At 53.8% G+C, this 129,698-nt stretch overlaps 3 protein-coding genes across 4 annotated transcripts; 1 reads left to right on the top strand and 2 right to left on the bottom strand.

Moving 5' to 3' along the window:
* Nucleotides 1–20,039: 20,039 nt before the first annotated feature.
* MFAP2 (microfibril associated protein 2) lies at nt 20,040–36,806 on the top strand. Its single transcript, XM_077837413.1, has 8 exons — nt 20,040–20,076; nt 29,139–29,225; nt 31,079–31,105; nt 31,543–31,629; nt 32,159–32,197; nt 35,384–35,471; nt 36,111–36,184; nt 36,703–36,806. Exons 1-8 carry the CDS (start codon nt 20,040–20,042, stop codon nt 36,804–36,806), a joined length of 543 nt encoding a protein of 180 aa, XP_077693539.1.
* A 3,061-nt stretch (nt 36,807–39,867) lies between these two features.
* Nucleotides 39,868–98,625, bottom strand: CROCC (ciliary rootlet coiled-coil, rootletin). The gene is given in 40 exon segments (XM_077837460.1): nt 39,868–43,475; nt 43,754–43,933; nt 47,702–47,833; nt 48,815–49,015; nt 49,754–49,903; nt 50,393–50,617; nt 51,264–51,479; nt 55,438–55,601; nt 59,195–59,315; nt 59,440–59,651; nt 60,299–60,683; nt 61,194–61,361; nt 62,144–62,303; nt 62,387–62,625; nt 62,951–63,094; nt 63,995–64,129; nt 64,502–64,681; nt 66,799–66,968; nt 67,358–67,485; nt 68,944–69,137; nt 69,699–69,929; nt 71,000–71,146; nt 72,214–72,358; nt 73,703–73,885; nt 74,096–74,295; nt 74,769–75,017; nt 76,079–76,183; nt 76,427–76,523; nt 77,647–77,874; nt 78,385–78,491; nt 79,129–79,294; nt 80,240–80,337; nt 80,936–81,019; nt 82,322–82,513; nt 83,926–84,009; nt 85,645–85,689; nt 85,691–85,831; nt 94,139–94,290; nt 95,418–95,559; nt 98,569–98,625. Coding segments are annotated over 40 exon segments (6,444 nt in total). The 3' UTR covers nt 39,868–43,388.
* A 13,991-nt stretch (nt 98,626–112,616) lies between these two features.
* On the bottom strand, nt 112,617–129,261 carry NECAP2 (NECAP endocytosis associated 2). 2 transcript variants are annotated; one of them, XM_077837234.1, is made up of 9 exons: nt 129,135–129,261; nt 125,465–125,565; nt 124,510–124,611; nt 123,973–124,077; nt 121,644–121,725; nt 119,040–119,148; nt 118,132–118,309; nt 115,405–115,489; nt 112,617–114,172 (listed from the first exon to the last, which is right to left on the bottom strand). In XM_077837234.1, exons 1-9 carry the CDS (start codon nt 129,224–129,226, stop codon nt 114,124–114,126), a joined length of 903 nt encoding a protein of 300 aa, XP_077693360.1. In that variant the 5' UTR covers nt 129,227–129,261; the 3' UTR covers nt 112,617–114,123. The 2 variants fall into 2 exon arrangements, with proteins under 2 accessions (XP_077693360.1, XP_077693361.1); XM_077837235.1 differs by lacking the exon at nt 124,510–124,611.
* Between the last annotated feature and the right edge of the window lie 437 nt (nt 129,262–129,698).

Raw genomic sequence — 129,698 nt, 5'->3', positions numbered from 1 at the left:
GGGGTTGTGAGGTTCATTAATAGCTGTAAAGCGCTTTGAGTGGCTTGGCAGAAGATGCTGCATAAGGGCAAAGTTTAGTGGTGGTGGTCTTCAGGCAAGGGACTGCTTTGTTTAGAACCAGAGCCCAGGCAGAAAGGCTGAAGGCTTGCGTTATCCACCAGGTCCAAATCTCTCTCTGGTCCCTCCCACCCTGTCTCCCGATAGACCTGCATTCTTCCCTCGTCCAAGGAGAAGGAGGGGCCTGGCATGCTTCCTGCCAGCCAGCTGTGGGTGTCTGCTGTCCCCCACTACGTCTACACAATGAGCTAGGGGTATGACTCCTCTGCCCCATCGAGGCAGCACAAGGATCAACAGCAGCATAGCTGCAGCAGCATCAGTGGTGGCCCAGCTGATCCGGGCCAAACGGAAACCTACCCTGAAGACGGTGGGTCTGTATTTTCTGCTGCACTACTACGGCTGCCCTGCTATTTATACTCACGCTAGGTCAATTCGCATGGAGTATGTGTATGCAAACAGGTGACTCTCACCTCTAACCTGGGCCTCATCAGAATGGTTTGTATGTTACCCATGTACAGACCACCTGTCCCCTCCTGTTGAGATGGTGGTGGTTACTTTGTGTTAAGGTACCATCTGGAGGCCCCCGTCCCGCCTAGAGCTTTTCCCACACCATGCGTATTTTCAAGAGTTCAAAACTTTTGGGCGACAAAAAGCCAGCTTCGAAAATATTCACAACCTAAAAAAAAAAAAAAAAAAAAATGTACAGGTCAATTGAAACATTCTCATTTTGATTGTGACCCTTTTCTTCACCTTTTTTTTTTTAACATCCTAATTAGCTGAAATTTCCAAACAAAAAGCAGTTTCAGACAGGAGAACTGGAATTTTTCATTTCGATAATGTCAAACTTTTGTTTTCTCAACATCATTTCAAGTCAGGAAGTTCATTGAACCCCGTCCTGTTTCACAAATGGTTTTGGTTTTTGAAAACTTGGGTTTTTTTTCAATGAAAATTAAAAAACACCCCAATTTGTCAGAAAATTCCCACCCAGCTGTCATCTTGACTGGGACCCCATCACACCGTGAGCCGTGCAAACACAGAATGAAAGGTGGCCTCTTCCTGAAAAGCTTGCAATCTCAAGACAGAACGCAATGAGTGGGTTAACTATCATAACGAGGTTGGGAGGGAAACAGGAATCAAAACCAGGTTGTGGAGGAAGCTGGGTGGTTTTGAGTCAGTTAATATTAGATGACAAACTTCAGAAGCTCCTACTTGCACCTACCTGGCCATGATCAGCTGGCAATTTTCCATAGGCAGCATGATAGAAATGGTTTTTGTGGCGGTGATCTTGCAGCACAGAGCGTTTGTGTTTAACGATTCAACGACTGTATTATTCATACATTGCAGGACATTGCCACGAGCCACCTGTAAGTGGCAGTGGGCAGAAGCTCATCCCCTCACCCTGTAGTCCAGGAACCTGCCTTTGACCTGTGCAGCCACATCCTTAAATAGCTGTTCCACAAAAGTCTTGAGGAGGGAATCAGAGGACAGAGTAGTGGCTTGGAGGCCTGGTTTGGAGCAGATGGAGAGTAGGCATCACTGGTGACATACAGAGGATGCTGGTGCAACAAGGTACATGTGCAGACATTACAGAACGTATTTGCTTTCTGCAGGTCTGTAAGAGAAATATCAGTGTCGTTGCAGTCGTGCCAAGGAGCCACGGTCGTGGCCCAGGCCCTCATTGTGCTAGACGCTATACAAACACAGAACAAAAGACCATCCCTGCCCCAAAGAACTGACAATCCAAGCAGATAGCAACAGAACCACATGTGGGCTAGTTTAAAGTTTCTTTGGGTTCACAGTTCCAGGCATCTGAATGTCTCTCAAAGGAATGCCCTTATGGAACATTCCTACAGAACTTAATAGGGATGAAACCCACAGGGTTCTATAGAAGTAACTTAGAAACCTAGAGAATGGTATTGTCTCACTAGCGTTTTTAAAGCGACTTACAGACCTGGATAGAGAGCCCCATCCCTGTTACAGAGCTCTACAGGGTGGAAAAGTTACCATGCTCTGTTAATTTCTTTCCCCTGGATGCATTCTGGGATTTCCTTTCACCTTCCTCTAAAGCATCGCCAGCTGTGGCTAAACTGGGATAGGAAACAGAACAGGGTGGACCACTGTTCTGAGATGATACAGAGAACCTTCTTTCTTAGATGCGTGGCTGATGTCTTGCTCATATGTTTTGGGTTGTTCCTCATGTCCAAATTTGGGGTTGGGAAAGAATTCTCTCCCAGGTCAGATTGGCAGGGACTTTGGGGGGATTTCACCTTCTTCTGCAGCATGAAGCATGGGTCACCTGCTAGGATCATCAACCTAATCATTTCCAGCTTCCAGCACCGGTGGCACTTCGGTCTCTCTTGGTCTCAGCCTGTAGCACACAACAGTCAGTCTCCTGAGGGCTGAAATGGTTTAGTCTAACCCAAGTTAACGCAGGGGTAACCAAGCGAAATTTAGTTGGGTGTGATATACAGGAGATGACCTAATGGTCCCCTTCTGGCCTTAAACGCTATGAAATTCCGTAGGGATTCTTGAGCAAATGTGAGGTTAACTAGACTTTAAATTGTTGACATTAAATTTTAATAAGCTTTAATTTAAACAAGTGCCTTTACTTGCTTATGTCTCTGATGTCCCCTGTTTTTCATGTACCTTTCAGCTGTATGAATAATTTTCTCTGGCAACTCGCATCTTTCATTTTAGTATGCAGTGTGGTTGTAGCTGTGTTGGTCCCAGGATACTAGAGATACAAGGTGGGTGAAGTGATGTCTTCTATTGGACCAACTTCTGTTGGTGAGATAGACAAGCTTACGAGCTTACACAGAGCTTGAAAACTTGTCTATCTCACCAACAGAAGTTGGTGCAGTAAAAAATATTACTTCACCCAACTTACCTTTCACTGTGCAAAGTTTTAAAACTTTTGTGTCAGTTGCTTTGAAGTTTTTATTTTTTCCAGTGAGAATAAAGCTCTCCTCCCTCATCTTGAGTTCTTCATCCTTATTACCGTCTAATGGATGCTCTCTAGGGGTGCATGTGTGAATACATGTATGTCCGGAAAACATAACCTTCCAAAATCAAAGTTTTCATACTTCCTATTAGGGCTGTCAAGCAATTAAAAAAATTAATCGGACAATTAATCGCGCTGTTAAACAATCATGGAATACCATCTATTTAAATGTTTTGGATGTTTTCTACATTTTCAAATATATTGATTTCAGTTACAACACAGAATACAAGGTGTACAGTGCTCACTTTATATTTATTTTTTATTACAAATATTTGCCCTGTAAAAAACAAATAGTATTTTTCAATTCACCTCAGACAGGTACTGTGGCGCAATCTCTTTATTGCGAAAGATCAACTTACAAATGTAGAATTATGTACAAAAAAAAACTGCATTCAAAAATAAAACAATGTAAAACTTTAGAGCCTACAAGTCCACTCAGTCCTACTTCAGCCAATCGCTCAGACAACCACATTTGGTTACAATTTGCAGGAGATAATGCTGCCCGCTTCTTGTTTACATCACCTGAAAGTGAGAACAGGTGGTTGCATGGGACTGTTGTAGCTGGCATCGCGAGATATTTACGTGCCTGATGCACTAAAAATTCATCTTCAACCACCATTCCAAAGGACATGCGTCCATGCTGATGATGGGTTCTGCTTGATAACGATCCAAAGCAGAATGGACCGACACATGTTCGTTTTCATCATGTGAGTCAGATGCCACCATAAGAAGGTTGATTTTCTTTTTTGGTAGTTTGGGTTCTGTAGTTTCCACATCTGAGTGTTGCTCTTTTAAGACTTCTGAAAGCGTGCTCCACGCTTCGTCCCTCTCAGATTTTGGAAGGCACTTTTGATTGTTAAACCTTGGGTTGAGGGCTGTAGCTATTTTTAGAAATCTCACATTGGTATCGTCTTTACGTTTTTGTCAAATCTGCAGTGAAAGTGTTCTTAAAACGAACATGTGTTGGATCATCATCTGAGACTGTTATAACATGAAATACATGGCAGAATGCAGGTAAAATAGAGCTGAAGACCTACAGTTCTTCCCCAAGGAGTTCAGTCACAAATTTAATTAATACATTATTTTTTAAGGCGCATCATCAGCATGGAAGCATGTCCTCTGGAATGGTGGCCGAAGCATGAAGGGGCATATGAATGTTTAGCATATCTGGCACGTAAATACCTTGCAACGCCAGCTACAAAAGTGCCATGTGAATGCCTGTTCTCACTTTCAGGTGACATTGTAAATAAGCAGGCAGCAGCATCTGTTGTAAATGAAACAAACTTGTTTTTCTTAGTGATTGGCTGATCAAGAAGTAGGACTGAGTGGACTTTGTTTTGTTTTTGAGAGCAGTTATGTAACAAAAAATCTGCATTTGTAAGTTACAGTTTCAGGATAAAGAGATTGCACTACGGTACTTGTATGAGGTTAATTGAAAAATTTTTTATCATTTTTATAGTGCAAACATTTGTAATAAAAATAATATAAAGTGAGCACTGTACACTTTGTATTCTGTATTGTAATAGAAATCAATATATTTGAAAATATAGAAAAACATACAAAATATTTAATAAATTTCAATTGATATTCTGTCAGTTTTCAAAGTAGCAGCCGTGTTAGTCTGTATTCACAAAAAGAAAAGCAGTACTTGTGGCACCTTAGAGACTAACAAATTTCTTTGAGCATAAGCTTTCATGTGAGCTGTAGCTCATGAAAGCTTATGCTCAAATAAATTGATATTCTATGGCTTAACAGTACAATTAATTGCGATTAATTTTTTTGAGTTAATCGCGTGAGTTACCTGCAATTGAGAGCCCTGCTTCCTATCCAGGTAAAGCCTGGAAGAAGAGGTAACACAAACAGATCCTCTGCTTCTGTGTTATTGGAATAGGTCCTGTTTGTACAACAAATGTAGTATCAGTTTAACACTCATGCAACCTCTACTGAGAGGCAATATGGACTATATTCTGCCTAGAGCTGGGCAGGAAATGGTTTTCCTTTCCAGTGAATATTTTCGGGTGTTCATTTTTCCCCCCATCTCAAATCAGGATCAAAAGTCAAAATTTCAGATATTTTGCAAACTGAAAATCCAATTTTTTTCCCCATGTCAGGTCCATTGAAACATTTGAATTTTGCTTTTTTTCTTTTCCATTTTTTTTCAGTCTAATGGCTTACATTTCTAAATGAAAAGTCATTACAAACTAGAAAACTGGCATTTTTTGGGTGGAGAACGTCTTGACAATTTTTTATTTTTTTTTTTCCCTGTTGGTTTTCAAGGCAGGAAATGTGTCAAACCCAGCATTGTTTCGCGAACAAGTCGGGGTTTGAAAAAATGGGCATTTTTTTCAACAACAACAAAAAAGATTTGTCAAAAAAAAATCTCAGCCAGTAATATTCCTGCCTTTGCAGGGGGGTTAATTTAATCTTGTGTGTTCTATTTTTAGGGGAGCAGCGGGGCCAAGTGCTTTGAGAAATGGAGTCTGGGGGGTTCTGTTCCCAGTTTTTCTCTGACTTTCAGTGGGACCACAGACAAATCGCTCCCCTTTCTGTGCCTCAGTTCTCCCTTCTGTAAAATGGGGATAGTATCCAGTTTTGTGAAGTACTTTGCACTGCTGTAGTGCAGAGGAGCTTGGAGATCTGGGAATGGTCTTCACTTTCTTACTGCAATGTAGTGCTGCTAGTCTGTGGACTGCCATCTTCTGTTCAACCACAAAATGGAGCAGCCAAGGCCACAATAATGCAAGCTCCCGCAGGCTGCTCTGCCAGCAGGGCCTAGGAGAAGTGACTGGGAGGGATGCCTCTAGGCACGGAAGAGAGCTCTAGCATGGAAAGAAGAATTCCATTCTGTCCTTGGCCTCTTTGCTCTCACTGCCAAACACTCAGAGCCTGATCCAAAGCCAATTAGACCAGCCATTCTCTGGGGCAGGGTTGGATGGTGGTTTGGTTGGGTTTGTCCAGCACTTAGCACAATGGGGGCCTGGTCCGTGGTGCAGGTTCCTAGGTGCTACCACGATACAAATCATCAGTAAGAGTGTATTCGGGTAGCCGTCTCTGGGGCGAGATGCACACTGCACTGCCAGCCCAGCTGTGTGGGAGCCGCACTCGTGGACTCACTGTTTCCAGGCCTGAGCTCAGGCTGGACCCAGGCCTCTCGGCCGTCTGAACACGTCCTTACTGCGCTACACGCAACTAATTTGGGTCTGCGGCTTGTCCTGCGTCCACACTGCAAAGTGACGGCTTGGCCCTGAGTCTCAGTGGGGCTCGGACGCTCACCGTCCCATCTGCAGCAGGGGCCGGGGACCTGAGCCTAGAGGGGCTCTTGGACCAAGGTCTGTGTGGATGGAAGGGGAGTTTGGGCCCAAAGCCAGGGTTTATGGTGCAGTGTAGACCTCTTAATTGGCCTGAGAAGGACTTTGGATTAATTATAATGGGGCCTTTGCTAGGTGCACACTAGTCTGCTGAGGCCTGAGCTAAAACCACCAGTGTTTTTGTTGTTCCCACTGAAAAGCTGGTGAAGGGGAATGATTCCTGACCACCACTGTGACCACCTGGGCTGTGCTGGCACCAGTGAGCCAGTGTGGGAGTGCTCTGCATCCCATTCCCAATCTGTTGAGCCTCTGTTCTTAGTATTTCAATTATCTGCCTTGCAAAAGTGCCTGAGAGTGCCCAATCATGGATCAGGATCCCATTGTGCTTGGCCCTGGACAAACAAAACCTCCAGCCCCTCTCTTCTTTCCTTGATCTCTCAGCCGCTAGGGTTTGAGGAGTTTAAAAAATAATCCTGCAACTCAGAGACTGGCAGTAACTTCCATTTATATTTTCCCTTTAAAGGAAGCAGGACTGAGATTGCACTGGGTGTAGCATTAGGACCCAGTGGTGCAATCATGTTGGAGGTAGGAGCTACTTGTCCCATTTTGGAGCTTTTAGACCAGACAGAAGGGATCAGGGCATCTGGAAAGGAACAAACCGGCACATAGATCCCAAACTGGTAAGAGAATGAGAAGGGGTGAGAGGACACGTTGGGATAATATCCCTTTGATTTGGGGAGCGGAATGCTTCCCAGCTGGAGAGGTGACATCTTTGGGTTAGACTTGGAGGGACGATGGGAGGTATGATTTTAGTGTATAGTTAGCTCAAAGTGCGGAAATGCAGAATTTCTCGGTTGAATGGGGGGGGGAGGGAAATCCCCTCAATTGCATTTTTTCTTCTTGCCAAATGTGTTTGTGTTTCTCCAGCCTAAGGTGGAGCTCAGCTCTGGAAAGCTGTACTCTGGGCTTTAAGCAAAAAGCAATTGTTCTGAGCAGCCAAAAAGTTTGATGGGGGGAAAAAGGTTTGGGGGGACGACGACATTTTTTAAATCTAGAACTAGACAATTGTAGAATTACAGATGTTTAGCCATGAAATAAATCTAAAAATATCCTAACTTTTGAAGGAAGCTCTAACTCCCCCCCCCAGAAACTAACTGTACAAAAGATAATTTAATGTCTCCCCCCAAAAAGTGTGTGCGGGATGGGGGGAATTAAGCCCACTTCAGTGAGTTTTACCTTTGGTCAGTGGCCAAAAAAACCTGAAACCTCTCTCATTCTCTTTGTTCTCTCACTCTCTGGCAGCTGGATTGCTGTGTAAAAAGTTGGGGGAGGGGGCCAGCCTTTTGGAAGGTGGGGTTTAACTGAATGAAAGAGGGCGACTGTGTTGTTCTTTCTCTGAGATTGATTGTTCCCAGATGTGCATTACAAAAACATCTGGTTTCTTGGAGCGCTAGACCCCTGCACAGAGCAGAAAGGAAAGTTCCTCCGTAAACTTGGGCAGATTTTCCCACTTCCAGCTCCCACCTCCCGCTTCCAGCAACAGCCACATCTTTCATAGCAAAATCTATCCTCTTTCCAACTCTGCCTGGGTGTGGGGGTACATTTAATGGGGTTCTTCAGTTCGGTGAGTTGGAGCCTGGAGTGTGTATGTGTGTCTTGGTGTCTGTTGACTGATGATGTTCCATTGATTTGCTCCAAATGAGACACTGGGATGCATGTGGCTAGTGCCCGTCTATCGGGACCCTTCGACCACTCACTCTTAGTGGGGAGCAGGGGGCATGCCCAGAGTGAATGTAGCAGCATGTCACTGGGTGAGCTTCCCAAGAAGGGGCAGGGGCTGACAGCTGAAAGGATGAATTGAGGACTCAGGGCGGGGGAAGAGGGAGCTGGTGGCTCGAATGCGGCTTTGTGGAGAGTCAGAGCTTGTCTACACTTGGACGTTTTCTGGACTAAGAGGGATTTCAGTAAATTGCCAAGTGGAGACCGGCTCCAGCAGCTTGTGGAGACAAGAGGACAAGCTGTGACATTAACTAACCAGCAGTGGCCACCGTGACCAGTCTAATGGCTCAAAGGGCCATCCTTGGTCGTGGCCCTTTGTATCAGTAAACAGACCATGCAGCCCAGGGACCAACTCTACGGAGCAATATTGTTTGGTTTTGGTATTACGGCAGTGCCCAGAGGTACCGATCAGATTAGGGCCCCGTTGTGCCATGTGGTGGCCAGACCCCTGATAAGAAATAGTCCCAGCCCTGAAGAGCTTAGAGTAGAAACGGGCAAGACAAAGGGTGGGAGAGGAAACAGGCACAGGGAGGTCAAGTGACTTGCCCAAGGTCACACAGCAGATCAGTGGCGGAACCGGGAATGGAATCCCCTGGCCCATGCTGCCTCCCCTAGGCAGGTTAGCTCAGAATTTTGACATCATTTCAGTTCGTCACCAATCTTGGATGGCAGTGATGAAAATAGAGCTAATGGAGTTGATTTGTGCTTGCTGCACGGGGAAGTGCATTGGAAAGCTTATGCTTAAATAAATTGGTTAGTCTCTAAGGTGCCACAAGTACTCCTTTTCTTTTTGCGAATACAGACTAACACGGCTGCTACTCTGAAACCTGAGATAAATGCTGGCTTTTGAGGTGTAAGTGAATCTCAAAGAATTGATTAGAAAAAGATGAACTGACCGGGCGTTGCCACCCGCTGTTTAGGGATACGAATGTTCAGACGAAAGACGTGATCTCTGCCCACGTCCCCAGTCTACATCGCGCGCACAGCCACCCCACCTGAGACTGATTGATCCCTTTGTCACGCAGTCCTGGCTGATAGGCTAAGGTCTGAATGGGCCGGCATGGAGCCTGTACTTCCCTCTCGCTCCTGGTAGTGCTCTACCCACTGTGTGGATAGAGGACTTGATGTGTGGGGTTGCCATTGTCCCCGTACCCTATGCCCACCACACTCACACATGCTAACAACCCAACGAATTAACATATTTCAACCCTGTAACTTAAAGAAAAAAATAGAATAACATGACATCCAAAGTCTGGCAAATAGCAATAGCCGAAGCCTGGATTTGATCAGTCAGGGGGGCCCTTCCAGGCTGATGTTCCTGTGTGAATGGGCCCAGTTCTCCCATCTCTTTGTGAGAACTACGAGTCTGGCTCGGTGGAATTGAAGCACTGCGCCGCTCAGGACAATGCAATCAGGCTTGAAATCCAGGGAGGCAGAAGTCAGAGGTGGGAGTTAAATGCACCCTCCTGGATCCAGCCGCACGAGCGGTTGGATTCTGCGGTAGAAGAGAGACAAGTGCCAGGCTTGAGTTGTGCTTAAAAACAAGGATGAGTCCACGTGCTTCTCTCGTTGTGGCAGGTCAGGCTGAAGGATGGGGCTCCACAAGACCCAGTGCCTCTAGGGATGCCAAAGGAAGGGGCCCTGGGTCCATCTGGCAGTGGTGGGGAGCTGGGCAGGGAGGTGGCCCCATTTTCCTTCTCAGCACCCCCAGCTCTGGCAGCTGAATTCCAACGTCCCGTGCATGTGGGCTGACAACGGGGGGTGTTCCTCCTCCTCACCTCACTCACTAGAAAAGGCGGGATTGGCCTTTTCCCTGCCCCTGTGGGACTCTGAATCTGTTCCCCTCTCCTTTATAGCCCTGGTGGGGTGAGAACTGGCTTGGAACCAGACCCCTCAAGCTTCAGAGCTCCAGATGCAGCCCGTGGGGGAAGGGTTTTTTTGAAACAGTGCCCAGCTCCAACTGGTCCCCCCTCCTGTGGACGTTTCCACCCCCTTGACCCAAGGCAGTTGCCCTTTCCTGTGATGCCACCCACATGCCTGTTCTCTGGGCTGCCAGCTGTGGGGTCCGAGCTGGCAGGTTTTCATGTGCAGACACATGTGTTGCACCCTGGGTGCGGAAGGCTCAGCCCTGGCGCCTTGACTCTGGGCTCTTAGGAGGAGTGAGAACAGAGCCTACAGACCACGTGCAAATCACAGCACCCTCGTCTATCATAGACGTCAACGGGAGACCAAAGCAAAGCTTCGAGATGCTGCAGTACCCCTGCTGCATAGCCAGGGCACGGGCATTTTCTCCACTGGCGCGTGCTTTTGTGACGGGTGGTAACAACCTCCGCAGGTGTCAGCACCCATGCAGCTGCACCACTGCTGGACCGTGGGCAGTAATCTTTCCGAGTGGAGATAAGGCCTGAAGGAGCGAGGACTGGCCAACTGAGGGCTTCAAAGACTAGCACCAAAACCTTGGAGCTAGTCCACTGCTGGCTGGGGTGGTGTGCGCTCTCATCAGCGGGTGTTGCCTACTGGGCAGGCTGCTGTCTGCTGGGTAGCTGAATCTTCAGTGTGAACCCCACATTAAGAGGCAAATGAGCCTCATTCACTCTGGTCTCTGTGTGATCTTGAGCAACTCTCTTCCCTGGACTGTGCCTCAGTTTCCCCGTCTGTATAATGGGGACCATTATCCTTGCCTATCTCACAGGGGCCTTTGTAAGAGTTTGTGTCTGTAAAGTGATTGGACTCCTTCAGACACAAGAGGCAGGAAAAGAGTTAAGTGTTTTATTAGGGCCGGGCAAGCTCATTTGGCCTGATTTCAAAGGCACTGGAACATGGTGGGCCTGGAAGTTTTGACTTGGATTTATTGGCTTCATATGCCTCTCAGAGGCAAGACTGAGACAAGAAAGGGAGAGGGGAGAGTGTAATTGGGAGGAGTGAGAACAGAGCCTACAGACCTTTAGGATGATGGGCTTGTCCCTAGCCGACACACAGGCTCCCTGTCCTGGAGCTAGGCCAGTGGTTACCACCTATTTACCATTGTGGGCAGCATCCAAGACGACCTGTGCCCCTGAGGAGGTCGCATGGGGCGCAGCTGTGTGCTGATTGGGCTTCCAGAACGAGACACAAGAGGGTTTGCAAAACTCTAAGTGGCTTTGTCAAGCCAAAAACAAATGCCGGGGCTCTCAAACTCTGACCCCCATCCCCAGTGACAATATGTTGGAGGATTTTGTAGTCCTTGCTATTCATTCACCAGTGTTGTACAAGATGCAAAATACCCCTTGACACAAGGAGCATATGAAATAGGGGAGCAGTCGAACTCTGTCTGTTTCACCCCCGAGCTGGAGAAATCTTGCAATAAGCTTTCAGTAATGTTGTGTATTTCACTGCCAGCCGCAGGGGCTGCAAGTTAGGATGGTGGGGTGTAGAGACAAAGTGGTGGAAGGCCTAGGGCTGGAATAGCAGGAGGTGCTGGAGATCTGGATTGAGGTGTATTGGCAACGTGGTGGGTGGTGGAGGGCAGGACTGGAGTGCCGGGGGAAGTGGGAAGTCGCAGGACGGGATTGAGGAGCGTGGGCAAGCTGGAGGGGGAAGAGGAAAGGGCGGACCAGCAGGAGGCACTGTGTGTGGGGACTGAGGGGCATTGGCAGAACTGCATATGGAAGCTTTGCAGCACCTTCCGCCTTTCCACGGTTGCCTACAATTAACCATCAGTTGTTTCTCTTAAATGCAATTCTCGAATCTCACTTCCCAAAGCTATCCCGGCATTGCTTGTGCTTTGATGGGAGCCTGGCGTGACTCTCCAAACCAAACTGCTCCTAGGAAGGGACACACAGAGCCTTCCAAGGAATCCTTCCCAAATGGGCTCAAATCTCTGCAAACCACTGAAAGCCAAGCACGTGCAAATAGCGAAGAACCCAGCATGGTCTTGTCTAGCCCGGTGTCCAGTCCTCAAATGCTAAGCTATCCCATCCTGCCTTGGGGCAAAGGCCCCACTCCCAGCCACCCGTGTGCTCAGACTAGGACTCCTGGCAGCCCAAGAGGAATCTAGCTTGCTTGCTTGAAAAGTGCTTTTCTGGATCATTGACCTCATTCCTTTTCCAGCTGACTGCATCAAGGGGGCGTTTGGCCCTGGATTAATTGATTGGAAGCTGGGGAGGGGCAGGGGTGGGGGGAGAAGAGCATCAGCATGGGCAGAAATGGCCTCCTTCGATGCTCTGCGCACGCAAGCAGAGTTCCACAGCATTTCTTCAAAGGGGGGGAAATACCAGGAAACTTTCCTAAAGAACGAAGCGTATTACGTCCAGGCCTGTTTTAAGGACACTTTGCCCAGAGCATAGAGCAAGTATTTCCTTTTCGGTGAAGGACCTTGGGGGTGGGTAAGGGATGGGGGGGGGGGGAAGCATTCCAAGGAAAACGGGCATGGTCAGCGGGGGGAGAAAGAGGAAAGAAATTCTCCCCTCTGTAGCTCAGGAGAGCAAGTCTCTATTCATGCATGGAGAAATCAAAGGACACTTGGAAAGAGCTGCTGGATGCATTAGAAGTGGGACTTTCAACCTGTCCGCTGGCCCCTTAAATAGGAGGCTTTTGACCACAGCCTGTGCTAATTGCAGAGTTTGGCTATGTGATCCTACTCTACACACACCCACCACCCCTGTACCTCTGCTATTTCTTAAAGGGGCACACGCACTAAAGCGGTGATCTATGCCAGTGTATTTTTTCAGTTCACATCAGTCTGGAAAAGAATCTTTTAAAACATATCCTTCCCCCTCCCTCCCCATGTGATTTGCTGTTCCTGCAGCTGCCAGACTGTTTTTGGCTGCTGTTCTGCAAACCCCCACGCTGCCCTTGACTCATACAGTGGCTACTCCTGGGGGTTAAATTAAGCATGTGGGTAAGTGCATGGGGGAGCCGGGCCTTTGTTTTGAGGGTGGGGACTTGATAGAGGGGAATCCCCCCCCCTTTTTTTTTTAAATGTGCTTAGCAAAGGTTGTGCAGAGGTCCGTTAAGCACAGGTTAGCGGTGCTGGTCACAAAGGAGTTTTGGGAAATAAGCTTCCTACGCTGATAACAGGGATGACTTGTCTAGAGGAGGAAGGACACGTTCCACCTTGCATTGGCACTAACGAGATACCGGCAGCAGTCCAGGCAGTGGGTAAGCTGTCACAACGGCATCTTTGCCAGAGAAGCTGGTAAACAGATGGGCAAAATATAGGGGAAAGACGAAGGGCGAAAAAGACGCGGTTTTTGTTGGCACGTTACCACCCCTTTGTCCCCCCTCCCTTTACAAGCTGCACCAGCAAGTCAGCTGTACAACCTGCAGGGTGTAGTCGAGTCGAGGAAGAGCTCTGTCTTTCGCCAGCAGAAGTTGGTCCAATAAAAGATGTGGCCTCCCCCAGCTTGTGTCTCTGATATCCTGGGACCGACATGGCTACACAACACTTACGCTTAAGCAGCGTCTGCTCCTATCAGTACTGAGGTGCGAGTTCTCCAACGAAGCCCCAGCTGCTGCAAGAACGAGGCAGCATCCTGCCGTCTGCATGAACCCACTGCCCCAGCAGGACGCCAGGGGGCGCTACGCTGCTGGAGTTGCTTTGTCAGGTGACCCATCGACGCGAGCTCCCTGCCGCTTGTAGCAGTTGAAGATTCCACAGCACTATTTCTGTTTGTTTCTTTGTAACCTTTTCAAATGAGTATTTGCATATCAATCTAAAACCAAGAAATTGGCTAGTTATTATAGTTATCCCACCGCTCCCACCATGTCCAGGTTCCTTCCCCACTCTGAACTCTGGGGTACAGATGTGGGGACCTGCATGAAAATCCCGCAAGCTTACTTTTCCCAGCTTAGATTAAAACTTCCCCAAGGTACAAACTATTTTACCCTTTGCCCTTGGACTTCCACTGCTACCACCACCAAACGTTTATCTGGGTTTATAAATCTCCTCACTGTATTTTCCACTGAATGCATCTGATGAAGTGAGCTGTAGCTCACGAAAGCTTATGCTCAAATAAATTGGTTAGTCTCTAAGGTGCCACTCGTACTCCTTTTCTTTTTGCGAATACAGACTAACATGGCTGCTACTCTGAAACTAGTTATTATCTAGCACTCTTCATCCAGAGATCTCAAGGCACTTTACAAAAGTATGAAAGAATCATCCCTTTTTAATAAATGGGGAAACTGAGGCACAGGGCGGGGCAGTGACTTGCCCAAGGACCCAGGAATACAACCCCGGCCTCTCTTTCCTACTCTCCCCCCAATTCACATCATTAAATTGAGCTGAACTCCAAAAGGAAACCCACTTACGCTACAGTGTATTTAATGAATCGGTGGGAATTATGCCAGCAATCCTTCCTTTATAGAATCTCATGTCCAAAACTGATTTTTCCAACCTGGGATCCACTTACTTAGTAACTAAGGGTACGTCTACACAGCAAAACAACACAGCGGCTTCCAGTTTCAGAGCCCAGGTCTACAGACTTTGGATCAGCAGACTCGCACTACAATTCTAAAAATAGCCATGTAGACGTTCTGGCTCCAGCTGGTGCTCCAGCTCTGAAGCCTGGAAAGGGAGATCAGTTTCAGAGCCCCATCCCAAGCCGGAATGTCCACATGGCCGCCAACCCAAGTCTGTAGACAGAGGATCTAAGACTCACTGCTATGTCGTCTTTTGCTGTGCAGATGTATCCTAACGCACCTTGGCTTTCAGTTCTCCATGGGCAAAACCAGGCTACGTCTTTGGTTTCATGCCCAAATCTGAAGTTGTTTTGGTGTATTTGTTAGTTCTGTAAGGGATACAGAGCATCCATAGTTGGGCCTGGCTTCTCAGATTTTACTGGAGAGCTTGTTAGTTGTGGGAAGCGTTTACTTCCTTGCTAGAGCGTTTTGTACAGATATTGTAATACTGGTAGGTAGTTTAACATGCTGCAGAACTGGGGACCCTTCAAGAAATTTTTCCAAAAAACTTTCTGGCAAAAGTGAAATATCCAACTACGTTATTTTTCTTATATCAGGGTTTGCATATTTCTCTTGCCCCCTTGGGCATTGGGAATGACCCCATAGCAAGCACTGCTTAGCCACTCAAACTCCTCTGGGAGCAATGACCATACTTTCTGCCCCATGATGTTCCCCTTGAGTTTCAGTGGGGTTGGTTGGTTTTCTTCACTTCTTGTGCCAAGCTATGGTGTTTATACTTAGACCTGAATTTTTTTTTTTAATGGAAAACATTGAATTTTTGCTGAAAAAAAAGAAAACTTCCACCCCAAAACCTCAAAATTTTTATTTGAAATGCTGCCCCACTGCTTCATGGGAATTTTAGTTTGGTGGTCTCATGCCTCCATTTTCCTCTATGGGCCAGCTCCCTGGTCAGACTACATCTCCCACAATACACCACTGTCACCCTTCGTGTTGAGCCACCATGGTGTATCACAGCAGATGTAGTTGGAACCTGCCTGTAGAGGAGAATGGGACCACGAGCTGAACACCAGCTCCCAGAAGGCACCGCAGCAGCATTCCTGAATCAAATTTTTTCAGGTATTCAGTTTTTCAACTAAAAGTTGAGATTTGCAGTGGGACTCAGACACTTTCCACAAAAAAACTTCTTTAGTCTATGCTCCAATTTTCCATCAAATAAACAGTTTCCACCGGGCACTCTATCGCACAGCCATGACATTCCACCCCAGAGGTGGCTGCAGTTCAGTGGGAGGAGAAGAGAATGCTGAAGCATGTGATTAGTCAAGGACTACTGATGAACATGTGAGGACCATGCTGATATAGTTACCATCTTTAAGCAATACCCTGTGTGTTGAGAGAGGAGAACAGGGGGTTCAGGTGAAGGTTGGGAAGGCAGGGCAGCGATGCAGCATAGATGTGTGTCAGTGCTGACCATCGCTTGAGGTTTTGGACTGAGTCAGAGGCCATCTTTGGAGGTGACCCAAGACGCACCCAGGGGTACTGCCTTGTTCTGCCTTCCTTTGAGGCTGATGCTACCTGGATTCACTTCTCTGCCCTCCACGTAGGGCACCATCCGTGATGCCTCCACTGATTCCCCTTTGTATGTCTCCTGGCTTCAGATGATCCTGGTGTTAAAAACAGCGAAAAAACAAACAGCTGAGTAAAGTCAGGCTAAGCATTGACAACCCTGGTCATGTTTTCCCCATGTGATGGGATGGGGATTGATGTAGACCAAGAGAAATCACATTCTCGCCACTTGTGCAACGTTCTCCTGAACCAGAGTGGCTGAGATGAGGTCCTTGCAAATGAGTCTGTTCCACTCCAAGATCAGGTCGCCATCCCACTCCTTGCGTCCCCCAGGGATGCGGAGGAGGAAGATGGAGCAAGTTCGCCTGTGTTGGCTTGGATTGAAAGCCATTTCTCTATTGAGACATTGGAAGACTTTCAGTTTCACATGAACGTGGGGGGAGGGGGAGGCGGCGTGAAAGGCTGGAAGATAATGCACTGGATTGGGACTCAGGAGATCTGGGTCCAGTGTCTCCCTGTGTGACCTTGGGTAAGTCACCTCATCTCTCTGTGCTTCAGCACCCCGTCTCCACCGTGGAGATCATAATTCTCCTACCCTTTCTGGCTTGGATGCAAAGTTCACTAGGCAAGGACTCGCTCTTGCAGGGTGTATGTACTACCCCTAGCATAATGGGACTCTGATCTTAGCTGGGGCCTGTTAGGAGTAGCAGGAAGTGAACGGTGCTGGATTGACAGCACTGAAGGCCTCTGTTTAGCCGCAGGATAGAGATCACACGTTGGCGACAGTACAGGCATTCTCCAGGTTGCTGCCCTTCCCTCCCTGCTCTCCCAGCGTGCCTCCATCCATCCCCAGAGGGACCCTCCCTAGGGGCCGGAGGAGAATTCAGTCAAAAATGGTCCTTCACCTTGCTGGAGAAGTAAGTGCCTGTCCCCACAGTGGAGACTTTGGGATATAGACACCAGTCCCGCTAGGAGCTGGACTGAGATTCCCCCCCCAAATCCTGCGCTGAGGTGAGGATGAGCTGGTGACTCTGATGCTCCGCACAACAAACCGTATCAGAGATCACAGATCCTCCTCTCTGCAATCCAGCATCCGTGATGGGCTATTGCCAGGAGATGATTAGCCTGCTCCCCCCAGAGCGCTGTGACTCAGATAGGCATCTTGTTTTGGGAAGAAGGATGCTCTCGCTCACCTCCCACCATCAGGACACGCTTGGGGAGATGTTAAGATCCGCCAGCCACTTGGCTCGGTGTCAGCCAGCTGTTCACCCTGTGTGGATACAGTAAGAACAAGGAGAGTACGTGCTTATGTCAAGTGACCTTTGGAAAATGAGCCCAGCATGTGTTCTCACTTAGCCGGGCTGGGCTTGCCCTCCAGAAACTTCCATCACCCCAGTGGAAAGAGGCGGACTGTGTGGATTTTAATTGGGAACAGCCTGCCTTCTGCACTGGGGTTACCAGTGTGCACAGGCTGTTGAGAGCGCCAAGGAAAGTGGCCGATGGCATTGCCTGTTTCTTGTTGGGGAGCTCGGGTTCAAATCCAGCCCTGGTCACTTGTGCAAGGAGTTTGGCAGCATCACTTCTTGGCACCCTTTGGATACAGCATTGCTCTGTTCTTGAGGCCCAGTGTAGGAGAAGCAAGGGTTTTGCAGGCCAGGGCTGAGTGCTTTGTTGGATGGGGAGCTTGGAACTGGATTACTATGGGATGTTGCAAGACAAGAGTGTGGGGCAGTGGCAGAAATATGCATAGGACCCAGGACTGGGTAAGGTAGGGTTGCCAACCCTCCCGGTTTCACCAGGAGTCTCCCGGAATCAGGCCCATCTCGCAGAGGATACTGAAGCCAAACCGGGAGATTTGAGGCTGTTAAAAGTCTGGCAGTGCAGCGGGGCTCTGCACACTGCCCCCGACTGCAGGCTCCCTCCCCCTGGCTCCACGCAGCTCCCGGAAGCTCTCCATTGGCCAGGAGCTGCAGGGGGCAGCACCTGCAGGCGGGGACAGCGCGCCGAGCCCCCATGGCCGCCCCTCCCCCTAGGAGCCGGAGGGACATGCTGGCCGCTTCCTGGGACCCGCCTGAGGTAAGCGTCACCTGGAGCCCACAGCCCTCAACTCCTCCTGCACCCAAACTCCCTCCCAGAGTTTGCACCCCTTCCTGCACCCCAGCCCCCTGCCCCAGGCTCAGCCCAGAGCCCCCTCCCACACTGAAAACCCCTCGGCCCAGCCCAGAGGCTGCGCCCCCCCCCCCCCACACCCCAACCCCCTGCCCCATCCCAGTGAGGGTGGGGGAGAGCAAGCGACGGAGGGAGGGGGGAATGGAGTGAGCGGGGCGGGGCCTAGGAGAAGGGGCGGGGCCTCGGAGGAGGTGGAGGGGTGGGGCAGGGGCATGCCAAGGGTGTTTGGGTTTGTATGATTAGACAGTTGGCAACCCTAGGCCTGGGTTTCATGGGCCTGCCCTGCTTTGACCCCCACTAAAACCCCTGTCCTGATTGAAGGGCCCCCAAACCGAGAGGTATACAGACCTAGTGCAGAGGATCGCAGTGCCACTCCGGTTTGGCCCGTCCAACCCTCTGTCTCCATCTGCAGCAGGGCAGAAAGGCCGAACCTGAGTGGCGGGGCGGGGTGCTTTAGCCATTGGAAATGTTGGGAGGGATGAGGAAAGGTGCGGTGGTAGAAGTGTGCGTTTGTGCGGGGGCAGGGTCCCAGCCTGCTAGCAGATGGTGCGACGGAAACCAGAATTAAGGTGCACTGGCTGGTCAGGGATAGATGCTGTCTGCTGTGTTGTCTCAGAGCAATGAAATTCGTCATGTTCCCCGACAATCCTTCTGAAAAAGAAATGGTGAAATATCGTCAGTTCGCTCTTACGGGGCCCCTTGCACCTGATCTTTAATGCTTTACAAAGGAAGGTCGGTAACATTATCCTCACTTTGCTGATGGGGAAACTGAGGCATGGCAGTTGTCAGAGGTCATACATCTGCATCAGAGCTGGAAGCCGAACCTGTCTCTTCTGGCTCCCAGCCCGGTGCCCTATAGATCTAGCAACAGGCACTGGGCATGCTCCTGGTAGAACGGTAGTCAGTGCAATTCTATCAGCTCTGGACCTCTCTTTTTAGAGCTTGGAGAAGAGCTTTCCAACGAGGCTTTCTGCCATGTGCACAGAGGACACGCTCTGCTTCCATCAGGAAGGGAAGGAATGCTGCATGTTCCGGCGATTCACCAGCATCTGGGGGCTTGGGTGGGGGCTTGGGCCCATTATAGTAGACAGCATGGAACACGCCTTTAAAAAACAGGCTGGTCTTGGCAGGGAGCATGCACATGGAGGGGCTGCGGATGGTTTCCTGATGGGGAGGAAGGGATGGTCTTGTGGTTAAGGGGCGGGGGAGTCAGGGCATGGGTTCCAGTCTCTTTTCTGCCACTGACATACTGTGGGGCCTTAGTTAAGTCACTTAAATTCTCCAAGCCTCAGTGCCTCTGTCTGTGATGGGAGGATGATCCTTAAAGGGTGGGGGGCAGTTCAGGCTTCATTAATGTTTTGTCAAGTAGCTTTGAAACCCGTGGCTGGGAGATGGCACAGAAATGGCAGGTGTTCGGAAGTGTTAATTCTCAGTGTTTCTATGGAGGAGAGCTTAGAGCTAGATGTGCAGGAGCCGTTAATGGGTCAGACTTGTCCAGCCAGCAGCCCACAGTAATTCCACCCCCATTGGCCTGGGAGACGACGATGAAGCATCAAGAAGAGGAGGGTGTAGAATGCCCCTTTGGTATCTCGGCAGTATCCCTAGGAGACACCTAGGGATTGTCCCTGTAATGACATGGTTGGGACGACGTCCAAAGCCTCCTGCTAATCCCTTCTCCCATCTTCTTTTCCAGACTTCCCAAAGGTCCTCCAGCTACCTCCTGCACTGCACTGCTCCGCTCCTCCCCGCTGCCCCCCGTGACCATGAGAGCAGTCTGTCTCATCCTGCTGTGTCTGCCAGGTGAGTGCAAGGCATCCCAGCCCCGAGCCCGCTGGCATGGGCAGGCCAGCATGGCATGCATGAACCTTGGAGAAAAGTGACCTGGTGCACCTGGTAGAGTCACTGTGAGAGATCCACCCACCTGGTCAGTGATGGACCAAACCCAGAGGGTGGGGGGAGGCACAGTCCCTCTCCCACAGAGCCTCTGATCTAAGCAGAAGAATCACACCATTCAGGTGTACGATGCACTGACCGACCGGCTCTCCAAGTGTGGCAGAGTTTTCATCTCCTGAAGCTCGGACTCAAATGCTCGGCCTCCCGGAAGAGGGGCGTGGAGGGGGAGGAGTGATCCGAAGCGATTTGAAGGGGAGAGGGAGTTTGAACTCTATGGGGCAATGTGGCAGAAGGTAGAAAGTCAAGAGCAGGGGGAGGGTCCAGAGGAAGGGGCGAAGCAGTCTCCATCCACAGGGCTTCAGGAGTGAATAGAAAAAAAGGGAACTGAGGACAGGACCGCCTAGTGGCTACAGCAGTGGTTTGGCCTTAATGGGCCTGGGTTCAATTCCCTTCTCTGTCACAGATTCCCTGTTTGTCACTTAGACTCTCTGGGCCTCGGTTTCCTCACCTGTGAAATGTGACGACATCCCTTCCCTACCCTCCGGCAGTGCTGGGGGCCTGGCCGCTGCTTTGAGATCCAGGGACACAAGGGCCTATGTAACAGCAGATTATTGCATCATTAATGACATTTTATGCACTTCTCCCTGTTGCCGTGTGGAGGAATGGGGGGGCGCCAGGGAGATGGCATCACTGTTGATTGTTGGTTTATGTGGATAATTAACGAGGCTGTAGGGTGTCTGTCCCCGGAGCAGGGCAGGAGGATGGCGGTGGCTCTGTGAGGTTAGACTGCATGTCTCCAGCCTGGGCAGCGAAGAGGCTGCTGGTCCTAGTTAGGGTTGCCAACTTTCTATTTGCAGAAAACCGAATAACTGTGCCCCACCCCTTCCCTAAGGCCTCGCCCCTTCTCCAATGCCCCGCCCCCACTAACTCCTTCCCCCCTCCTTCCATCACTTGCTCTCCCCCAGTCTCACTCACTCATTTATTTTCGCCAGGCTGAGGCCAAGGGGTTTGGAGTGCAGGAGGGGGCTCTGGGCTGGAGCAAGGGGTTGGGGTGTGGGAGGGGGTACGGGGTGTGGGCTCCAGGAGGGGGTTTGAGTTGCAGGCTCTGGGCAGCGCTTACCTTAGGTGGCTCCCGGAAGCAGTGACATGTCCCTCTGCCTCCTAAGTGGCCCCGGGGGCTCTGCACGCTGCCCTCACCCGCAGGTGCTGCCCCCGCAGCTCCCATTGGCTGTGATTCCCGGCCAATGAGAGCTGCAGAGCCGGTGCTTGGGGCAGGGGCAGTGCACGGAGCACCCATGGCCATCCATGCCCCTAGGACCCAGAGGGACATGCCGGCAGCTTCTCGAGAGCCAACTGGACTTTTAATGGCCCAGTCAGTGGTGCTACCAGAGCCACCAGGGTCCCTTTTCGACCAGCGCCTGCACAGAGGATAACAAACGTGGGAAATGTTCCCAGGCGGGGCCGAGAGAGACCAGAGCATATGTGCATTGGCGCTGGACAGGGAGTGGGGAGCGAAAGACTAGAGGAGAGGTGAGGCGTGTGGGGGGTAGGGGAGGGGATCAGGCAGTGCATAGAACAGCTGGTGACCCATGTGGTTCCATCTGTTAGAGCTTTCCTTACGTGACAAGGGTTGCAACAAGAGATCTCAGTGGAAGGCTGATGAACCCGCAGGATGCCCCAGGCCCAGCTACTCGCAACGCAGCAATTGTGCAATTAGGACCCAATCCAACAAGGCACTGAGCACCCCGCGCACCCGCCATTCAACAGCCACAGGGGAGAGGGTGCTCAGCACCTAGCAGGTGGAGACCTGATGTGCAGAGCAGGCCCGTAGCAGGTGGCATAAGAACCATGCGGCAGCCGGGCGCTTGGGCTGTGCCTTGGTCAAGCAGTCGGAGATGGGTCTTCCCCTCCAACTCCGGGCGCTCCCCTGAGATTGTCATCAGACTGCCTGCTGCCATGCCACGCCCAGCTGGTACCCCTGAGAGCAGGCCCAACCAGCCCACGCAGAGGCAACGCCGGTGGGGAGAAGGAGCCAACCCATCTTTGCCCGGCTGCCTGACGGCCACTGTCAGGTGGGGAGGGAGGGAGAAGGTGCTGCTCAGAGCTGGCTCATCCTGCCACACATCCCACAATACAGAACTGGTGGCAGGAACCCGGGCCAGGCAGGTAGAGGTGGGAGGGGTGTGAGCGGGTGGGCAGACAATCTAGGAGGAGATGGAGCCGGGAGAGAACTTTGTTGAGGAAACCGAGAGTGGGACATAACCACCAACGCCGAGGTGGGTCGGGGGCTAACTGAGCTGAGGCGCCTCTGTGCCCTTGTTCAGAGTAATTGGACTGTGCTGGGGATTTCCCTCTGTCTCTCTTCAGCCTGCCCTGTTTGGGATCCTCCTTGCAAACCGCCTTGCACTGCTGGAGTTTCTGCAGTCGGCTCCAGCTGGCAGCCAGGGGGTGGCTCCATGGCCGGCGTTCCTCCGAGGGACCCCTCTGGGACCCAGACGCTCTGTGCTCTCCAGAGGGGGGAGGGTTAACAGCGTCACCTTGAAAATGGGGAAGGGGAGGAATTTGCAGACTCAGCAGGTGACCCCGAGCCACTGAAGAGCGGGGAGGTGGGTGGTGGTTATGTGACAGGAGCGCCCTGAAATCAGGGCCCCCTTGCACTAGGAGCTGCACAGACACTCAGTAAGGCAGTTCATGCCTCTGGAGCTTGCAATCCAACTAGCTCAGAAAAAAGGAAGTTTTGCTACCCTCATTCTACAGATCGGGGAAACTGAGGCATGGAAAGATCATGGTTTGCTCAGTGTCGCACACAAGACCTATGACAGAGCTTGGAAATGAACCCCAGTCTCCTGCATCTCCATCCAGTGCCATAAGCACAGGGCCGTCCTTTCTCTCAGGGTAAGTCTCCACTGCAGAGGAAAAACCCGTGGCAGCAAGTCTCACAGCCTAGCAGTAGACTAGCCGTGTAGACATTCTCATTCGGGCTGGAGCCCCAGCTTTGAGACCCTCCCCCCTCGCCAGGTTTCAGAGCCCAGGCTCCAGCCCGAGACTGAATATCTACACTGCTATTTTTAGCCCCGCATCCTCTGAGCCCCATGTACTTGAATCAATTGACCCAGGCTCCGAGACTCGGTGCCCTGGGTTTTTCTTTACAGTGTAGACGTACCCTCGGGCACGTGCCTTTCACTAGCTTGTTCACTGATTTCTGTGGGCTCCTGTCTCCACTATGAAAGGTCTCAGACCCTGTGATGAATCTCAAGATTGGGCCTTGAAAACACATTTCAGGTCGCGTGGTTTTGATGGCTTATGTGGATGTGAGGAAAACTTTGAGACTAAAGTCCAAACTAGACCCAGTGCAAATCCATTGACTTCAGTGCAGCAACAGCTGCTTCCACCAGGGCTGAATTTGCCCCCACTTCTTAATGATTTTCCACAAGCTCTTCCCATTCATTTAATTTTTGTTGTTTATAAAACGATGTGTTCCTGGAAACATTTCCATGGACTGATCCTGGAACGCCGTCCCGGGGTGAGAGGAGTTGCGTGGGATGAATCAAGTAATCAGACCCTGGCTACATTAGCCAGGGGTGACAGGTGATTTCATGCACAAGCCCCCTGCCCATCTCCCCAGATGGGGTTGAAACCAGTTTGCTCCTGTCTACACTAATGACCAACTCACTCTCGACCCCAGTTAAGGAGTCTGGGAGAAATGGGGGGGGGGGCTCTTGTGATGCACACCTGTTGTTAACCGTGAGTCATTCCCAAATACAGTCTATAGTTAACCTCTAATACTCCTCCTCACCTTGTCCCAGGAGGTGACAGAGCTCACGTGATAGTCTGTGGGCTACTACAGCTGAAAGATGGAAAACTGGCCTCTCGGGTGAGAATGAGTTTCTGGGTACAGCTGAGTCTAGACTCTTCTCCGTGTAAGGTTTTAACCAGTAGAGAGCAGATTCCCTTTGTGAGTTTTAGATAAATCCTAGGCTGACTAGGGCAGGGGTGCCTTAGGCATTCATGGAGTCCAACCCCTTGCAAAGACCCATCTTTCAGAAGTGTCTGATTCATAGATTCATAGATACTAAGGTCAGAAGGGACCATTATGATCAGCTAGACCGACCTCCTGCACAATGCAGGCCACAGAATCTCACTCATCCACCCACTCCTGCGAAAAACCTCTCACCTATGTCTGAGCTATTGAAGTCCTCAAATCGTGGTTTAAAGACTTCAAGGAGCAGAGAATCCTCCAGCAAGTGACCCGTGCCCCATGCTACAGAAGAAGGCGAAAAACCTCCAGGGCCTCTTCCAATCTGCCCTGGAGGAAAATTCCTTCCCGACCCCAAATATGGCAATCAGCTAAACCCTGAGCATATGGGCAAGATTCACCTGCCAGATACTACAGAAAATTCTTTCCTGGGTAACTCAGATCCCACCCCATCTAATATCCCATCACAGGCCATTAGGTCTATTTACTATGAATATGGCTCATCTCTTAGAGTATTGATCAAGGACAGTGGTGATGAGCGTGTCTGTCGCGCAAGGGAATACTGGTACCAACGCCAGCCCCCGCTCTGTGCTAGAAGCAGCTTCTACAATGTAGAGCATAGCTTCAGTATCCCCAATCCCAAGCGTTAAAAAAATCACGAGTCCAACCCCCAAAATCATGAGATTTGCTTTAAAATTGTGAGATTTAAGAAAATATATGTTGGGGGTGTTTTTTCCCTTCCCTTCCCTTCTGGTTTGTGAGCCTTTTGGATGCACTTGGCTGGTATTTGCAAGCTTTTCTCCATACTCATGAATGCTAGAAACTTTTTTTTAAATGAAAGTTGAGATTCTCGTACATTCACATGACTCCAGGAGCTGGGGACTTTTAAATCCAGTATCACAAGAGCTGGCAACACTACAGCTGAGTCCTCAGGCTTCTCTAGACCTGAATTTGCTGTTGACAACAAATAACAGCTGTGAATCATTAAACGTGCAAAACGTCTCAGCAGTTAAATCCGATACATAAGTGCTGTCCAAGCAACAAAGGCACAATCTCTGCTCTCAGGAAGAATCTGTCATGTACAGACAGTATGTCTAGACTAGGATAGAGGTGTGTTGGAGAGGGGAAAGGCGGTTTAAACATATGAGCTAAAACCTTTTAGCGAACATGGCTTTAAACCCTAGTGTAGTCAGGGCTCCCCTGCTGTGGAAAAGCTTTCCAACTTATAAGGACAGATAGGCACTGGAAGAGGTTACCTAGGGAGGCTGCAGAGTTGCTGGAGGTTTCTAAGAACAGGTTGGACAAACACCTGCCAGGGATGATCTGGGTTTACTTGATCCTGCCTCAGCACAGGGGGCTGAACTTGGTGACCTCATCCAGCCGTACATTTCTATGATTTGATGAACCAGCTCGCACATCTCGTCTTGCCTACACCACGGTTTTAAAATGTGTTAATAATGACCCCTGGCGCATATCTGGCGCTTTCCATCAGTAGCTCTCAAAGTGTTTTACAAGGGAGGCCGGGAGCGTTACCATCACTTTACAGCTGGGGAAACGGAGGCACAGAGTGGGGACATGACGTGCTCACCCAGCCCTGGTAGAGTCAGGGATAGAACGCAGCTTTCCTGAGTCCCCCTGTATGCTTGTGGATTGCTCTCAGTGCACAGAGTTGCTGTTCAAACCTTCTGCAAAATCAAAGGTCACTAGAAACATTTCTCTGAATTTCTTCAAATATTCTGATTGCGTCATTACATTTTGGGCTGGGAGGGACCCCAGTCCCTAGCAGCATTTGCAGCCCTAATGTTGCAGCCTCCTGCTATTACATGAGATCCAGCAAGTGAAACCAGCCAGCCTATCTGATCCTTGAGTGGACCTGAAAGAAGCAAAGTGGCATTAACAGTGAGAAATATGCGCCAAATGTGAAGAGTCGCGTTTGTGAAAGAACGTGCTTTTTAACGCGGTGTCACTTTAAGACTGCGTGTACATGGGAGCTAGAGAGGAACCAGTTTTACCATCCCATGACAACTTTTGAGGGAGTCATATCCCAGGTGAGTCCTCTTCCACGCCATTGGCTCGGCTGCATCTTTCTCTCTCTGGTTGAGACCAGAAATTCCATCCTGGACCTGCGAAATCTCCGTGAAAGTTTCGTCAGAACTGTACATGCCCTAGGAATCTTTCGACAAAATTCTTTTGACCAGCTCTAGTGTGTGCTTTTTCCGGCAAAGCTTCTTGGGACATCTCCCCCGTGCCAGCAGGAGCATGAGTGTTGACGGCGCTCGGGCATTTTCACCATCGTGTCATCTGAACTTGGCAGGTCTATAAAATACCTGTGGTCCCTGAGGCCTGTCTACACTTGGGCTCTCGCTGCCACTGGCAGAGCTGTGCCTACGATCGAGGGTTGGCGGGGGAGAGACTTGCCCAAAATGGCTGATTTTGAGAAGGCTGAAGTTTGACTCAGATGACCAGTGGCAGCTGTGGCGAGCAGCGTAGGGTTGGGGTTCAGAAGGGTGGCAGCCAGGTGAGTACGGCGGCAGATTTCATAGGCCGGCAGGGGCTCAGCTTGGGCTGGGGTTCAGCTAGCCGGTTGCTTCGGGGGTCGGGCTGGCGCTCAGGGGCTGGAAGGCGGCCTGGGGGTTGAGGTGGTTTGGCGGGCGGGAAGGGGTGGGCTCGGGGCTCTGGTGGGCGAGGGGGCGGGTCCTCAGTCAGAAGGGGTGGGACTAGTTGGGTGTATTTTTTCAGCGGTGCAGATAGGGAAGGGGCAGTGGGTAGTGATCTCCACTGGACGTTCGGCCTGTGTTTGTTTTATACATGAAGTGTGTGTGGCAGGGAGGAGAGACCCTGTGGGAATTTCCAGACTTCCATGTGCGTCCCGAGGGGAAGTGCGTTTTCCAACCCCACTGAGGGGCCTGAAGATGGACAGGGGAAAACAATGGGTGCTGAGCAGTGATTCGGCTCTTACAGCTTCTTGCAAGGGTTGGGGTTTTTACCTGGTCTTGAGTCATGTTAGGCTGTTGTTCTTTCTGGGCCTAAGCCAGCTCTTCCCCTTCCTCCTCTGCCATCTGCTGCTTTGTGGAGGAGCTCTTGTTCACTCAATGACTTCCAGACGGAGGGAGACTTGTCTCAGTTTCCTGCGTCATTTGCAAAGCCCTCAACTTCCAGTGCATCGGCTTTCCTAGCTGCATTTGAATGCAATGGCTGAAGAGGCTAGCGTGCACGCATCCCATAAGCACAGCAGAGTTGCGGGTATGTTTCCATCTGGACGTGGGTACCCCATCGACACTCAGGGGGCCGTGGGTGTGACACGTGCTCTGCACATCCAGAGGAGAGGGCCTTAAATGTCCACTTTGCTCTGCGTCCGGCATTGTCGGTAGCTCAGCCCAGATTGGACCCCAGGGTGGTTTTAACTTGGATCCAGCCACGCGTAAATCCGTTGGGCTGTCAGTCAGGTGATTGTCTGTCTGTGCACCTCGGCGGGGACGCCCATTTCTAATACACTCCCTGAACTTGTGCTTGACAAGACAGATTTACCAAGCTGCCAGCCAGCCAGTTCCAGGCACCAGACCTTGCTGTGGGTGTAGGAAAGGATGAGGGACAAGGATCAGGAGCAGACGGACTCCCTCAGTTTGCAGGCCTGCCCCACACTTGAGATCATTCATTTGCTGATTTTGGGACCTAGCACTGTTCGTGCTCTCTGAGATTGTGGCCCTCATTTGTGCTGTCTCTGTGTAGCATGACTCACCCTACGATTGGCCTGGAATTAAAGATTAATCTTTAATTAAAGATTTTGTCATGTGATGAAATCTCCAGGAACACACCCAAAACTGGCAACCCTAATCCTAGTGCTTGAGTACACGGCTGGACGCATCATCCGAGAGGTGGTGGCTCACAGCTGGGTCTAAATGTTCACGCACTTGGCTAATTTGAGGCCTCATAAAGTTCCCACCTGCAGTGAGGAGGAGGATGTTTGAGGCAGGACAATGCCAAGCACACTCTCCCAGGACACCTGCGAGTCCCTGCCTGGGGTGGGGGGGAGGCAGTCCACAGTGTGTGCATCTGATCAGCGGAGACGGAGAGCACTGGCCCATGTAGCTCAGTTCAATGCACTGTGCGGCCTTCGGGGTCGCTGCTATGTGAGTTCAGCTCCCGCTAGTTCAGGCTGCTTCGGTAGAGCCATTGTGGGACAAGTAACTGTCTCAGACTCCCGCCTGGCTTGCGCTGTCCCTCCTGGTTGTACGGTGCTGGTGCTGGTGCTGTTCGGGTCGACCTGGAGTCCTCTCCTGAGAATTCCTGCTCTGCAGGCGGCCCTGTCCAAACCCTGCCAAGGGGCAATCACAGCGACTGAGCCCCTGCGGGCCTGAGCCAACCTTCCCAGCTGCCAGGAATGGTGGCTGGCCACGCTGCATGGAGACACGCTGGCGATCCTGGGGCTGAGCGTCAGGTCAGCTCTCTTCATGCAGACGAGCCCTGATGATGAAACTCTCAGGGAAACTGAGGCAGTGAAGGGCCTGTTGTCAAAGCAGCACAGAGAGGCCACTGCCTGCCGACTTCCAGGCACTGAGCCCTTCACCCACTCAAAGGAGCCATTGCTACTGGTCTAGCATTCCCCCGATGGGCTGTCCCGGGGGGGGGGGGGCTGGTGAACCAGTTCAGACCACGACCACCCTCGTGTGAACATGGCGGTGGAGTCCAGTTGTTGATTTCCAAGAGCTTTGCTAGGCCAGCAGATTGGGGCTCTTCCAGGGCTGCTGAGGGTGTGGTGTGGGAGGGGGGATTGAACTCAGACACCTGGATGTTGGCTTGTGCCTAGGATGCTGGCTCCCCTTCTACGTGTCCATCCCACGGGCAGTGGGGGCAGCTTTCTTACACGGTGTCTGCCCACACTCAAGGGACAAGCAGCGGAGGAGCGTGGGGGGCCGTTTTGAAAGGGTCAAATACTTTGAGCACTCAGTAAACCACAATGATTTCTCTCTCCTGTGTGTGTGCATGTTCCCAGCAGCACTCCTGGCCCAGGGACAATACGATCTCGAAGGACCCCCTTATCTTGACCAGCTGCAGTATTCCCAGTACGACCCTCAGTTAGGTGAGTGGTCCTGATGGCTTCACGTATATATCTCCCCCCTCCACCTGCTCCATCCCTCAACATACACACCTGCTCTTTGTGTGTCTCGGTGAGACAGCTTCATTGCGTAACAGATCTCGCCATCTAGGAGGGTTTTTTCCTGATGTTCAGTCTGAATGTCCCCTTTTTGAATTTCATTCCAGTTTGTCCCACGCCAACCCTTTCCTCTCCCTCCCTGGTATTTACACCTTTCGGGTCCTTGGCGAGATCTCCTCCCAACCCATGCTCCAATCCCAGTCCACAGATGTCGCTCCATTAAACTTCCCCCTAAACCAGTCCCTGGTAATCAAAGAATCTCCGGGTTGGACAGGACCTCAGGAGGTCATCTAGTCCAACCCCCTGCTCAAAGCAGGACCAATTTTTGCCCCAGATCCCTAAATGGCCCCCTCAAGGATTGAACTCACAACCCTGGGTTTAGCAGTCCAATGCTCAAACCACTGAGCTATCCCTCCCCCCCAAATGTCTGATGCGCTTCACTGAACTCTTCTGATTTATAGGATTGTAGGACTGGAAGGGACCTCCCTGGGTCATCTCAGTGCAGGGGACTGGACTGGGCAGGATTTGTTGCTATCTCCCTGGTAACAAAGTGCCCAGAGACAAACAGAAGCACTCCCAATTCTACATTCCAGGATGTTGTTGCCTTTAAACTGCATGAAATGTTTCTCACTGTCACATCGCCCAACAAACTCACAACTGATATGCTGCCCACGATCATCCCTAGCTGATAGAGAAGGTTGGGCAATTTAGGGTCCTCCCAAGTAAAATAATCTGCCTTTTCCCATCTGGCAAAGCTAATTTAGTCCATTAACAGAAGTTTGGCTAACTCAGGTTTCTACTTCCCCTGTTCAGAGTGGCTCATGAGATTTCAGGGAAATGATTATTGCAATATAGCAACTAAACTCCGATGGTTCCTGGTATTCTGTTGTGCTAGGCTGCTTCCAAGAAGTGTATTCACTGCCCATGAACCTTGATCAGTCTAAGATTTGTTAAAGATACAGACGTGTTGCGTTCCAGTACGGTAACTGTCACTGAATTAAACTGAACGTGCTTTATAGCCCAATGCTCTTTGCAACACACTAGTTGGGGGTGGTACCAGGCAAAGGTAGCAGCTGCTATGCCTTCAGTACCTGCTTTCTCTCAGCCAGGGTCTTTCAGACGTTACAGTGAGTGAGTGTTGTCCAGGCCGCTGGGATTATCATTTAATCTGATCTGGAAAAAAAACAATTATTGGGATTTTACATTCCCCCTGGAGAGTCGCTGGAAATGGGCTGAAGAGACCAATGACCAAGATTTTCAAAAGCGACAAGTAATTTGGGGGGCCCAACTTGAAACATCTTTCAGAAAGTGCTGGACACCTGATCTCTGAAAACTAGGCCCCGTACAGTGTCTTTATCACTCCACTAGTCGCTTTAGAAAGTTTTGACCTACTGTGTCCTCGCTCAAACCATGTCTTCCCCTACTGCAGTGGGTGAAAGTTTATGCCTTGATTTTTCCCCCAGAGATGCTGATCACTTCTCCCTCCCGTTGACTTGGGCGATCAGCAACTCAGAGCAGACTTGTAAACCCTAGAGTGGATTCCCTGTACAATGCAACCACCTGGGATTCCATTGCCCTTGGGGTTAGGAAATCTGTCAGTATCCCAGGCGAGATGCAGCCACCACCGAGATGACTGGGCTCTTCCAGGGCTGGGCGAGACAGGTTTTGTGCAGGGAGAACAAGAGCAGTTTGTTTCCTTCTTCCACATGCTGTGTTAGGTCTTTGCTGTTCCTAAAATGAGACCTTTCTCTGTGCTTTGTTTTTGTTTTGTTTTTTAGACAATCAAGATTACTATGACTATCAAGGTAAGCACTTTCTCTGTTGAGCACTCATCTGCTCTTCTGAGCTGCCCTGTTTGCTCCAGCTGGCCAGCACTGGCTGGAGTGTAACTAACGTGCTGTGGAGTCGGCATAATTGTGCTTTGTTGGGAATATGAATTCTGCCGTTCCCAGCCTGGCTTCTGTTTTGCCTTGATCTTGCAGGGAAGGTCTAGTCCTCTGGGGTTTTATGATGCAATCTGTTGCCCCAGTTACTATGTGGCATTGATATGTCACTGCTGGATTCAGGAAGAAATGGAGGAGGATCCAAACTGCAAAACGAGGCTCCCGGGGAAAACTGGAAAAATGACCAATAAAACAAAGCTCCTGGGGAGGGAGAGTGCTGGGGTCTCTGGCCCCGTTTGGCAGAGGGTGTGTGTGGTGCCTGATTAACCTGAACTGAACATGTCCGTTCTCCATGGCAGATGTCACCCAGCGCACTCCCGAAGAGCAGTTCCAGTATCAGTCCCAGCAACAGACCCAGCAGGAGATCATCCCAGCGCCAACCCCCGGTGCGTTGTGGAGCCTTCGCCACTCCTGGCGGAGAGGGGCTGTGGGCAGCCGTGTCTGCTGCCGGTGTAGTCCTATTGTAGTCAGTATGTCCGCTGCCGTACACTAGCCGAGGAGCAGATCCGCTGTTTAAATGTGGAGCAGAGTATAAACAGTGTCCAGTGTGTGTGTAGCTTTCCTGGGCAGTAGCACTTATCCCAGAGAGGGAGGATGGCCCAGTGGTTAGTGCACTGGCCTGGGACTGTGCAGACCTGTGTGCTCTGCCATAGCCTCCCTGTGTGATCCCTGGGCAAGTCACTTGGTTTCTCAGGGCCTCGGTTCCCTATCTGCACAATGGGGATAATGGCCCGCCCTGCCTGGCAGGGCATGGTGAGGATCAATACATCCGAGATGGTGAAGCGCTCAGATGCTGGGAAAAACAGGGGCCCTGTATGTACCGTAGATAGACAGGAGCATGAGTTATACCAGTTTGCAGCCCACTCCCAGCCTGGTGCTGTGTTCTCAGCTCCACCTATTGTCTTTCCCCTCCAGCTCTTCCCGAGACTGAACCCACAGAACCTGGACCTCTTGGTAAGACCCGCAGCCTGTTGTTCTCCGAACCGTAGGGTGACTCTGGGAGCTGCAGATGCCTGAAGTCAGCTCTGAGTGGGAGGAAGGGCCTGCAGGAGGCAAGGCTGGAAAGTATAAAGGAGGTGGAAAAAGCTGCTCACTCAAGCTCTGAAAGAGGAGCCAGGGCACTGGTTTCCCTCCTCCGCCCCCAAGCATGCAGGCAGGACAACCTGGGGTGGAACGTGCAGGAGACACCACAGCTGGGAGGTGGGGCTGGGGACTCTCTCCAGCTGGCAGGGGCTGCCTGGTGGATTTCTAGCTTTGATGACATTTCGCTTACAGGAAATGCTTTAAATTGAGCAGGGAGTTAATGAGGCCACCCTTGCACCTTCTAATCCTTCAAACCACCATTGATCGATTGTGAGCATATCATCTGAGGTCTGCCAGAAGCGCAAGAAACCTGTATCTCCTCCGACATGGCTGCCCCACATATCAGCCAATCTGCCTTTGATCCGGGGCTGCCTTGAGTCTGAGAGAGAACCTGCGATTAACAAGCAAGATAGTAGATGGGGACAGAGCGTTCTCTCCTTGGACCAGATCCTGCAGCCCTCCCTTCTGGGAGCAGCCCTGCTGAATCCAGCAGCGCTTCTCCCGGCATTGCAGGATCGGGCCCTTCCAGCTGATGCTCTCGGTGACCCTTGGTTTTTTAACTGATGTTGGAGAGTAGCTTAAAGACCCTGCACTGCGCAGCCCCTCCTCTGTGGGGAGAAAATGTCCAAACCCCAGAGAAAGCACAAAGTCCCCCTTGATTTCCCCCCGCGTGGATAGATTTCCAAGCTGTGGAGCCCTGGAGGCTACGAATGAACCTTGTTACATTTAGCAGCATTTCTCTGGCTCTTTCACTCCAATGCACTTGTTTGACTTTCACTTTATTTGTTCCTCAATCCCTCTTCCTCTCTCTCCCCCTCACTCACAGCTTCAGGAGCAGTGGGGGGTGGTCTCCTCCGCCTTCTCCCTAAACTCTACCTGCAACACTATCTGCCATCACTGCCCAAGAGTTAGACACAAACCAGCTGAAAGCCCCATGGAGTTTCCTTCTCTTGCCCACTGGTTACCGCTCTGCCTTTGGGTTAGGAATCGGACCTGTGTGTGTAGGAGGAACATTCAGTGGCAGAGCTAATAAGGGTGGGGAGCAACCGCCCCCCCAGTGGCCTCCAGGTGTATGAGGGATGCCTTTTGGGGACCCTGCAGTCACCCAGCAGTGGCCACTCCTGTCCCGCAGGGCTGTACCCAGTTCCTCACTCCGAGCATTGCAACACGGTGCCCGGGATCCCATGGCGCTGTGACCTCACGTGCTACCTTGCAGCGCCACTCACTCCAATTTGGCCCAGCCGCCTGTCCATCATGACACCCATATGGCACTGCAATCCCACGCGCCAGCTTGTACCGCCCAGAATGGGGAGCCGGGCACAGGACAGGAGCCCACTCTGCTAGGTGGGTGCGGGGACAGGCTCACCCTGCGGCCCGCCACCAATGACCCATGACTCGGGTTGTGCCATCTGGCTCCGCCCCTGGGAGCATTGCGATGTCGGGGGTGGACACGTTGCTGAGAGCAGTTGAGAGGGTTAGAAGTCGGCCGTCTCCTGGTGACGTGTTGCAGGGCTGCTACACGTGCAGCTGGCTGACCGGCCGTGGTTGCAGGGTGGGGGCGGAGGGACAGCGCAGGCCAGCCGAAGCCATGCTCCAGGCCAGCACTAGCGATCCTGCCGAGCGTGCACAGAGGCCAGGGTGCTCTGCTCCGCTCCGCTCCAAGCTAAACACAGATCGGCTGCTTGCAGCACAATGGTCCCACTCTGGCACGTGTCGCAAAATCACATTTTTCCTGCTTTCTCTCCCGCCCCCCGCCCCCAAAAAAGGGAAAATCGAGATCACCTTCCAGATTGAACCGGGCCAAACTAAAGGAGGCGGAGAACTCCTGAGCCCTGCCTAGGGAGGCCAGCTTTCCAGGAACTGCTGGATGGCCCCACTGTGGCTGCTGGCACCACCCAAGGGGCTAGCTGCCTGGCTTCTGCCAAGTGCTGGTTACCCTCCAGCCCCATGCAATTCAAGGCCCTTGCAAGATGTGGCTTTTAGCTTGTTCATTCTTTGCAGCAGGGTATTTATCTGTGAAGCCACCCCACCCACGGTAGCAGCACGAGATCAGCACCTGCCCTTTCACCCATTGAGATACTAGCTGTAGGCATTCCTGCCCCTCTCCGGGGGGGGCACTTTGCCTCCTGGTCCCTACAGCTGTGCCAGTAGCAGGGTTTGAAAGCTAAGCAAGGCTCCGGCGTTCATGCAGTTGAGGGGCGTCCCCCTCTGACAGCTGGGTCAATGCCCCAGCATTCTGCAGGGGGCGCTATTGTGCTTTGGAGATGTCCTCGAAAGCTGAGGTTCTGGCCACTCTGCTCTTTAAAGATCCGTGGCCCTCGCCACAAGAGGAAAGGCGTTAACTCAGCTGTCCGGCTCCAGTAACTAAAATCTCCTTTCCTGAAGTCCCTCCGCCCCGCCCCCCCATCCAGTTTTCATTGGAGATAAAGTTCTTCACTTTCTGCCCTAAGCTGTGGGGCTATTTAACCAGTTGTGCTGTTCCACCCTAGAAGTGGCCGCATTTCACTGCTCCTGAAAGCAATTCCCGTGCACGTGGGTACAGTCGTTTGGGATCCTACGGGATGAAAAGTGTAATAGAGAGAGGACATTCCTACTCCATCTCCACTCTGCTTGTGTGGCACTTCATTAACTCAGGGAAGCAGGACTAGGCTGAGGCTGAGGAACATCCGAGTCAGTGCCTGGCATGGCACTCCCATTGAGATGATGACTGGGCCCACTGAAGATCTCCCCCAGCCCTGCGCTGCCCCAGACTGGTCCGAACTCCAGCTGGGCTCATGCTGCAGAACCAGCAGCCAGTGCAGAAGAAACAGGAGAGGCTGCCCTTCAGGGAAGGGTTAAGGGAGATGGGTGGCTTGCTGACCAAGGGATCTGAAATGAAATTGTGGGTCCCTGTTAAACACTCATCCCCACCTCTCAGCTTCCCCCCCGAGCCAGGCACCGCCCATGCACACCAATGTCAGAGCAACAGCAGCTGCTCTTGAGTTTGCGGAAGTCAGCGGACTGTTCAATATGGTGCTAGTGCTCGGTCCCCAGTGCCTGTGTTCTCTCGTTGGGCAGATTGCCGGGAGGAGCAGTATCCCTGCACCAGGCTCTACTCCGTCCACAAGCCCTGCAAGCAGTGCCTGAACGAGATCTGCTTCTACAGGTAAGCGGCAGGCAGGGCTGCACCTGCATGGCCTGGCTGGAGGGCCAGGCCCCGAGTTTTCATAGGCCGTCCCAGGAGCATCCCCCAAGATGGCCCAGTTCTGCATTTAATAAAGGAAAACAAACAGTTGCATCTGGGCTGCTCGGAGTTCGCGGTGTGACGAACCGTGGTTGGGGCTGCCCCTTTGCCCGGAGTGAATCTGAGCTACACACGGGCAGGGGCTTGTAAGGCTTGTCCTCACTAGCCAGTGAACAGGAGCTTGTAGCGTGAGTGGCCCCGTTCACTCGCCCCGTGTCCACGTGCACAACCCACTCGTGGTAACACAGGGGGGGCAGGGGAGATAGGGCAGACCTTGAGTGAGCCTCCCTTGACAGCCACGAGCTAGTATGGACATAGGTACCAGAGAGCCCCTGGTGCTCCAGCACCTTCTCACGGGCCCCCAGAGCCTTTGCCCTGTGGCTTGTGTTAGAGGGGAAGAGTTCTCCCCCATTTTGCTGCTGACTCAGCTGCTGGCAGTGAAAATACAGGTCACTTTGCTCTCTGCCCGTGCTTGTGCCAAAGAGCCCTTCCCCCACTCTCAACGTCCAGGACTCCCTCCACCCTGGTGTCTCAGGCCGTGTGTTCTGGTCTCCCTTTCAGCCTTCGACGGGTGTACGTTATTAACAAGGAAATCTGTGTCCGCACTGTCTGCGCCCACGAAGAGCTGCTCCGAGGTAAGGAAGTGACGCACCAGCAGCCCCCGGGGCTGAGCTGCTGCCGCAGTGTGAATTGGTCCATAAGATGGGACAGGTCCTGGTCTCTGGAGGACCCCGGGCGGGGACATTTCAGCTGGAGGCTGGCTGAATGGCAGCTCTCCAAAAAGCGGGGAGACTTGGCTCACACCCTGTGGGGACCCTAAACTTGTGCAGTGAGTGCAAATCACTCCTCAATCAGTACAGAGAGGCTGGTGAGGCAGGTGTGTAAGCTGGCAGAGGATCCAGCCACTAAGTCCTCGCTCTGCCCTCCTAGGACAGGCTGGCCCCTCTGCCCCTAAGATGCTAAACTCCTGGACACAGCTGCTCAGGAACTGATTTCTTTTATCCCCTGGGGGAGACAGGGATAAAAACAAATCTTCAGCTGTAGAAACTTTCTGGAGTTCTGGTTTTCAGTTTTGACAAAACCCTGAAATTTCGTGTTCTGTTCCCCTGAGCTCTGCTCTGTTCCTTCATGGTTCCTCGCCTCCCCTCCACAGCTGACCTATGCCGTGACAAGTTCTCCAAATGCGGCGTGCTGGCAACCAGCGGCCTCTGCCAGACCGTGGCTACCTCCTGCGCCAGAAGCTGCGGCGGCTGCTAAGGCTGGACGGCGGATGCCCCAGCAGACGCACAGGCCACGACTCTGCTCAAGGCCAGGCCAAGCCGACCCAGAGGAAAGCTCTCTCCCCGAGCTACCTTCCGTCTGCCCTGGTAGAATAACATTGTCATTGTGCTCATGAAATCAATGGTGCTAAGGAAACATGGTGCATGAAACAGCATAGAAGTCCATTTTGTGCACATAATATAGGGATTTTTATGTTTTTTTATTACTTTTTATGATATTGGAAGAGTCACCGGCAGGGGCTGGGCTGAGCCAGTGCAGTCTGATTGGACTCAGCTGGCGCACGCCAGCCCAGCCGGGCTGCTGGCTCAATTTATATGTAGAGTATCCAAGAGAACAAGTGTAAGGGGTTGTCTGAATTTCTGGTCTGTTCCCCCCACCCCACCCCACCCTTTTGCTGCTTTCTTAGACCATTGCCCCCGTCTCTCCTTCCTCCTCCTCCTCCTTTCCAGTGGATTTGATGGCTGCTGCTTTATTCCTTGGTTTGGACCAGGGTGCAGTTTGAAGCTCATCCTGGATGCTGGCCCAAGGGTCTATTGTTTGGGGCCCATCTGGCCCCAAAGTTGTGCCGGGCTTGGTCAACTCTGTAGCTGCCACAACGCTGCTGTAGCTGGGCTCTGCCCGCTGCGTCCCACCCCCACTCTGCCTCACGCCCTGGTCTCCTTGTGAACGCGCCAGCTGGCTGAGTGGCAGCTTGGCACATGCCCCCATTCGCCTCTGCTCAAGTGTCAGGATAGCACCGATTGTTACCTGACCCGCGGCGACTGCCGTGAGGGAAACAGTGGCTCGGCTGAAGATGTCTGAGCTGGGCTGCAGCAGGTACATTGTACTGCCCGAGAGGCAGCCCGGGGCGTATTTTGACAGCTGGCAGTTTCATCGATGGGAGAAGCCCATTCTCTCCGTGCAGGGACTTTGGATCCCATGGGGGAGATGACGGGCTAGAGAGGTCAGCTGCCAGAGCAAATTACTTACGCCCATTGCAGCTGTAGGAGCTCGGCCCTTCAGAAACTCAGAGCTCGGATGATGCTGGTGCCTGCTCCCACCTGGTCCTTACTTGAAGAGAAAATGACTCTTTTGAGGTAGACACCGCCCAGACGGGTGGATGGAGGCCACTCGTACCATCTCCCTCTGTGCTTTACCAAAGTCAGCCCTTTTCAGGTGCGGACTTTAACTCTTTCCCCATGCTCTTGCTCCTTCATCTCATCTGCTTCCTCGGGCGGGTGCCAGCTCCCCGGTACCACTCCCGGCTGTGTCCATCTGCAGGGGAGCCTTGTGGTCCACTGTTCACTTAAAAATCATTGGCCGTCTCTGCCTCAATGAGCCAGGAATCTGTCTTTCTTGCAGCTCCAGACCTGATCCAACCGGGGGACCCCTCCCCTCCTTCCCTTTGAGCCAGGTATTTAGGGTTACTGCGCTCAGCATTTCTGTGCGTAAATGATTTAGGAACCTAAATCCCATTGGCAGTCAATGAGATTTAGGCTCCTAAATGGCAATGCTGAGTACAGCAACTGCAAAGTAGATTTTGTAAAAAAGGAGCTGGGCCATTGATGCAGATGTGGCCCTGACTGCGGGCGGTGAACTGGCCCAGGCTCACTTGCTCCCAGGGCTTAGAGGGGCCCCGCAGCGTTGCATTCTCCTGTACTGTTCTGGTTTTCTTGCTTTCGCTGTAGCGTTGTACGGATAATTCCTTTTTTTTTTTTTTTTTGTACAAAATGAATGTTTTAAAAAAATAAACAACCCGAAAAGGTCACGGCTGGCGGCACTGAGCTTGCTCACAGCTTGAGCTGGGGGAGGAACAGCTAGGGCTGGTCAGTGACTTGCCACACGCTCTACTATGAAAATAGTTTGCATTACGCCACTGCGGCTTCAGCAAAATCCCGACAACAAAGAGCATCCTGCAAACATTGTAACCGAGCCAAATGCCAGAGTCCTGGTTAGGCTGAAGGGAGTAGCCTAGTGCTTTCTGCTGCAGCTCCCCCTTTCCTCTTCCAGCCCCTCATTTTCACTCCAGTAGAACCTCCAAGATATGAACACCAGAGTTACAGCCTGGCCAGTCAACCAGACACCACGTGAAACTGGAAGTAACCAATCAGGCAGCAGCAGAGACCAAAAAAAGAAAAGCAAATACTGTACTATGGCTGTATTGCATCTCAAAGGTCGGCACATCTGGGCTGCCTGTCTCCACCCCTTCACCCTCACGCAGGGGGCAGCCCCGGGAGGGGCTCAGCTGCTGTGGAAACCTGGCCTGGCGTGTCAGCTGCTGGATGTGGAGCCTGAACTCTGATTTGTTCAGCGTTATGAACATTCCAGAGTTACGGACAATCCCCAATCCCAAGGTGGCCATAGCTCTGAGTTCTACTGTACACTTCAATCCCTTGGCGGCCAAGCAGGAGCTGATTAAGCAGCAGTAACTTGTCCCTGGGCTCAGACCACATTCCCTCCTTGCCAGCCTAGAGAACCTCAATCCGTACCAAGACAGCGTTGGATGAAGCATTAGCTTCCACGAGTTCGCCTCTAGCTTTCCCCAGCAGGAGCAGGATGATTTAGGTCTACATGGGAGCATGCTAAAAATGAAAGTGGAGCAGCGGGCTGGACTAGCTGCCCACATATGTATCGATGGTCCCGACTCAATTGTACTCAGGGCAGCTATCCTATCCCGCCACTGTGGGCACACTGCTATTTTTAGTGTGCTAGCTTGATCGGAGCTAGTGCAGGTATGGCTCCAGGAGTCAGATAGTCCAGCTCCACCTGGTGACAACCTGAAAGTGACCATCCTTGTCAGTTTCACCGCTAGCCTGAGGGGATCTGTATGACAGCAGTAAAACTATATACTCATGTTAACTCAAACACGAATTAAGTCAGGAGGTCCTTCCTGGCTTTATAATCTACAAACATGAATCAAATAGCAATCTGCTACGGGGTAAGGCCCAGAATTGGCTCTTGCGTTACCCTCCAGCCCTATAATTCTAGTCCAATGGCAGGAACCTACTGCAGGAGAGAATGAAATCACACACACTCACTTGGCACACATTTTTCTTCCTGTTTAATGTGACTTTGGACCGGGTACCGCTCCCTGACAGCAAAAGCGGGGAGACAGGCTGAGCACGGTCCTGTCTGTGGTGTGTTGTGGTTTTTTTTTTTTTAAAATCCCCCTGTAAAACATTTATACAAACTTTGGACATGTTTAAAACTCTGACGCAGAGACACAGAGTTCCCTGGTTGGTCTTTCCATTGCCTAAGCTTCCAGGGAACTGACCACTAGGGACTTCAAATGCCAGGTGAGCTAGTTGACAGTCTGACATTCCCCGCAGCACCAACCCCGTGTGGGGCAAGCTCTCCTTTTTCCTCCCCCAATGTCCAAATTCATCAAGAAAGTACCAATGTAATCTATTAAAAAAAAAAAAAACCCTCTTCCTGGCATGATTAATTGTTACGTAAGTGAAAAACAACAACAAAACGTAGGAATTTCTAGTAGAAAACTTGGTCACTTTAAAAAGAAAACCATCCACCCATCTGTAAGAAAACTTTTGTGCTAGAGAACCAGGATTTCAGTAACACCCTCCTAGCACACTGCTGCCGTGGGTGCTCAGCCTGAGCCTTGTCAATTTAGTGTCACAGACTGGCCGGGAGAGGAATTTTTCCAGGCGTGAAAGGACTAAAAAAACTACAGCCTGAAAGCGTGCTGTTTTTTAGTGTTTTTTTTGTTTTTTTGTAATTAAGTCTTGGCTCCTGCAGGGCTAATACCGTCTGAAAGGGACACGTGCATTCTGGCTTCCTTGGGCAGCCTCAGAGCTGTTTGCTGGATTCCAATCAGTTACACCTGCGTCACTGAGCACGGACAGACCGAGGGCGGTTCCTGCAGAAGCATTAGTGCTGATGCAGGCGAGGGAAAGGGCCCAGGTTGACTCGGAGCCTAGAGCAAAAGTTAGGTCGTCTGACTTGTGAATGGAGCACAGCTAAGCTGAGAAGGTGCTTGCCTGGGCCCCAGATAAGCTAGAGCTTGGCCAGGCGTTCTAAGTAAACAGCTTATGCTATGGCTGAGTGAGCCAGGCTCACTTCTGCCCTGGGCTGCCTCCATGGACTTAATTTGACTTCCTCCTTTCCAGCTGCACGGGCTAGGGGGGGCAGAACTCTGTGCTAGTGGGGGTTACGTTACACTAGTGCTGGGGGCTAAGGTCAGAGCCCTCTGGGTGCTGTTCTAGTCACCTTACCAAGAAAGCCAGGACAGTGGTTATTAGAGAAAAGTTCCCTGCAAATGCCACCTCCACTAAGTGCAGTTCCTTCTCCTGCTCTAATTTAACAGCTGCCCTTCTTCAGCCGATTCTTTCATTTGACACACAACCAGAGCAGCCAATATGGCAGGAGAAAAGTCTGAAGAGATGCTGCTGTAATTAGCCTAGACAGCTCTGCTCATCAAACTGAGTGACGGGGCCACCGCTGGCTCAAAGGCGTGGCGTTTAACAATCACACTTTCCGATCTTAACCCACCCCCCCATAAAACAAGGAACACAGTGAAACTGACTAAACACACAGTGCTGTCAACTTCACAAACTAAACTTTGAGAAAAATAAATGCTCATGATCTTGGTGTTACCTGGAATAAGTTAAAACTTTTCAGACATCAGTACCCAAGCTGGCAGGGTCTCTTTAAATAGACACTGAGGACAAGGCTACTCACTCTAAGGGACACTAATGATCAACTTGTTACTATTGTGGAAAAAGAACTTCTTCAGGGTCAATTTGTCTCCTAACCCAGTTATCTCAGCTCTTCTGGGTTTCAGGGTCATTCAACTTTCCACGCCTTGATCACTAGCACTGCAGTAAACTAGGATTTGGCTGGCACAAATAATCACTAGCTCTGATGGTGGAGTTTATTCACCTACTGGTTTCAGGAAGCAGCTACAAGCTCAGGGTGTACTTAGAGCACATATTGCTTACTACAGTAAGCCATCCCAGTGCAGGCGCTGGATGTGAGAAGGGTGCTGGGAGAAACGGGGCCCTGAGATGGTAATGGACACACGGTCACGCTATGGGTACATTCTCAGACAACATGCTCAAGCAGAGCATGATGCTCCTGGAAAGGAGAAAACATCTGGAAAGGAGGAGCAAACATTCAACAGCTGTTTAGACTTGGGTTCTGTGAAACTGACCCTTCTCTGCTCTAAGGGAAAAAAACTGGGAAGGCCAGCATAGAGCAGAGCACCCAACTCAAACACTCACATCCTTGATACAACAAAATCTTCCACCTTCCATTTTATAGAAAGGGTTATGGGGCTTCTGGGCAACACCACATTGGATGAACCAGAGCTGCAGAAGCAGGTTAGGACAAAGTATTGAAAAGTTTCCAAACCTCTGGTAAAAACTGCAGTAGAAAATGACATGTATCAAATATACATTCTCCTCCATGAGCGTATTACCCTTAGGAAAGTCCTGTTTTTTTAAAAAATGGAATGGCAGAAATGTCCTTGCTGAGAAGATAAATGCTGGTTTTGCAAGACCTAGTTCAGCTTGGTTGTAGATTTTTTTTTTTTTTGGTCCCCACCCACCCCCAAAATATATTTTTGCTTAAAGGGGCCTTTTAGGTTAATGAAATAGCGGGACGACACAGATCAGCAAACGCATTTCACTGGTGACTGAGCCCATGTTTGGTCTCCAGGCACCCAGGGGCATTCAATCGTCGGCCTGCAAATGCACTCTCCTCTTCAGAGGTGCATTTTAAATGTTAGCCCCCAACATGACCCTCTGGACAAAGAAGCCACTGTTTCTGTTAAACTTAATAATATTGCTTACGAATAAACCCATTGCAGAGCACCTTCTAGCAGAGGATCTCAAAGCACATCACAGGTAATTAGTTAAGCCTCAGAATTCCTCTATGAGGTCAGTATTATTAGCCTTGCATGAGATGGGGAAACTGAGGCACAGAGTGAGGCAATCATACGATGTGTCAGTGTCAGGAAGAGAACCCAGGAGTCCTCACTCCCCTGCTCTGAATACTAGCCAACGTTACCTTCTATCCCCGCTTCAGAAGGAAGGGGGCTGCTATTCAGTGTAACAATTCACCCGCCATTGGAAAGATGCTACAAAAGGATTGAAGGTGGCTTCTAAGCAAGGCCACCGGGGCCCTGATTTCCCGGCGCGGAGCATCCCTAGCTCCAATGGACTGTACTTTTGAGCTGGGGGTGCTCAGCGCTGCTGAAAATCAGACCCAGGCTGACGGTTGTCACTGATTACCAAGCTACTTTTCATTCATAGCGTATCAGTAACGATACGTTCATGGAGAAGGCAACTTAGCAGCTCTGAGACGCTCCCCGATTCCACGTCAACCCACTGGGGCCCTGACTCGCTGCACGCTCAGGGGAACGTGTGCGCGTGCTTGTCTTTTGTAGAGGGCTGAGCACCCAAGGAATCCACAGGGCCGTATGGGGAGGGTGGTCCCCATGGCAGGGGCATCCCCCCTCTATACAAACCCAATTTCCCCACCGCAGGGCTGGAGCATAAAGCCGGAGGGGGCTTAGCACTGAAGGCTCCTTGGTCACAGTGTCGCTAGTGAGTGGCAGGGAGCCTAGTTCCCTGAGAGGAGGGAGGAGTGAGAGTAATGGGACTGGCACCGCTGCAGCTCCTGCTGCAGCTGATCCTTCAGCGTCGAGATCTGCGAAGGAGAGGGTTAAAAAAAAAAGGGGGGGATCCAGTCAGCGCTTTGGCTGCATGGGGGTCCCCCAAAGCCATGGCAGAGCCAGACGGTGCAGCAGGATTTCAGGGCTATTTCCCCGAATAGGCAAAGGAATCCGGGAGGATGGGAGCTGGAAGGGAGCGGTGGGAGGGCAGTGGCTGGGGGGGAACTTACTGCTCCAGCCTCTCCCAGCAGCGGGCACTGTAGGGACCCTGGCTGCTGGGGAGCTCCCGGCTAGTCAATTTCCAGCCGCTCACCTGCTCCTCCAGCCCCTTGACACGCTGCCTGTGTGCTCGCTCCCTGGCCTCCAGCGTGCGCTCTGCCTGCAGCTGGGAGCCGCGCAGCCGCTCGATCTCCAGCTGCAGCTCCTGCCGGTGGCGCATGGCCGTCTCCACCAGGCTCTGGGACTGGGTCTGCTCCATCTCCGCTACCTGAGCCTGAACAAGGGAGAGGAGGGTCCATACATCCAGGCTTCCACAGGCAAGGGGCCACTCTGATCTAGTGACCACACAGGCCCTCCTCTGAGGGTTGATTTATTCCAGCTTGGGATTTCTCCCCCCTCCCCCTCCCACATGCAAAAAAAAGTCCCCTGCACCCCTTCTGTCTGTGAGTTACTGCTGAGGGCCACCGGCCTGCAATCCAGGCTCTGAGCCAGTCGGCTCTCTCGGGGCTGGGAGAGCCTTGGCTCCACGGCTTAAGCTGGTTAAGTATCCCTTCGGGGGGGGGGGGGGGGGAACACGGCTCTTCTCTCTCTTGCAGAGACACACCCGCTCCCTTCTGGCTTCTGCTCCAGGCCCAAACAACCCCCCTTGTGATCACATCACTCTGCCCTCATTAGCCACCACTGGCCTCGTTTCCCGCCCCCCGTCCCCGCTCCCTACTGACACAGCCCGCGCTGTCTCACAGCCAGGGCCGCAACAGCCCCCCCACGTGCGTCCTCCCTTGCTTGGAGACACCAGGGACTTTAAAAGGAAACAGAGGCGCCATCCTACCATGCCACTGTGTCTGACACAGGAAGGAGCCAGCCTCAGACCTCGGTTCATGTGGAAGGGCCACCATCCACCTTGGCGAGGAGTCACCTCCTCCCACACTCCCTCATAGGCTAGCGCCCTGTTTACAGCTCCAAGTGCCCTGCCACTGCAGCAGCATCTGATCGGTTACCCGCGCTGGGTTTGTCTCTGTCTGCAGCCTGGGTTCTTCCAAGTATTGGCTGAAGTCCGCTGCACAGTCCCTCGGCTTCTCTGCTGCCTTGGACGTGACCATTCATCACCACACTAGGTCTGGTGGACCTCAGCACTGCACTGGCTTCAAATTTAACCCCACCTTCAAAGCTGGTTGCGTGGCTGCTGTGCGATAAGGCGGCTATTTTAAGGGCCCTAGGCCCTGCCCAGGGTTCAACCATGATTACCCATGCCCACGCACAAGCATCGTTCCCCTTCCAGCCTGCTGAAGGTTTTAATGCAAGCTGGGGGACATATTTTGACCAAACAAATTTTCCTGGCAGAGAACAAAATTCTCCAGGGGACAATGGCAGCCTTGATTCAATGCTCCAAGCAGGACAATAAAACTAATGGTTTCAAAACTGACCCAGCGTCACTTCGTTTCGGGTTTTGGAAACCAAGACGGTGCCATTTTCTGTTGGGATTTTGAGGCCCTCTTGCCTCCTTCCCTCCTTTTTTTGAAAAGATCTCCCCCGCCCCCGCAAGTGGAAAAAAGTTAGAAAACTGAGTTTGTGGGAAGGGAAAACCCTTAACTGGCTCCCAACTGGAAGACATTTGCTGACCAGTTTTGGTTGCAACACAGCTGAGTGGCGATGGAGTAAGTGCTGTAGTGTAGACGAGGCCCTAGGACTTTATGCGCTCACACAGGCCAGCGACCGCAGGGGGCTCCCGCAGGCTCCGGTTCATAACCACCTGCTCCTGCACACCCGAGAACGTGGGACAAAACTCCCTTAGGGCTCATCCGGACCAGAGTGAGAGCCCCAGAGCAGACTCAGGAGCCAGAGTCCCCAGCGTGTCACGCGGCACCCTGGCTGCTGGTTTCTCAGAAACACCCACGGCAGCTTCTCGCCTCAGTCACTGCCTGTGTAACACACTCAGAGTGCGTGTTACAGGTCCCTGGATGTCCTCACGCCACAGAGGCTATGAAACCGTTAGAGCCCCCAGCTCAGGAGTCTGGGGGCTTTCGTACAAGCCGTAGCAGCTCATGAAGGGCCCGAGTTCAATCCCCAGTGAGTTGTTTGCACTCAGCTGCAGCGTATTCAAACCGTGGCAGCTTCTACCCTATTCTCGGCTCTGCCACTGAAATGCTGTGTAACCTTGGGCGAGATACTTCTCTGCTCTGTGCCTCAGTTTCCCCTCCCACCCCCTGCCCATACAGATGGTAACCTGGCAAGGTGGTCTCCTACTCCAAGCCTGTATGGGGCCTCCCATGATAGGATCCTGATGGCAGTTATGCTGGCTGCAATATGAGTAACAATAATGCGCAGCAAGCCCTGGTCTGCTTTAGACTGGCTCTCTGTTAAGAGGGGGAGCGTCGTACGGGAGGGACTGGGTGAGAGGCTCCCGCACACAGGACTAGCTATAAGCACTGAGCCAGTGGCGTAACTCACCCAGGAACACGTTATCGTCCTTCTAACCATGCTTAGGTTCTCCTGCAGGGACCAGCAGCCCAACCAAAAGAGAGAAGTCAGTAAGCACACCTGTGAGAGCCAGGGTTCAAAGGTTATCTGAGCTAGGGGAGGGGGCCAGGTGAGCGAGGCTCCCCGCTCCCAGGAGAGCCAAGGATTCCAGGTGACAAGGGGGTGAGGGAGTTGCACATGAGTCTGATCAATGAGCGTCTTTCAATCGACCACAATGAGCTTTGGATCAGCCCCTGGGCAGGGATACAGCTGCAGGGCCCCTGCCTGCCTCAGTCCTGGGGGCTTTGCCGCTTCTGTATCTGCTCAGTGCAGCCGTGCCCGGCGCCTCTGGTGGCAGCAGGGCATTCTGGGAATCTGGACACATTCAGCACCCCAGGCTGGTGCTGGGAGGAGGGTGCAGGTGTGTAACGAGGTGATGGGTCTCAGCCCGTGTAGGGAGAGGCTGTGCCCCGGCTCGGGCAGCTGGAAGGGAGGGCAGCCTTGGGACACGCCTCGCTAGAGCTTAAGGAATGGGGGGGAGGGTAGCTGGGAGGCGCTAGGGAGGAGTTTGGCAGCAGGGGCAGGTCACTGGCTGTTAATCAGCACACCTATGGGTGCTGCTCACCCAATGCTCTTCCCCCTCCTCTGCTCCCCGCTATCCGTCTCCCTAGAGGAAGTATTAACCCTTCAATGCCAGGGCAAAGTCGAGGCTGGGTCCCCCCTAAACTTCTGACGAGTCGCACTTCCACAGCACCTTGCCTCCACAGCTCAGCGTCGCACGCCCCAGGGCGCCGTCCCCATCCCTGCGGAGGCACAGAGCGGGGAAGCGCCAGGCCCCAGCTTACATGGCGTCCCAGTGGCCAAGCGGAGAGAGCGAGCCCGGATCTCCTGACCTACACTCCGGCCTGGGCTTTAACTCCCAAACCACCTTCCCCCTCGTGTTATACCCACTGGCAGAGATGACGTCATGTCCACCCCGCTCGGCTCTGGGGCTCGTCCACCGGGCCGGAGCAGCTAGGAAACAGCCTGCAATGGGAGCTCGGGGTTTCCGCCGTTAGTCTGTTTGCAGGGAGAGGGCCAAGAAAACAGGCAGCACTAGCCCTTCCTAGCACACCTGCCTTGTAGATTAAACTGTATTTGACCCTTCTCAGACCCACGTCTTCACCATCTGTGTCCCTTCAGCCCACTTCCACCCTGTCCTTTCATCCCTCACCTGTCCCCACCCACCATTCTGGCCCCTCCTTCCCCTCACCCCCAGTGGTTTTTTGTGCAGAACCATGAAAATATGTCCTGCCTGAGGCCACAAAGACCCTGGTTAAGGTCAGGCAAGGGAGCCTATGAAGAGGCCCCGTCGACAGCGCCCTGACCCTGCAGCATAATCTGGGTAGGGTGCGGCACACCCTGAATCTTGGCTACGTCCTAACAGCCATGGCAGCGCGTGATTGAAGCTGCGAGCAGAACCGCGGGGTGTTTCCACCCCCAGGGGTCAGCAGGAACCAGGACTGTGTCTAGGGCTTTGGAAAGATGCCCCCCCACCCTGTCTGCTCAGGACAAAGCACTCAGTGAGGAAGGTTTGATGGCTGACCTCGAGCAGCTGGATCTGCCGCTGAGCCTCCGCCAACTCCTGCTCCACCGTGTTGAGGGAGCGGTCCAGCCGGCCCTTCTCTGCCGACAGCCGCACCGAATCCTCGTGCGTCTTCAGCTTCTCGCGCTCCACCTGCCGGCCAAGCAAGCCCAGGGAGAGAGGGTGGGTCAGGCCACACTGATTATGGCTACACTCCACACTACGCCCTGGCCCGTGGCAGCCGGGCTGGCAGACTTGGAGATTCCAAGCCTGCACTTGAGCGTCCACACTGCATTGTAAACCTTCACTTCTGGGGAGCAATAAGGCCCCCACTCTTCACTAGAGCCCTTATACCACAGCTCTCGGGAGGGGGAAACGACTCCTCCAACAGGATTGGGTCCCCAAGCTGTGCCCTCCGGAGGATTGCAGGCAGCAGCTGAGGATCATGGGAGTCTGGCTATGTTTCTCTCTGCCCTGAGTTTGCTGGCTCAGAGCACATTGCCAGGCACAGCTTTATGGGGAAGTAATTGAACGTGGATCACTGTTGGGTGGGTTTTCCCCATGGCAGACGGGTGGGGGGTCGCTCAGGAAGGGGCTGTCTGCTACAGCCAGTCTAATTCCACGGGTTGCCAGTTGAAATCGCAGGCAGAGGAGCACAAATGCAATGACCGAAGCGCCACAGAACGGACAGAGGAGATTTCAGGCCGTTCCCAAGTGTAACGCCCTGCGATGCCAGGGATAATATCTCTCACGCCCCAGCAGTCACAGCTGATTGGAAGCCAAGCTGAGCATTCACCCCCATTCGCTCTCAGTACAAATGCCAGCTCGGGATTCGAACCTAGTGCCAGACCCAGGATCCTGTGGAATTTTGCAACCCCTGCTTGTCACCCCCATACTCTGTCCAAGATCAGGCAGCCCCCTGCCAGCAGGGAAGATGGCATGGAACTAGCGAATTCCCAAAACAATCTCCCCATGGCTAATCCTGGTGCCATTTCGTGGAGGGACATTGGATAAGAAGCCTACAAACAGGCTTGTACCATTCCGGCTGTGTGTGCCGGGGGGAGAGCACCGGGAGCCATGCATACGAGCAGAAGGAAAGAGGCACAAGCCCCAACCCCTGCTCCTGCCGCTCACCTTGTCCAGGGTCTTCTTCAGGGCCATCTTGTCCTTCTCCAGCCGCAGGGAGGAGCGCTCCGCCTCCCGCTTTTCACTCTCCAGCTGGGCCAGCGCCCGCTGCAGGCTGCCCAGCCGCTCCTGCAGCAGGTGCTTGTCCTCCTGCAGCTTCTGCAGGCTCCGCAGGGCCGTGCTCTCGCTCTCCTGGCACTGGCGCACCAGCTGGGCAGCAGGGGAAGAGAGACGTGGCTGAGCGCAACATCGCAGGGCAGGGAGCCACTCCAGTGATAGGCACGTGGGATTGGCCCGGTAGCCTAGTGGTTAGAGATCAGCTCTTCCATGGGGGAGACCCGAGGTCAGTGCCTGTGCCCAGCACGCGGCTGTCGGCACAGAACAGCATGAGAGACAGCGGGGGTTTAACAACCGAGGGGCTCAGCCCCCTGGGAACGCTGGATTGCGGGGCAGGAAGGGCCCAAACACTGAGGAAAGGCAGCTTCAACTCCCAATGCCCTGGCTTGGACAGGCAGAGGTCACAGATCCACAGGGAGCCCTGTGTACAAATGCTCTCTGGGGGGAGCTACAAGTGACCCCACAGGGGATGCTCCAAGGAAAACCTCCCTCCAGCCCCCCATGACTATATAGCACTGGGGTCACCATCCCAGCACAGGACATGAGTGGCACAGGGTGCTCTGGGGAAACCGCTCTCCCTGCCCCACATACGCGTCCTGTTCTCTGTGCCGGTGGCATTCAAGTGATGCTCTCACTGGGATCACCATGGAAAGCCAGACATGACCCAGTGACCCACTGCAGCACTCCTACGTCTCTACAGAGTCAGCTCCCCTACTGCCTCCCTGCCCCGATACCAGCCCAGCTGATCAGCAGCAGGACGGTTCTCTGGCCAGCTCAGACTACATTCATGGGACAGTCACCCCCAATCCCGACCTGGTGCCGTGTCCTCACCTCCTGCTGCTGCCGGACCTGCCCTTCGAGCTCCTCCTTCTGCACCTCCAGCTCCAGCTGCTCAGTTTTCAGCACCTGGACCCGGTCGGCCAGCCCGCTGTTCTGCTTCTTGGCTTCTGAGACCGCCTGACGGGCAGCGTCCAGCCGCTCCTGTGACAGGAGGGGAGACGGTGAGACCCCAACGGCACAGAGGGGCCAGGCTGTGCAAAACAGATCCCGGCAGAGCTCCCCGCTTCACGAGCTTGGACCGATTAACCCAGCGCTAGCAGGACGGAGCCACCCGCTCGCAGCAAAGACAATGGGGAGGGAAACCGGTCCCCATGTTGTATGGAGGGGTGGCTGGCACGGGGAGGATGGTGTGGGACTGAAGGAGGTGTCTACCGTCAGGCTCAGCGCCAGCAGTTTCCCCTACAGCTCCTGATGCCCCTGCAGCCCCTCCTGGCTCGGCCAGTCCCGGCCCATCCAAGTTAGATCTACCAATGCGCCCAACCCCGACCTGCTGGAAGCCTTGGGGAACTCCAGTCCTGGCCCGATTCCCCGCCCACCTTTGCCAGTGTCCCTCAATCCTGTTGGAAATCTCTGTCCGGACCCCCCACACACACTGCCTCTCTGCACCTTGCAGCCCCGGGCGAATCCCACCTGCAGCACTCGGCGGTCATGCTCGCTGGCGGTCAGCGCCTTCTGCAGCTGGAGCGCTTTCTCCTGGGTGGCACCGGCATTGGCACTGCTCTCTGACAGAGACAGGGCCAGGCCCTGCACCTTGTCCTTCAGGGCGCTCTCGCCCTCCTCGGCCCTGGCCAGGGTCAGGTGCAGTCGTTCCACAGACAGCTGCAGGGCGTTGGCCTTCATCTCGCTGTCGGTGACCTGCAGCGGGATCGGCACAGTCCGGCAATGAGCCAGGGCCCCCGGCTGCATCTCCCGAGTCGCTATCCGATGTCCACGAAGGCTCTGCGGTCAGAGCCCTGCCCTTAGTGGCAGGGGCCGCACTGGGATGGCTGGAGCGCTGCCAGCCCTGCTGGCGTTACCCAAACCGGCTGCCGTTAGGGATCCTTCGAAGAGGAGCAGCGGGCGGAGCCGGCGAGTCCAGTGTGCTAGGCCACGCCCCCTAGCCAGTAGGCCACACCCACTCGGGACAGCAATGTAGTGGACTCCCGGGGAGATCAAATCCACACCCCAGCTCATGGGTAGGGAGCTGCTGCCTAGGGGCTGGACCATGGTGCTCACGCACCCACCGCACCAGGATGATGACCCCAAGGCAACATAATCACAGACCCACTAGCCACGTCACTCCCTGCCCCCCACGCTGAGGCAGAGTTGGCCCAGAGCGCCGCTCTATGACACGCAGGGGCAGCCCGTCAGCAGCGTGGGCCTTTGTGCCTTATCACGGCTCCTTCCCCTCAAACGCAGAGAGAGCCTGCAGGAGGAGAGGGCGCAGCCGGTGCCAAGAGGCTGCCACGGCCTCGGGCTGCCACGGGGCACAGGCCCGGCCCAGAAGCCACGGCGGCGCTACCTGTCTCTGCAGCGTGTCACCGCGGTCCTGCAGCACCTGGATCTCCACCTCGCGGTCACTCAGCACCAGCTTCACCCTCTGCAGCTCCCCCTCCAGCGAGCGCCGCAGCAGCTCCAGCTTGGTGCAGCGGCTCTCCGAGGCGTCCAGGACCTCCTTCAGGCGCCGCTTGTCGTTCTCCAGCTTGGCCTCGTTGGCTTTCATCTTGCTGATCTTCTCCTGGGGGACAGCGGGGAGAAGAGTCACCAGCCGCCTCCCTCTCCCCAGGCTAAGGGCTCATCTGGCTCTGGGGCCTTACAGGGTAAGCTCAGGGCTCACGGAAGATGAATGGCATGGCCAGTCCTGAGCAGTCTCTGCCTCAACTTCCACACCCAGCCCTGCTGACGTCCAGCTGTAAAGATCTGCAGCCCCCTTGCTAGTCCAGCCCTAGGGTCCCTATACAGCAATAATGACGTGCCTGCATTCTCGCCTGCACCACCCCAGTGAGTCCAGTCCCAGCTCGGCTGATGTTGCTCGGTGCCACCCTGCAGCATCCCCTGCTATACCAGCTTGGGCTCCCCCCCAGCTCACCTGATGCCCCTCAGTGCCACCCTGCAGCATCCCCTGCTATACCAGCCTGGGCTCCCGCCCCAGCCCAGCTGATGCCCCTCAATCCCACCCTGCAGCCCCCCGCTGCTATTCCAATCTTACATCCCCCTACAACTCTGCTGAGGAGCCTCAATGCTCAACCCATGGTGTCCCGCCTCCCCCTTCCAGCACTTGGGCCCAGCCCCCAGGTTTGCTGGTGCCCCTCAAGCCTGACCCGCAGCCTCCTCCGTTATCCCAGCCCTACACCCCTTCTCCCCCTGCGACTCTGCCCATGCACATCAGCCCTGAGCATTGCATAGCAAGAGCAGGTCTGCTGCAGCGTGACAGGGGGGCCAATGTGAAACTGAACCGTGCGGCCGCTCACAAGGGTGCGCGAAGCAGCCTGGGGGGCGAGTGGGAGAGCAGCACCCAGCCCTAAGTCTCCATCTGCAGAGACTACACGGCCCCATTGCGAGCCCAGCTGGGCCCCATTCCACCTCCAGGCCCTTCCCCCCTTCGCTCCCATTCCAGGCATGCAGGAGGCTGGTTACAATAAGGCAGGAATTCAATACAGCTCCAGCGCCACACAGGAAGCCATGGCTTGGCTCAGCTGCTGCTCAATGCTCGGCCAGAGAGACTGTGGGCTCCCACGTCCAGCCGTCACCCCGCATCCCGATGGATGGTGGGGAGCAGGGGCTGACACACAGCAGTGGGGCTGGCTTCCCCTGCTATCGTGGAGGGGATAGGAGACAGCATGTGCTACAAGCCAGGGCTAAGGGGGGGCTGGCAGCCACAGCCCTGGCAGGTCAGCTCTCGGCATTGCAGGTGCCAGCAGGAATCTGCGAAGAGTGGCCAGGGCTCAGCCCTGGCCTTTGTGAGCCAAAAGCCTGAAAGATGCACCACCCCTAGAGCCGAAGGGCTATCAAGAGATGGGGGGGCCCTATGAACTAAGCTCTTTGGGGCAGGGATGCTATCATGTTGTTCTGTGTTTGTACAGCACCTTGCACAAGGGGGTCCTGGTCCAGGACTGGGGCTCCTAGGTTCCACCACAATACAAATATTAAACAGTAATAGGCAGCCCCAACCCTGGGAGAACACTGTGCTCTGCTGCCCAGCCTACTCGCCAAGTGACAGTCCCAGTTGCACGCAGAGACCATGATGGGGGACAGACACCTCTCTGTCCCCAGGAGCGCAGTGCATCAGTGACCAACATGCGTGTTGGCCACCAATCTGCCGGCCTCCTCCCCAGAGTCAGCTCAGAGATCCCCGGAGCTGGAAGATCTTTGCGAGAACGGGGGAGGTGAATTATCCCTGGGATCCGGGACAAAGGCTGGTCGGGCAAGGGTTAATTCCATGCTCTAGCGCAGGGTGCAGGAGGGGGTAGTAGACAACACAGGATCCAGCATGCACTGCGACAAGGCCGGCCAGAGCAAGCCGCATTGCATGCTGGGCACTGTAGTCTCCCCAGGCCACACGTCCAGCCAAGAGCCAGTGTGGCGGCAATTGGCTCTGTTATAAGGTGTAGCCCTAAGTGTCCGTCTGTGCTGAGCAGGGCCCTGCCAGCCCTACCCTGGACAGCCAGGCTCTCAGGGGTGCCCATCTGCCTGGCCTTCGCCTTGAGGGGTGCCCACAGCCCCCTCCCCTTTGAGTCCACAGCCCCAGGAAGTTCTCCTAAGAGACAAAGATGCAGCAAGTTTCCTCCTGCTTTGCAAGGGCAGAATGCAGGGAGAGCCGATGCGGCTACACCCTCCCCCGTCCCGGGACCTGGCCCTTCCCAGGGCTTCGAGCGCGGCTAGTGGCAGAGACCCCTGCAAGAAAGACAGTTCCTCCCCTTCCCAGACCGCTCCCAAGCTGCACGCTCAGCAGAACGCCTTCTTTGGCCTCCATCTGAGCCGACAGACCCAGGCCCTGCCAGACTGGCAGCCTCCCAGCGTTGTTCCTTAACCCAAAGGCATGGCTGGCCTCCAAGCCCGGCAGACATAACACACACAGCCCAGACACGGGGCGCCCCTGGGACCGTGAGCAAAGAGTTCCGCCAGGCAGAGAGGCCCCCTCGCTGCCAAGAGCCAGCCCCACAAGGCACAGCAAGGGTGCACACCCGCTGCAGGCGGAGGATGGAGCAGACCCCCCTCCAGCCCCCTGGATTTAGCCCCAGTGCCAGCCTGGGGGGCAGGGAGTTACTGGAGGAGTCTCACCTCTCATGCCCTGTCTGTTGCCCAGTGCAGCTCAGCAGATCCAATACCCCGCTGGATCTCTTTCCCAATGCCTCTGGGAGGCCTGCGATGGCACAGAGCCCCATAGCCTGACAGATCAGGGGCAGGCAGCTTTGTCTAGGGGACAGGGTACCGGACTGAGTCTCAGAAAACATGGGTCCCAGCTCTGCCACAAGCCTGCCGGGGGGATCTTGGTCAAGTCACTTCCCTTCTCCCACTATGTCCGTCTGGTCTGTTCAGCCTGTAAGTGATTTGGGGACAAGGAGTGTGTGTGAATGTGTGTGTGTGCGAGTGTCCACATGTGTGAGTGTGTCCATGTCTGAGTGTACACAGGTGTGCGTCCGTGTCCATGTCCACGTGTGTGAGTGCCTATGTACATACACACACAACGCACAGTGCAATGGGGCCCTGATCTCCATGGGTGTAAGTAAATCAGAGGTCAGGCAAGCAGATCCCGGTCACATTAGCATGCAAAATGAAGCCACTTCCGAGCGGATCTGGACCTCGATCCACATTCTATCCCACAGAAACCTCGCAGAGATGATGGGGCTGGGGCGCCCCCAAGTCTAAGGCCTGGTCTACGCTCCACAGTTAGGTCGACACGAAGCAGCCTACGTCGACCTAATTATGCCAGTGTCCACACTACAGCTGTGCTCCCGCCCATGTAAGTGCCCTACTGCACCGACATCGTAACTCCACCTCCACAAGAGGCGTAGTTAGGGCGACGCAGGGTCTGTGTAGACTTATATCGGCTATTGGCCCAGCTCCCGGCTCCCCAGCCAGGCTGCTGCCCAGCCTCTGCTCCAAGCCAGGCTGCCAGACTCCCAGCTTGGGCTGCTGCCCGGCCTCCCCAATCCCTACACCCTGCTGCCCCCACCCCCCCCAGCTCTTGGCTCCCCGCCAGGAGCACGGCAGTGGACTGGACTCCACGCCTGGATCTCCCACCGGAGGCAAGGAGATCTGCGGTAATGATCTCAGTCCCTGCCAGGAGCTGCAAGCACCGGGCATCCCCACTGCAGTCAGCCCAGGCCGTTCACCACCAGCCAGGGAGATCGAGCTGGGAAAACCAGATCCTTGCCCACCCAGGGTGAACGATGGTGAATCTCTAAGCACCCAATCCAGAGGCGGGTGCATCAAGCTGGTATTCAGTGCCCACTGCAGCCAGAAGAGAGGCCCTAAACACTCATTTTAACCCCCTGGTGCCCCAAATGGCCTTGATCCCCCCACCCCAATTCCAACCAACGAGCGCACACAGGGCTCACTTCAACCCATCTGAAATGCCTTGTTCCCCTGGTGTCCTCATTCACCCTCTCTTTACGTATTTGCCTTCAGGTTCTGCTCCTATCCCTGGTCCATTAGAACCTCCCCGGCCAGCGACCTGCCCCGGCCCTGTGCACCTGGGTGGTTCGCCGGTCGCTGTCTGCCGACTGCAGGCTCCGCTCCAGCGCCGTCACCTTGTCCATCAATGCCTTGTGCTCCCGGTCGTTGCGGCGGAGGGTCTCCTCCTGCAGCAGGAGGGCGGTCTGGGCGCTGCTCAGCTTGCCGTCCACGCTGCGCCTCCCTGAAGCAGAGAACGCAGGCGCAGAGCCAGTGAGGGGACATGCGGGCACTTTGCACCAGAAGCCAGCGGCAAATAGGAGGCACAGAGCACTTGGGTTCTAATCCTGGCTTTGACACTGATGCACTGCGAGATCTCGGGGCGAGTTCTTTAAACCCTCCGTGACTCAGTTTCCCTATCTGTAAAATGAGGCTAATGCTTGCCTACCCCAGAGGGCGAGGGAGAGAAAATCCATTACCAATGAAGATGTGAAGCACTCACTCTCAGAGCTAAGTTTTACTATGCAGCTTGAATAAACACTTGTCCCTGAAGGGGACATCTTCAGCACCTGAGAGGGGGCTGCCTTTTGGAGACTCAACGTATAAACCCGGTGACAGCCAACTTCTTCACACAGCATGGGCCACGTTTCACAGCACCGGGCTGGGATCCAGGAGAAGTGAGTTCAGTTCCCAGCTGCATGACGTGGGACAAAGTGGGAATTTTTGGTAATGTTTTTATGAAGCCGACGTGTGCCTCAGTTTCTCCCTATACTTTGCATTGTTACCAAGTGAGGGGGAAGGGTTACGTCTGCTCTCAGGGTGGACTAAGGGTACGTCTACACTTAAACCACTGCTGCTGCACCACTGTATCGCTTCCGTTTTGGGCAGGTCTGCACTGCAGAACTACTTTGGTATGTTGCTCAGGGCAGTGAAAAATCCACACCCTTGAGTGACGTAGTTACTCCGACCTGTGCGCTGGGGCAGGCAGCGCTATGTCTGCGGGAGAGCTTCACCGCCTCTCACAGAGGTGGATTAATGATGCCGACGGAAGAGCTCTCTCCCATGGGCGTAGAGCGTCTTCATTAAAGTGCGACTGGCGCAACTGCACCGATGCAGCCTTTTAAGTGTAGACACTTAGACACTATGTACATGGATGGGAGGGGTTCTCCCTTTGGCACAGGTAATCCACTGCCCTGAGAGGCAGTAGCTAGGTCGACGGAAAAATTCTTCTGTCCACCTACCACTGTCTACACCAAGGCTTAGGCTGACAACACACAGTCAACCAGTGGAACTCTTTGCCACAGGATGTTGTGAAGGCCAAGACTCTAACAGGGTTCAAAAAAGAATTAGATAAGTTCATGGAGAATAGATCCATCAATGGCTATTAGCCAGGATGGGCAGGGATAGAGCCCCTAGCCTCTGTTTGCCAAAGGCTGGGAGTGGGCGACAGGGGACAGATCACTTGATGATTCCCTGAGGCACCTGGCATGGGCCACTGGAAGACAGGACACTGGGCTAGAGGGACCCTTGGTCTGACCCAGTATGACCGTTCTTATGTTCTTAGCTATGTCTCTTAGGGGTGTGGACTTTTCACACCCCGAGAGATGTAGCTATGCCAGTCTAAGTTCTCACTTGTAAACCAGCCCTAAGAGACAGACATAGCAGTGTGTTTCACCTCCCTGTCTGGGTGGGATGAATACAGCCGTTAAGGAACTGCCTGAAACTGACCCAGATCAACAATGGGTCCAGAGAGACAATGCAAGCGTCGATGACTCATGGATCGACACTCAGTGGGCTGGACACTCCAGCCAGCAGGGGTCTGCCTGGAGAGTAAAGGCCCGAGCCGTGACCGGGAGAGAATAAAGTGTTGACCTCTGGAAGAGGCTGGGAGCTCTCGGACCAGGGAAGCGACAAAGTCAGAGAGAGACAGAGCCTGAACATGGAAGCCCACTACAGCTTGGCTGGTGAGCTGCGGCTTGACCAGAATGGACGATGCTTTAACCTTTATCCTCTGTGCTAAGCTAAGAGCTTCCTCTGCTGTGTTCCAGCTGACTAATCCACCCAGGGGATCACTGCAAATACTGGCTGGGGTGCATTCGTCCCCAAAGAATGCACGCATCTCTCCCAGGAGTCTCTCTCAGTCCCACTTGCTGAGCACAGCTCACGGCGTGAAGCAGGAAGGCTGGAACCCCGTAGCTCAGTCTAGGAAGCGGTGCGGGGCTCTGGCACACTGAAGGGGTTCTTCCAAGAGACAAAAGCTGGGGTGTAGCACAGATCCTGCAGATTTGTGACAAGAAGACACACTGTGTCTTGCTCCTCTCATCCCTGGGGGGATAATAATACTGACCGTCTGCCCCCTGCTCTTTGCCTTGGTTATTTAGACTGGAAGCCCTTTGGGGAAGGGGCCGACGATCACTACCTCTGCACAGCTCCTAGCGCGATGGGGCCCTGATCTCAGTCGAGGCCTCTGGTCGCTACACGTAACAATAAGAAGGATCAAGTGGTTTTGAAGCCCCACGTAAAAAAGTTTTAGCCTCTCCTTGTGGTTCTCCCTCAACCAGGGAATTAATTTTGATGCTAAAATAATGCTTGAGAATGAATCGATCTGTACAGCTGGATTTCAAAATGGCCCCCTTCCCAGTGAACCTCAGAGGAAACGTTTAAGGGGCACAGACCCGGGCAAGGGGAAAACATGACACCCACAAAAGGAGAGAGGGCAGGGAATAACCAAGCATCCCCGAAATGCTGAGTTCCCAACACCGCATGTAGGAACAGGGCTCTGGGAGCCTGGGAAGACATTGCTGTCTTCTGAGCTTTCCTAGCTGTGGCAACTTAGAGAAAGGAGGAAAATGGATTGTCCCTTGAGGGGGGAGGGGAGCAGCCCAGCAAGAGGGCAGCCAAATACAGAACGTCAGAGCCGAGACACAAAACCCCAAGTGTCTGGAAATCCCCAGTTCAGGATTAAACCTCCAGTTGCAAGTGTCGGCAGGCGGCAGCCATACCAAGCGATGCCCAGGCTCTGCTGGGGGCTAGTGGTTCAAAACGAGGGCTGGTATTTCCTAGTGTTCCTCTCATTCCAAGTGATCCCATAAACTGTATACAGGGATCCTTTCACCCACCACTGAAATGCAGCCACCTCTGGGGGGTGGGTGGTAACAAGCTGTTTAAAAGAGCACAGAGCAGCGATACACAACAATCTAGTGCTTGATGCAGATGCCACAGGGACAAGATGCAGGTGCATGGGAGAGATGGCACACACAGGCTTGAATGGGAGGGGACTCTGGAAAATCTCACAAGCCCTGGCCTGGAGACTCACTAACTGCCTCCTACGGTCCTGCTCTCGTTCTCTGGGTCTGTCCTTGCATTTCCAACAAGAGAGATGAGCTAGGGCCTGCTGCATGTTGCAATGGACCAAGCCTGCGTGCCTACCAGCTGGGTATAACCTCTGCATGGTAGCCCAGCCCACTGGCCTAAGGGCATTAAAGCACCAAGTTTACAAACAAAAGGTACCACTGCAAAAAGTAAAAATCCAGGAGCACCATGGGTAACAGCATGCAAATTACTATGAAGAGACAGTGCAAGTAGGGGCTTAGAAGAGTGGGGACCCTGACCCTGCCACTGGCTGGGGCAAGTCATTTCCCCTCTCTGTGCCTCAGTTTACCCCTCTGGAATACAGGGCTATTAAGACTAACCTAGGGTAAGGGGTCGTGAGGCAAAATGCATCCATCTGCACACCGAGTGCTTTGAAAGGCCCTAGAGATGGGCCAAGCATTGCCAAGAGCGCTCATTATTACGATGGGCACAGGCCCCTCTGCACGCCCCCACCACAGCCCTTACCTTCCTGGCTTTCGGTCACTAGCTTCTGCAGCTGCTGCACTCGGGTTCTGGCACTGTCCCGCTCCGACTCCATCTCAGCCAGCTGGCGGGTCAGGCTGCCCAGCTGGGCCCGCAGGTCATCCTGGATTCGGAGAGGAGGGCGAGACAGGAGGGGGCGATCAGCAGTCGGGAGACCCGCCAGGCTGCTCGCCCTTCGGGCAGAGCAGCATGGGCAGATGTTGACCCCTTCCTCCCCACACCGGTACCCGCTCGCGCTGCGTCTCCCGCAGCTCCTGCAGGAAGTCCCGGAGGGCGGCCCGCACCACTTCAGGGTCGATATCCGCCACCAGCTGCTCGCTGCGGCCGGGCGAGAGGGCGCGCTCCGGAGACAGAGGGCGCGAGCTGGGGCTGCGCTCGGGGCTGCCCGCCTGTGGGGTGGGGCTGCCGCGCCCGTCCGTGGTGCTGTACGCGTTGTCACCTAGGGGGAGACGGGCACAGGGGAGAGATGGTGGGCCCCGGCTGGGCTCCGGGAATCCAGCACTAAACCTGTCAGGGTTTTCCTAGCCCCTGGCTCTGATCCCACAAGGAGAAGGGGGACACCTACTGGCAGGAAGAGGAGCTGCAGCCCGGCCAGAGAAGAGCCTCTCCAGTACAGCAGGGCCGCAAAGGGCCCTTCACCCCACCCCGAAGGGCTCAAGGCAGCGAACAGGGAGGACCTGAGGGAGAAGCCACTGGACAGGCATGAAGAGCAGCGCAGGGTCTGGAGTGAATCCCAGCCAGCCATTCAGGCCAATAGTTCTACCCCACCCTCCTCCAGGACCTTCCACCTGGGCATCCCCAAGTGCTTTGCAAGCGTCAGTGATTGAGCCTCCCAACCCTGCCAGGACGCCAGGGTCTTACTATCCCCATTGCAAAGATGGGGTACAGGCAAGGGAAGTGACTTGACCAAGGCCCCATGGCAAGCCAGTGGCACGGCCAGGAATAGGACCCAGGAGTCCTGGCTCCATTCCACCAGATGCCACTCCCACACAGCAGGGCACTGAAGACAACCAAGCCCTCAAGGTTTGGGGAGGAGAGAAAGGGGCCTCCTCAGGGCTGCATCCGAGGGCTCTCCTGACCCGTTACCTTTGGTAGGAGAGAAGAGTCTTTTGGGGGAGCTGCTACGCCCCCTGATGGCTGGGCTGGGGGCCCGGCCTCCCCGGCTGATGCCCAGGGTGCGCCTCAGGGCGGAATGCAGGCTCCCCAGCTTGAACTCCACGTCCCGCTTCAACCCCTCCACTCGAGCCAGCTCAGCCTCCAGGCCGAGGGCGCGGCCCTCGGCGGCGCTCAGCCGGAGGCTCAGCTCCGCCGCCTCAGCCTGCGCGTTCTCCAGCTTGATCTCCAGGTTGCGGGCGTTGTCCAGCAGCTTCTTCTCATTGCCGCGGGCCTCCTCCAGGCTGCCCAGGAGGTCCTTCTCCCTCACCCGGAACTCGCCCTCCTGTTCCGACAGCTTCCGCTGCAGGTTGTGGAGCTGGGGAGGCAAGAGAGAGGGCTGAAAGACATTCTGGGTAGGGAGAGCCAGTCCAGTGAGAGCACACAGGGTCAAGCGTGGCACAGCCGCCTCCGCGCAAAAGCCACATGGCTACTCCAGAAGGACGTGGTCTCCACCACTTTGGGCCACTCTCCTCCATTTTATCATGCCAAGTGGGACAGGCAAAGAAGACCAAGGAGGAAGCATGGTCGGCAAGTTCTGGAGGCAGGAATTACTCGGGAGGTTCTCTGGCCTGGGTTACACCAGGCGTCAGACTACAGCGCTGTAATGGTCCTTTCTGGCCTTAACCTCCATGAGCCTCCTTCAAGTTGCCCTGGAGGGACGCATCTGCTCCCCACACCCGGGCCACATGGGCAGTACACAGCATGACCAGTCCCTGGCAGCGGCAACGCGATGAGCCAGAGCTGGGTGGCCGACAGGCACGACCAGAAGAGAATTCCTGGGCGGAGGCAGGAGGAGCATGCGAGACCAAAGGAGCCCCATGCTCACCTCCTTCCTGGCAAACTCCCTGCTGGCTTCGCTCTCCACGATCTTCTGCTTGAGGCCGAAGGATTCCCGCCGGCTTTCCTCCTCCCGCTGCTCATCCAGTGCCACCCGGGCCTGCAGCTCTGCCACCTCCTTGTTCTTCTTGGCGTTCTCACTGTCCAGCATCTTGATCTGGGGGCACCGGAAGGGGGGCAGGGAAGTACATGACTGCCCTGCAGACGGGAGTGGTGCAGCGCAACGGAGAGGCACCAAAGCTGTTCCAGGCCAGCGAGGGGAACTGTAGCTCGCCCCAGGGCCGGAAGGGCGGGATCCTACACACTCACGGCCCCTCCTGAACTACAGATGCTTGGCCCGGTGGCCCAGACTCTGCTATGCCAACTGTGCCCACATCTTCCTGTCCTCCCGACAGAGAGTCGTCAGCGTGGGCTCGGGGGCAGCTGGGCAGAGCCTCCTCTTCCCCAACGCCTCGCGAGCCCCTCACTCAAAGCCCTGCTTCGCCTTCCCCCACGGCCTCTCGGAGCCGTTCAACCTCAGACAACCCTGAGGATCCGGCACCATGGGCCTGCCCAGTCCCAGCCCTCACCAGGAGGACAGAGGAGCATCCACCTCTCATCAGCTCCGGCGAGGAGGGGCCTGCAGGGCACATTTCCTCTGGGGTTTGATTCCCTGCCCAAAGCTCCCAGCCATGGGAGGTCGAGCCCCCAAACGCGGGGGCAGCAGCCCCACAGTCCGGACAGGGGTCATACCCAGGGGGTAACTCGGGCACCGCGTCAGGGAAAACAGGCTCATCCGAGGAGCAGGGCCCTGCCCCCAGGCAGCTTCGCCCGCACAGAGGCCAGATCCTGAGCACTTGGGGAAGGTGCAGGCCCAGTTTCCTAGTGCCGGGGAGCCTGCTCCTTCCAGCCACGTCCCCCTGTGCCCCCCCAACCCCGTGCACACACACACTCACACACCTGTCGCCTCAGCTCCTGCAGCTCCCTGCGGGCCTCCAGCCGCGATCGCTCCACCTCCTGCAGGCTGCTCCTCAGGTCGGCGGCTTCCTTGCCCACGGCTGCCCGCGCCTCCTCCAGGGTGGCCAGCTTCTGCTCCTTCTCCTCGTTGGCCCACTTCAGGCTGGGGACCAAGGCAGCGTCAGATCCCAGCGGGACGCAGCGACGTACCCCGCTCCCACCCCCCACGGCGGCTCCCCCCCTCACCTGATGCGGTCGCTCTCAGCTCGCTTGACGGCAGCCCGCAGCTCCTGGTTGGAGCTCTGCAGTGCCTCCTTTTCCTTGGCCTCGTCGCTCAGGCTGCGCCGCAGGTCCAGGATGTCCTTCCTCTGGACCTCATGGCCCTCCTGGCTCTCCCGTACTTTCCGGTGGGCCTCGATCACGTCCCGCCGGATGCTGTCCCGGGCATCCTCCACCATGCGCAGCTGGGTCTTTAGCTCCTCCACCTTCGTGGCAGAAGACGGGTGCGGCCGCCCTCAGATCCCTGCTGCCCCAGCACACATGGGGACTGTGTACTCGGCAGGAGGCGGCCCTGGCATGATCTCCAAGCACCTGCTCCCCACCCCCCCCGGCACCCTCCTCTTCAGGAGTCCCACCTGCCATCTCCAGCGCAACACTGTCAAGCCCTGCTGCAGGAGATCCACCGTGGTTCATGGCTCCACTTCTGTCCCCCGGTGACTCTCTCCTGCCCCCCGCTTCCATCCCCTTCTGGAAGGGGGAGGTTGGCAGTGGGGCCCAGCCCACTATCCCCCTCCCCATGCCCGCACTCACCTCGCGGAGGGTGCATTCCCGCTGCCTGGCCAGCTCCTTGACCTGCTCCTGCAGCCCCCGGGCCTCCCGCTCGCGGGCCGCGACGGTTTCTTCCAACTGCACCCGCAAGCTCTTCAGCTCCGAGGTCAGGGCGTTGATGATGCTCTGCGAACAAAGAACGGCCCAGCCCTTACTGACCTGCACCGGCTCCCCCCTCGCTGGGGTCACATTTACCAGGTTCACCCGGCCAGCTGCCAATCAGCAGTTGCCCGCGACATGCACTGCACAGCCACCAGGTACAGGCAGGGGGCATTCGCCGTGAACAGGAATCAGCTTCTCCTTGGTGCTCCAGGAGGGGAGAAGGCATCTGGCTTCCTCCCCGTCCTGCGTCACGGAGCTCAAGGCGAGGCGTGACCCAGCGCAGCAGCCAGTCTCCGCCCAGGGCTAGGCTGGGAAGTGACCTGCAGATCAGGAGCGAGGTGGGAGGGGACACTGGGGAGACAGGAGGGGAGCAAAAGAGGGGGCTGCAGGCCAGGAGCAAGGTGCACAGGCATTGCTGCATGGGGGGTGGCTGCGGGCCAGGAGTTAGGTGCAGTGGCATTGCTGCAATTCAGGTTTGAAATGTCTCAGCAGAGGACCTGAAACTGGCTCTGCAGATACAGATTAAGCATCTATGGAGGTGTGTGGGGCAATAAGAGGCAGTGTGGCCTAGTGGATAGGGCACTGTCCCAGGACTCAGGAGACCTGGGTTCTATTCTCAGCTCTACCACTGGCCTGCCCGGTGACCTTGGGCAAGTCACCTCTCTCTGTGCCTCAGTTTCCCCAGGTGTAAAATGGAGCTAATGCTGGTTTGTAAAGTGCTCGGAGATCAACTGATGGAAAGCGCTACCTAGGAGCGAGCTGGTGGTGGTATTTGCTTCCCGAGTTCTGCTTCGGTTCAGCGGCAGCAATCAGCACCCCCCTCCACAAACACTGCGGTGAACGTGCTCACCACCACCAGCGACCGTCTCATGTGTGTGTGTCCATCTCCCACCCTCCTGATGCCCGCATAGCACCCACACCAACCCGATCCTGCTCCTGCCGGCTGATGGCCTCTCGCTTCTGCCGCTCCATCTCCAAGGTCACGCCGGCGAGGCTGTGCTGGGCGCAGGCCAGCTTCTCCGACAGGAGGGTCTTCTCCGACTCCTTGAGGGACAGGGCCTGTGTGGCCGGGAGAGATCCCAGCGAGGGAGAGAAATTCAGAGGGCGTGCGACAGGGGTGAGATCCAGGGGGTGAACTCCGGGGGGCAGGGATGGCGATAAAGGCGCAGAGGGGCTGGAGCTCCGGGATTCTGGGGTGTGGGTGGGAGCCGCAGCGGCTGTTCTGCCAGCTGGGAGCCGGCACATGCTGGGGCTGGTGTGGGGCCGGGCAGGCCCTGCTCTCTGCCCCGTTCCACCTCACACCGTCTGCTGCTGCTGCTCAGAGTGCTGAGCGCCTGCCAGGACCAGCCCCAGCTCTCGGCTGGAGTTAATGGGAGCCTCCCCCAGGCCGGGGCTGGCAGCAGTGCCAATCCCCCGCGCACCCTCCCCTACCTGCTGCTTCTCATTCTCCGCCTGCAGGAGGCTCTCGTCCCGCTCCTGCTGCAGCGCGGTGATCTCCTCACTCAGCTCCTCCTTCTCCGCCTCGTAGCGGGCCAGCAGCTCCTCCCGCTCGTGGCTCAGCCGGTGCAGCAGCTCCTCCCGCTCCGACTCCAACTCCAGGCGCACCGTCTCCTGCACGGACCAAGCAGCAGATGCCAGAGCTCTAGGTGAAGGCTCCAAAGCTACGGCTCGGGCACGAGCCCCTCCCCGTTACCAGAGGGGATAGCAGAGCTGCACATGGGCTAAAGGTTCACAGGGCCCGCTGGTGGCGGGAGTCCAGCGAGGTGCACGTGAGCCCTAATACTGACACAGCTGATGGAGAGTTCCAGGGCTGGAGGCCTTTGCTTTCAGAGCTGCGGGTCCCAAGGAAAGTAACCAGCAAACCAAATTGCCCAAACCCATGCTAACTCCTTCATAGGCCTGGCAGGCTCCGTGGCCCTTTCCCCACCAGGGTTGCCAACTTTCTAATTCCAGAAAACCGAACACCCTTGCCCTGCCCCTGCCCCAAGCCCCCGCCTCCCGCTCACTCCATCCCCCCTCCCGCTCACTCCATCCCCCCTCCCTCCGTCGCTTGCTCTCCCCCACTCTCTGTCACATGCTCATTTTCACTGCACGACCCAATCAGGCATATTTCTTGTTTTGACTGATGTGTTATGCTAAGTTCAGTTGTTACAGGACGCTACAACTGGCAGCAAAATAGTCAAAAAGGGTCATTTTTTAAAAAAAATGAAATTTCACAAAAAAGTTTTTCTGATTCTTTCCCTCCCCTCTTCCCATTTGTCGTAACCAGCTCCATGGTTTTTGTTCACTAAAGTTATTGTAATTTTGTGTGTGGAATTAGGACACACATTATCACAGCTGCTCTGAGTCCATTAAAGGCCCACTCCTGAAGCCCAAATACAAATCCAGAGAGCACAACCGCAGAAATGCCCCTGCCCAGAAACCTATGTAAATAAATCTGTAGAAACTGACTCCCACACCTACATGCAGAACCACACGTGTACTCATGTGTACACGTCTAGCACGCACTAACACATGTACTTCCACATTATTTACTATTACAACTGTTATTTAGTGCCTAGAGACCCCATCTAAGATCAGGGCTCCAGGGTGGTCGGTGCTGGACATACACATAAAAAGAGAGAGTCTGCAACAAAGCGTTTATAATGTCGCAAGACAAAGGTGGGGAGACGTGTGTGATACATCGGCTCTTCTGCAATGCCTAGTCTACAACATTCACTCTTTAAGAAAGAATACGTTTCTTTTAGAGTTCCCTTCCCTCTTAAAAACTTGTTATGAAATGAATACCCACACATTTTAGGCCATACACTCTTTTTGTGGGCAAGCCAGTAAAAGGAATAAAAGTCAAAGAGTTAGGCTGAAAATTGTATTCACACAGGTATACACACAGGCGACAATACATGCACCTCCCTACACAATGACACACAGTCTCTTACGCACATACAATGCACGCACACACTTGCCTACACAGAGTCACTTTTTCATACACTTTTCCAGGGGCTGCCTAAGTCACCCAGCTGGGAAGGGAGGAGGGTGGGCTGGAGGGGAAAAGATGGGGTGGGGACGGGGTGGAGGAGAGAGGATGGCGAGGGAAAGAGGCCAAGGACAAGAGCAGGGTGGGGGTGAGAGGGGGCAGTGAAGGAGAGAGGTAGGAGTGGGGGGGGATGTGGGGGGATGGGGATGCAGGGGGAGGCAGAAGGCTACAGGTGCATGAGGATGTGGGGGGGCACAGGGGTGTATGGGGACATAATGGGAGTGCAGCAGTGTATGGACGTGAATGGGGTGCCGGGCTGTGGGGGGTGGCCGCTCTGGGAGGTGGAGAGAATGGGTGGGAGAGCGCTGTAAGGGGTACAGGGCTGGGATGGGTAGGTGTGGGGGGCAGGATGGGATGGGACTGGGGAGGAATGCAATGACTGGGGGATGGAGGTGCGGGGGGGTTGGGGAGGGATGCAATGATGGGGTGCGAGGGGTGGGACGGGGTTGGGACAGGGAGGGATGCAGTGAGTGGGGTGGGGGTGCAGCTTACTGCCTCTCCCCCTGAAACCCACAGGAAAGATTCGTGCACTCCCACTGCAGGGTCTATGCCGGCACCATAGAAGGCAAGGAGATGTTGCCATTGACTCACTGGGATCCCTTCCCCCAACTGCCTGAGCCAGCCCGGCTGAGCCGCTGGGGTACGTAACATGGCACTGGTCTGAGTCAGAAACAGGGCCTGCCCTGTGCCGTACCTTCTCCTTTTGGAGCCGATCCACGTCCTCCTCATGAGCCACCTCCTTGTTTCTCAGCGTGACCTGGGCCTCCTGCTCCGTCTGAGCCAATTTCTGAGCCAGCAGCTCCTTATCCCTCTCCAGCCGGGTCACGTCCAGCTCCCTCTGCTTGCGGATGCTGGCCAGCTCCACTGGGGATAGAGCAATGAGGATCTGATCAACATCCACAGCGTGAAGGGAGATCTGCTAACTACAGCCCTTCCCGAGGTCTGGGAGTCTTGGCAGCATGGAGGAGACAGGGACCCTGACTCTCTCACAACACTTAACTAGGGACTTTCAGCCACACAGCTCATTACAAAGGGGAGGGGATCATTCTCCCCAGCAGAAGCAGGACTAGAACTCAGGGCTCCCAGTCCTGTCTCCTACCCACTGAACCAGCCTCCTCCTCCCTCTCAATCCAGCCACCAGAGCCTGGTGGGCCTCAGGACGCCAGCAGCAGCTCGGCGAATGGGGGACAGACACTGGAAAGGGGTGAAGGCGGGAACTGAAGGAAACGGTAGGGCAGCCAAGCCCAGGTTACCCTGCAGCATCTCCTTGGCCAGGAGCAGGTTCTGGCTGTCGGCCTCCAGCTGCTCCTTCCGGGCGTCCAGCTGAGCACGCTGCTGCTGGATGTCAAAGAGGGTGGTCTCCAAGGCATCCTTCTCCGACCTGGGAAAGCGCGAGCAGAGTGAGTCCTCCCAATCACCAGCCCCTGCCCGCCCGCCCCAGGTCTCAAGCGGAGAGAGAGAGAGAAAACCGCCGAGGAAGTGATGAGCAGGCCCCCAGTGTGCTAGGCGCTGGACAAAGCCGGAACAAAACGGCCCCTGAGCGGACGATCCATGACGAGAAGCATGTTGCTTTGACGACTGAACAGGCACGCTGTGGGTCCTGGCACATGGCGGCACCCTGGCCTCTGAGTGGGGGGGCAACCAGCCCTTAAAATCCCCATTGGGCCCCTCCAAGGAGGCGTGGAAAGCCACCCCAATGCACCCTCCTACCACGGGCACAGTGGTGCATTTCAGAGTGCCAGGAAGTCGCTCCCTCTGCAAACCTCTGCCCCGAGGTCAGGAAGCTCCCGGCAGCGGGGCCTCAGGGACCCCTGGAGAGGCCCGCACCACTGGGCACTCCCTGCAGAGGCACAGGTGTGGGGTCGTCTGCAGGGCAGTGGGGAAGGTGCCCACGCAATCTCACACCTCCTGACAGCGCAGGGGGGCGGGTGAAGGGCCAGCTCCGTCCCAGCCAGAGCGACTGCCCCAGCACAGATCTGACCCCAGGGCTGGGACGTGCATGGGGCATAGAGAGGGCAACAAGGAGACGGGACAGGAAAGGCCGGAGCTGGGGGGGGGGAGACACTGACCTGCCTGGGGATTGCGACATGAGAGATTCCACCCGCTCCTACAGACCCAGGGCTGCCGTTCGGCAGGGCTCCCCCACTCCCTGACCTGACACACCTGTTTGCAAACACTGCTCCCTGGTAACCATCACTCACACAGCTGCTTCAGGGAGAGCTCGCTGGGCACCTGGCCCCTGCAGCGTGCACCCGTAGCTCGCCACGCCTGGATCCAGCGGCCCCAGGAGCCTCTCTCGAACCTCACAGCTGGAGCAGCAAGGAGGCATGTGCTGCCTCCCTGCACCTCAGCTCAGGCCCCTCGTCCTTGTTCCGGGCCCACCTATCCCAGGGGGGTTGCCAGGGTTTCTGGACTGGTGCCAAGCACTCGGGCCTCGTCTCCACGTGCCGCTAAGCCTCACCCGGCCGTACTCGTGGGCGAACAGCACCTTCCCAGCGCAGGCCACGCAACAGAGGCCCGGGCGAGCCAGCAGTGAGGGGGGAAGGCAGGGGCGGCCCGGGCCGTGGGGACAGCCTGGCCATGGCAAGGGGACGAGCCCCCATGGGAAGGGGAGGGGAAACTCAGGCTGGCCCCACCATGGAGGGGAGGTGCCGGGGAAGCCTCCTCCCCCCCGAGCGCCAAGTCGCTCCAGGATGGCAGTACCCCTGTAGATGGTCTCAAAGGCAGGGTGCCCATCGAGGGATCCCCATTCACAGCACCCATGGGGAGGGAGAGGCCGGGGCTGTATGTGTCCAGCCGCAGGAGGGACCCCGTTGTTCCTGGCCTGCCCAAACCTTACCGGAGCCCAGCGATCTCCTCCGCCAACCCCCTGTTCTCCCGCTCCGACGCCGCCAGCTGCACCACCAGGCTGGCCTTCTCCTTCATCAGCCCCTCCTTCTCCCTGGCGGCTCGCAGCAGGGCCTCGCTGAGCCGCTCCTGCTCCCGGCGGGCCTGCCCCAGCTCCTCGCTGGCTGCGTTCCTCTGGCGGGACAGCTGGCGGGGAGGGGAGGGGACAACAGGCAGAGCTGAGCCTGGAGGGGAGGCCATGTCCTGGGCACCCAGGCCCCTAGCAGCGAGAGAGCCAGGCTCCAGCCACTCTCAGAGGGACCCATCTCATCTGTGGTGCCCGCCTGCCTCCCCGGCTCCCAGCACCCCCAGCCTGCTCCTCTGCCCCGTACCGGCCGTCTCCCAGCAGCCCCAGCCTGCTCCCCACCCAGGCCCTCCCCCCGCCTGCTCCCCCAGCTCCCAGCGCCGCCCAGCCTGCTCCTCACCCAGGCCCCCACCACCACCCCGCCTGCTCCCCCAGCTCCCACCACCCTCTAGCCTGCTCCCCACCCAGGCCCCCACCACCCCCTCCTGTTCCCCCAGCTCCCAACACCCCCCTGCCTGCTCCCCACCCAGGCCCTCACCACCCCCCAGCCTGCTCCCCCAGCACCCCCAACTTGACCTCCAAATCCCAGCGCCCCTGCAGCTCCCAGCATCTGGCAATCAGACCCCCACATGCACCTCCCAAGTGCATGCCCTCCATGTGGCTCCTGCGCTCCACCCCACTACCTGCCCCAGCTGCTCCTGCAGCTGCACCCTCTCCTTCTGCAGGGCCAGCAGCTCCCTCTCCAGCCTCTCCCGGCTCCGCTCCACATCCTGCAGGGAGTGCCCCAGCCCCTGCCTCTCCGTGTCCAGCTCCAGCTTCTCCTGCTCCAGCCGGACCAGCTCATCGCGGATTGAGGCCTTCTCCTGCTCCACCTCCCGCTTCTGCCCCAACACGGCCCCCTTCTCCTCCTCCAGCTGTCAGGGGCAGGACAGGAGAGACCGTCACCTGCCTGGGAAACAAAGCCCCCACCCCAGGTACCTGGGGCAGCTCCTTGTTCACCCCCTGCCCATCGCTTCCTCCAGGGGCCTCAGCCATAACCCCTCTATCCCTGCCCATGGGAAGGAGCCATGGGCCAGGCCAACCCTCCATCGATCTAGGACAGACTGGGCTAAGGTGCTTGTCCCCCATTGAGGCTCCCCCATTTGACTAGGGACCAAATGGCTCGCAGCAGTTCTGCGGAAAAGGACCTAGGGGTTACAGTGGACGAGAAGCTGGATATGAGTCAACAGTGTGCCCTTGTTGCCAAGAAGGCTAACGGCATTTTGGGCTGTATAAGTAGGGGCACTGCCAGCAGATCGAGGGACGTGATCGTTCCCCTCTATTCGACATTGGTGAGGCCTCATCTGGAGTACTGTGTCCAGTTTCGGGCCCCACACTACAAAAAGGATGTGGGAAAATTGGAAAACGTCCAATGGAGGGCAACAAAAATGATTAGGGGACTGGAACACATGACTTATGAGGAGAGGCTGAGGGAACTGGGGATGTTTAGTCTGCGGAAGAGAAGAATGAGGGGGGATTTGATAGCTGCTTTCAACTACCTGAAAGGGGGTTCCAAAGAGGATGGCTCTAGACTGTTCTCAGTGGGAGCAGATGACAGAACGAGGAGTAATGGTCTCAAGTTACAGTGGGGGAGGTTTAGGTTGGATATTAGGAAAAACTTTTTCACTAGGAGGGTGGTGAAGCACTGGAATGGGTTACCTAGGGAGGTGGTGGAATCTCCTTCTTTTGAGGTTTTTAAGGTCAGGCTTGACAAAGGCCTGGCTGGGATGATTTAGTTGGGGATTGGTCCTGCTTTGAGCAGGGGGTTGGACTAGACGACCTCCTGAGGTCCTTTCCAACCCTGAGACTCTATGATTCCCCTGGAAAAGCAGAGATTCAAGTCAATGCCCCTTCTCCCTGCAGGCTGCCTGCCAAGGTCAATGTCCCCAGACCAGAGCCCCCAGGAGGCGCTGGGCCGCACTGCCAAGCCCATGGCAGCACCGACCTGGCTGATGATCCTGTTGAGTTCAATTTTATCCTGGGCCAGCCCCTCGTTCAGGGAGCTCATCTTGGACAGCGAGTCGCGCAGCGAGGCCTCCTCCGCCTTCAGCTTGCTGGTGGTCAGCTCCAGCTCGGCCCGGCTCGCCTCCGCCTGTGAACATGGGGCAGAGGGAGAGAGATCAAACAGCCGGGGTCACTGCAGCAACTTGGGCACAGGAGTCCCCACGGAGCACGGCAGGGAGCGGAGAGCCGCCCAGCAGGGGAGGACGCGGATAGAAGCCTGGATAAGCCAGGGGTGTGAATCCCACTAGCCAAGCTGAGGGCTAGGACCCCTCCCCCAGCCCTGGCGCAGCCCCCCTACTGTCCCAATGTGGCATGCATAAAATAAAGCAAACGGCTGCAAGAAACGCAGCGCCCTCCCATGGTTACAGCTGGGGACGGCGTTCTGGGGTCTATTCCCAACTCTCACACTGACTCGCTCGGTGACCTCAGGCAACTTCTATTTGCCCCTCTGCGTCTCAAAGGACCTCCGAACACTGTCTAAATATTAATCAAGGCTACGACACCTGCGTGAGGCCGGGACGATCCTTCTCCCGCTTTGATGGAGGAAGCAGAGAAGGTCAGTGGCCTGCCCAAGAGCCCACAGCAGATCCATTGTTAGCTAATTATTTGTATTACCATCGGCTCTAGGAACCCCATGGCCCGGGACCCCACCGTGCTTGGCTCTTTGCAAACCCAGACCAAGATGGTCCCTCCCCCAGATTGCTGACAATCTAAGTGCAAGACAAGAGAGAACAGGTGGATACAGACAGACAGAGGAGTATCATGAAACAATGAGCCAACAGCGGTCAGCGTGACAGGCAACAGAACGCAGGAATCCTGCCTCCTGGTCTTGTGCTCTAACCACTAGGAAGTGCGCCCCCTCTAGAATGGGGGCAGCATCTGCCCATCGGATCAGGGAGTTGTGAAGGGCAGTTTTGTTTGCAGGCCTAAGAGGAGAGGCGCTAGAGAGGGGAGCATCCTTCGTCAAGATCTCCTCAGGGAGCTGCCTTTAAAACAGACCTGTAGATTGGAAGTGGCAGAACGAGTGATGCTACCATAGCATTATCCATCAGACGCACCCATACCAGCCAGCCCAACAGCTACTCCCGAGCCCCACTGTAATACCTGCCCCCTCCCTCCCAATCCCCGACTGCCTCTCGGGGCGCAAAGCCCTACCTTGGAAAGCGCCTCTGCCATCTCCACCTTCTCATTCTCAGACACCTCCTTCTCCAGGGTGGCTTTGTTCAGAGCCTCCTTAACAAGCATCAGCTCCTTTTTCAGACTGGATTTCTTCACTTCCAGCTGCTCCAGCTGTTTGTGGCTGCAGGGCACAGAGAGGGACTCACACACAACCCCCTGTGCTCTGGCAGCAGGGGACCTTTAACACCCTTTGTCACTGGCTATCCTTGCAAGGGAGCACAGCAAAGGGTCTTCAAAGAGCTAATTAGTCCAAAGGGTGGAACTCTCCAGCCTGTGTTATGCACGAGGTCAGACTACATGATCCAGCCTTGGAATCTATGCAGGGCTTAATTTGTACTGGGGCCTGGCAGTTCAGAGCCCTGGGCACCTCGGGGCCTGGCATGTCAGTTATGAAACAAAAAAAATTGCTTGAGCCCTGGCATCTCTTCCATTACAAATTAAGCACTGACTCTATGGCTCTATTTTGTCCCCACTGCAAATTTTCCCTCCCCAAGCCTCTTCTGGAGTCCTGCCTTCGCTTTCTCCAAAAGCTTCCTTTTTGCCTGAAAACATTCAGGACAGAAATGAGGTTTTTGGAAATTCTGAAGGAAATCAACAGGGTCATTTCTGAATCTTTATGGCTCTGAAAAAAACGATCATTTTTCTAGGTATAGCCAGAACACACACACAAACTATATATATGTGAGATTATTTGCAGCGTTGTAGCCGCGTTGAGCCCAGGATATGAAAAAGACAAGGTGGGTGATATCTTTTATTGGACCAACTTCTGTTGGTGAGAGAGACAAGCTTTCGAACTCCACAGAGCTCTTCTTCACTCCTTATGCTAAACAATCTGTCTCACCTTGTCTTTAGCTGGGACACACCAAGTCCCTTTCCCAGAACTGAAGAAAAGCTCTGTGTGGCTCATGCTTGTCTCTTTCGCCACCAGAAGTTGGTCCAGTAAGAGATATGACCTCACCCGCCTTGTCTCTCTCTGGATATGATTGAGGAGTGGTTTGCCCTCTTGTGGTGCCTCATACAAGAACGTCTGCTTTTACCAGCCCTGCCCATCACTCAGCGCCCTCCCTTTGAACCACCACGCCAACAGGAGATTAAGCTTAAACAAGCCAGGCAGAGGGTTTGGCCTAGGTGTCCGCAGTAAGAGAAGGGAAAACACCACTAACGGGGTTGTTTTTATAGCAGCTCAGCTCAAATGACCCATGGAGAAATCTCACCTCACCTGGAAGCCAGGCAGCCTGGGTCTGCAAGACCTCAGCTGGCACGGAGAGTTGGGCCCCAGGATCAGGGCTGGGACGCTGGGCATGGGCACCAGCGGGGCTTGCCTTGGGGTGCTCAGGGGAGGAAGGCCTGGCACGTTGGAGCACCAGGCTAGGGTGCTGCTCACTGGAGTGGGGTAGCTACTGAGGAGCTTCTGTCTCTGGCTTGGTATTTCCTCCACACCCCTGGCCACTCTCCCCATACCAACCCGCGCTCAATCTCCTTCTGCGCCCGCTCCTTGTCCTTGGCGATGTCCTCCTTCTCGTCCTCCAGGCGTTCTCGCTGCCGCTGCAGGTCGCTGTTGGCCAGCTGCAGCCTCTCGCTCTCCTGCCGCAGGGCCTCCACATGCTGCTGCAGGGCCTGCAGGCTTCGCTCCAGGTTGCTCTTCTCACTGACAGACGGGCACAGACAGACAGATTTCTGGGGGCTGAACAGTCCTTTAAGGAACAAAAATCAACCCTCCCCACGTTCCAGGGCCCCTAGAGCAGGCTCCGCTCCCAGGATGTCAGCAGGGCAGAAATGCCCATGTGACACCCGTCCCATCAGCCGGGATATGCTGGAGCACAGGGGGATGGGCAGGGGGGAGCGCCCATGGAAGTACCTGCCCAGCAGGTCAGCCGAGGAGCGGAAGCGGCTGGCATCCCGCACGGCATCATCCTTGGCCCGCAAGGAGCAGTCGACATCGTCCTTCAGCTGCAGGATCTTCTGCTCCAGGGAGCGTCGCTCGTGATCTCTTTCCACCAGCTGCTTCTTCAGGGAGCCCACCAGCTCCTGGATGGCTTCGTACTTGCCGCGGATGTCCTAGCAGAAACCCCAGCAAGTCAGCTCCTCTCCCTCTGCAGCACTGCCCACCCCCTGTGCACCCCGCCATCCGCACCGCCTGCCACCGGGGCTTCCTGCATGGCTGACCACACTCCATGCCCTTTGGACGACAATCTCCCATGGGAATCCCACCCATTCCAAACCCCCCTCCCCAGAATCCTATTCCCTGCAAGGCACGAAAATCCCCCAGATGTTTCCAGCCAGGAACTACCCTGTCAGGCTGCTTTATCAAAAGAGCAACGCTTGCAATCCTGTTCGCTTCCCACTCCCCTGGTGGGCACCAAACAGCCCCACAGAAATGCAGCCTGAACAGCTATAACCCCACAGATGGCCCTCGTGGCTCAGCGGCCCCACTCCACGCAGTCTCGCAGAGCTGGGGAGCAGTCGAGGGCTGGCCCACCGCCATGAAGGAATCCCATGGCCACGTGCTCTGGGAGGTCCCGTCCCCTCACCTGCACCTGCAGGTGCCTCTTCTGCAAGGCGGAGTGCACCACGGCCAGCGTGGAGTCGGAGAAGGCCGGCGAGAGGCTGCGCCGGGGGGAGGAGCTGCGCCGGGGGGAGGAGCGCCGGAGCGGGGACGGGGTGCGGAGGCTGGAGGAGAGGCCCCGCAGGCTGAATCCCGTGGCGTCGCTGTCCGAAACGTCCGTCGTTCGCTCCGTGCCTGTGAGGTGGATGGCGCTGTCGGCATCGGACAGGACGGCCTGAGCGGGAGAGACAATGGCGAGCCACTGGGTACAGGCACCAGGATGCCAAACCAGTCTCTAGGCTCCTGTCGCCACAGAGGCCGCTAGCCGGGGGCCTAGGCCGCCAGCCTCCAGAGCGCGACACCGCCACCGCTCAAAGCCTGACTGGAGCAGGGCAACGTTTTCCCGGAAAATTAGTTTTTTCATCAACAGTTTTTGGGGCCCGGAACTCCCCATGGGCGTCGGGGTGAATTCAACCACTAGCTTCAGGGGAAAAAGAAAATGTAGTAAGAGTCAAAACGTTTCATTCCGACCATTTCGAAAAGTTTGGTTGCGACTTTTTTTGTTTCAACTTCAAAGTTTTGCCAGGTTAAAAAGGGGAACCCCCCACCCCAAAACTGAATTTAAAAAAAAAATCATTTTGAGTCGACTCAAAACGTTCTGGGTCCATTCAAAACTTTTTTTTTTTTTTTTTTTTAGTTTTTCGAGTGGACAAAACAAAACGTGAAGACCTTTTTCTTTTGGTTTGACTTGAACCTGATTTTTCCTCTGGATTTTTCAGTTCAGCCCCTGATGACTCTGAGAAAACAGCTTGTTCTTGAGAGGGGCAGCTCCTCCCTCCAGGTGATCCATTTGCTGCCCTGCCCATCAGCTGGGTGACAGGCCCGCGCCTCTCCCTGATCTTTCCCCACAGGTCAGACTGGCAGAGAGCTGGGGGGGTTCACCTTTCTCTGCAGCATGTGGGTGCAGGTCACTTGCCGGGATTACCTGGGTACATCTCACTTGATCAATTTCCTGCCATTGCAGGAGCCTCGGGCACTGGTGCCCCGGGGTCCCTCCCGTTCTCTGCCTGTGGCACAGAACAGTCTAGTCTCCTGTGGGCTGTAAAACGTTGGTCTCATTTCGGCTCTTGGGTTTATTGTACGGGTGCTGGCGGCTGAGCTATACAGGAGATCAGACTAGATGATCGGGTGGTTCCTTCTGACTGTCAATTCTACGACTCGGTAACGGCTCACAAGTCGGAGAACCCTGCTCTCTGGGGTACCCCGCCTCGCTCACGGGACCCGCGCGCCCTGTACCTGAGCAAGGTCTCGCAGCGTCTGCTGGAGCATCTCCGACTCTGTCCGCAAGGCCTCGATCTCCTCGGCCTCCAGCGCTGCCTGCTCCTGCGCCCGCACAGCCTCCTGCAAGCAGAGACACGGCATCAGCCAGGCGGCGCTCGAGACCCCCACGTCCGCTCCACGGCTCGTTTCTGGCTCCAGCTCGCAGCTCTCCCCAGAAGGCCCAACACTGTGCTGTGATCAGCCAGGGAGTGGCAGGCGGACTGCTGGTGGGCCTTTCGCTGGAGCACAGACACCAAGATGGATCGCTGTTTCAGATGCTCCCATCTCCTCCGGGAACCAGCCAAGTCATGCTGAGCCTCTCACCAGATTTTCCAGCTTCTGGGTCAGCGTCTCGACCGTCTTCTCCTTCTCCGAGTTCTGGGCTTTCAAGCGTTCCACGGTGGCCATCGTCTCAGCAACTCTGGAGCAAGGGAGGGGGGCTGGTCAGGGCAAGCAGAGGAATGGCCAGGAACCCATACTTCACGGCACAGGGCCAGAACTCAACGGCCATGGGCCAGGTCAAGCATTTGGAGATCCCTGGACCCCCAGCCGTCCTAGAGAGAGGTCTACCACTCCACGTTTGGTCCAGGGACCGAGATGCTTCATGCCGACAGTGCCCTGGGAAAACCCCCACCCCAGTATCTCAGCCTTGGCTGGAGCACATGGCAGCTTCCTCTCCTCTCCATGTCCCAGTAACATCCTCCAAGTACACCATGTCCCCTCCCCCAGCCCTTTCCCCACAGCGCTGAGCTTGCCCAGCTGATGTCTAGTAAGAGGCGGGGGGAGACCAGGCCACACCCCATGTCCTGGGCCTGGCACCGGTGGACCCAAAGGAATGGCTCTGCGGGGAGCCCCTGATCGGCTGGAACCAGGAACCATGTTACTCTCCAGCAGTGATGCTCAGACTGCGGCTCCGGAGCCACGAGCAGCTCGTTAATGTGTCTCCTGCGGCTCTTTGCCGCACACGATATTAAACACCACGGGATGTAATTATTGATCTAAGTTATTAACCAATCAGAAGGCTTTTCCGGTGAAAATTGATAAAATAACAACACTGGGTCAGAATAACCAAGAATATATAAATAGTAAATGAAACACTGAACCCCCACGGCTGGGGCTCTTTTGGGTAATGCCAATTGCTAATTTGGCTCCTGGAGAATCCGAGGCCAACACCGCTACCCAGGCCCGCATGAGATTTGAACCGGCAACCTCCTCGTTCTGAGACCACCGCGCTAACCCCCTGAGCTAGAGAGCCAGGCCCCAGGCCTCTTGAACCACTGAGGTCTGAGTATCGCCGCTCTGCAGGGCCGGTGGGAAGTTAAGGCTCCAGGATGGTCATAACATGGGACAGACGGGCCCACCTCTGCCCTTCCTTCTCCCGTGAGCAGGATATGCTCAGCCCACTAGCCCCATCCACCAAGCCAAGGATCTCCAAGGAGGGGCAGCGCTCCCTGATTCCCTGTGGATGCACGGTGCATCTCCCAGACCGGCGAGCTCCAAGCTTCAGGGCCTGGGACACTGGCCCTGATCGGGGGCATCCGTACCTGGTGCCGAGCTCCGCTTTCTCCATGTCACACCTGACCTGCAGCTGGATCATGTCGCGCACCTTGTCCTTCAGCTGCTCCTCCAGCTGGGCCAGCAGCAGGGCCTGCTTCTCCAGGGCCACGCTGGCACTGCTCTCCGACAGGCGCAAGTTGCTGCTCAGGTTCAGACAGGCGGCGTGGATGGTGCGGCCGGATCGGGACAGCTCGTTGCTCAGCTCCGACAGGTCCCTGCACCCGAGTCCCAAAGAGAGGGGCGTTTCCGGGGGCCCGGGCACCCCGAGGAGCCCACGCTGTGGGATCTACAGAACCCCATGCCCCATAACCTGCAGGGCATCTCCCTCCGAGGGGGCCTGGCTGGGATCTAAACCCACAGGAACCCGAGTGTTCAGAACCGACATGGCCTCCCCTGCCTGCAGAACTTACAGAACCGCCCCTGCCAGGGAGAAGGTCATTAAAGGCCCCCAGGCAGGACATGCAGAGAAGCGGAAATCAGGCCGGGCAGCCAAACATGGCTCCCAGAATGGGCTAACGGGTTTGTCTGGGGGTGCGGGGGAGATCGGGAGGGCTGTTCTGCACTCAGGTTGTTCTCACAGGGATCCTGGAGGAAGCACTGTAAGCCACGGGGTTCTGGGCCGCTCAGGTAGCTTTCCCAAGCCCAGCTCCTTGTGCTTTTCAAAGAAAAAGAGCCCAGCAACCGCCCACCCCACGCACACACCCTGCCCCCACACTCCTCCTGACCTCTCGGTCATGGTCTTCATCTCACTGAAGTGGCGCCGGAAGCCCACCACCTGTCTCCAGAGGGTCAGCAGCCGGCTGTGCTCGTTGCTGAAGTAGGTGTTGAATGACTGGGAAGGGAGAGAAGAGGAGAAGCAGTGACAGCCAGATCCCCCTCCCCAGGCACCCCCCCACGCTGCCACGCCCCCGTTCAGAGCGACGCGCTAACGGGAACGGCCAGCGCACCCCGGGGGAAGAACAGGGCACAGCAAGGCACTTGCTGCCTGGCTGGATACAGAGCACCTGGCCCTGACTGTCCATAACGCCCCACAAGTGAGTGAGCCCTGCTCCATGGGGCGCCCTGCATTGCTCTCGGTATCCCGAAGGCGCAGTCACCGCTGACCTCAGTGGCAGCTCCAGGCAGGACTCTTAGCAAGAGCTAAGTTTATACAGAGTTTTTGATGCTGCAGGACCCCTTCCCCCACACAAAGGGCTTGAACCAGCTATGCACAGACAGCCCCACTGAAATGCAGCCACCTCTGGGGCAATGCGGTGACCGTTGGCACAGAAAGGCCTGGAGCAGAGAGACTTGGCTCCCACTGATGGTAAAAGGAAGTTGCAGGGGAGGGGACAAATCACCTCTCCAGGGACTGGTAGCATGCGTGCGGATCCGTCTCTGCCCAGCAGGACGGTGCACACACGTTGGGCATGCACAAGGGAGAATGACACATGCCAACCAAGGCCGCACTGAATCTCTCTGGCCCTAACCTCCTCCTCTCGCCTCCACTCCACCTCCCGCTGCTCCAGCTCGTTGCGTGCTTTGGTCCAGTCAGTCGTCAGCTTCCGGATGTCCTCGCTGAGGGCCTGGTTGGCGGCGTTGGCCTGGTCCAGCTGCTCCCGCAGCATGGCATTGACCTGGGCCAGGCTGGCGCTCCTGGAGACAGGGACACAGTGAGAGCAAGGGCTGAGAAGGAAATGAGGGGCCCGTGCAGAGCCGGCAAGGGACTGACTCTGGCATGGGGCAAAGGGCCCAACGTGGAGGATGGGCCCTGACATCACAGCTCTGAGACACCGAACAACACAGATCCAAACACTTCATTCAGAATAAGACAATCACTGCCCAATTCAAGCGCCTTCCAGCCGAGCGCCTCATGACCCTTTCCAGGCATTAACTGAGCCCATTGTCAATAAGGGAGCTACAGGGATCAGTTCACCCACCACTGCCAGGCAGCCACCTCTGAGGCACAGCGTGGCAGCTGCACACAACAAGAAGCAAGAAAAGAGCCTGTCCAATTGAATTTGAAGAGGAGATTTGGGGAAACCCAATGTAATAACCTGCGAGGGAATTTGGCCGTGAGGCTGGAGTTAACACCCTGACTCAGCTAAAGCACCAGGGGACCAATAGTGAGCAAAAGTGCTCAGGACAGTTTCACACCGCAAAGTACACGTCACTTCCAGTCGCGCAGCACCCCTAGGCCTGTGCTAGGGATTAGTACTGCAGTACTTCTGGGGAGCGGCGGGTAAAACCCGGCAACACCACTGCCTACAGTAACCAGGCATCCTTGGAGTCACCTGTCCAAATATGAACCCAGCCGGACCCTGTTTAGCTGGAGAATCACAACCCCCGGTGGCTCAGCTGCAGGGAAATGCTGGGCCTACGTGCAGGTGATACCAGGAGCACGGACTCCAATGGTAGATTCCTGGCATAGCCCAGACTCCAAGGAAGCTGCTGTCCCAGCCCAGCATGAAGCCCAGCCAGGCAGCAGGTGCAATAGAGGCCCTGAAGAATGGGGCTCCAAGGATGCAGCAGCCCAGACCCACCTGAGCCCCAGGTGGAGCCCCGTGGACAGGACCCCTCCAACCACCTCCCCCGACACACCTTTGCTGCTCCTCCTCCAGCCGGATGAGTGCGTTCTCCAGGTCATTGCTGTGCTCTTCATCCTGGCGCAGGCGCGAGTCCGTCATGTCCAGCCGGCTCTGGGGGAGGGCATGGGCAACGGCTGGTTAGCAGGGGGCTAGGGGCTCTGGATAACCAGGCCGTCCCTTTCGGCCATGGGATGGAGAAGAGCAGCGTGGGGCAAGCGCCCCCCAAACACCACCCCAGGCCTGCCTGGACCCACCGCCACGAGTCGGTCAGGCCTTGGCCTGGCAGCCGAGGCTGGGGCAAGGGGGCCAGTTAGAGCAGCTGCGGAGCTGGCTGGTGCAGCCTGGGCTCCCATCTACCTGAGCAGGAACTGGCCGGGGGGGACAGGCTCATTCCAGCAGGTCCAATCAAGCAGGAACACAAGAGGGCCGCCTGCCGTGACCGAGTCCCTGAGCCAGCCGGCCCCCGGCACGTGGGCAGAAAACAACGGCAGGTGTAACCCACCCCCACGCCGCCTGGAGCCATCCCCGCTAGTCACAGACTTGGCTCAGAGCTGGGCCTTTCCGCTCAGACAGCCACTGCTCTTACTGTTCGATCAAGAAGTCGCTGGTTCAATCCCACTGACAGGGACCCAGCCAGGGACATCGTTTCACTAGTGGGCGTGGGGTCCTTCGGGCTTTTCGCTGGCACTGGGAGGAGGGCGACACTCACCGTGAGTCTCTGCTGCTCCAGCTCAGTTGATTTCTCCAGCAGCTGCTGTTCCACCTCCCCACACTTCTTCTTGTACTGGAGAACCTGCAGGAACGCAGCAGCTCAGAGCCCGCTGCCAGCCTGGCTCCGCGGATGCTCGGCAGGACAAGGAAAACACAGCCACAGAGCTGGCCGGCCCCCCACCCTCCCTGCCACACCCACAGTGCCCTGCAAGGCCACTCACTCCTGAAATCCTAACCATCATCAGCCGACCCCCATGGCAGGCCCCTTCCACCCCACCTAAGTCACTAGTTCGGTAGGTTCAGCTACCTAGAATTAAGCACTAAGGCATTATGCACAGTCCCTCCAAGTGAGGGGAGGGGGACAGACTGGTCTCCACACCCCATAAGCTGAGAATCTTCAGTTATCTCCAGCAGGGCCCTAGCTCTCCCACAGCTAACCCCTTCCCCCTCCCGCAATGCCCCACCACCCTCCAGCTGACAGAGAGCCCTCGGCGATGGAGCAGCTCTTTGAGGAGAGACTAGTCCATGACTCCAGGGAGGACTGAGTCACCTCGAGGCCGCTGCACTGAGCCCCCGGCCATTTTGGGGGCCGGGGGCACCTTTCCTTCCAGCCCAGGCCCTGCCCACTCTGCATGGACATTACAGATCCCGGAGCACTTTGCCAGTTTTGCTCAGACATCCTTAGCCAAAATATTCTGTACAGTGCAGGGTGCTGGGTTGGCTGCCACTCCACACTCCCCCCCAGAGGTGGCTGCACATGGGTGCCGTATATACACAGCTAAATCCGCAGCCTCCAAACCCCACCTATGCAGATCCCAGAGTGTCCAAACCGCGATGATCAGAACGACTGAAACAAGCCAGAGCTGAGTGGGCAGACGAGCTTGGAGAAAGCAGATGGGGCCTTCTCTGCAGCAGCCTCAGGGTTCCTTGCCTGGGTCAGGCAGCTTCTTCCTTTCCTTCAAGCCACTCTAAGAAGTCACTGCAAGGCTACATCCCCTCGCCGCTCGTCTCAGAGCCCGTGCCGCCCTGGGCACACCTACACGGCCATCAGGAGGGGTGAGGGCAGCCTGGGTAGACGTGCCCAAGCTGGCTTGGACCCCACTAGATCAGTGGCTCTCAACCTATTTACCGCTGTAGGTGGCATATGCAGCTCTCTGTGGGTTCGGGCGACATACTCCCTGTATGGCCCTGAGGCTGTCACAGGGGGCCGCAGCCGTGCGCTGGCTGGCGGGCGGAGAACCAGTGCGCGAGATCGCTGCTAGCTCAGGTAGCCAGGCTAGTCCCAGGGAGAGCGAAGCCAGCTCAGGCGGGCCTGCTCCAGCTGCACCTCCCGCAGACAGACCCCCCCGAGCAGAGCCCGGCCCGTCCAGTGCCGGATACCCACCTTTGCCTGCAGCTTCTGAACCAGCTGCGCCTGCCGCTGCTGGCCCTCCTGGTAGGCCTGGAGCTTGCGTTTGTAGGCGGCCTGCTCCTCCTCCAGGTGGCGCCGCAGCTCGACGTTCTGCTGGGCCAGGCTCTTGTTCTCCAGCGACTCCCGCTCCCGCTCCCCGGTCTCCAGGCGCAGGGCCTGCTCCAGCTGGGCCCGGAGAGATGGGGGACAGGGTCACTGCAGACGCGCCTGCCAACCGGCCTCCTGCGCACTCGATCTGGCCCCTTGAGCCACCCCTTTCCCCTGTCCCATTTGGGAGGATTAGCCCCCAGCAGAATCCAGGGCTTCCCCCGGGAGCCACAGTGCCCAGCTTCTTTGAATTCATGCTCTGTAGAAACCTGCTGCCAGGACAGGGTTAAAGGGACATTCTTAGTACTTTTTACATGGCAATAGCACCTACGGGCCTGTCACGGATCAGCACCCCCTTGTGCCAGGCGCTGCACAAACCCAGACCACACACGCAGCCCCTGCCCTGAAGAGCTTGCAGTCAAAGTAAATATCCAGCAGCGGAGGCAGAGAAAGACAGAGCTACAAAAAACTAATATGAACAGAAAGGGTCATCACTATGTTTCAGTGAGAACATGCTACGTTTGCACAGAAAGGCCTCTGGACCCTTCCTTTTCGGTGGCCTCCGCAGATCCTCCTGCTGCTGAAGGAGCAGAGCGTTACTGAGCTGTTCGCACCCGAGAAGGAATCTCGCCCTCAACAGCCTTCAAGCTAGAGCAGAAGGCCTGGAAAGTGAAACTGACCAGTCTAGCCTCACCTTCCCCAGCTATGGGCAAAAGATCAAAGCAGCCACTCAACAGCTGACAGTGCTATTAGGACCAGAGTATTTATCCTCCGCCAGGGGCCAGAGCTTTGGGGTTCCCACTGGGGTCAGGTATAAATATTATTTCTCTGCAGCAGAGGCCTCTCTGAGTCACATCACATTCTGATGGCACCGTTGGTGCCAGCCTCCCTGGTCGGGGTTGGTTTCTTTGCACCGAACCCAGCTGAACCTCACGCCACCCTGCCCCCTCCTCAGCAAGGGGCAAAGACACTTTGAACAGCTTGTTGCTGCTGCTTTGATTAGCCACCCTGACTGTCGGGTCTCCACCACTTCCAGCCTCCCACATGCCTGCAAAGCAGTCCCCTCCATGCTGCTAGGTATTCACCTTTTGCCGAGTCAGAGATACCAGTGGCTTTTCATCTGTAGATGCTACTGTAACAGAGAACCCAGCCAAGATCAGAGTCCCATCATGCTAAGCACTAATCACACGTTCAGTACAGTCTCTGCCCTCTTGAGCCTCAATACATCAGACAGAAATGGTGGGAGGGGAAACAGAGGCACAGAGAGGCAAAATGATTTGCCCAAAGGTGTCACAGACAGATCAGCATCAGTGGCAGAACCCAGGTCTCCTGACACCCAGACAAATGCCCTATCCACTAGGCCACACAGCCTCTCTAAATCCTTGATTTCCATTCATCTTATCTAAGAGAAGAGACTCAATGTATTACAGACCGGGTCCACTTCTGCTCCACTGCGGCCAACAGAACAGAGGCCATCCCGAGCTCCTTACCATTTGGTTCCTCCTCCTCAGCTCCATCTCTTCCAAGCGGTTGGTGCCCAACCCCCGACAACTCCAGCTGATGGCTTGCTCCAGCTTCCACAGCAAAAAACATTGCGAGATCAGTGCTTGGAACCACTCCACATACACAGCATAGCGCCCGGGTGACACAGGGGCTGCATGCTGCTAACCGTGCATGCTCTTCCCTGACTGTCAACAGAAAGAGAGCCCCGCGGCATGCAAAGCAAACCTTCCCATGCGTCAGAACACAGCAACGCAAACCATGCACCGAACCCCTGCCTGGGTGAGAAAAACGTCACTGCACGGTGCTCCCCAGAGTTCTGAGAGCAAAGACAGCAACTCTGCGTAGACAGACATCTGCATGCAAAGTTAAGATCCCAAGGGACTTGGCGATGAAATGTTTTGCTTGCAAAGACGACTGCAAAAAAGATCACATATACATAGCTAGCCTCCTGGGCTACCAAAGCCTGAAAGAATATACAGCAACCATACTGCTTAGCTGGGGGGGTGGCCCTGCAGGGGCAGCCGTTGTAAAGGCTAGGAAAGGGGTCTGGAATCTGTAGCAAGTGGCTGCAGACTGCTGGGTTGCTAGCCTCAGAATACATAATAGTGAGACCCCTTCCAAGAGCCATGAGGGACACAGGGCAATTCACATCAGGGCAACATCACATCTTGCATGATATGGGCAGGCAGACTCCTGATCGAATATCATCTGCGTTATCACATGACCCCAGAGTCAGAAACCAGGCTGGAGTGAACAGGACTCCACCTGTCTGCACTGGGCTGGGAGGGAAGGTTACCCAGCTAGTGGAGAGAGGACACACCTATAACACCAGTTCCCACTGCTGGGCACAGACCCTTGGGGAGCTGCATAAGCACAAGATGACGTGGGCCTGGCCGACCGAGGGGAAACGTAACTCCTGGGGACTTTATGCCACATTAACAAGCATTAAAAATACCTGGCACATATTCTAACAAGGGCAGAAAAAATAGATCATCTACTGGGGGGGGGAGGATTTGTTAATTTATTTGCTGACCAAGATAAAAGTCTCTCCTGTACATGCACACAGACCTTGGTAAGGGAGCTCCCACCCAGGAGCCATCCAACCTCCAATGGGGATTCCTAGTATAAAGCAGCGGTGACAGGACACATAAGCCACAGAGCTTTCCCTGGGAATGTTACACACAAGCACATGCTAGGTCGGGGTTTGGTTCCTTCCATGAACGTAAAAACGGGGCCAGGCTGATCTGACAAGGCAGAGGGAGCTGGGAACCCTAACGTGTGATTTATGAGCTACCATGCTCGAGGCTCAGCTGTGTCTCACGAGGGACACAAGGGCCCGGGAGATGGGGGCGAGGGGTCTAGCTCCTGTCCAGTCAGTCAGAAGACGGACCATCTATGAGCAGCATCTGTAGGAACTCAGGGCCTGATCCACGCTGAAATCAATGGAAGCCTTTCCACCGAGTTCAGCAGGGTTTGGATCAGGCCCATCCCAGGGCCTGAGTGGGTGTTAACTTGGCACAAGTCATCCCGTTCTGTAGAACTTTGTGGGTTACGGGTTTGGCTCCTGCTCCGTCATGGGGAGGAGAATCCTGCAGGGACCTTTGCAGGGATGTTGAGTGGGACATTCAGCCAGGAGGGGGCTGGTCCAAGCCCCTCATCAGCTATTCTAATCAGAGACAGGTTTGGCAGCGTGGTGAGCCATGTACCCAACTAGCCGGGGCAGTGGGGAGGTCTTGAGTATTTTGAGGCAGCCAGGGTCACAGGGCTGTACTCGCTACCCATGTGCTGTACGGGGTTCATGCCTTTCCAGTCAGCAACAGCCTTCCGCTGCAGGATACCCACGTCAGCATTGGTCACCGGGTCCGTCCCCTTCAGGCGCAAGCTCTCCTCTAGCTGTGGCGGGGAAGCAGGTGGAGAGACAGAAAACAGACAGCATGAGCACAGACACCCGGGAGGAACCAGCCCCGCCCCGAGCACAGACACCAGCCCCATGCCCACAACTGGACACAAAGCAGGGAGGGGAAGCACCAGATCTCCCCAGGAACGGTACAGCTGAGCTGCAGGGAGAAGGAGCGATGGAGAACTCAAAGAAAGAGGGGGGGGAGAAGGAAGAGATGGGGGGGCGGCCTTAAGAAAAGCGGGGGAAGGAGTTTGACTTATTTGCTTGCGCAGCAGAATTTAATCATCCCCAGCCCATCCCCTGCAGCCCTGGGTGAGCCAAGCGCAGAGAGCTGCCATCTCCACCAGAGCATCAGGCCAGACGCAAAGAGCTCGTCCATTGGCTTTTCGTCACCCGGGGAATCCAGCTGGATTTGTTTTTAAATGGGCCGCCGACTCATTTGGTGCATTTTTAGGGTTCATTTAAGTCAGGTACCAACAGCTGATTCGCCAGGGCCAGCACAAGCTTCGCACATGCAGCTCTGCCAGGGCGTTTCCGTCCTGATCTGCAAGACACCAGTCCTGGGATCCCCCCCGTACAGCTTTGGCAAGATGCTTCAGTCGTCACCCGCACCATCTTCTGATGATATTTCCAGTCCTACCCTTTCCACACACAGCTCAGCCGGTGCCCCGCCACCCTGCTCTGATGCCCCACCCCGCTATCCCAGCCCTGGATTCCCCCCCAACACCGCTCAGCCGGTGCCCCGCAACCCTCCTCTGATGTCCCCCCCCAGCTATCCCAGCCCTGGATTCCCCCCCAACACCGCTCAGCCGGTGCCCCGCAACCCTGCTCTGATGCCCCCCCCTGCCCGCTATCCCAGCCCTGGGATCCCCCCAACACAGCTCAGCCAGTGCCTTGCAACCCTGCTCTGATGCCCCCCCAGCATCCCAGCCCTGGGATCCCCCCAACACAGCTCAGCCGGTGCCCCACAACCCTGCTCTGATGCCCTTCACCCCGCATCCCAGCCCTGGATTCCCCCACCAACACCGCTCAGCCGGTGCCCCGCTACCCTGCTCTGATACCCCCCCAAGTATCCCAGCCCTGGGATCCCCCCCACCCCACCCCCCAGCCCCTACTGAATTCTTGGGGCTTCTAGAGCGAAAACAGCCAATTGTGGCGGCCAAACCGCCCACTAGGGTTAAGGTGTCAACTCAGCCAGCACAAAGAGGGCTCCCAAAATCATCCCTCCGGGGCTGGAAGCAGGTTTCAAGCCAGAGACCCAGCAGCGAAAAGCCAAAGCTTATTGCAACCCCCGCGGTGGTGGTTGGCGTCCAGATCAGCAAGCCAGCAGCTGCCTTCGGAGGGGGGCGGGAGACGGACGGACGACTGTGCACAGAACAAAATCCTCCCCGGAGAGCCCACCCCACTGCCCAGCAACCAGCTCCCACCACCTGCTCAGCCGGGTCCCACTACCCACTCTGCCTTCCCCAGCAAATGCCAGCCGGACAGGCCTATAGCCAGTGGGGGCCAGCCTGTCCCACAGAGAGAGGAATGGATTGGCTCTCCTGGCCAGCACACTCCAGTCCTGTCCCCCAGGCTGACCCAATGGGTCACCATAAGGTAGGGGGCCCAGGGATCTGGACCCTTGGTGTATCCAGCTACTGTAGGGGGCTCTTCCAGGCCAGAAGGAAGAGCAGGGAGATCACAGACCCTCTCTAGCCTGGAGGGCATCAAGGCAGAGCAGGGCCCCCTCTGCCAGGCTCTAAGAAGGGAGGGAAATGCGCAGGTTGAAGAACCTCCCAAATTCTCTCTTTTCTACTCCCGTTTTCGAAGGAAGAGCCCCCTCACTGCCCCTGCCCCCATAGGGCACAGCCTGGCACAGCTCTGCTCCCTAGGGCAAGGCATGTAAGAAGCCAGCCTGTGTGCCACAATCCCTGGGAGGGGCTCTGCAAGTCAGTTCTTGCACCCAGTGATGGTCAGCCATGGCTGGCAATGGCATACAGCTCCCCAGGCAATAACCTCCCTGCCCCCCACCCCCACCCCCAGGTTCCTTCCTGGCATCCCTCTGCCAGGGGACACGGCAGCCCCCACTCCCTCCCCTGCACCCCCCGCCCCAGGCATCCACCGGCGAGCCCAGCTCAGCCCAGGCTGTAGCCACTTGCCCGCTCCACTCGCTTCTTCACGTAAAGCCCAGGGGGGTCCTCGGGGGGCACGGAGGGGGCCGGATCCTCAGGCTCCATCCTGCAGGCAGCGTCGCCAGACATATGCGTGCCCAGATCCTGGCACAGCCCTCCCTCTCCCTGCTCCAGCGAGGCACAAAGCCCCGGCGCCTTCGAGACACAGGCTAAGAAATCCAGCTGCTGGCGGGGCCCAGTTTGTGCATTGTCTCCCCTAAGCCGCCTGGAGACGCATTCACATTCTAATGGGCAGCTCGGAAACGAGACACAGAGCGACTGTAATCCGTGGCCTGGCCACCGCTCCAGCCTGCCTGCACAGGCCCAGAGGGGGTCGCGTGACCAACCCGGTGCCAGGGGGGTCTGCGGAGCAGCCAGTTCATGCTCAGCTGGAGACTGCTGGCCAGGTGTCTGCACCAGACATGGACAGACAGACGCTAGCCCCCGTCCTCGGCACGTCGGCAGACCCGCCAGGCAGCCAGAGAGCGCCGTGCAGAACTCCCCCAAGCAGCGTCACTACGGAGATTCAGAGGAGTTCAGTTTCGTTTGGTATTGGAGAGCTCCAGTGATATTCCCCCCCGGTTCTCCATCCTCGAGGGTCTTGATCCAGGACACTGCCCCTCCCCACCCCGCCCCCAAACTAATCAGTGCCAGCCTGAGGGGGTGGTTCATGAGCAGGGTGCTCCCCCTCCACACACACCGTGCCCCAGGGCATGTTGCCTCTGCAGGAGGGCTCAGGACACAAGGAACATGTCAAGGCTCATCACTCCCTGACATGCTCATCAGCTGTGCCTCGGTTTCCCCATCTGTAAAGTGAGCACTACAACATGCACCCGCCCCATACGGCGCTTTCGTGAATGACGTGCTTCGAGGTGCTTGATGTGTAGAGAAGGGGGAAGGGCTCTTACGTCTACTCCAGGCAGAGGTGTTTCAAACCAAGAGACGCTGGCTCATTTCCCCAGCGACGGCGCTCGGGGGGCAGCTTGCTAACGCAGCAGAGAAGGGGCAACATCTCAACAGCCGGTGGCACCGCTCTTCCCATGTCCACTTCTGGACACTTACAGCACACGGCCCCAAGAGACAATGGTAACGGGCACTTCAGAAACTCTACAGGTTTGAGAGACAGGCCACTCAATACCCGGTGAAGGGGCCGCAGGGCCAATCCGAGCCTCCCCACAGAGAAAAGGGCCCATTAGCGGCTGTGCCTGTCTGGAAGTTTAACGCCCTGACTTCACCTTCTTTAAAAGACAGGCTTGTTTCTATGCTTAGAAAATACAACGGATTTTAGCCATGCAGCAGCCCCAGGAGATCAGGTCCGCTTCTTCTCCAGTCAGATCGGGTGAATCAAGCAGAGCTGGGTTCTATTCCCAGATTTCCCAGTGACCGGCTGGGTGACCTAGGGGTTGTCCCTTCCCCTCTCTGGGCCTCAGTTTCCCCATCAGTACAATGGGGTTAATATTATCGGTCCATATTTGCAAGGCATGTTAGGAGCACAGTACAAGAGCTAATATTAGAACTGATTCATATTTTTGTTTCTAATCTGTCCCTCTTCTCCTAGTCACACGCACTCTCTCTTACGTCGAGCCACATACGAGCCTGAAACATACAGATTTGCTGGGTGTCCCGTTTGCTCGGCTCCCGCACTCTGCACCTGTTTGCTTACAGACGTCTTACCTGTTGCTGAAAATCCAGTTAAGCCATTATTTTGAACAGGGGCAGGAATCATGGGGAAAAGAAGAAAAAAATAAATTATCAGGCAAGCGAATAGATGAGCCAGATCACCTTGGGTCCTCCGGCTACAAAACGGGAGCTAAAAGGAAAATCATTTTTTCTCTTAAAAAAAAAAATTAAATTGTGTAATAAAATAAAAACCCAACAACAATACGTAATGCTTATTGGGCAGTCTGCCATCCCTACATCTCAAAGCACTTTACAAAGAAGAGTCAATATCTTTGTGCCTGTTTTACAGCTGGGGAAACTGAGGCTGCAGGTCAGTAGCACAGCTGGGAATTACCACCAGGACTTCCGACTCCCAGTGTGGTGCCCCATCCCCTGGATTTTGTTGCTGCATTTGCGACGGCGGTTACATGCATCAAAACCACCTCTGTGGCCCCAGAGAAGCCAAGCAAGGTCCCCGAGACCAAGAAGCCAGAGTTACCAAGCCTCAGACATGTAGCCTTCATTTTCGGGTGCCTCCCATTCACATGGGGGGAAAAAGATTCCCAACTGCAGGGGCCAACCTGCTCCCAAAGAGATTTCCGTCAGTGGCACCAAGATCTGGTCCGCTGGTATTTCGAAGCTATTCTCAATTGTTTTCAAGTCTCTCCAGTATTTATATCGTCCCAGCTTGGTGGAGCCTGGAATAAACTCAAGGGGTGACCCCGCCCCACCTCTCTGCTCATCTCATTATTAGTATTATTAAGTATTCTGTAAAAGGGGCCTTTTCCAAAGGCTCAGGCCCTAGAATGAACAAAGTTTACCATCTCCCCTAGCAACTGCTGCCTTAGCAACCAGGGATTCCTTCCATTCTTCTGCCCCGTTGCCACGGACACCAGGAATGTCGCTAGCCCAAAATGCTCCCTCCAAAGAAGATGAGAAACCCTGAGGGGGCTCGCGCCGCCCTGCCACAGCCCCTGCTCCACCAGTTTCTGGGCTACAAGTGCGGAGATGCCACCAGCCCCCATAATTTGGGGGTCTGGAATATAACGGTGCCGGGTTAGGCTGCACAATTCCCAACTGGCGTGCTGCCCCGGCCCTGCGGCACTCCGCTCTACCAGTCAGTGCCCCCTCGCCACTCTGCCCTTGGCCCCGGGGCTGACAGCAGGGGCCAGTTGGTGCCAGCTGTGCCGGTGATTTCACAACGGGGACACTAATCCACCAGGAAATGGACAGAGACCCATCACCGTCCGCAACTGCTGTAACACGGGCCATGGCAGCAGCACCAGCTGGGAGCACCTGCCAGTCACCACCAACCAGGACGACACTTGAAATAGTGACTGAGAAAGGCAACATGTTCCTCCAGGGATGGGCTGGGCTAGCAAAGAGGAAGGTTGCCTCGCAGATCAGGCACAGGACTGGGACTCAGGAGACCTGCATTCTGTTCCCGGCTCAGCCACCAGCCTGCTGGGTAATCTTGGGCAAGTCACGTCCCCCCTCCGTGCCTCAGTTTCCCCACCTGCACAAAGGGGATAATGATCCTGACTTCATGGTTTGAGATCTACTGATGACAAGCACTATCACAGAGCTGTGGTTTATTAATTATTATTATTTCCATTTAGCATGCTAAATATAGACATGTAGCCTCAGCGGCACGAGGGGCTAGCTGCCCCAAGTACATACCGATGGCCGCAGACAGGATCATTCTTGAGGTGGTGAGCCTAAGTCCCCTTCCCCACTCCAAACTTTCTCCCTTCTCCCACTGCCCCACACTTGGGAACAGCCTAATACCACCCCTGTCCACTCCTTCAAACAACTCCCAACCTCCGGCTCCCGCAACCGCCCCTGGGTTGGGGTCTATACTGTGACCTACTCATGCAAACCCCTCTGCACCGCATGTTATTAGCTGGGTGCAGTTCAGCTGCCATACAGCACTACAGATGCCATCTACACACCCAAGAACACACGCAACCACCACCCACCACCCTCCCACCCCTGGGGTCCAGAGCCCACCAAGGGGCTCTGACCTAAGTGCTTTTCACGGAGATTTGTTACTGCACTTAGAGAAATCCCTGCACAAAACCTCCATTCAAGCAGCCCGACGGGCGGGAGTTGGGAGTGGGAGGGTCCCTCTGGCCCAACTTCCCCCGCGGGGCCTTCGCTGCAGCCGGAGTCGCACAAAGGACGCGACTCCGAGCCTCCGTTATAGCTGCTGGTTTCAAATCAGATGCTCGGTGTCACTGGAAGGGCCTTTTCTGTGGTTTAACCACCGCAGCCCACCTGGCTGTGTCGGGCGCAGGTCAGTATCCCATCCCCAAGGTGAGTGCCAAGGACACCGACCGGCTGCTATCCCAATCATTAACCACCAGGCTGTTTATTTCCTCTGGGACAAGTCCCAGCAAGCCCTTGGTCACATTCCCTGCAAGAACATGCCCAGACAGGCCCGTGATCCCGGCGTGGACAAGAACACACACAACTTCCCTCGGGATCAGCCAACCTGCGTATCCCACCAGGTCACTGCCCCAGACGGGCCGCTGTGCACAGGGCCCCCCGGCAGGGAAACACATTGCATTGTGCGCTGCCAGTTTTGGTTGGACATGTTCCTGGAGGTTTCATCACATGACATAATTCTTTCATTAAAGATTAATCTCTAATGCCTGGAGACTCCAGGGCAATCCTGGAGGGGTGGCAACTCTACACGCATTCCGGGCTAAAGCCCAGGAGAGACGTGTCACCGCTCAGCCCCCGCAAGCATGTTCCCACCTTGGCACATCAATGCAAGAGAGCTGGGACTTTCCGCCCAGCAGGAGGTCGAGATCAGCCAGGCATGCAACTGCACGGGCCCCCCTAGCGAGGCAGGAGCAGCCAAGGCCGCTGCAACAATGTACAATGGTAGAGAAGCAACAACCAGGAGCCCTCTCTCCCCCGAGCATTTACTGGCCAGGGCTGAGTTGAAATGCTGCACAGACGCTCTACAAGCTGGAAACTCAGCTGCTGTATGCCCTGCGATCCAACTATCAGAACATGCTTCCCAGCCCTGCTGCAGTTCTTAATGTGGTGGCAAAGGAGCATCATTGCCTGAGGACAGCAGTTCCCTGGTTCCTAACCAGCTCTCAGCTGGTTTCAATGTGTTTATGAAGGGGAAGAGTTGGGTTTAACACCAAGCGAGCTGTTCTGAGCACATCGGCTGGGGAAGAGTCTCGAAGCGATGCGGGTCCCCACACCAGGTCGCCAACCCCGAGACCAGAGCCAAACCAAATTGAACCTGGAAGATTTGCTTCCAAGCCAGAACACACAGGGCCCCATCCCCAGTGTATGGGCCTCCTCCACACACACCCTCCCAGCACAGAGGAGGAGGCTCCAAGCAGACCCCTGGGGGTGGGAAGGGCGGATGTTTCTTCAGACTCAGCTGCCCTGCTGCATCTCACTAAGGCCTGATGACTAGAGCTGGGCAATTAACTGATCATTCAGTTCACTGCAAGTAATGCCAAAAAATGGGGGGATTGGAGTTATTTCGAGTCACCTGAAAAAACAAGATTTTTCTAAATTTTCAGCCAATCGAAAAGTTGGGAAAAAACAATTGTGGGTCGATCAAAGAAACATGGCAGCTCAACGTTGAGCATTAAGGGGGGATATGATAGAGGTCTATAAAATCACGACTGGTGTGGAGAAAGTAGATAAGGAAGTGTTATTTACTCTTTCTCATAACACAACAACTAGGGGTCACCAAATGAAATTACTAGGCAGCAGGTTTAAAACAAACAAAAGGAAGTATTTCTTCACATGACGCACAGGCAATCTGTGGAACTCCTTGCCAGAGGATGTTGTGAAGACCAAGACTATAACAGCGTTCCAAAAAAGAACTAGATAAGTTCCTGGAGTATAGGTCCATTAATGGCTATTAGCTAGGATGAGCAGGGATGGTGTCCCTAGCCTCTGTTTGCCCCGAGCTGGGAATGAGAGACAAGGGATGGATCCTTTGATGATGACCTGTTCTGTTCATTCTCTCTGGGGCACCTGCCATTGGCCGCTGTCAGCAGACAGGATACTGGGCTAGATCTGACTCAGTATGGCCGTTCTTATGTTCTTATTTTCCCTTTAATGTTTTTGTCATAAAATTCAAGGGCATTTCAAAGTGAAAAGTTGAAACGTTTTCTTTGGAAAACGTCAAAAGGAAATGTTCTGACATTTTTAGAATTTTTTTCAGTGTGTTCCTCCCCCGCCCACACTTCAAAACACTTTGGTGAAATCGACTGGAATCGGCGGAATGTTTCAGTCAACCTCACTCGTAACTCTTTTGGGGGGCAAAAAATGTTTTGAATGAAAAGTTTTGCCCAGCTCTAGTGACAACCTCCCCTCCCCACGCATTACAAAGCCCCATTTCTGGCACAAAGGACTTCTCCCTGAGCACACAGCACCTGCCTGAACACAGACCTGGGGGGCGGGGGAGGATCCACTCCCATCCGGACAGGCATGGCTTCCCACACCTACCCTCTCGCTGATGGCATTGTATTTGATGGCCAACTCATCACGCTCGGCCCGGCTCTGCGCCAGCAGGTCCTCAACACGGGACAGCTCCTGCTGCAGGATGTGGTTCTCCTCCTGGAGGGAGAGCAGCGACGACATCTCCCCAGGGCAGGCTGCTGTGGGGAGAAGAGCGAGAACCGTAGCAGAGCAGGGTAGGATGGGCATTAGCGCCCAGCTGGGGGGGCCCACAGCTGGGGGGGCCCACCCCAGAGCCACAGGGAGGCAGCTGCCTGGAGAAGAAGCTGGCCCTGTGGTTCTCCTAGCAGGGGTCCAGATCGCCCCGGTTTAAGGTCTTGGTAACAGGCATGACATCAACAATACGAGTGACGCGGCCGCATGGGTGATCACGCACGTTCCATGTGACGCACCCATCGGTGCCACAGAGTGAGGTGGGGCTAGCCCAGCCCTGTCCCCTTCCTGCCGAGCCCAGGGCAGCATTGCAGCAGGGAGTTCCAAGGAGCCCTCAAACACAAGACTCCCAAGGCAGTGGCCAGTGGCAGCACGAGATGTAAAGGTCTTTGTGGTAAGACAGAGGCAGGACTGAATACAGAGGAGATACTTTACAGAGGCTGATGGATAGAGGCAGGGTCCAAGAGGTGGAGAAGAAAGTGGGGTCGGGGGCACTGGGGGGCGGATATCAACTGAGGTACAAGGCAGCCGTAGCTCCTAGCCCCTCCCTGGGCTGCATCGCTTTGCTGCCTAAATCAGCGACCACCTTTGGCAGTGGGCCACCAGGCTGGGTGCTCCACCAGCGCACAATCCCGGGCATTGAAAGGGTTAATCTGGCTGTCATGGGTGGCCCAGCTCTTCCCTGGCTTGGTGGGCCCCACAGCAAGGGAGGTTTTGTAGGGGGGGCCACAAAGCACCAGTTTTGCCCAGGCGACATTCACCTCTGCATGGGGGACGGGGGATTTAGCAATGCAGCTGCCCTGCTTGGATCCAGATGGATCACTGCAGGCTCGGGTCTAGTCTCTGCAAAGGCGGCTACATTCTACACCATCCAGCCTTGGTCCTGAGGCTCCTGGCAAGCTACCAGTGCAGCCATCAGGTGGGCACAGCCCGGCAAGGGCCAGGAGCCGAGAACCCACAGAGAAGCTGCTCCTTGGTGGCTGTGGTTTAGTGTGGCCAGGCAGAACCCACGTGCTGCCGCAGCACGAGGCTCAGCCCAGTAGGCTACGGCAGTGAGCGGGTTAGCCTGATGGACCCGGAGAGCGGCAGGGGGGCAGGACTGCCACAACCCTACCTGGGCTCTCCTGCTCCGACAGGTTCTCGGCGACGATCTCTCGGATCCGGGCGAGCAGGCGGGTGGGTGGCGCGTCCTCAGAGCTGCTCCGAATGGTAAAACTCTTCCCCTCCCCTGAGGTCAGCACGCTGCTCTCCAGCTTCTGTTGGGCGTGAACACAGCAGGCTGAGCGCGGGAGCCAGGCTAGTTCCCTCTACGGACAGGAGCTATCCCAGGAGACCTCCATAGCCCATACGGCCTCCTCCTGGCCCTTCGTGGCCCTGTGCACCTTGGCAAATCCCTTGAACTCACCCTGAACCTTCCTGGGACTGCAACTCTTGCTCCCCAGATGGTCATACTGGAAGGCAGCCTTGCGCTGCTCAGACACCAGTCAGTCAATCAAGACACAATGCCCGGCCGTCCACCCCTCCTAACCAGCTGTGACTGGGATACAGGTGACTCACTGTGGAGAGGCCAAAGACAGGAGCGTGGGATGCTCAAGACTCCGTCTAGCTGGATTGGACCGAGGTCCACAGAAACGTCACAGGCAAAGCCAGCATGGAACCAGGGGATTAGCATCCACCCTGCTGACCTGGGTTCAAATCCTGCAAGTCTGGCGGGTTTCACCCTATCCCATATCCAGCCCTGCTGCAAACTCACTGCACGCACCTGCTCAGGAGAGGGCCAAGCCTGCAAGTGGCCCAGGACGGAGGAGTGGGGCAGAGATGAGGGAGGAGCAGCAAGAACAGCGGTGGGCATGGGGGAGTTTACACAGCCCCCGGCTACTCTACTCGTCCTTTGCTTTGCTAAGAACAAAATTCACCCCAAACAGGAGAGGAAAGAAATGTCAGCAGGAGCTGGGAAAAGGAAATATTGGGGGGAGGGAGAGATTTAGCGGCCCCTAACCCCCAGATGCTAGTGTAAGAGATCAGTGCCCCAGCACCCCCATGATGGGACTCAGCCAGGGACAAATAAATAAACTGAATCCACTGGACTTTATGACATCCCACAAAAATCCCTGACAACACCCAGGCTGTCGGCTACTGCGGGTTCCATTTTTCATCCTCATTTGCTTAAACGTGGCAGCATTTTTCCCAGGGAGGATGAGAGCACCTCTGGGGTCCTGGTCACATCCTGCCTGTCCTGGGTTCAGATCACGCGGGAGAAAGTCCACATCAGGCTCCTGGGTCATTTCCCCTTCACTTGTCACCAGCAAGGCCGATGGATGGTTGTTTCAGATGCAACGGGACCAATCCCACCCTTCCCCGAGGGAGATTCACGGGGCCAGGCCAGACCTGATAGTCACTGGGGTCAGGCTGAGAATGAGAGGACAAGAGGATTTTTACTGTCAGCCCCAATCAAGGGGGCGCCAGATCCTAGCCTCCAGCTCCTGGCCCTGGGGAGAACAATCCTCACATCCCATCGCTCGCTCTCTAGTGCTGGGCTGACAACGCAGGAGGCTGAAGTCCTCAAGTAGGGCCTGATCTAAAGCCCACAGATGTTGATGGTGGGTCCTTCGCAGGCAGGGCAAGCTCCCACCGGGACACCATCCATTCAATCCTCGGCCTCACCACAGAGGCAAAGGGGGCTGGAGGTGAGAAAGGTTTTCGTGGGGCGTGGAAATCTGAGCACTAGGGACCTGGTCAGAGACCAACCCACTCACTTTACACAAGCCACTGAACAGTCACCAGGATGGAAGCAACTTCCATCGCTCCTGGCAGTTCAGAACCCAAACCGAGAGCTTGGAGGCAAAAGGCTCCCGGTTCCATTACCAAGCCCCAGCCCCTCCACTTACCCCATGAGGAGCCTGGATTTGGACCCAAGCTACTCGGGGTGCAGCTCAGAGCTGTGACACCCCCAGAACCCAGGAATGGGCAAAGCACTTTGCAAACACTTTTGAGGTGCAAACTCCCCAAGAATCCCTTACAAACACGATCCTAATCTCTCCCTGCCCCACCACGCCCGTCCCCGCCAGGGCAATACGGACAGGCATCCTTTACCCGTTGGCTCATCTCACACCTGAGAGCTCTACGGTATCTTCCAGAGAGACTCTCCCCCTGGCCTGGAATGGCTTGGACTTGGAGTCGGACCCAGCCCTGCCTCCGAACCTGGTTCCTTGGCAGCTTTCATTTCAGGGGATAAAAATAGTGCCCTAATACATTGTGGTGACCTGCACAGGGGGTAGAAAAGTTGGGCTCATGCCCTTTTCTGCTTCTTTCCCATTCTACGATAGATAGACAGATAGATAGAGGCCTGTAAGGGGGCCCTCCCCGGCTGTTTTTGAAACAGACGTCGGAGTTCTTGTCCACCCTGTTCCCACTGGAGGACTCTGCAGCCAGCAGGAGAACTTTGAGGATGATGCGATTACAAGCTTGAAACCGGAGCAACGGATGTTTTTTTAAAAAAACACTCATATAACTCCAATGCCTGGCACATGCTTGGAAGACAAACACTCCAGGATGGATTGAAATACACCACCGCTTCTTTAATAGCTGGCTCATACATCTCCCATCCTGAGTCTCTAGGTGTCCAAGCAACAAGTGGGAAGGCAAGATATAATATTCCAGATATTGTATGGTTAAAAAAAGGGAGGGGGGGAGAAAACAACCTTTCAAACTTCACCTATACATCCTAAAAGCTGCATCAGCTTGGCAGGTCACCCTTAAAGCAACCAGGATTTTCAAGGAGGCCCTTCAGGACTGGCACACACACTGTTGCTACCCAAACAGTCAAGTATTTGGAATATACCAGGGCCCTGATTCACCTCTCGTTGGCCCCAGTATAAATCGGGTTTCAGAGTAACAGCTGTGTTAGTATAAATCCGGAGCAGCCCCACTGCAAGCAGTGTGAAACCGGTGTGAAACCCGAATCAGGCACTGTGTCCCCCAGCAATTCTCACTGGCACTGGGAGGTGTAAAATAGCTAAATAGCCACAGCAGGGAGAGCCGGAGCCCTGGGCAGAGAGGGGGAGTCGGCGCCTCACTTACAGGCTCCGCTTGCAAGGCGAGGAACCGCGTTAAATCCAGGACAGCCCTGGGGTCCCGCAGGCCGAGTTTCTGATCCGGAGTGAGACCAGAACCGGGCGCTCCCCCCTCCCCGCTAGTCACTGCCCCGGATCCTTTCAGCTCCGCGTCTGGACCAGTCCCTCGTAAAAGCGAAACCTCCCACCAACCTGGATCACCGCCTCCAGCTTCAGCTCGGCGTCCGCTGCGCGCTCGGGGGCGCTCATGGGGAGGGGGGGTCCCCCCGAGAGATCCGCGAGCCCCCCACCAGCCGGCCCAGCCCCTCTCCCCGGCTGCTAGCGGCTCAGGAGCGTCCCATCGCCGGCGGCCACCCGCGGGCTCTGCCCCGGGGACAGCGGCTGCTCCGCGCCCACGGCGCCACAACCGGGAACTGGGGTTTAGGATTAAGTCCCGCTCCCGCATGTGACCCACGGGCAGGGAGCCCCCCGGACGGAGGGCAGGCGGCCTGGGAATCCCGCCCCTTCCTGCAGCTCTCGCTCCTGGACGTCCTCTCCCGGCTCGGGGTCCTAACGCTCCCCGGCCGCCTGCCGGCAGAGAGCGGCGAGGCGAGGCCCGGGCCGCGCACACCGGGGCGGGCTCACTGAGCCGGCCGGCGCCCGGGGCCGGGGCGTAACCCGGCCCAGAGCTTTGGGCCGGCTGTCGCCACCGCAGGAGCCCCGAGCGCTGGGGGAGAGAGCGGGGAAGTGGAGTCGACGTTTACTGGTGCCCCCCAAGAACTTTGGGGAGACGAGGATAAAAGGGTGTTAAAACGTGCTAATCAACACGTTTTAAAGCTGAGTGTGCATAGGGTGAAGGGTTATACTGAGGCCAAGAATTCAAGATTCAAACAGGGAGTGGACATTTCTATCCAGCTGGAGAATCTGCAGTTGCTATTACTGACAAGGAAAACTTTGGAAGGGATATTCAGCCTCGTGCTTCAGGGCTTAAGGCAATCTCTAACTATTAAAGAGCAGGATAAGACCCCGTGTGGAGGGCAGTTTACCCCACATCTGCCCCCTGAAGTGGGGGGTCTTGAACAGTGGCGGATTAGCCACTGGGCCAACGGGGCCCATGCCCAGGGGCCCCAGACAACTGGGGGGGAGGTGTAAAAATGGGATCCCAACCCACTCTGCACACCCACCCGGCACTCCTGCCAGGGAGCCGGGTCAGGGCACAGGGGCTTGCCCCACTCCGCCCGCCCGGCACTCCTGTCGGGGAGCCGGGTCAGGGCACAGGGGCTTGTCCCACTCCGCCCGCCCGGCATTCCTGCCGGGGTGTGGGGGAAGCCCATCCCCATTTCCCCAGCAGGAGCATGGGGGAGGGGGCAGGGGAACTGCAAGTGGAAGGGGTGGAAAGGGGCCCCCACTTGCTCTGGCCCAGGGCCCCACAAAACTGTAATCTGCCTCTGGTCTTGAACCTTTTTCTGAGGCATCTGATGCTGTCCACTATCAGAGGCAGGATAGGGGGACAGACAGACTGATCCAGTCCAGCACCTGCTATCCCTCAGCATCCCGGAATCTCACAGACAGCTTGGGCCTGAAAGCACCTTCCTTTCAGTAGCTAGCAGGAAACACAGATTCAAATTATCAGACTCTTACTAGTCAAAGGCTGATGTGACAGATTAAGCCCCCAAGAAGGGTCCAGAAGAGAAATCACCCTGCTAGAAAACCCAGCACCTCTCCCAGGCCTGAGAATTTTGCTGTAAATCACACTATGCTTAAAAAAGTACAGTACTCTCAAATGTGTTCATTAACTCCTCCCCCCTCTGTGCCCCCTGCCACTAAGGGATGGGGAGAATCAGACGAATACTTTGCCCTTCTCTGGAGCCTTTTGCCCAGGAAAAGCCCAAGGCGCTTTACAGATGGTAATAAAGCCGCACAGCACCCCTGGCAGGTGGATTGTATTAGACCCATTTTACAATAGGGAAACCGAGGCACAGAAAAACAAACGTGACTCGCCCTAGGTCACCCTGCAAAGTTGGTGGGAGAAGCTGGAAATGGAACTCAGTGAGTCCATCTCCCTGTCTCCTGTTCTACCCACTAAGCAACACTGTCTTGAATAAAGGCAGCTTCAACCTAGCAACCTGGTCTCCTGAGAAGCCAGAGGGATGGGCAGCAGGATTTACAACAACCGAAGCAACTGGCCCAAAAAGGCCATTATCCTGACCCAATCAGGTTAGACTGCGTCCTCTTGCCTACCGAGGCACAGTGCATCTAAGGGTATGTCTCCACTGCACCGGGCAGTGTAACTGCAGCTCAGACAGGCATGCCAGCGCTAATCCTGCCAGCACAATGGAGAATAGCAGGGGAGACGCAGCGGCACGGACCCGCTGTACCTGGGGCTCCCGCTGGGCTTGCCCAGGCCGAGCTGAAGCCCGGGCCACCACATCTTCACTGATTTCTTTAGCCGTATTCCTAATGGGCATGCCTCCCCGAGCTGCACTCCCACCTCGGACTGCAGGGTAGACGTACCCGAAGACACAGGATTCACACGGTCTTTCTGGGCTCGCAGCTGGGACCCCGACTTTACACTTCTCAGCTGTCTCTGGCACAAGCATTTTTAGAAGAATTTCCCACTGCTGCACTAGCGCTGGGGCAACTCTGCTGGTGCTAGCGATCGTGCAAACCCCAGCAGGGGCCTGTCACTGGTGTTACCACCACTGCCTCAGCTCACCTGCCCTCCGGTGGACGAGGCTCCAAGGGGACATCTCTGGTGTCACCAGCATCATCCTCCGCAGGCAAAGCAGGGCGCACTAGGACCCAAGAGTAGCCTGGCTTTGGAGGGGGGAAGGGGGGGATCAAGCCAATGGGGGAGAGGGATGGTGCTTCACCCAACCCCTAAGCAACCATCACTATGACAACTTCAAACCTCCATTCCTATGGTGATACAAATGTGGGCAAACTCCAATGCTGAAGAATCCCGCCTTTTCAGACCTTGATCGGGCTAAAGCAGAAGAGAGGCTCTTTGATTTCAGTTTTTACTTTGCTAAACTTTCCTGGTAACTTATCAGTATTTATTAGTAAGGGAGAGGGATAGCTCAGTGGTTTGAGCACTGGCCTGCTAAACCCAGGGTTGTGAGTTCAATCCTTGAGGGGGCCATTTAGGGATCTGGGGCAAAAATTGGGGTTTGGTCCTGCTTTGAGCAGGGGGTTGGAGTAGATGACCTCCTATGATTCTATTACAAAAATTAAACAGCGGGTGAAAATCAGTGCAAAAAATTAACAATTTTCAGGATAAAGATCAGATTTACTATCAGGAGAGGGGAGGACAGTAAAAAAGCAACTAATAGAAAAAAGTAAAAGTATTGAAAGTCAAAGCAGTTTAATATTGTGGTTTACTTCACAAATTGGACATGAACCGTATTTACACACATGCACACGCATGCGTGCATCTTCCACTACATTGCCTTATTTTAACAGACAGCCTCATTTCTAACACTTCGACTGACTTCTTATTAACATAAACGCTCCCACCTAATGGAGTGATTAGATTTCCTTACCATAATCAGTATTTTCATGTACCCAAGTGGTCCCAAATTTGGCTGTAAATCAGTAAAAATGGAACAACCGCTTTTGTGAAACCTGGAAATGTTTCCGTAAAAAAAGAGTAACTGAAAATGAAAGGCCCTAAGTAGAAGCAAAGGTTGGAAGAGCCCAGTGTTCCCCACCAGGCCATCTGCAGAGAGGTTAGGTTGGTAAGAATCCTTCCCAAACATAAAAGTATTTTCATCTTAAAATCAGCCTGTAAACTAAGAAAATCTCATACAAATAAACTGAGAATGAATGAGGTAGAAATTAACAGCTGCAGCTAAGCCCAGAAATCCTGCTGTCTCTGCTTGTCAGCATGTCTACACTAGAAACACCCTTTTCGGACACTGTTGTTAGCACTACCTATGTTGCCATGCTCTATACGTAGGTGTTCCTTTAGAAACTCCTACGACAGACAGACTGGTTCTGGAGCTGACTGCTCAGATCTCAAACACCCCAGATTTCATGGGAGAAATGGCAGACACTGGATTCAAACCCCCCAAAGGCTGTCCCGCCAGGTGCTTTGATCCTAAATCAGATCTCAGGGCAGAAGAACCCTGATTTCTAGGTCCAATTGGCTCCCAGTCCAAGAGGGTGGAAAACTGCCATTTGAGGGATGTGGATGATGGGCTCTTCAAAGCCACAGGATTTTCTCCCCCAGAGTCCCATCCTTACACAATGAAAGGCTCAGGTGAGCCTCCGGCTGAGTCCCACTGAAAGTCAATAAGGGCAGCAGGGCTAGAACTCTGCATGAGCAGACACACACAGCCAGACAAACTGGGCAGAGCCAGGCCACTGTAGCCTCGATGCTTCCCACATCCGTGGAAGGGGGGTTTCTGTGGATGCAGTTAATCCACCTCTCCAAGAGGTGGTAATTCAGCTGACTGAGGAATCCTTCCATTGACCTACCTGCATCTTTAGTGGGAGTTAGGTCGACTTCACTATGGCGCAAAATTTTTTCCAGCCCTGAGCAACGTAGCTTGGTCGATCTGTTTTAAGATGTAGACCAGGCCTCAGTAACATGACCCGTGTGACATGACGATGAAATGTGGCCTCAACTCGACCACCCTTATTATTATATTACAGTGGTGCCCAGATCAGGATCAGGGCCATATAGTACGGTGTACTGTACAAACAACATCAAGTCCCTAAACCAATGAGCTTACAGCGTAATGCCCTGATCCTGTCCTAAAAATCAGGCAAGTGAGCCCTGCTGGTCACGCAGAACCATTCTGAGGCACCCGGGTGAGCAAATTGCAAGGTCAGGGCTCAATTTCAGACAAGATGCAGTAAGTGCCTAAGGCAGAGAGAGGGGTGCTCAGTTTACAAAGGGAAAACAATATTTTCCCCTAACTGCCACCCCTGCAGAATCACCCAGACTCACAGTCAAGCTGGCCTCTCCTTCTCAGACATCACCAGGCATAGAGCTCCACCAGGTCACGTTCTGCCTTCCCCGACAGCTGTGCCATGCCCACTGCTTTCAGTGGGGTTGTGCAAGTGTAACTGACCGGAACTTAGCAAACAACACACAAGGAATAATAGAGTCCAACTCCCCCCTCTGCCAGCCGCGTTGGCTCCTACAGGGAAACGGGAGTAAAAACTTATGTGAGGGTCTAACAAGTGGCGCAGTGATGCTGAGATGCCCCTGGGGCCAATCGAATGGGGGCCACTTGCCCAGATTCACTTTTTAGAGGAGACCCACATTGCAAACAAGGGTTGTGCTCTCAAGGTAACCAAACAAGAAGCCAGCGACTTAAAGCCCCACAGAGATCAAGTACAGGTGTCACAGACCTATCCCTACCCCAACCCTTCTGCTGGCTTGACCTCAGCGCCTCTTCCCGCAGGGGGCTTTGCGGACGTCCCTTGGGTTTACAGGCAGCACGGCTGACTCTCGACCACGTAAACCCAGCCCTGCTGACCTGAGGCGGGGATGCTCATGATATTGTGAACTGACCCTGCAGGGCAGCCATGCAGGCCTGAACCAGGGTGATTCTGGATCTGGATCCTTCCCGTGCTGTCCAAGGTAGGTTAGGGAACCCCCAAGGCCCCCCCCATCCCTGCCTGCTCTGAGTTACTCTTTGCAGGTCCCCTCTGCTGGTAAGAAGCAGTGCAACAATTGAGCGTCACCCAAATAAACAAAAGCACCAGCAGCAGATGGCTCAGCAGTGAGATGGGTTTACGCAGAACAGACATCATGAAAGGAGGGAGCAGGGGGATTAAGGCAGGAGACTTGGGATCGAGGCAGCCAAGAGTATCTGACGGGAACTGGGGAGGGTGGGGGGAAGGTCATGGGAGCTGAAAGATTGATGGGGAAGGAGACTGGGTTTGGTAAATCTGGACCCTTTGTAGTTTTGATCCAGACCCCAGCCGTGCTCTGGCCGGGTGATTAGTGCTCAGTCTGTGCAAATATACTCCCTCTGTGCAGGCCTCCCCTGCTTTCCGGTACCAGAATAGTTCACAACTGCAGTAACGCGCCCGAAGAAGCAGCATTAAGCTGGATGCTCACAGGCCTCAGGTGTAAAGGGCCATAATTTGGGATAGCAGCAAGCTTTTGGGGGACTGTTTTTTTGTCCTGCATGTGTGCTCTCCAGCAGTGTAGCCTGGGGGCTAGAGCAGTGGCACGGGGCCTAGGAGACTTTGGTTCTGGTCCCAGTTCTGCCACTGGTCCGCTGAGTGATCTTGAGCAAGTCATGTCCCTGCTCTGTGCCTCAGATTCCCCTTCTGTGACATGGGGCTAATGATACTGAATCTTTGCAAAATGCTTAGAGATCTGCTGAGGAACAGCACCTAGCCCAGTGGCTTGGGATCCCGCCAGGCTGCCAGAAGATGTCACAGATAACAACAATGCCAGGTGCGTGTTGCTAATTCTATGATTTAACCTTTCGGCTGCAAGAGTCCATCAATAAATCGATTCTCCCGACCCTGTGATGGGAGCCTTAGCTGTGATGGGAGGGGGAGGCGGGGGAGTCAATATCTTTTATTGGACCAGCTTCTGTTGGTGAAAGAGACAAGCGTGTGAGCCACACGGAGCTCATGAGGAGCATTTCTGCCCGGATGTGCGAGATGCCAGGCGTGCCACTGAGACGGGCGGCAAGGCCATTAGCGCCCTGCTGGTCACGAGGAACCTTGTGTTCAGCACCAGAGCCCCCCGCAGTTGCAGAGTGTTGTATTTACCTGGCGTGGGGGGAGCAAGCTAGGGAGGAGCCAGCAGAGCAGAAAAGAAGAAGGAGGGTTACAGGGTTACCAGTGGCAGGGCCAAACACAGCTGCCCCCTGCAGGGGTCTGGTCCTGCCCTTCCCCCTTCACAGATAGAGCCAGGGGGCCTCCTCCCACCACAACCCCCAGAGAGGGGGGAGACCTGCCCCTGGACACCCCTCACAAATAGGGGTGCTCTGCCCTGCTGCCCCCACAATACCCCTGGGGCAGGGTCTCCCCACATGCTCCATTAGTGAGATCTCCCTCCTTCCATGTCCCACCCCACAGGGATGCCTTGGCCCCATCCCACCCCTGCATCTGTCCCCGAATGCACTCCACATTCTCCCTTCCCAAAACTAAGGGGGTGAAGCCCTCAGGGTCTCCCCACCACCCCAGAATGCTCCCAGTCCAGGCCACTCTTGTTTTCATGGGGTCCTGCCCCATATACCCATCCTCCTGGCTCTGTGCACCAGTGGCCCCTACACATGCATGGAGGACTTGACTCCTCTAAGCCAGTTTGGCCCTTTGGTACCACAGCGATGCATGTCCCGTAAAAAAACCTACAGTAGAATGAGGCCAGGCTGTGTACTGGAATCTTCAACCAGGTTCAATTTACATGCACAGGGATCGGGGCCACCCTGCATCCACCAGCACCCTGGTTCCGCACCAGCTCCAGGCTCATCCAGAGTGCACCGAAAGCCCAATCCGTGCCTGGGTTGAACAGCAGAAGTGCACATGCTATTATGAAACTGTTGCCATCTAGCATAGATTTCACCAGGGCTACTGTTGGCTTCCTTTAGTAGCCTGCTTAGCCCCCCCATCTGCACTAGTCAGTTTCACTAGTTTGGCTACCAGTCCCTCAATATCTTCTGTTGTGTTTGGCCCGCACACGCTTCAGATTATTATATATGATTTGTATTATCCCAATGCCTAGGAACCCCAGTCACGGACCAGAACCTCAGGGTGGAGGATCTGTACAAAGTTTCTGCCTCAGAGAGCTGACAATCTAAGCATAAGTCAAGAGACAAACAGCTGGATACGGACAGACTGGGGGAGTACAAGGAACCAGTGTGATAGCTGTTACTCAGAGCAGGGGTTCTCAACGTTTTCTTTTCGAGGCCCCCCCAGGGTGCTATAAAAACTCCATGGCCCACCTGTGCCTCAACTACTGTCAGGACCAGCGTTAGGGGGCAGGAAGCAGGGCAGTTGCTCGGGGGGGGGGGGACGACAACCACGCCACAGGGGGCCCTGCAAAGCTAAATTGCTCAGGCTTTGGCTTCAGCTCAGAATGGTGGAGCTTGGAGCCCTGGGCTTCAGCCCCAGGCGGTGGGGCGGCAGCTTTCTGCCCTGGGCCCCAGCAAGTCTAATGCCAGCCCTGCTTGGCAGACCCCCCTGAAACCCGCTTGCAGTCCCCGGGGGCCCCAGACCTCTGGTGGAGAACCACTGATCTAAATCATTGATGACGATCTAGAACAGAACCAGACCCAGAACTGATCCTTATGGGACGCCACTCAATATGCCCTTCCAGCATGACTGTGAACCACTCTCCGGGAACAGTTTCCCAACCAGTTATGCACCCACCTTATAGTAGCTCCATCTAGTACTCCATGGTACTTTCTATGTACTTACTTTCCTCAGCATTAAACAAAGCTTACACGTATCCATGAAATTCAATACCTTCTCACCAGATAACTTGATCACCATAGCTTGAAAGGCCTCAGTAACTGGACTACACTAGGGCTGGAGGTTGGCCGTGCCCGTTACTTTGCCATTTTAAAGCTGTTAAATCCTCCTGAGCTCGTGTCAACACATAAGTCTTGTCTCCCATGCTTGGCAAACTGCTCCGAGCATCACACACAAGGCAGATATTAGCAGCTGGGTTTGACAAAGCACTGGGCCATTCCTACTTAACTGTATCCTTCCCCTTGAAGGAGCCCAGGAGACCTGCCAGACTTCCGGGCTTCCCCGTTTGGTGAGATCACTACAGCTCGTGGAACTGTTAGTTACAAACAATGTGTTTGAGGAATGCAGCCATTTTTTCTGCTTGTTACTTTTCTGTTCGCATCGCTTTACAAATGTGTTTGCCATGAAAGCTATTTAACTAATAGCTTTTACAAACACCTAGAAGCTACAGAAGCTTTGGAGGAACTGTTCGGCTGCTTATTTGATATTCAGCTATTTGAGCTGTATGATTGGTCAGCAAAGGCACATGGTAATTTCTGTCCCTCTGATTGGATAACAGCTTTCATTTATCATCTACATTTCCCTTCCACTCCAAACAAGTTTAGTTTCTTGATTAAAGGCATCTCAGTGACATGCCCTGAATTCAGAGCTCTGAAACATTTTACAGCAATAAAACTCTCCAGCAAGGTATTAAGATTTTGGATACAAACAATGCTTTTCATTTGTAGATCTCAAAGCACTTTACAAAGCAGGGTCAATGTAAGTGTTATCTATATTATACATAGGGGGTAACTAGAGCACAGAGAGGTGTAGAAACATGACCATGGTTATATAGCCAGTCAGTTGCAAGGTTGTTATAAAAATGTAAATGGTCAGTATTCGCCCTAAAGGATTTGAGAGAACTTAAATGATATACAGGAATCATTTTACATGGTGCAAAAATGCAGCCACCTTTGGGGTGGAATGTGGCAGATGTTTGACAGTCCACATTAACACTATAAAACAGTATAGGAAAGGAAATTTATAATGGTTTCTTCCCTGGAAGATTTAAAGAGATGGAATGTACTTAAAGGGACACCAGCTTGAATTTCTTTGAAATTCACTAGCTTTTTTTTTTAAGCAGGATCCTTATAGAGAAAAACTGAAAGTTTTAATCTGTTTTCAAAAAGTGCATCAGTGCCTTTTTCTACTCCTCAGCTGATTCTCTGTCCAGGAAGGGAGAGCGCCAAGGCCTGAGAATAACACTATTAAAGATGCTCAGGCCCCACTCCTATCCTCTCCCCATTTCCCCAAAACTGTCTGGTGGCCTCTTCAGCATCAGCATGGAAGAAATGCAGAGCCCAGCATTAACATGGGATCTGCAAAAGAGTCCCCTAGCTCCACCACAAGTTCTCGCTGCCGCTGTTCCTAGCCCCCTGCGTGGAGCTTGGAAAGTAAAGAAGGAGCTTCTCTTAGCCATTGCCCTGACTCGATGGAGAAGGAACTGTCCTGCCCCCAAACTCAAACTGCAGCAGCTCTGGTGCTATATTTCTTGGCCAACACCCAGCTGGGGAAGAGCATGCCGGTGACCCCGTTTCCCTGCCCCAAACAGTTTACAGTCTACATAAATTTGTTCTAATTTAAGCCCTGATCCTACAATCCCAGACCTGTGCTAGTGGACACAATCCCAGGATGTGGCAACAGAAACCAAAAGTGACATAAAAATGCTCCATGCATGAGACAGGAAGCGAAATTAACGATTAATCAACCACTGAAACCAGCTAGGCATGAAGCACTGCCCCCAAAGAGAGAGAGAAATCTTGAAGTGTTGGCTTGAAGCTTGTTCACTTCTAGCCATCAGGTGATACCTGAGAACAATACACGACCCATTCTCAGACAAAACGGGGCCCAGGTTAACCATGTTTGAATTTGGCCAGGACACAAGCGCTAATGAGCATAACTCCCGCCAAAAAAAAAGAAAGAAAGAAAATAGCATCTCTGGCTTTTTAATGACAGGTTTCAGAGGGGCAGCCGTGTTAGCCTGTATCAGCAAAAACCACGAGGAGCCCTTGTGGCACCTTAGAGACGAACACATTTATTTGGGCAGAAGAGAAGTGGGCTCTAGCCCACAAAAGCTCGTCTCTAAGGTGCCACAAGGACTCCTCGTTGTTTGGGCTTTTTAATAGCAGCATCTCATGTGTAAAGCCCCCTACGACTGGGCCAGCAGTAACTCAAAGGGAAGAGCACCACCTAGAGAATCGCCAGGGTTGTGCCTTGAAGGTCTCTCAGCCAACTGCTGACCCAAGCCTGGCTCTGCTTAGTTTGAGTGATCGCACAGTACCCCAGCACCAGGTGGTATGGCTTCAGACTGGGAGAGCTCTACCCAGGGAGAACCTCAGCTTGCTTTGCCTTGGCTAGCAGACGGCATGACCGTTGGCCAACAGCAGTGCGACCAACAAGTGCTAGTGACTGTGAAAACGAGGGTGCGTAGACCAAGCGCACACAGGGGTCTTCAACCTGATAGCATGAAACTCATCCCCATCTCCACTGCTGCTTACACCATTGCTGGTGGAATACAGGTTCAGCCGCATGAAATGCTGTAGTGTAAACGCACCCTCTGCGTACCGAACAAAGATGGATTTTGGCTCGGGATAAAACTGTATTTTGATTTATTTTACTTTAGAAATTGCTGGAGGTGTTTGGCCAGGGAGACATTTCTGTGCAGCAGCCAAAAAATCATGCACTGATAAAATCCTTGCTCTTGCTGAAAAGGCCTCCGTCTATGCCCGGGCTACACCTGACCTTCCAAGAGTCCGAACCGTCACGCGGTACAACTCCGGGACATTTGTACGCACCGTTCACATACATTGTCGCCTTTGGATTTCACAAAGGGAGATTGACACCCTGACCAGGTTTCCTTCTGCAGAGAGGGGTTGGATCCACTCTCCTTCCCAGCGTTATGTTTAGCTGGTGGGGTGACCCAGCAGACAACAGGCCAGTTGCAGTTAGCAAGGTCTGAGAAGCGTTAATAACAAGACATCAAACGGCTGCAGCAGGAAGGGCGATGGGAAGTTAAACACCCTAAGAATCCCTCCACTGTCTGCAAAGCAACCACTTTCAGAGCCCTTTCCCTGAGCACCTTCCCAGGAGGTAGAGGGAAGCTGAGCTGGATTTAACCCCTTGTTCACCAAGCACCAGATGGCCCCTGCTCCCACCACAGCCAGGGTGCGTAATTAGTGTTAAACCTCACGCTCCCCTTCCACCTTCACGCCCGTACTCACCTGTAGTGATCGCTCTGTTAGGTTGCTCTGGGGCTTGCTGGCGTGTTGGTTACTCTCCCAGGGCTGGTTACTATAGAGCTGGGCACATGCTGCCAGTGCTACGTGACATTCAGGTGAGGTCTCTTTTGTTGGACAAGGTCACTGCCGGCTCCAGCATGGCCACACTAACCCCTTGAATTCCTGCTGGTAACCAGGTACCAGGAGCCCAGCCGCCCACATCATAACTCAGCCTGTCGTCATACGTGCTGCCCTCCTTAAGCTCATTAGCTGGTAGGGGTTATGACTCCACAGGGTGCTGATAAACAAAACCTGCCCGCCCAATCAGTGACACATTGCTATAGCAGTCAGGTTTTTCCAGGACTTGCCAGTTTTTGTTCATAAATTTTGACTGGGCGCGAAGGGTTCTCTCTCCCCAGATGGCTTCAGTGAACTGGCCAGTGGTATAGATTAATCACAACTGTGATCGTGAACATGTCAGTAACAGTGCAGGATGCTAGCTGCCATCATGGATTTCAATTCAGGACACTTGCCCTACCTCCATTCCTCAATCACTGTTCTTTGGCCCTGGCCCACCCAGACCCTTTCCCTGTGCCGAGGAAGGATTCAAATCCATCCTTAAGACTCACAAGTGACAATTCTTTAAATCCCAAACTTCTAGTTGGGGGTGGGGAGGGAAATGACATCTGCCAAGTATGACTGCTTAGGGTCAAGGGCTACAAGATAATTCTCCACCCTCCTCCCAATGATCCGTGACAGAGATGGTAATTTCCTGCAACGTATTTGGGAGATCTCACTGTATAATGTTTATGCATCACTATGGTCCAGGAGTTGTCAGGAATTCCATGGGTGACAGGAACCATGGCTCCACAGGGACTAGGAACAGTGTGGGGGGTGAGGGGGGCAATTGTCAGGTTTGTAACACCTCCAGAGAGGCACCACCTCCTGGGGAGGCTCACTTGTACTCAGGCAAACTGGATTCTCCCAAGTCCAGCAGACAGAGAGGCGCCTTGGGGATAAATAGCCGGGGTTTAAACTGACTCGGGGCCTTTTTTCTGATCCAGCCAACAGACAAGACCTTCTCTCTGAGGGGAGGGCCCCACTCCTCAGGGGAGAGGTGGAAGGACTGACATGGACCAGAATCTTTTTAGAGATAGGGGGTGATCTCTGGTAAGCTTATTAGCATGCACGTAGGTTCTTTTATTGTTTTTAATGTTTTCTCTGTCATGCTTTTACCTTAATAAAGGTGCTTGCTTAGAAAAAGCTGTGTTGTAACATACAGACATTGGCAATTACCCTGTTCATAACCTTCAAAGAGTAAGCAGAGCAGAGACACTGGGCTCTAAGCACTCTATCCTGCTGGGTATCACAGTATAGGCAGGGAACTGCAGAGCCCAGAAAGACCTCTGTCAGGAGGGAGAGACGGGTCTCTGCCCAAGAGAGGTGACAGCTTGTGGAGCCCCAAACCCTTAAAGGGCCACACCATGTGATGGGGAGGGATGACCAGTGGGAAGTACTGCCCTTAAAGGGCAGATTACCCTGTCACCTGGCCCACTCACAGTTCACAGGTAGGAGTCTCCAGGATCAAGGCCTTGGACTGTAAGGTCTTCAGGGCAGAGACTGTGTCTATTTGTACTGTGGAGCCCTCAGCAGTTTTGGGCACTAAGTAAAAAATTGCTTTCACTTCTGGTGCAAAAGAGGGACAAGCCTAGAGACACTGCATGTGGTCTGAGACTCACTGGTATAACGAGTCTCTAAATAATCCAGCAGGATATCCCAGGGCTCCAGGATTCTCCCAACCCTTCTCCCTTGCTCAGCATTAGCAGATGGGGCAGAGGATTTGCTTGTCCAATCAGTCCAGACCAGTGTTCCTCACACACTAGCTCTTTCAAAGCCCACTGAACACAAAGGAAGAGTTTCCACCGGCTTCAGCTCAGGCCCTTAGGAGGCTCTGATCTCTCCCCAGCAGGAGGCGCCAGCCAGCCAAATGACACATTTTCCCGAAGTTCCCATCTGTGCAGGATTCTCACTTCTGCTCTCAGCTCCTTGGCAAGAGACAGATGGCACTGCCCTCACTCTTGGGGGGGTGAGGGGGTTTGATACTTGAAGACAATGGAAGCAGGGTAGGGTATATGCCAGATCAACGCTACTGGTGGTCATGCGCTGCCTCATGAATGCTACACTCTGAACATTCCACCTAATTCATTCTTCTCACCACCACAGGAGACCACCTTGCCAGCCATAACGCCAACTGTTCAACAGAACCCATCACCTTGTCAGGTTATTCGTACCCTTCATTCCACTTGGGTCCTGTGTGGTTGTGCTAGATGTTAAGGTCATTGTTATTCAGCACATTTCTACTGTGCCTTCCCCACATGCCCTCAGACCATTGGCAGCTGCCTTGGTATTTCAGTGCATATACTTCTGGTACCCAGCTGCGACCCTCTCTATATCAGGAAGAAGAAAGAAGATAAATCAGGGAATAATTCCCTACAATCACAGCAGAGCCTGTCTAATTCATGTCGGATAACTCTGAAAAACAAACAGGAATCATACTTACCCTCAAAACATTTTATTGTTAATTTAATGTTACATTTCCCACCTGTTTTTCCTACGTGCTCTTCCAGTGGCTCAAAGAGGCAAAATTAAGCACATTCTCGGGATTTTTTTTTTTAAATACCAGAAAATCAAATCCTCATCATCCAGTTTGAAATTAAAAAAAAAAAAAAAAAGACAGACAAAGTTGGAACACTTAAAAAAATAGCAGGACTTCATACTGGTAAAGGCCTTCACCTCGAAATAAATAGATAAGAAAATATTTTTTTTTTAAAAGAGAAATCTTAAGCCCAGCTCCATAAAAAAGGCAACCATAGCTCTGTCCTTCATTGCATCTAACTATGTCAGAGACTTAATATCAAACCATGAAAACTTAAGGAATTTCAGAGTTTTGCTCAGTTACAGCTAATTAACCAGAGTAGTCCAATTAACAGCTTTTCCCCATCACAGTTACCTATTGTAGTTAATCTAAGTGCTCAGAAGCTCTCAGGCCATTTGTTAGCACCTTTCAAAAAGGCACCTCTCAGTGACAAGGCAGCACTTCAGAAGACATGCACCAATTTGCTGTAGAAAGGTCTTGGCAAGGATGACACTAAAACAGTTCTTGGCAGCATTAAAAGGTCATGCTGTCTCTATATCAATCCCACTGTCCTTCCTACTGCCAGATGGGGAGTATTTCTTCCGCCACCACCCCAACAACAAACTATTCAAGGTGAGAAGTGCCCCGGCATACAGCTGAGGCATCTCATGGCAGCACTCAGCTGCCGTGGAAGGGGTAGCCAGTTGTTAACCCTGCCGATCCCTTGCCGCACATGCTTGCATTGCAGGTGTCATTCCACATCTATTGCATAGCCCATTAGCACATCAGACAGCAAATGCTAACAAGATTTAATCCAAATTGGAGTCTTCGAATACTGCTCTTCACTCCCCCCTCACCACAAGCTCTTTAATAAAGCATCTGTTTGTCGAAGGGTACCAGGTCAAGTTACTGTCTTTGGCTATCCTCAGTTACATTAGTCAACAGGCTGCAAATAAGGAGAGGGAGGAAGAAGCGATACGCAAAGCATCCTTGTTGGAAATATGTAAACACCACAGTGTGCTGGTTTGGAGAAGGCGGGGGAGGGGAACAATCGTTCCCCCCCCTCCAGGTTTATAGTCCTCTACAGTTTGCTGTGATCTCAGAGCAGAATTAAGAGCCCCAGCTGCTGGGGCTGCTGGTATCTGTTGAGAGTTCAGAGTTTAAGGCATCACTCTCCCCAGCACTGGGGAACTTATTTCCACACTGCAGTCACAGGGCACTTTTTGGTTTTTGCATAGCTCTCGCCCCTTTCTTGTAATGCCCAAGAAAGCTACAAAAGGCTACAACCAGTCACGGACTGGGATCTCTTGAAATGGCCTGTTAGCTCTGCGTGTAGGGGGGCTTCCCCCAGGCTTTGGTCCACAGTGAAGTGAAGTGAAGAGGTTCCTTCCCCAGCATCCACACAGGAAAGCAGACAGGGTGTCTGGTTTAGAACTGAACCCAGCCCGGGCTCTGCTGATTTTGGGTAGATGCAGACCTGGAAGAAAACAAAACCGTGCTTTGAGATGCTGAAGGTGGTTTGGGCTAAGGCTGCGGGTTGTCTCTTGAAGGGCTGGTCGCGCCGACCCGGACTGTGAGTGTTGGCCAAGCTGCCATATATTGCAGAGATCAAAACCCCTCATAGAGTCTGTCTTCAATGCAGAGTTAACTTGGACTCTTCCTAAGGAGCTGCCCCTATCGGCCTCCCACCCACCCACAAAACCCTCTCACCTAAGTTTGTTGGGGCTTTAAACTTGGGCAGGCTGGCCTGGCTGCAGGAGAGAGTTAGAGCTTGGGTGCTGCTTTCTCTTGGGCTGGGAACCCTCCCACTTTACAGTAAGGATGCAGGCAAAATCAGGCGGATAGTCCTCCAGTGCCTTCCCATGATTCTCCTGGGTGCCCACAAGGACAGACAAATTTGCCCACAATTCACTGAGAAAGAATCCTAGAGAAGCTCAGCAAAAAATGATGGAATGTTCCCCCAGAAGTCTTAGCAACACACACAGGGGAGCACAATACCAGTGAGGACACAGTAACTCGACGGGCTGCTCACACCCAGGCTCCGCTAACCCAGCTGCCAGTCAGCCAGGCTAACTGCAGTGATGACAGACCCTTAGTTCACACTCAGGCTTTATCTTCACTGCTTTGAAGGGGGGCTCTACAGTGAGAGAAAGATGCGGTAATTATGGAGACAAGGCACTTTTTGTGCTTCCTGGAGGTAGCTAGGCAAGGTCAGCACTGTACCCCACATCCAGTGTTGACCTCACCTAGTTTACCTTGTAGTAGACCTACAGTGCCCTGTCTCCCCCCCCGTTCTCCCAGCAGGATGGCTATGTGGGATAGTTATCCCATAGTAAACAGGCTGCAGTCACAGACAACAGGGATGTTAGGGGACAATACAGAGCGCCAACAAATACCTTCGCACTCAGTCCTCTTTCTAATGGATGAACGTCCATGTTAACTCACCCCTCACCTGGCTGGCAATTTAAACAGAGGAGTCAAGGACAGCTATCCCTTCTCGCCCAGAGAACGGTGCTCTTCTAGTTCAGGGGAGGCATGCATTGGGAGCACCCTGGAGGATGCCTGCGTTGCCACTGGCTGAGCTGAACTGTCCAGTGGTGACGGGGATTTGCTCTCCAGGGCTGCCAACACAACGTAACTGTTCCCACCCAGAAAGCCACCCCTGCTCACTCAGCTACACACCACACTGAACAGCAGGAATGGCCTCACCCTGACGCTTTGGCAAAGTCTCCCCAGATATCGGTGCTGGAGGCTGTGGCGGCACCACCGGGCTGTGGCCAAGACCAAGCAGCATCTGCCGGAAACCAGGAAATTCAAAGGAAGGAAAAGAAAAAAGAAAGATCAGATTTCACCCCCCATCAGTTATTTCCCACCAACCCTAGTTCCTTACGGCCCCAGGAAGGCACCACATCTTTACCAATAAAACTAATACAAGCCAGATGGAAACCTAGCTAGCCATGTCCACCTAGCTCTTCTCACGGGCTTAGCTAAATTGTTTTTTAAGCCAATTAGTTGAACGGGTCAGCTTCTGGCTTGAGAGAGGAATGCCTTGAGCTGCTTCTTTGAGATCTCTACAGCAGACCAAGCAGCAGCACTGGTGGCCTTGGAAGGTGGAGACTGATGGCATTAGCCAAAGCCAAACATAACATGACAGGTTCTATTTACAGCATGATTCCATGCTGAAAAGTGACTCTACAAATGGTACCGATGAGGGAGAGGAGGCCACAATTTTTGCCTCTGTCTAGAGATATAATAGACATTCCTAGCCTCACAGACCTCACACAAAAAGAAAAGGAGTACTTGTGGCACCTTAGAGACTAACCAATTTATTTGAGCATGAGCTTTCGTGAGCTACAGCTCACTTCATCGGATGCATCTGATGAAGTGAACTGTAGCTCACGAAAGCTTATGCTCAGATAAATTGGTTAGTCTCTAAGGTGCCACAAGTCCTCCTTTTCTTTTTGCGAATACAGACTAACACGGCTGCTACTCTGAGACCTCACACAATGCATCTGCCAGGCTGAATTCTTACAATCACAGACTCAAAGTGCTGCCAGAACGAACCAGAATTCTGAGCACCCAGACAGATACCTGGGTTCTACTCCCATTTCTGCTACTAGCCTGCTGGGAGACCTTGGGCAAGTTACCGCTCTGTGCCTCAGTTTCCCCTTCTGTAAAGTGGGGATGATACTGATCTCAAAGTGCTTCACAAAGATCTACTGATAAAAAAGCACCAGTTAGGAGCTAGGGATTATTAATAAAAGGTTTTCTACCGTTAAAAAAAGTGATCACAAGGTCTTGGCACAGGCACAAAAATAATCCCAGGGTCCAGCACAGATTTAGTGCTCCACAGAAGATACAGGCGAAGTGAAATTCACATGTTGCTCAGCTTCTTTGAACTTTGCCTCACACACCTGCTCTGGAAACACAGCTGCATAAACCCAAGTGACCATATTGATCCTACCTGAACAATTCCCTTGGAAGTAAGATTTAACTGGTTCCTTAGCTGGACGGCAGAAGGTACCATATGGGCATAAACAGGTGGTCTCTTAGGAGACCAGGGACACCTGCCATCTCAAGGTATGTGCGGGAGTTCCCGAGGGAAGTGATGTTTATAATCCATGCAGATGCAAGCCAGGAGGAGGTGGTAACAATCAGAAACCACATGATAATGCCACACATTGTTATACTATGACTGGCCAGTATAGAAACCTCTGTTAGCTCCTATGCTGATGCTTTAGCCTCCCTTTTGTCACTGTGCTAAACGAAGGCTGCAACGTCTGAGGGAAAGAGGAAGTTTTATGTTAACTTCTGCCATGATGGGACTGGGCCTGACTAGTCTATGTGGTTTCCATTCCAGTTAACCAGTGTGATTGCTGGGTGATGACGATTCAACTAGTCTGATCGTATCAGATCTACTACCTGATCTAGTTAGCCATGTCAGCTCCCTTCAAGCAGCCTCTCTCGAGCCTGCTTAGATCTAGCTGCACATCTGACCAGCTTCTCAGGTGCTGCTGAGCCCCACTAAAGATTCCTCAAAAGGGTTTTCAGCCCCCTGCTCCTTACAACACTAAAGTGATCAATGCATTTGACACATCAGCACTATACTACTGCAATTCACATGACGTGGGGTTGGTGCAGGGAGGTATCTGGATGCTGCAGCAGGTGAGCAGCTCACCATTTAAACAGAATCACAAACTTGTGAACACACCACACCAGCCCCTTGCATTGGCTGTGGGTTGAATTCTAGGATTAGTTCAAGACCTTTCTTCTCATCTTCAAAGCCCTGGATGGCTCAGGGCTGAGTTACCCGAGGAGCAGTCTTCTCCCTATGTTCCCCACCACGTGCTACACTCAGTTGGGATGCTGCAGCTGACAGAGGCCGGGTTGAATCCTGTGAGGCTGGGGAAAGCTGTAGGATCCAGTGAGTTTTACAATCATGGAACAAACTTGCCAGCCTGATCCTGAATCTTGCCACGTTCACAGCACACCACAAGGCACCTGTCTAAAATCATAGAATCTCAGGGTTGGAAGGGACCTCAGGAGGTCATCTAGTCCAACCCCCTGCTCAAAGCAGGACCAATCCCCAATTTTTGCCCCAGATCCCTAAATGGCCCCCTCAAGGATTGAACTCACAACCCTAGGTTTAGCAGGCTGATGCTCAAACCATGGCGCTATCCCTCCCCAATAGCTAAACAAGCATCTTCCTAAACAGTGTAGAAACAATATCCAAATCAGAAGGAATCAGCCCACCAAGGAAAGGGAACTGCCTTAAAAGGAAAAGATCTGTCTTTCCTAGAGGTAATTTTGATATGTCTCACACCATGCTGAGAAGTGCCATAGAAATGCCTACAGAAGCTCCCAGATACCATGGTAATGGGCACTGGCAGGTATAAATAGACCTAAAGAAAATTAAGCTTGCCCATGAACACAGACCTATGTTAGCAGTGCTTGTTGGCTGGGAGTCCACAGGGCATGATGGAAGCTGCTCCCCTGGAGGAGGGATCAGAGCAGGAGATCTTCCTGCAGGAGGGGGTGGGAGCAGGCTGAGGCCCCCAGGCCCTGCTGGGCGCAGTTTGCTGTTCCCTGCTGCTCCTTCTTTTTTCTTCATGTTCTAAAGGGAAATGAAAAAGACACAACTCGTAACATCAGCTTAAATGCAGCTGTTGTGAGCATCAGTCAATGCTTTGGCACAATTGTCTCCAGTGGTTATTGCACATGGGAAGCCTCTTATGTCTGCTGATTCTTTTATGCGGCTGAGCACAGACTCCCATCCCCCGTGGATCGGGCAGAGGGGGACACAACACCCCCCCCCCCGACAGATGCATTACACAACCATTCCTCCTGCAAGGGATTTCCAGGGCTTCCCCACTGCAGCCCAGCCAGAGAGTGGGGAGGGAGCGTGGCAGGCTTTGGCTACCTCCACTAGCTAAAGCAGGTCGTATTTTGCCAATTACAAAAACTGAATTTAGCAAAAGAGAACAGGGAGATGGTCTGAAACATTCCCCACATGGCTCCTTTTTTCAACCCATCTTACATGTTGGTGTGACCGGGGACAGGGTTATTGGAATTGTAGCAAAGCCCCACCACACTGCTAAGACCTCATCACTATTGCAACCAATAACTATCTGGCTTTGGCAGAGCCAGGCTGATCATTCTTAGAGGGCTGGTACCCGGTAAGTCAGCCTTACGCACCTGTAAAGGTGAGCTTCCATGTGTCTCAAACAATAGACTCTACAATCAAACTACATGTGGCAAGAGGAGCGCTGGGAGCGCCTCTACGGAGTGTGCTGGGGAAGTTTTACTTGGTGGAAGCAGCAGACTAACCAAGAAAAGCATCTCACCGCAATGTTCAGTTTGATGGTCTGTCCCTCCTTGAAGCCCAGGTCTAGTTTGGGTCCCTGATCTGGGTTCTGGGCTTGTTTTGCAAGCTCGCTCTGCTGTTTAACCCATCTGTACGGGGAAAACGAAAGGTGTAAAATGAGGACAGAGCACATATGAGAGCTGCTCATGGCTAAGTGCAGTGCTGGTACAAGGAATGTAGGCCATTTAAAATCCACATTGGAAACAAGTTGCGTTTCTTTCATTACCAGCACAGTCTTAACAACGAATTTTAAAAATCCAATTTGGGTTTTTTTTGCATGTCTCTGGGCCCTGACAGTTAAAATCAATGAAGCCAGTTTCACTTTTGGGCCGTCAATTAGAGCTGGGCAAAATTTTTACTATTTGCCAAATAACGCATTTTGGGGGCACCAGAGCTCCTAGTCAAATTCAGCAAAGAGTTTCTGCCAACAAACGTCAGAACAGTTTGTTTTGAAAAAAATCAAAACAGGTGGTTTCAAAATTGTTGCTGTGAATAGACATTCGAACAGGATTGTTTCTGCTTGACCGAAACTTTCTCCAGTTTTCTGTTTCAGTGAGAAACCACAAAAAAATCATTTTCGGTTTGAAATTAACTTCACTCCAACCCCCTGGTTTGGTCACCAAACAAAAAAAAAATTTCAAATTATTCAGTCAGCTCTGCTGTTAACACCGCATTGGTTGGAAAGCACACTCTATAGTGGAAAACTTATTTGCTCAAAACCAACCTACTTGTGTATTTTTCAGCTAAATCACCAGGTTTTATAACAAATTCTCAGTTGGGGCTGTGATGCAGGCAGACCAGCTGTCAGCTCTTGCCAAAACTGTAGGTCATAGCTGGAAACCAGACCAGCTCACTTGTATGTTAATATTGTTCAAGATAGGTGTTAGACTTGTAAGAATGTGTTTAGTCTCTATGGAACGCTTGTGAGTTGCTGCATGCATTAATTTAACTTGCCATGTCTATATCCCATGCAATAAGAAGATTATGTATGTTTTGCTTTATAACTAAAAATGACTGCTCTGAACCCAACCCAGAGGAATGGTCCACCGCCCATCAAGAAAGGCTATCAAAACTAAATGGGCCACTGTGGAACATCATGATACAAAGACTCGGTAAATGGCCCCTCTCACGCCCATGAAGATGCTACTTGCAAGAAACCCAGCCCATCAGCTTGAATGTTGGAAGAAGGGGATAAAACAGGGACACAAGAAAATATTCTGACTCTCACAGGGCTGGAGCTAGGAACCAGACGCAGAGATTCCCAGGATCAACCTGGGTGAGCCCTAAAAGACATTCAGTGCTAATAGATTATTACAACTCTGTCACCTTTCGGAACCACAGACTAACTCCTTTGTGTAAAATATCTTGTACATAACTCATTTCTTTTTCCTAGTTAATAAATCCTTAGCTTACTATAAGATTGGCTACAGGTGTTGGTTTGGGTGAGAGATCTCAGGTACAAACTGACCTGGGGTAAGTGACTGGTCTCTTGACACTGGAAGCAACCTGAATCTTTTGTGAGCTTCGGTGTATGGCAATCAGCTATCACTAAGTCCAGCTTGCCTGGGTGGCAAGATAGACTGGAATGCCCAAGGGGACTGTCTGTGACTCCGTGGGAAGACTGTTATTGTGCGTTAGGAGTTCACATTTGTTACTGGCTTGGTGAAATCTAATTACAGAACATACCACCAGCTTGGGGTCTCTTCCTTGTGTTTTGACAGTCTGCCCTGAGGTCGGCACTCTCAGCCATGAACCACTCCAGACAGCGTGATGGGGCCATTTTGAGTTGTCCCTTTAAACAAATCTGACTTGCGTGGATTTCTGAAAGCAGCTCAGTGGATACCCCTGGTAGCGGGCAGTAAAGAAAGTGTGCAAAAACCAGCAGGTTGTTTTAAGGAAATGTTACCAAGTTTATTTTTAAAGCCTGCCTGGGTGCAGTAGTGACTCTTTCAATATGCATGTGTGTCCTGAGGACCAGCCAGCTGTAGTAACTGCAGTGAAGCAGCGCAGACAAAGCTACTCCTGCTATTCACAGTGACAGCAGCCCAGCACGTGCGATGCCAGCAAGGAACAGTTGCTCAGTCACCGTCTCACTGCTCCGCTCATCCCGACAGGCCCACAGTGCGGGAAGGAGCAAATAACCTCCCTGGGCTAGTGCACAGCCTTGCTTTCTGCTAGCAGTTAGAACCACAAGCCACGCCTCTCAGAGGTGGTCACTCACCCGTTCTGGCCATGGGACGAGAACAAAAATGGCAACCAGCGGCTTGGAGGAAGGAGATAAAGGGGAAACAGCAGCCAGGGAGGAACCCGTGTGGACTGGCATGTGAGGGCCCAGCAAAGATAAGTCTTACTCCCTCTGTGGGGGGCTTGGGAAATTTTGGCAAGACAAAAACGTTCCACATTTGTTTTCTGTACAAACAGGACCTGTCTGCCCTGTAACACTCCCCTGACCATGTTTCCCCTCCCTAGTGAGTCAAGAGCTAACAGCTTCCAACTGCAGCAATTTTGGCAAACATCTACCAAACTGTGTGAATGCCACAAAAACAACCCAGCCCAGAGAGCAAAGGAAGAGAAGAAAACTCACTTAAAGTGGTCTTGAATGGCTACATTGAAGTCAAAAGCATCCCCTCGGTCTACAAATCCAACTCCAATAAATGCACGGCGCCCTGGGAAACAACGGAGAGCGAATGCTGGATTCAACAACAAATTAACAACCCTCCACAAGTGAAAAGGAGACACTCGCTCTCCCTGCATTGTGCTTTCACACATTTCATAGCCCTGCCATTCTCTTAGGACTCAGGAGAGCATATTTAATAGCTGAATTCTATTTCTTATCCCAGCCTCTGCCTTTGCTCAGCCTACCAGCCGGGGGTGTTTGTTTCTCCTCTACAGGGTAGTTGGATCAAATGGCCCATCTACCCAACAACGCTAACCAACATTTCCAATTTACATCAAATGAAGATGCAAAAGCTGGCTTTCAGGATGGACCTTTCCAGTGTCAGGAGTGTCCCAAGATCACGTGGGCTAAAGGCTAGCTTTCCCCTTCCTTTCCTTTCTCCAACCTCCAACGGTTACCGAGGTTGGAGAAAGGAAGTGGAGGCAGTATTAGATATCTGACATGAACACTCTGCACCAGAAGAAGATACTGTTCAGTGACATCTAGCTGCACCTCAGCATCCTCCCTGGCCTTTGCCATTGGATTTGTTTTGTGTTTGTATAGCACCTCACACAATGGGGGCCGTGGTCTATAACTAGTGTTTCTAGGTGCTTTGGCAATACAAATAAGGCATTTACTAGGGCCTCTGATTTTCTTTGGGTGCCCTGTGGCACCCACAGCCACCTGCAGTTTGTGGCCCCATTTAAGAGCTGCTCAGCCCCTGCGGCATTTACCCTAACTCCAGGTTTGAACAATCTCTCCAATAGGTATGGATCAGAATTTGTTTCCTTTACAGTTAAAGTGAAGCCCATCCCCTCAGCCCTGAGAATATTGTTCAGCAGTTGAAATTTACCTTTCAGAACCTTCCCGTTTGACACCCTTCTCCCCTATATTCTCTCTCACTCGCACACTTAAGAGAAAGCAGGCTCTCCTCCCACTGCAATAGCCAGCTCTCCACCCTGCACCACAGCCAGCCTTTATTCAGGTTATAAAAAAAATCTAGGCCTGGAATCTTCCAGCCTTGAGATGGTTCCGTGAAACTCATTTAAAACAAATGAAGTGGATTTAATACTGGTGAAAGTTGTTAAGTTGACAGCACTGGAGACAGATTTTGTTTATCCACAGAAATGACAAGTATAGCCAGCACCAGTACATGTTCCCCTATATTCTCCCACTTGTTTCTCACCCATGACCTGTAGCCTATTTTAGCCTTGGCCTCTCTGCTGAGACTGCCAATCAAGAATGCTTTTTGTACCGTGGTGTCACTTCCTACTAGAAACTGGACTACTGCCTGGTCCACACACAAAGTTGTCCAATTTAATTAAAGGTGCAATTCTAAACAAATTTCATTAAACCAGCATAACTGAGTGTGAACTCTCTTATATTGGTCTTATATCAGTTTAGCTTCTATTGGTAAATTTACAGGAATAAGCTAAATGGACATAACCAGTTTTAAACGAATATAAATGTATCCACACAGGTGCTTGCACAGCTTAAGAAAATTGTTTTTTTTTAAACTGATTCAGTGTGTAGACTAGAATTGTGTGGAGGATGGAAATCCCATTTCACAAAGCATTTTGAAATCTGGCTTTGTTTTGAATTGGAACAAAACCCCAAAATTCATAAATTCTTTGAAAAGGAAAGTTCTGAGAAAAAATTGTTTTGGATTGATCAAAACTATTTCAATTTAGATTTGTATTAAAGATTACACAGAATACAAAATTTTAAAAAAATTCCAAATGAAAAGTAATTTCTAACAAAAAATTGAAGTTTTTGGCACCAAGAATGTGGAAATGAGACATTTTGACACAGTCAGAACTTTTATTTTGTTTTTTCTCCAAAACTAAATTTTGGAAAAATTGACATGATTTCGCAAAGTGTTCCAATTTTGATGGAACTGCAATTTCTGACATAACACAGTCCTGGGAAAGTTTTTCCCATCAGCTCTAGTGTAACAAAGAATTCATTTCATGCAGGAGGCTGAACCATAGTCTGGCGGTAACAATTTCTGATCATTATTGACTTCAAGATGGATCTGGACTGAAAGGCTCCTGATCCCATTACCTATCTCCTTTGCAATCAACTGCCCTACACTTCTAGGCTGGACTTTAGATGTAATGTACATTTATCCCTTTCAAATCAAGAACCTGTATCATCAGAATAATAATAATGGAAACCTGCTAAAGAAACTTATTCCCCAAGACTTGTATGCCTCAGTATGCAGAAGAAAAGTGATCTATCTGAACACCGCCCATACCACTTTCATCTTCAACCCGGATGACAAAGTATCTGCTGGAATCTGTCACACCCTCTACAGCGATGCTAGGAAACTGGTCCACAGGTGCCTGGGCAAAAAGTTCTCCTAGAAACAAGAGTAGGAAACACACAATAGTTCAATAACTCAGTGTTCTCCTATTCTTCATCGGGATACAATACATACAAAAACAGCACTTTACACACAATGAATTAAGCGTGACAATTCTCCTGGATGATAGGTTTTAGCCCCAGGATCTAAGGGATTCTCATTCTGGGTTCTAACAATTCGACCACATTTCCTTTTTTAGACTGAGACCCCTTAACTCTTCCAGCCTTAGATAATAAGTCTCTTCTAGCACAGCTACCGACCCAGAACGAACGCACTTACTGGGCTACTCGGCTGATCCCAAGAGCAAGGCACTGCCACACAAGAAAGCCTGGGAGAAAGAGGGGCCAAGGACACTGCAGTCACAGAGAGCCCAGGCAATTAGGGGTGGGGAGGGGAGAGAGAGAACTCTGTTTCTCTTCAGTGACCAACCTCTTTCTGACCTGAGCTTGGCATGGGGAGAACAATGGAGCTCTAGAGGCAGCCACATGGAGTTCCCATCACCCAGAGTGAGAACTGCAGTGATGAAGGTCCCTGCATGGGGAGATGGGAGAATTATAATGAACACCCCAGTCCAGCAGAAGTGTTTCCCAGAATGCACCACTCATGCAGTTGTCTGTACATCTGCTTATGAACACAAAAGCACCACCTCGTTAAGCCACCGTAGCTACATCTAAAGTTCTGCTGTAACATCCACTACCCTGGAAGGGCTAGCAGCCTCCCTCTGGGAAGGAGGAAGAGAATTATTGGGCATGGGCTATAGATGGAAAGTGCTTTTCTGTGGATTTCACAGGCTGGAGCCAGACGGGTTTTCCCAGTTGTTGACCTGCAGCTTTTTATCAAGAGCACAGACCTGGCTCATTTCACACCGCAGATACTTGTATGGCTTCCTTCTCACCAGCCTCTTGGTTAGCTTCCAAGGCACTTTTCAGCACTCACATGAAGTCATTCTGCCACATGGGGAAGATGGCAGCTCCAATCCTGTTACTGAAGTGAGTTTTTCTCCAAGGCACCTATTTTCGCAGCATCCAAGCAATGCACAAGATTAAGGAGCATAAAAGCCCACAGCAAAGCGCATGGCAAGTGGCAACCCTCTCCAAAGAATTACAGTACAGAGAAAGGAAGAAGCCTACTGAGCAGGCAGCCTCTTTGGCTTTAGCACCACTCCCGCTTGTAAAAACACCCCAGTACACAGTTTCAAATGAACATGACTATACATCCGGGATCTTTCAGGTTCCAGCACTGAGCATTTCTCTTTAAGATCATTCCTGACAATAGCTAACAAGGCTGGACAGGCCTGCCTGAGGTGGGAGCCCTTTCCTGAAGGAAACAGAGGGGAGAAACCCTAAGTCTAAAGCACATGAATGCTGTATGGCTTTCCCTTTACCTGAATTTTTATCCTCCAGTTTAATGAAGGCCATCTTCCCCTTGGATGTTATCCGCAGCCTGCCACTCCATGAGGGCTGATCCAGCTGCCACTCTGCAGCTCTGTGGAAGAAAACTACTGTTAACATCAGAAAAGTCACTCAAATCTTAAAAAGAAAAGGAGTACTTGTGGCACCTTAGAGACTAACCAATTTATTTGAGCATGAGCTTTCGTGAGCTACAGCTCACTTCATCGGATGCATACCGTGGAAACTGCAGAAGACATTATATACACACAGAGACCATGAAACAATACCTCCTCCCACCCCACTGTCCTGCTGGTAATAGCTTATCTAAAGTGATCATCAAGTTGGGTCATTTCCAGCACAAATCCAGGTTTTCTCACCCTCCGCCCCCTCCCCCCCCCCACACACACACAAACTCACTCTCCTGCTGGTAATAGCCCATCCAAAGTGACCACTCACTTCACAATGTGTATGATAATCAAGGTGGGCCATTTCCTGCATAAATCCAGGTTCTCTCACTCCCTCACCCCCCTCCAAAAACCACACACACAAACTCACTCTCCTGCTGGTAATACAGACTTACACGGCTGTTACTCTGAAACTCAAATCTTAGGCTTCAAAAGTCCCTCTATTTTCCCTCTTTGTATTGCAGTAGTGCCTAGGGCACCATAAAGAAATTGACTATGCTATTATTAATTGTACTGTACTACTGCGTAGTAGCCTAAATCAGGGATCACTGTTCCCTTGTGCTAGGTGCTGTACACACACAGAATAAAAAAAGTCTCTGCCCTAGAGCAGTAGGTACTCTACAGACCTACAAGAAGAGAAAAGACCCTGCCCAAAAAAGCTTATAATATAAGGCCCTGATCTTGCAAGCTGCTCTGCCTAGGCAGGCCCCTTCACCAGTCCAGAAGACCATGGGGCTCTGCCTAAATGGAGCAGCTTGGAGGATCAGTGACATGGTTATAGCAGGACATAACAGGTGAATGAGACAAACAAATGGGGAGTAGAGCTGAGGAGCAGGATATAACTATGACTCAAGCAAATTACATTACATAATCCAGGCCAGACACAGGTTAATATGTAGGTTTGTTTTGGAAAGATCTTTCTGCTTGCTTAACCTCCCTCCTTGGATTTTCCGCCCAATTCTCTCTCTATCAGCTGAAATCCCATTTGAACCGATTTTTGCTTCGGAAGACAGAGGCGGTATTCATCGCCACCTCCGCTCAGACAGTTCCCTCAATTCAATGCCGCCGTCCTCAGCTCAGACAGTTCCCTCAGCGTGCCATGGCAAAGAATTGCAGGCCTGTCCTCCAAAGCAGGTGTTAACACAATTGATAACACAGTCCTTTGAAATCTCCCCACTGTACTTTCCACTGCATGCATCCGATGAAGCGAGCTGTAGCTCACGAAAGCTTATGCTCAAATAAATTTGTTTGTCTCTAAGGTGCCACAAGTCCTCCTTTTCTTTTTAGTCCTTTGAAAGAAGCAGCTGCACATCAGGAGACTGTTTTGGGGAAGGAAGCTCTGTTTTGCAGTTAGAGCCAAGACTGGCAGGCAGGATTCGAGCTCTTCTCTTGGCTTTTTACCTGACATAGTGTGAAAGTCGGTGCATTTCCCTTCTTTGCTGTACCTCAACTTCCCCATCTGTAAATGGGGATCATTTTTCACAGGAGTGTTGTGAGGCTTTCCCCTAAGGAGGTTTGAGATTGTTGCATTGTATAAAAGATGCTACTGAAATACATCTCATGAACCCAATGCAGGTTTTACATGACCACCACATGTGGTAGGTGAATCCCTGATACAGGGAGTGAACACAGCCAGTTTGATGCTATTTTAAGTGCCATTGTTGTGCCCTGTTAAACACAGTACACTGACATACTACAATAGAGCGAAAGAGCCCATACTTTAATTCATTTTTGTGGTTTGCAATTGCTGTTGCATTCTATAAACCAAGTTGAGACTGGATCTAAAATGATCACTTTAAGGAACTCATTACTATCTCTTTTTCCATCTCTAACCATTGGATTAGAAGACCGCTCATGCCACAAGCTGAGAACGTGATAACCTTCTATAAAGCAAGTCAGTCCCAAGAATCCCAGAAGGGCTGCAAGAAAACAGGCCGAGGGGTCAACATCTTATAATGCAGTGGTTCTCAACCAGGGGTACACAGAGTTCTTCCAGGGGGTACATCAATTCCTCTAGCCATTTGTCTAGTTTTACAACCGGCTACATAAAAAGCTCTAGCGAAGTCAATACTAACTAAATTTTCATATAGACAATGACTTGGTTATACTGCTCTATACAGGATACACTGAACTGTAAAAACAATATTTATACTGTAATTGATTTATTTGATAATTATATGGTAAAAAATGAGAAAGTCAGCAATTGTTCAGTCATAGTGTGCTATGACACTTCGTATTTTTACATCTGATTTTGTAAGCACATCATTTTTAAGTGAGGTGAAACTTGGGGATACACAAGACAAATCAGACTCCAGAAAAGGGTACAGTCGGCTGGAAAGGTTGAGAGCCACTGCTATAATGCAACAAGTTTTCACTTCACTTTTCTTTGATCTGTATTTCAAATGCAGTTCTACATAGTGTGACAGTCAGTCGTATTAACTTATGGTTTCCGCACTCTCCATGTTTCCTCTTTGAATCTACTATTTTCTCCCTACCTCATTACCTATTTAAAAAAAAAATCATATTAAAAAATGCTAAGATGCGGTCTTGGGTAACGATGGCTGTAGGTGTCTGATGCAGAACACTGCAGTACCACCACACTAATGGCGAAAATGTAGCCTACAACATGGAGGAAAAGGAGATCCCTAGAAAAATTAATTAAGTTAGTTTGTAGAATGACTTTAATACTCAATGCCTAACTGAGCGGCAGCGTGTCTAATGGATAAACCACTAGGCTAGGACTAGCAAGATCCAGCTTGTACCCCTGATTCTGCCACTGCCATGCTGGCTAATCTTGGACAAGTCCAGGGCAAACGTGTTTGGCTATTACCCCTCCCTGTATCCCCCCACACTCAGCCAGGGTCTCAGCGACCACAGGGCTCAGCTCTGCCTCTGCTTCCCCAGGAAAGGTAGGCCACAAGCTTTCTCCCTTGGTCACAGCACCAGGTTCAGGGGCGTTACGTGGGAGCCAGTGTAACGCACATCTCCGATGTGAAGATGGGGGGGGGGGCGGCCATTCCCCTCCTCGAGCCTCAGTTTTCACTCTCCCCTTTGTCGACTCACACCGCCAGCCCTCTGGGGCAGAGACCGTCCCGCTACGGGCGGCGCCTAGCGCGACGGAGGCCGCGAGGTGCTGCTGTAACAGCAGCCCCACACTTCGGACACGAGCAGGGAGAGAAATGCGGGGGGCCGGGGAGGGAGGGGGCAGGAGAAACGGGGCAGGCTCAGACACTGATCACGGAGAGCGGGCGGCTGGAAACGGGGCTGGGGGGAGGCGCCAGCCAGGCCCCACGGAGAGTCCCCGGGGGGGGGGGGGTCAGGCCCAGCCCAGGGCTGCCCGGAGGCGGCGCTGGAGCCCCACGGGCGCGCGAGGCTCCGTGGATCCGCGGCCTGGGGCCCAGACAGTCGCCCCCGGTGGGAGCCCAGAGGCGCCGGGCCGGCCGCCGGGGGGAGTGGCTCGGGCCGGGGCCCGGCTCACCTGTAGCCGCGGTTGGAGGCCCGCGGCGGTACCCGGTACACGTGCACCTCCGGCTTCACGCACAGCACCGACTCGTAATCGCTGTCCGCCATCTTCGGCGGGAAGGGACCCGGAAATCCGGGGCCTTCGCTGCCCCGCCCACCCGGGGGGAGGGGGCGCGCGCGCGCGCGAACTCTATGGCAGAGGCTGCAGGCTAGAGTGTCCCGCAGGGGGAGGGGCTCTTCCCCCTTGGGCTCTATGGCAGAACCTGCAGGCTAGAGCGCCTCACGGGAGCTCTTCCCACTTGGATTCTATGGCAGAACTTGCAGGCTAGAGCGTCTCACGGGAGTTCTTCCCCCTATGGACTCTATGGCAGAGGCTGCAGGCTAGACCGTCCCGCAGGGGGCGGGGCTCTTCCCACTTGGACTCTATGGCAGAAGCTGCAGGCTAGTGTAGCCTATCCAGAAAAAAGGTTTCTTCTCCTCCCACTCCTCCTGTAGCGGACGGATTGAAGCTAGAGTGTCTCCCTCCCTAAGCCCCGCCCCCTTGGAGGTCTGAAGCTCTGGGGGTGCTGCCAGGCCTTGG

The sequence above is a fragment of the Eretmochelys imbricata genome, chromosome 18, assembly GCF_965152235.1.
Source record: "Eretmochelys imbricata isolate rEreImb1 chromosome 18, rEreImb1.hap1, whole genome shotgun sequence".
Classification (NCBI taxonomy): Eukaryota; Metazoa; Chordata; order Testudines; family Cheloniidae; genus Eretmochelys; species Eretmochelys imbricata.
Note: the sequence above shows the minus strand (reverse complement) of the source record. Positions and strands in the feature narration are given on the sequence as shown.

What these genes read in the sequence shown, in the direction of transcription:
- MFAP2 (XM_077837413.1), top strand. Translation starts at nt 20,040, where the DNA reads ATGAGAGCAGTCTGTCTCATCCTGCTGTGTCTGCCAG. An exon ending in CATCCTGCTGTGTCTGCCAG is followed by an intron (nt 20,077 to 29,138) that starts GTGAGTGCAAGG and finishes GCATGTTCCCAG; the next exon opens with CAGCACTCCTGGCCCAGGGA. An exon ending in CCACGAAGAGCTGCTCCGAG is followed by an intron (nt 36,185 to 36,702) that starts GTAAGGAAGTGA and finishes TCCCCTCCACAG; the next exon opens with CTGACCTATGCCGTGACAAG.
- NECAP2 (XM_077837234.1), bottom strand. Translation starts at nt 129,226, where the DNA reads ATGGCGGACAGCGATTACGAGTCGGTGCTGTGCGTGAAGCCGGAGGTG. An exon ending in CCGGGTTGAAGATGAAAGTG is followed by an intron (nt 121,726 to 123,972) that starts GTATGGGCGGTG and finishes GTTGTTTCCCAG; the next exon opens with GGCGCCGTGCATTTATTGGA. An exon ending in CCATCAAACTGAACATTGCG is followed by an intron (nt 118,310 to 119,039) that starts GTGAGATGCTTT and finishes ATTTCCCTTTAG; the next exon opens with AACATGAAGAAAAAAGAAGG.